Here is a 144,179-nt window from a genome sequence, read left to right on the forward strand (position 1 = left end):
TAATTTTCCAAATCGGCATTTTCCAAATTGGTAGACAGGTAGGCGTAATTTCTTAGAAGAGTCCATGTTTTCTTGTGGCATAATGCAGGAAATTAATTTATTAACAGACTTTATTATTCCCAGAGAGTGAATGATAAACATTTTGAAAATTTACTGGAATGAAATGAATTGAGTTTCGAGTACTTTTTTTGATATTTATAAAATTTGTTTGCAGATTCTTCAAACGAATATGAAACAGTGAGTGAAAACAAAGTTTGTATAGAAACCTCTCAGCTACGAGTGATGCAAAGCTATTATCTATTTTATTAAGAAGTATTTTTATATGAGAAGTGGTTAAACGAAAAATTATCAAGAGAATCAACAGAAAAATAATCAATTTGAAATGAATGATAAATTCGAAAATAGTTTTTCTTCAGGGATGCTATTGCAGGTAAAACTACAAACTACATAGGGTTCTACTAATGTTATCATACATAATTCTGATATAGTTCAGAAAGACTTTTATAACAACATTTCATATAGGAGTTTTCTCAAAGTGAACCCAAAATTAACCTATTTGAATATTAGCATGTTTTTGAGTATCATTCATAGGAACCGTTTTTCTTCATAATGTCGTTCTAAACAATGATTTTCGAGATTCTGAAACTCCTGCCACAATACGATTGTAAACAATAGTCATTTAAAGAATCTGGTAACCGTCAAGAATGCACTGTAGAAAATAAGCCGTAAATTACCTTGGATAGATTCACGAATTCTGTTAATTGCATGAGATAACAACATACTGCTGGCGATGAGAACTTTTAAAAAGCCTCTTCGCGCTTCATTGCCTCAAAAATAAAATTTAATTCAGATTCCTGCTAGCCGGCATCCTGCAGGCGAGGCGGTTGAAGTCTTGGAGAATAAATTTCAAAGAAAATTGCGAAGCTATAAATGTCAGAGTTGTGGAGCGGAGCGGGAAAGGATGGAAGGCGGCTAAATCTTGTGCCGCAACACAAATCGGTCCGCGTAGAAATATAATAATGATAGTAATTACAACTGAACCAGTTGCCGATTCATTTGTCTCTGTCTGTTTATTTTGTGCAAAGTGTGTTTCTATTGGAAATATGTCTGCAAATACGAGGAACACTAGTAATATTTTGAACCTTAGCAAGACTGAGTGATGATAAGGTGCCAACTCAAGTTTTCCACCCTAACTTAACCTAACCTGCCTAGAGTTCTATGCGACTGTATTTCAAGCGAAAATATATGCTATTGAATTGTGTGCGGAGACATTGGGAGATTGGTATCATCCAACCTCTTGGCTCCTACCGAGCAACACCTTAATTAGTAGCAAATCGCCAAATATGACTGTCCTGAATAAGGAGACTTAAGAAACTGTCTCTGGTCTGGATTTCTCTGGCCTGGCTGCTGACTCCCTTGCAAAGGAGGGTGCTACAAGCAGCTTCATCGGACCAGAACATGAAATTGGCATCGCTTTAGGCTGTGCCAAACAAAGATTGAACACCTGCATGGCAAGAAGATATATGGACTTCTGGCAGAATCTTCTAGGATTGGCTCACTCCAAGACGTTTATTCACCTAGCAGTTGTTGGACTACGATGTCTAACAGGCCTTCATACAGGTCAATGCCGTCTGAAACATCATACGCAGAGACTCAGACTGTCGGAAGACCGTTTGGAAAATGATGAAACAGCAGAGCACATATTTTGGGCGTGCCCGGCTGTGGACGGAATCATGTTTTCAGAGTTTGGCAGAGCCGTACCACTACCATCTGCTGCTATTCAAAATCTAATTAAGAAAGATCATCATGTGACATATTTCGCGTGTAGAGAAGGGCGGCAACCTGCGGCTCGCCAGCTACATACGGCTCTGTGAAGGATTAGATTTCTGTGACTCTCGATAAATGTATCAGAGTCTCTTTTTCATTTTTGTGCCAGTTCATTAAAATATCTTCAAAGTTACTGACAACAAATATGAAAGACTAAGTGCAACGTTGTAAGAATTTATGTTTATTGAAAGCTACTTAAGTAACTCAGAAAAAATTGAAGAAGGTTGGAGAATTTCGGTTCTTTTAGAATATATCTGGATCTAAGCTTAAAATCCGGAAATAAGCTCAGTTTTTTTATTGTAATGTATCTATCAGTTTACAATTTTTTCATGTGCTGGCTATCTCTAACTTAGACACAGGTAAAAGTACCTATATTATATCGAATTTAAACAAAAAATCGTACTAATGGAAAATCCACCATAGTTCCGATTTTGCACCGAATGATCTTCTGATGGAATGATTTGGCTTTAAATTGTTTATACCACGGCTTGTCTTTGTTATTCATTCCGAAATATCAGATTCGAGGCAGATGTCGGTGACTATTTGCGTTATTTCTATAATAGGAAAGTGGAAAACACACATTTTTTGCGTCGCGCTTATGATCTGAGATTCGATATTTGTTTATTTTCATTATGTATTTATTGAGAAATAATTCGGGTTGATGCATATGTAACGAAAAATCACAGAAAGTATGCATGAAAAGAAAATAACACAACTGGCAGATTAACACTGCTTGTTTTCAAAATGATGGCTGATAACGTACAAATTCTCCAAAATACCTCTGAACAAAACATTTTTGTGATAACTAATGAATAATCAACAACAAACGTGCCTTTGGAAGAATCCAACATGTATAAAGATGATGAAGTAGAATGCCAAAACTCTTCTTTACCAAGAATACTCCTTTCAATTCAAACTAGATTCCTATGGCTGGGATTCAGTCATATGGGGAAATGAATGTAATTACGTATATGCTGGTGTCATCGATGACATGAGTGGATTTAACTCATTCGTGCTACATCTCATAATGTTATCCAGATTTGGTGCTAAAAAGGCGATAAAGCAAGTGCGACGAAAAATCGAACGTCCACCAATGAGAATAACAGTGTTCCATGTATCTATGTGAAATTTTTACCTTTCATTTTGTATATTGTGCAGGGATACTGTGAATGATATCTGATTCAATTCAGTTACGAATGTTTGGAGTACAAACTAAATAAAGAAAAAATATTTTTGAATAATTCAGTGTTCATATAACAGTATTTGTTTCAAATTTTTTTTTTTCATGTAATTCAATATTTATATTTAGGTTATACAGACTCTCTAAATCTTTCCCCAATTCATTTATAAAACAGAGATTGAAGATATCACGTGAGTGATGGAAAACTACCTCATGATGGTTTGAAAATGCAATAAATAAATAAATTATTGAGGAACTGAGTTACTTAGTTCCTAGACATTTACTGACCCTTTTTCATTTTTATATGAGTTCAGTCTATTGTTCAAATTTATTTCAATCTTTAACAGATCATTTTAATTTTCCTGAATGTTTAATTATCACTAAATAGTTTCTCGTTTCTCGCAAACTTGCAAAACTAACACGCACTTTTTCGATCACGTCGCTAGAGTCAAACTAATGAATGCAGGAGTTGATTGATATTATTTAATATAAATATACTGAGAAATGTTTTACCTGCGGAGAAGCAAATTTTTCAAAGTTTTAATGTACATATACAATAATGAACAAAAAAAATGATTGATCTTATATAGTTTTTTAGTATTTCTGGTTCAGGCCAAAATGTTATCAGTTTTTTTTAATGGAACACTCTTTTTATTTATCTTTTATACATTACAAACAGTTCATTCAAATATACAGATACAATTGAAAAAAGTTCGGAAACCAATGAATCGAAAAACAAACTAACTATTTTTTTCAATTCAGAATATATAGTATATATTAGAACGAAACTATATTCACAAAATAATAAAGACGATTGTAAAGAGCAACATGATTTCCCAATTTGAATCAAACATGGCTAACTTTGCAGAGAAAATTAGTTATACCTACTGGAAAATTTTCATTAATCAAAATTCAAATTATCTATAGTGCGTGTAATCCAAATATATTATTCAATGTTGAATAAAGACTTCGAAATGACATATTTGACGTGATTTATTCAAGATTCAAGAATTTGAGTATGAGATCACTGAGTAAAGTAAAATGTATGAATTGTAAACGTGTAATGTTAACCTGTTATATACAACAAATAATAACGAATTAGGATATGAAAAGTTTTAGGGTATTCTTTAAAATATTATGATGCAATTGATTGATTTTTATGAATGCAAGAATTCAGAAATTTCAAGATACCTAACATCGCAGACGATATATTCACCTAAATCCACTAAATTAATTAGACACTCACTTGTAAAGACTATGAAAGAGATGATTTTGGAAATATTCATCACTTTTCGCCACAGATACGTTTCAATATCACAAGAACAACACTTAAATTCATTGCAGGTTAGTTTCAAAGTTATCCACTCTCTATTTTCTACACAACAAAATATCAATTTCTCTTGACTCCTAAACTGATCTGGTAACAACTGAATCCATATTGGTGTAAATATTTATGCAAGGCCCTTCAGAATAATTACACACCCATTTAAAGACGATGCGCTTCACTTTCATTTCCATTTATTTTTTGCTCGTCTCGATATTGAGATATGCTGCCTTTCTTCATTGACAGTAACATCTGAGCAGAGATAATTTTGGTAATTATAAGGAAGGTATACTTTTCACAGAATCTGAAATATACAGGGTGTTCCTTAAACACATGCTAATATTTAAGGAGGTATTTCTTAGACCCATTTTAAGAAAAAAACGTCCTATGGACGTATGTCCTAAACGCCTTAACTTTTGAGATACAGGGTGGCCAAGTTTTGAAAAATAATCAGTTTTTTAATAATAACTGAAATAATTTTGTAGACATCTTTGGCATATTTGGTACATATGTTCCATGCCTCAAGACGCATTTTCTGATGTACACAAATTTGTATTTTTTCAAACAGTGGCATCCCTACGGGTTTCGCATTGAATATTTTTGGGGAAACAGTACTACGCCAATGCTTTCTTCTCAAAATGAAATCATTTTTAAAATCCTCATTTATTTTTGAGAAAATTTGATCTCCTGGTATTTCTTTGTCCGACGCATGATTTTCACTCAAAAAAATAAAAATCGACAGAAAGCAAATTAAGAAATTAGATCAAAACTAAAATGAATGAGAATCTGAAAATTGCTTCATAACGCTTTACCAATTCCCTAATAATATTTGAAAACATAATCTGCAAAAAAATAAATTTTTCACAAAAACGAGTTTTATTTTATTTTGTAACAGTAAGTCTAAACGAATAGCACAAATTTGTTAATTAGTAATAATACCAAAACTGATTATAAAAATTGTTGGAAGTGGCTACCTGCACTTAGTATGCATGCTTCCGCCCTTCTACGCATGGAATTACGCACCCGTTCAAATATTCCCGGCGTATTTCGTATAGTTTCACACGAGGCAACTATTCGCTCTCTTAAATCTTCCAAAGTATTAACGGGAGTTTTATACACAAGAGTTTTAAGGTGACCCCATAAAAAAATCTAAACTGTTGAGATCGGGGAATCTTGCTGGCCATTGCTGAGGTCCTCCGCGACCTATCCAACGATTAGGATAAACTATATTTAAATGGTTTCGGACAATTACACTGAAATGAGCAGGGGCGCCATCGTGCATGTACCATATTCGATTCCTTAACGCAAGTGGCACATCTTCCAATAACCCAGGTAAGTCTTCTTACCTATAATTCCTGCCCATACATTAACCGAAAATTGGTGTTGGAAATGGGTTTCGGTTATTGCATGCGGATTTTCTTCAGCCCACACATGATTGTTATGGAAATTTTGAATGGCATTCCGAGAAAAATTTGCTTCGTCTGTGAACAAAATTTGTGTCTCAAACTGCGGATTAGTGCAATACTTTGTAGATACCACTGACTGAAGTTCACACGCTGTGGAAAATCTCTGGGGAGTAATGCCTGCACTCTTGAAATATGGTATGGGTATAACAAAAAATCAAGCAGAATACGCCAAACAATATGTTTTGAATATTTTTATCTGACGTTATCATTTATCGGAATACCTAATATACCCAGCTCAATAATATTTGAACCACATGTCAAAAGTCTTCTGTTGAGTTTTTCACTTTGTATGCTCTGAAAAATAAATCTATCCAGATCGGTAGTAAGTCTTCGTAAAAGGAATTTTAATGAAATGGATATAGTTGGTCCTGAAAAATAACTGAGTAATATAAACTTTTGACTGAAAAATCAAACTACGTATTAAGTCAAATGAAGGTATTCATACATTTTTTTTAATTAGCTATTTTTTCTATCAAATATGATGCAATCATGTAATGGGGTCCCCGTTGCATAAATATGAACATCTAGGTAACCATTAAATGACTTTCTTGTTTCACTGTTTCAGTCGAAATCAATGTCATAATTCTCCAAAGACTGTATATTGAAATATTTTCAGACTTTCAGTTTGTTGGGGGTATTCAAAATTTTTGTACCGGCATTATAGTTGACAAATGTGCGGCTGGCTTCTGCTGATGGCTTCATGCACTTGTATTTCTTTTGGAAACCAATTGTTGCCCATCCCTGCACCTGGCTGCACCATACTGATGATGGTCCAGAAGCCTGAAAAATGTGTTTATGATTAACCGTCGTTGAGTGCTATGTCCGATGTATTTATATCAAGAGCCAAGCCAAGTGCAAAGATGGCCAACGCTTGGTTACACCGAAAACGAGAAACAACACATACGAACGGAGTCACCAACAGGATCCTACCGCACATTTGTGGTTCCAGTTAGGAGACCTAGAATTTCTAGGATTATCCATCTCTGTACATGGCTGCACCGCGCTGATGAGGCCAATAGACAGAAACATGTGTTCGCGGTCTGCCCCTCCTTTTTCTAGAGTGCTATTCCGTGAATTCCTCCCTTTTTTTGTTTAAATCATATACACTCGATAATACCTTTTTTATATTCATATCATGGACCCGGAAGTCACGCAGGTTACTGTAGCTGCCTACGTGGTAATGTTGGGTGTATCATACATAGAAATTTTAACTCTTGTAACTGGAACCAAAAATGTGCGGTATAGGCTCTTGTTGGTAACTCCATTCATATGTGTTGTTTTTCGTTTTCGGCAACCAAGTGTTACCTATCTCTGCACTTGCCTGCACTGCGTTGATGAGGCCAATAGCCTTGTCCACTGTTTGCCCCTTCGTTTTCTAGAGTGCTAAGTCAGTTCAAGTTCTACTTTCTACTTGAAAGTTAGAAAGCGTTAATAAACTTTCACATTGAGGTGTGGACATCTGTTTAAATGGGTATTTTTTATATATTGGGGTTTCATATGAAAAAACAACTTTTTCATAAACAGAACTAAGAATGAATCATTATTATTCTTATATTGATATTCAACCAGAGGATAATTGGGAATTTGTAAAATATTATTAAGGCTCCTAGTAATCGAATCGCAAGCAGGAGTTCTGAGTATTTTGAATTTTCACTTCACCTATACCTACATTGTCCTCCACAATGAAAAAAAAATTGTTTTATCATGAAATATGTACGTTGTAAAATTGTGTTGAAATGCTCCAAAACGATTGCGAGTCAGTTTTCATTTATATTTATATCAATAACATACACACAACTTCGCGACTATTTTTGGAACCCTAATCAATGACATTAGAATTATTTGCTATTATTGATAAACAAAAGGTGTAGTTTGAGCTTCGTTATAATCAAAAAGTAAAGGTTAAACAACCTTGATTGGAGAGTGGAATACCTTATATAGGGTGTATTTCTTATCCTGAGATTGAAGTCAGAACTACGATAATTATTTCTTGCAAATGTAAATTGAAGAATGAGATTGAATTGTTGTTGTGAAAAAGAGTCAAGAGAGATTTTTCATCATGAAATATCAGCAATTTATGGCATCAAGGACTGTCTTCAACTCTCCCTCAATCTAAAACGTGTTTATCAATGGTGTTTTCGCAATAATCTTCCTGTAAACGCGAGTAAATGAAATGTAATGATGTACACACTAAAAAATCGTTCATTTTCATATCAATATTTATTAAACGATATTCCACTTCAAAGGCCTCACACATTCACTGATCTAGATGTTACCTTCGACACAAAACTTTCCTTCGTACCACACATTGAAACCATTCTGTCTGCTGCAAACAGAATGTATGGATTTATTGCACGAATCTCCAGAGATTTCGCGGATCCATCTACATCGAAAATCTTATACTATGCTTTCGTCAGATCAAAATTAGAATATGCATCCATAATCTGGAATCCATCTCATTAGTTGTATACAGAGTCGTTTCCTAAAACTTCTCTGTAATAGATCAGACAATATATATCAAGTTTTTTAACATGAAAATTCAGACATTTGTGTTCTTAGAATTTTTTTTTGTGGAAGTCTTCATTAACAGAAAATCTGCCCATATATTTGAAATTTTTTGAAGTGCATGCTGCACAGATACATGAATATTGCACATGAATATATTATGACAGAAGCAAAAAGTATTAACAGTACTCATTCAATTAGAAATACTTTTCTGAAAACGGAACACCCTGTATCAAATTCCACAATTTTTTTCCGATAAAAGGTCCGTTCATCGACTACTATTTCATGGTGAAATGAAACCAGCTAGCCTTGCCCCATCAACAAAAATCGATTCGTATTTCTTCAGAAATCTCGTCTTCGTAACCTTGAGAGAGAATTGCGGTCGCTCACGAATCCAAGACGAGAACGAAGGAGCGGCTTTGGAACTTCAATAAACTCTACATTATTATTACGTAGCTTGACAACAAATATCTCCCTGTATACGAGAAACTCGAAACGACAGACACGTATACAGATAAACCCGCTCAAAATAAGTTTATGTGTGCGAGGCGTGACTACACGTACGGACATTCCTCGATAAAGCGGCATAATAAAATACGAGAAGAAAAAACAAAAACTATTTTTAAGTACCTATATTGATAGCAACAAAAGGTCTTGGGTCAAGTAATGACCTATTAGTGGATTCCATTTCCGTTGAGATATTGTTCCCCAGTGGGGGACTTCCATACACAATTTAGATATAATAACTGATGATAATGAAGAAACTGTCATGGTACGCTTGGACTATAGTAAAGCAGTCGATACATTAGACCACAATATTCTATGTAGGAACATGTCATTTGATGGATTTAGTGAAGGGACTGTAGAACTATTGAAAAGTTACCTCAGAAACCGGATTCAATCAGTATGTCTGGATGAAAAGTGTTTTAGTCCTGTTGACCATAGAGTACCTCAGGGATCTATCCTTGGACCCGTTCTGTTCTCTCTATATACAGTGTCACCCCCAAAAAAAGCACCATAAGGAAAACTCCTTTATTGAGTTTTTCGACAAACAGTTATTCCTGATAAAAATTTGTGCATTCCCTGAAACTAAACATGCACCAACAAAATACAGTAAAATTTACGTAATATACGAGGAGCCTTCAAATATTTGATTTTGAGACAAGAATAAAGTACACTTATTTTGAAAAACCTCGGGAAATGTTATTTAAAAAAGTTGTTCAGCATTAAAAAAACATATCCAGATTTGAAGTCATGGACATCTAAGTGAAGTGAAGTCTCAGTATGGTGAGTCCATACTTTTCAGCAATACTCTCAAAGGCATACACTTCTTCAAATGTTTCTGTCTGTGAAACCTAAAGTATTTGGTGTTTGGTATAGTAATCTTCTGAATTCAAATTATTTTCCATTTAAAAAATTTGTATTTCATCTTTCCTCGTATTTTTATTCGGTACTTTGATGAGTTGTCGCGAATAATAGGAAACGTTGTCAGGAAATATTACACTATTCGCATCCAAATTTGGAATCAATGTGTTTTCAAACCATTCCTCGAAAATATTAGCTTCCGTGTTCTTATGAAAGTCAACATTGCAGTCCTCAAGTTTTTTCCACATAATTTCAAAGAATTCGGAACCCATTCTTCACTTCCTCCGCATTTCACAATGATAAGTCGCGATTACCAAGTTTCGTTCAAATAGAAAATTTGCGGTTGTTTTTATTCGTCACCCTAGCATGACTTCTAATTTAATTTTGAGACTCTTCAGTCAATCATAAAACTCGGTTAGTAAAAATAATCCAATACGAATCGCCAAGTCTGCAGTCCACGTGGACTAGTTTGCTCCCGGGTCATTTCTATGTATTGTTTTTTTTTTATCTTTGAGACTGCCGTCAACTTTAAGAATGCACAATATCGTTTACTTGGACTATACCTATATCATTTATGTTCAGATAAAATTCAGCAGCCTGAAGGACACAATAAAAGCTTACTTTAGGTGACCTTAAACTTCTAGGAATAGAACATTCTACATCTACATCGTTTACATAATATGTATTTATATTAACTTTGTAAGTAATACTGATATCGATCTATCAATCTATATAATTTGTCAATGTTTAATTAGTTCTTATTTTGTACAAAAATAATCATGCACTTTGTCAAATGAATTTCTTACTTGATACTAGAGAGAGATTGTGAAGGATAGAATAATGCAAAGCTCAAATTGTTCCATCCCTTTGTTGTGAAATATTCTTGAATTGTTGTGACTTATTGTTCTCAACTTGTCTTTCATTTTATCGATTCATCATAGGATCAGAAAACTCCCCTTTATATTTGTATATTCATTTTCTCTTGATTATTGGCTCTATTATCTTTCTTGGACGCCACTAAATAACTGAATTTTATGAAAATGTGTATGTGCTTGTACTTTTTTTAGACATCAGAATGCATAATCAGTTTTCATTTCTTCAAGTAACATAAATCAGAATCAATTTATCTTTGCTATTTATTCGAAGTCATTAATATTGATTAGCAATTTTCATTTAGTATTCCGATAAACTCAAATCCCCTTTACTTGATGTAGCGACTCTCAACCTAAGGTGGACAAGGTCGTTAAAACTTTTAACAGCGTTTTATTTTTGATATCTTTATACGTTGATATTATTTACAACACCGGTTTTAATTGGCGGTCGGTCTAACTTTGAGTCGAAAAAGTAATTTACACGTGGTAATTTTTCGCAATCGATTCAGCAATTGATGATTCTATATTCATTGAAGATGCTTTTACTCTCCAAGTGATACTACAGATATATCAATCATTCACAAACTTCTGGACTAAAAAATCTACCTAAATGTACCGATTTATAAACGTACTTCAATGTTAGATTTTATATGTATATGTATTTGTTATGTTCTCTCACATACAGTGCTCAGAAACTAATCTGGAGTTTCTAACACTCGTGAGTACGTTGTCAACGGTTGGCTAACCTGTTATTATTATGATTATTATTATTTTCATCACTTGAAAACAAACATGGAAACAAATAACGTTCACATTCGTTTCCCAGTAACATAACTATGATTTTCATTGTAATCGATCAAATATTATCAACGAACGATCAACAAAGGTTAAAAAATTAATTGAATTACATGCTGTATATCAGTTAAAAAAATGTTTCACAGTTCTACATAGTACAGTAATAACAATAGAAATCACTGTTTTTGTACATCAAACCATGTGTATCAATCCTACTGAGTCTTAAATTCGCAAAAATACAATTACAAAAAAAGGATTTGGAAAAGCTGAATAACACTTATTTGAATTAATGAATCGAAGAGGTTTTGTATTAAAGTGTATAATATATTAAAATTCTTGCAAAGCGCTTTCTACTTTCGTCATCATCAGTGCTCACCTGAAAGTAAGTGATCTAGTTGAAAAGGGAATTTAGTGAAATTGAAGTTGTAAAATTTTTTTAAGGTTAAGAAATTTGTAAAAATTGTTTGAGATTACTTACTTGTCAGGCAACAGGAAGTATCAAGATAAGTGAATTGTAGATTGCAATATTTAAATTATATAAAACAAAATAGGCTTATAGCCAAGAAAATACATTTTTGGATTCAGGCCATGTGGTTCAGTCAAAGTATCTTATGAAGAAGGACAACTTGAGACAGAATGTGTCAAGTGTCATGTTAAAATAATGGTACCAACTTGAGGAGTGATCCATTATGGGTTTGATTGAATATGTAGAGGAAAAATATTGAATAAATTATATTAATAAACTGTGATTAATTAATAATTCATAATCCTCTTATGAAGGGGAAGGAAATCTCTGTTTAAGTTTACTTGAGTATTCAAACAATGATCATTGTTGGAAAGTTCTTTAGAAATCTCCAACTCTTCAAACAAGTCAAGTGTAAGGAAATTTTTATTATCTATTTTATGTAATATTTTGGAATTTCTATTGGGACTAAAGTTGTGATTGTGAAATTTTATGTGGTGGCCAAAAGCAGATTTATCAGGTTTTTTATATGTTCATTAATACGAGTGAAAAGAGGTCTACAGGTTCTACCAATGTAAGATGCCGAACAATCAGAACAGTTAAGCTTGTAGACTCCGCTACAGTTTAATATGTTGATTTTGTCTTTAGAATTTACTAAAAAGTTACTTAAGTTGTTTTGAGATTTAAAGGAAATTTTTGTACCAGGGATAGTATTTTCTATAAATTTGGAAATAACAGTACACATATTTTGATCAAAATAAGGTGAGATATTTTTCCTTACCTTATTTTGATCAAAATATGTGTACTGTTATTTCCAAATTTATAGAAAATACCATCCCTGGTACAAAAATTTCCTTTAAATCTCAAAACAACTTAAGTAACTTTTTAGTAAATTCTAAAGACAAAATCAACATATTAAACTGTAGCGGAGTCTACAAGCTTAACTGTTCTGATTGTTCGGCATCTTACATTGGTAGAACCTGTAGACCTCTTTTCACTCGTATTAATGAACATATAAAAAACCTGATAAATCTGCTTTTGGCCACCACATAAAATTTCACAATCACAACTTTAGTCCCAATAGAAATTCCAAAATATTACATAAAATAGATAATAAAAATTTCCTTAGACTTGACTTGTTTGAAGAGTTGGAGATTTCTAAAGAACTTTCCAACAATGATCATTGTTTGAATACTCAAGTAAACTTAAACAGAGATTTCCTTCCCCTTCATAAGAGGATTATGAATTATTAATTAATCACAGTTTATTAATATAATTTATTCAATATTTTTCCTCTACATATTCAATCAAACCCATAATGGATCACTCCTCAAGTTGGTACCATTATTTTAACATGACACTTGACACATTCTGTCTCAAGTTGTCCTTCTTCATAAGATACTTTGACTGAACCACATGGCCTGAATCCAAAAATGTATTTTCTTGGCTATAAGCCTATTTTGTTTTATATAATTTAAATATTGCAATCTACAATTCACTTATCTTGATACTTCCTGTTGCCTGACAAGTAAGTAATCTCAAACAATTTTTACAAATTTCTTAACCTTAAAAAAATTTTACAACTTCAATTTCACTAAATTCCCTTTTCAACTAGATCACTTACTTTCAGGTGAGCACTGATGATGACGAAAGTCGAAAGCGCTTTGCAAGAATTTTAATATATTATACACTTTAATACAAAACCTCTTCGATTCAACAATTACAAAAAACTATCTTTCCTACAATTCAATTATTGTTGAAGTCAGCGCCCAATTTTATTCTTAATGAAGAATCTCGAAGGATTAGCTCATATTAAACTCTATATGAAGAAGGACTTATATTTACCCTTCCTAAATTTAGCCCATTTTGTTGATGCTGCATGTTCTCTGCATATAATAGCAATTGGTACATATATAACCTTGAACAACCGTTGGATTCCAGTTAATATCAATGTATTAAGCATTTATATCTTATGCGAATCTGATGTCAGAGGTTATTCAATTATCTTTGATATTTTGGTATTATCACAAAAATTCAATTAGTATAAATATTTCTTCTTTGTAGAATATTACATTAGACCATTTATTCCCGAACAAATATTGAAGTTTCACAAATTAATATAAGCTGTTATACTGAACCAATTTAAAATTTAATGAATTATTTCAATCTGATTATTAGTTTAGATAAACCAGTAAGTGATTATGGAACAGAAATATTTGTCATGTGAAATAGATTTTTTTTATGGGAAAGAAAGTTTTTGGCTTTCACTCCTAAAAATATAACCCTTTCAAATCATTTTTTTTATGTTTTTAAAAGCTCGCTTGTTGTCCGGGTACAGTTGCTGGTGGTTTGTTGCTTGGTTCGGGATCTGGTGTGTCTTGAAGGATAGGTAGAACTATTTATTTCTGGTGTTCTTCTCTGGCAGTGGGCTGTCTTTTATCTGATCGCCAGCGGGAACTCGTCAAGGATGTCCTGGAACCGCTCCGGGATATCCTCCACGGTTCCTAGGAGCCAGGCTGGGAGCCTTGGAGTTCTCATTTCCTCTGCAAACAATTGGAAGGCGATATTTTGAGAAATGTAAAATGAATCGACCGGTTCATTAAATGTGTGTAGATTGTTTAATTATGATCTGTATAAAAAATCTGTTTAAAATCTGTTTTTCCGTTAATCAGCTGTCGCCCCCATACGAACGACAACTCTCAGAAGTTGAGAAACTTGTGCGAGCTAAGGACTAAGGAGGTCTTACCTTTCAACGAGTGATTTCTAACACGGATATCAAAATAATCTAAAATTATGGTGAAAGTAAAATGATACCAGGGGAAAATTTTATGGTTTGTATATAATATAAATATGAAAGAGTGGATTTGCGGTGTACATACGTGTATGTTACCCTGTTCTCTAGGTGCAACGCTGTCGGGGTCACAGTCACTTCTCCAATTCACTTCTTTTTGGTGTAAATGGTTATAATTTTGAATTTTGATAACGTGATTCGCCTGTCATTCTGACTGACTCTAATATTGTAGGGTTACTTGGAGTAATTTTGGTACACCTGCTGAGATATTTCTCATCAGAATCTTCTTTTAAATGACAAATTAGCCAAGAATATCATTTCAAAATAATGAGATCATTAATCTAAACACCAATGCCTTCAGTACTTATTTGTCGTGTTACTATGGGAGCGTGGAATTTCGCAAACTCTTGAGAAACACCCAGAAATTGTTGAATAGTTGCTTGAATTATCAATTCAAAGTTAAAATTTCGACTCTGTCTTCCTCTAAGGAGTCTAAGGTGATTTTTTTTCAATTGATATATAATTTTCAAACTTGCGTTTGATGAGTGGAAGGGTAGCTCAATAGGAATATATAAAACCTGACGATCGTATAAAGAAACTCGATACCAATTAGACTGAAAATTCTACAAAAATTTTAAAAAATCGTAACACACATGTGAGGTATACATCCCTTGTATATTATTCTGCAAGTAGCTTCATATTCAGTGACAAAGCTTTAGAAATCACACGTTAAAAGGTAAGACCTCGGTAATTCTTAGCTCGCAAAAGTTTAGACTTCTGGGGGTTGTCCTTCGTAGGGGTGCGACAGCTGGTTAACGGAAAAACAGATTTTAAACAGATTTTTTTTAGGCTTTGCCGAACAAAGATTGAACACCTGGACGACAATAAAATTCATGGACTTCTGGCAGAGTCTTCCAGGATTGGTTCACTCCAAGGCGTTTATTCACCCTTCGAAGCTTGATACCAAACAGTTGTTGTACTACAGTAGGGATGAACTACGATATCTAACAGGCCATACAGTTCACTGTCATTTGAATCATCATATGCAGAGTCTCGGACTGCCAGTAGAATGTGTGTGTCGCCTCTGTTTGAAAAATTACGGAACAACAGAACACATACTTTGTGCCTGTCCCGCTGGGGACCGAATTAGGTTTTCAGACTTCGGCAGAGCCGTACTCTCACCATTTGACCTAAAAGACCACTCACCATACAAACTAATCGGCTTCGTTAAGAAGCAGAGTTTATTTAGTCGAGTGTGAATAGGTGTGAGCCACAATAAACCCTCGCGGGTTTCGGTGGGGGGTCGAATAGCGATGCTTACATCGTATATTTCATCGGCTGAACATTTTGCGGAATTGAAGTGGGGATTCAGAATTAGTAAACGACAGATATTTGGCGCGTTTGCTGATGTGCAAGTGTAACGTTTTTCAATGCGAATTATGCAAACTGTCTGAGGTTATTATAAGGTATGTAAAATTTTGATTTGTTCATAAATAAGTACTTCTTTGTGTTGCCTAATGCATTGTTGTGAAATATGTGAATAACTGAGTTATATTTGGTATTTTGATTGGTGGTTCCGTTTGGTGCCACTACGCCGATAGATGGGTAATGATGATTATTTTTTGCAGGTTTTCAAGATGAATAGAAATTTCGATTTGAGTGGAATAACTAGTGATGATGCTTACAATTTGCTGGAGGATATTCCATCGGAGGGATCTGATGTTTCAGAGTATGGGGATTTAGATATTGAGATGGACATGGTACTCGATTCAGATGAAGTAGATCATATTTTAGAAGATCAGGACGATATTTTTGATAGCCAAGAAGATATTCGTGATGAAAATGATGATTTTGACAGTGAAGATGATTTACCCCTCATATATGCCCATGAAACCCATAAAGAGGGGGTACAAAGTATGGGTACGTGCTGAACAGTCAGGCTACGTCTGCCAATTTCAAATCTATACTGGGAAAGTCAATGATTTCAGGGAGCAGAATCTTGGAACGAGAGTTATAAATGACCTCACGAGAGATTTGGTCGGGAAAAATTATTAAGTTTATTTTGATAATTATTTTAATTCTGTAGAATTACAACGTGACTTGCTGCAAGACAAGATCTACGCATGTGGAACAGCTAGAAAAGACAGAAAAGGTATTCCGGGTGATCTCAAAATAAAGAAAAAAATGAATAGAGGTGATTCAAATTGGAGAATAAGTAAAGATGGCGTGCTAGCTCTGCAATGGATGGATAAAAAGCCCATACTTTTTCTAAGTAACTTTCATAGTCCTGAAGATGTAGAAACTGTAAAAAGGAAACAAAAAGATGGAACGACCACAGAAGTGAAGTGTGAAAAATTAGTGAAAGATTGGATTAATTGGAGCTGACCCAAAAATGCCGCAATTAGGGAGAAGAAGCACGGATAAGCCAAGTACCAGCAACAAGTTCAAAGTACGAGTTCCTATAGAAATAAGAACTGATAAAGCTGCTCATATGCGTAAGCATGGAACTGTACGGAACTGGAACTGTACATGGAACAACTGTACGTTGTTCACATTGCAGTACCAAAGCAGTACCTCATCGCACAAAATGGCACTGTACTGCATGTAATGCAGGTTTGTCTTTCGGAAGGGAGAAACTGTTTCATTCCATTTCATGTTATTCAACAATTTGTTTGTGGCCTAGTGGTTCCATAGGGTAACCACCTGTTTTTTCGAAAAATTTTCAAAATATAACAAAAATTCATCAGTTTTCTTTTTTTTCTTGTCCCGATATACCCTTAAGATTATTCAATTTCGGAATAATTCGAAAAAAAATAATTCCGTCCACAAAGGGTTAAATTTATAACTGAATTTTTCATGGGACTTGCAATATTTTTATAACCACCCTATATTGAAATCTCCGCTCTGTCCTCCAAACTAAAATACCATGTGCGACATGTATGACTGGCTGTCATATTTCGAGTAGGTACAAGCCCTGCTTCAGGGGGGTCCATTCGACATATGCCCCTCGTGCCAATTACTGTAATTATAATAAATGATTTACGAGGCCAGCGTTCGAAACTAATTAACTCTTAAAAATTCCAGATCCGCTAGGTACCAGCCATGGAGTAAAGAAGATATCGCCTCCTCAGTTATCTCACATCTGCCCTCTCAGCCATTTTAGGTGAGTCGACATTTTGTTTCCTTTTTTGTCTCGGTAATTGGAAAGGCAAAGGCGGGGTCCTTGTTGACATATTTATCTGATACAGACATGCGTTGGTTCTGGTTTCTCAAGTCGTTTACGTCAAACGACGGCATTAAATTCGATAGCTTATGGTGTCTCGGATCCCCTGAATGCCTTCTTTTTGTGCTCGATTCAATGGGAGTCTTTTTTCTTTCAATTATGCAGAGAGTTTTTTATTGTTCGTGTCCGATGATGGATTCGTTGAAAGTTTAATTCGTATTCGTGATGAATGTGGGATTGTTCCCCTTTGCTCTGAAAACAATGCCGACAGTACAAATAGAATTTTGTAATTAACAAAGTGCTTGGCGTTTTTTCGTTCAGCAAATACATTTCCAAATTAGTTCACATGGAGTGTGCTCAAAAACTGTCTATAAATGGTATTCTGTTTGTTGCAATAATGTTCCTACGAAACGATTAACACAATTAGGAACCTAATTACTCTTACATGAAGAATGTTTTTAAATATACGTTTTGTAAATTTCCAGGATGATTTTTCAAAATCATTCAATTTCGGCTCAGATATAAGTAGGATTTCAATTTTACTGAAATCTAAAAGCGTGAGAGCATGAAAAATTTGCTTCTCCTTAATTTAGAGATATATTTTTTTGATAAGTAAGTAAGATATTTATCATATAATGTTTAAAAACTAAAAAACCAACACAAACTTGACCTAAAACTTTCATTATATAGTCTTTTCATATTTCATTGCCACTATGGAAATGTTATTCTGATTTTTTGAAATAATAATGCCGCAAAAGTTTCTAGAAATATTATAAAAAATTCCCAATTCTTTTTGGAAATCAGATTTGTAACAATATATCACATTATTTATAGTGCAAAATATCAGTTCATGAATCTCATCCTCCCCTATATACGAAGAATGATGTCTTCTTTGCCATTAGTGTATTGTATTATTTTATTTTATTTATTTTTTATACCTATTTTCAATCTTATCAGAAAGTCCTTTCAGAAAAAAACCCTTTTTTTGATTATCTGTTTCTCTGTTAGTGTATACATTGAAAATGGAAAAGATCTAGGTATAGATATTGTTTTCACGTACTAACCGGAAAGAAGTATATAGAAATATACTAGCCTTAAAAAAGTTTACAAGAAAATATTTAAGTGAAATCTCCATAAATATTGAATTTCACGGAAATCATTGTTCTGTTGTAAGAAAAGTGGTTTCAATAGATGATATCTTTTAGTCTTTCATAACCACTCGAATTATTGAAATTGATGTGGCATTGTCAAATTGAGAAGATAGATTTGATGAACAGAAAAGATTCCATGGATCATTGATTTTTCTTCTACATTTTGATGACTTGCCTGAATTCATCTCAACGCAAATCATCCATGTGATACATCAATAACTATCACCAGAAGAATTATTACTATCAGAAGTATCAATTATTATCGCAAATATATACAAGAGTCTTTGCAATGGTATATAAAATAGATAATGAATCTTTCTGAATTTCCTGTAAGTAACTACAATCACTGAAAATAAATCAACAAAATCTGAGCTTTCCGTCAGGTTACATTGATTGAGAAGGAATAATATACTCAATCAATCAATCAATATTTATTTCCATTTTTTCAACATGACTTACATGTATTGGAATTGGAATACTAGCAAAGCATCGGACAATAACAAATATAAAATATTAGAAATTGATCCTACAACAAGATTCAAAATAAAAAAATGAAGTTGTAGATACGCTACTCAAACAAAAAATCATAGGTGAATCACATGCGAAACTATTAAGGAGTTAAAAAGGATGTTTTCCAAAAACACACAAGGAAAACACGTCGTTGTGATTTGTTTTTTTTTTTGGTCCCTTGGGAGCTGTCTGACTTGTCCATTTAGTCCAAGTCTCTAGAAAACACTGCAGCCTCTTGGGCTTATTGCGTTTATTCTCCAATCTTCTCAAGACACCCATTCCATCAGTCTCGTTCCCTGTACTAGTTTGTACAGGTTCCGTGTTGGATGTTCGTTATATTCTTCTGGACGTAATTTTGTACGTCCGTATGTTGCCTGCCTCCTGTGATTCAGTGCCTCACATTGGCATAAGATGTGTAGAGCTGTTTCTATCCCTTCGTTTCATAATCTGCAGCTGAGATCTCCGTTGTACAGCCCCATTTTATTCAGGTGTTCTCTAAGCTGACGCCGTTGTGATACATTGTTAGCTTTGTTGTTTTGTTCCAATATACCTATTTTATTTTGATGTTTTGTGATTTGATACTATTGAATATTAAGTTCTTGTTACAATACAGTATAATTTTGAGTTATTCAAGTTGAGGTGTTAACAAAAAATAAAAATAGTCCTGCACCAAGAATTTTGAAAATTATTTTACTTTTCAAAAAAATTGACCGTGGTTAACACCATAGTTATGTAAATTATAATATTGCAGGCTTCCGAAATAAATCGTCGTATACAGAATGCTGTCTATTAATCGTTTTAGCAAATTTTTTTTCGTAGTCTCCATTTTTAAGAAATGGGTAAAAAAATAAAACTCCACTCAGATGGCCATGACTTCAAATCTAGATGTATTTTTCAATGCTGAACAACTTTTCTGAATAACATTTCCCGAAACTTTTCAAAATAAGAGTACTTTACACTTGTCTCAAAATCAAATATTTGAAGGCTCCTCCTATATTACGTGTGTTTTACTGCATTTTGTTGGTGCATGTTCAGTTTCAGGGGATGCACAAACTTTTGTCAGGAATACCTTTTTGTCGAAAAACAATAAATAAGTTTCCCATATGGTGCATACTTTGGGGATGACACTGTATACACCCTTGAAGACGAATATACAAAAATATCCTTTTAAAACGATAATACTGTCAAAACTGTCGAAACTTTGAACTGTCACTACACTTGAATTACAATCTAATACAAGATCCCAAGTTAAGATTGTGATGTAGACTATATAGGACAGACGAAACGATATCTAAAATAAAGCATTGCAGAACACAAAAAAGTTACACAGTATCAAAATTTAATACTGAAGAAAAATAAAACTCTATTAGCAGAACATGTTTCCAATGATCAACATCAGTTCATTTTTGATAACACCGAGAGTATTGTCCAAGAACCTATTCTGAAAAAAGAGTATTTTGGAAAATGATAGAAATGAATACAATTATAGTATGAATAAAAAAACAGACATAGAAAATCTGATTACCCGTTAATGATGGGGTTTAATATCCAACATTTCTCGCAAATAAATTATCCATTATGAGTCCATTAATAAATGAACTCAACAAGTTTCGGTATTACCAAATGACAATAACCTACAATTTTTATAACAACAATATTAAAAATTTGTATGTACCCATTTTCATATGTAGGTATGTATACTTTCAGCATTCATAGTTTATGGTTTGATGAAAAGCGGAAACGTCAGGTTAATTTAAAATACATTTGATATACCATTGACTCTGTAAATTGACTCAACCAGTAAATTGGAAAGTCGTTTGTTTCTACACAATTTAAAATGAATTCCTGTGAAGATAATTTTGATTAAAAACTTGATAATTGTATATTTTTATTGTAAACATAATAAGAAGTCACTGTTCGTTGCGAAGAAATTGTCCACCGAAAGGTAAACAGTTCTAGACAAATTCGAATTATATGCTGTTTTGAAAAAGGTTTCAATTATGAGAAAACATTTAAGAATTGTCGTCACGGGGAATAAGTGGGCAAATTCAAAGAAATTACACGAAAACCGTTCTAAAATGTCTTGTTGTCATTTAGGTCAATTATTTTTTGAATATTGGAACAATTCTATTAATAATTATTCAATTATTCATATTGTTTTTTTGAGGAATTCTGTTGGGTACATAAACTACCGTTTAGCGGCAAAGTGATATTCTTATTTGAATGCAGTGTGTAAATTAATTATGTTCTCTCAACGATATAATTAAGTCAAGCCTTATTTACATTTATAAATTTCAATAAACTTACTAAATACACAAAAAAAACTTTTCGAATATAATATAAATGTAACTTTCTGTAAAGTTCATCGATCATTCAATGTGTCACCAAAAGAAACTATTCCATATTGTTTATTCAATAATCATTAACTGGGTGAAATTAGTATGAATGAAACGCAAATTTTTGTAAGATGAAATTCAAAGTTTTTGAATATAATGCATCCAAACAAAAATTTTGTTCTCAAACCTTCCCAAATACGTTTATATCCGTCATCTAACAAGGCGAACCAATTTTTTGTCGATGTTTACAGCCGGGCATTACACGCGTTTTACAACTACTTTGAATAGATCGCTCGGTTTTCGGACATTTAAATGAAGGACCAGAGACCCTTGCATAATATTGGCATATTCAAAGCGTGCTATCAGAAAATATAACCTTCGGAAATGAAAACCCCTGTCGTAAAATAAGGGTGCGAAGGCCTCGTCGTGCTCGGCATAACAAAGCCCCGCTTTAGATACGCTTTTGCTTTTCGCAAAATACCCTTTTACTTTTAGAACTCGGATCTTATCTTGGCTTTTGAGTTTTTTGCATATGCCCCGCCTATAATGAATGAAGTTCTCGGAAGATTGGGGGAGAGTGAAAGACGTTATTCCTGTGTTTTTTTTTGCCCACGTATAGAATGACGTCTCGGTATTCGAACGCAAATATGTCAAGAATGTAATTAAATAAAATATTCACTAATAAACGAGAAATATTGGCAACTTATACTAGATTGGTTTCATGAAAATTTCATGAAGAAATATCAACAAAGGGAATTGTGGTGCAAATGTACACTCTGTGGCAATTTGAAAATTCGCTGTCACAAATTTATAAGGTCTATAGAACAAATTTTCCAGTCCCGCAAAGTTTCCGTGAAAATAATTTTTCCGTCGTACATGATATCATACAAAATTACAAAACATAAGTATGTATACGTATGGAACAGTTTCAAATTTTTAAGGACAATGACATGAATGTATATGCTAGTGAAACGATTGAGTTGCTTGGACCAACAATCGACTATAAATTGTGCTGGGAACTACACGTCGATATACTTTGTAAAAAGTTAAGAAAAAATTGTAATGGGTTAAAGTTCTCATGAAATTATTGTCACGAAAACATACTATTAATCGTTTATTATGCAAACATCAACTGTCATCTGCGATATGGTATTCTTAACTGGAGTACTTGTACCTCTTGGTCACGTGTTTTCGCTCTACAAAAATTTGCTGTGAGAATTGTTGCAGGAGTAAATTGGAGGCAGTCAAGTAGAGAGGCTTTTAAGCGACTGAAAATCTTAACTGTGACAGGCTTGTATCTGTATGAGCTCTGTATATATGTATATAAACATAAAAACACATTTTTCAATAGAAGATCATCAATATGGCACTAGATCCAGAAATCTTCTTGTGCCTGCTTGGCACAGAACTAACCTATACCCAAAAAGTCATTTATATTTGGGATGTAAAATTTTTAATCACCTCGATGTCTTTATCCAAACATCTCCAAATATTAATAATTTTGAAGTCAGACTTAAAGCATTACTTACTGAGAAAAACTGTTATAGTATTAGTGAATTTATAACATAATATTATATTTTATAAAGATGTTTTTTTTTGACAATCAAATAATATACTTGTGCTGTTGTTTTGTTATTCGTACTATGACACTTTTATCCTTCTTTTCAATATGTTCTTGTTGTGTCTTTTTCAATTAAGTCGGTAGGTTTCATGAAATTTTTATATTTCTATATAATTATGTATTTCACTTCTTTTATATTACTAACTTATGATTGTGTTCATATCATTTCTATAATGATTATGACGTTTTTGTCAGTTACTGCTTAAATGTAAGCATACATTTATGCTTTTTAACTGAAAAATGAAGATTTATTATTATTATGCGGGGCGAAGCCATACCACTAGTCGACGCTGGTCGGCAATCTGCCTCATATAGAGGAATTATCAAGAGTAGATATGTAGCTATTGGTTTAAAGATAGATCAAAAACATTTTCAGATTTTGGTACAAGTGTCACACACCCTGGACAGAAATAACAATTTGCCTAGAGAATTACAGTCCACTCGGAGATCTCGGTCCACTAATCAGCTCTGGAAATAATTGGCTCCCACCGAGTAACTTCCAACTTGATAGTGGATTATCACAAAAGTCTCTCCTCAATAAAAAGACTCAGGAAATTGTATCTGGTAGAGATTCCTGGATACACCGGCCTGAAAAGTAATAACTCTTCTGTCTCCTTCGCAAGTGAGAGCGGTTTTGCCGGACTTGAAGCTGATGTCATCTGGCTTTGCCAAATGACTGCAAATGGCATTCTAGACTTCTGGAAAAATCTTCAGCTTTCGAAGTTTGTTACCAGACAAAATTTCAGATTATACATCAAAGATCCTAGCTTGTCTGAAAATTCTTAGTTGAGTTTTATATTGGTAACTCAATTGTTTGGGAAAATTTATCATCTTAACTGATAATTAACATGGATTTAGGACACGATTTTCAACTATTACAGCAATCCATTCATTTCATGAAAGACTATTGTAATATCCCGAAGCAGGGGACTATCCGATTGGAATATGTTGCGATTTAGGTCGGGCTTTTGAGAGAATTATATCTCGTGGCCTTAGAAGAGTTTCTCTATAGGGTGGATTTTATCATTCCTGCCGAATGGAAATCAATATGTGACTATCAACTATCAAGATCCTGGGTGTACCACCGGTTAACGGGAAGAAAACAGATTCGGTACTAGGACCAAAGCTCTTTTGGTTGTATACAAACGAAATTGAATCTATATAGAAGCAAGCTCACTCCAGTATGTATGAAGATGTCACATTTGATACAACCGATAGTTGTAATCTAAGTTTGAAAAATGAATATTTATCAGTAACTTGTCATATTTAATGATTTGCCTATCAAGAAAAGAGCTGAGAAGTTATACAGATAATTATCTTAACGTTAGGAGGCTAAACTTTGCCTTCGTTTTAAGAATTGGAAAAATCTAATGAATCTAACAGTTTTTCTTTCAATTTGTTTTATTTTGAAACGTCCTGAAAAGATGTCAAATTTGTATATTCTTCAGATTACAAAAGGTGAAAAAACTCGATTAAATCTCTGGTTTCATCCACAAAAAATACTTTCGTTCAGTTTAGCTATGGTATTAAAACATGTAAATGATATTACTTATATAAATGATATACTTACTGCATACCGCGATTGCTCGATAAATTTGGATCTCTCTTTTTAGAGGAATAATTTTCGCTTCGATGTGTGCTGTTTAAATAGTTTTCCACCATATATTTTGGGTGAGTATTTTTTGTTCGATATGAATCTAATTCGAAATAATTCCGATTTACCACAACCAAACGCAGAGCATCTTCAATTATTACGCGGCAATTTCAATCATGATTTGGCGAGTTTACTCTGATGATACCAGGAAATATATAAATCACAATCTGCCAATTCTGCTGTATATCTAACTAACCGAAACAGTGAGATACCTCAGTCATTCAACTATTTTTTGTGAATTATTTACAAAGAATTAGCTGATTTATGATTTTTGTTTTTGCCCATTTCTGGTAAATATCTGCTCGTTATTTTCACTGTGTACAAGGAGTTTATCCACAAAGAACTCATTTAAGAGAAAGTTGATACTCATTCGTATTTTACATAATATCTTCTATTTGCATTTTTACCAATAAATAATATCATCAAAGTCAGCAGCTTCTGTTTATTTTTAGCTGATATTTTCTAGAGCTTGAAGATTATAAAATGTGAGGACCAAATATTTCATGCGGGGTTATTTGACTGCAAAATGTAAAAACATTGTGATCCACTTTTTCTTTCGACTCTGTACTTATATAGGTACTTCTTTTGAAGTTCGTTCAGCTATTTTCACCATAATGACCTCAGTCTGAACATTCTCCCATTGAATTTCGGGTAGAACTCATCCAAAATATCACATATTATATTGTTACCTCGTACATGCATGTTGTAGAACTGTCATCTTCACAAATAAGTTACGAAAGTTAGGAAGTTACGAAATAGATCTAAGAAATGTTCATTAAGCTTTGTTAGCTTCTTCATATGACAAAATCACGACAAAAATGCACCTTGTGAAGCTATCCTAAAAACTCAAAATTACAGTTTACGTTAAGGTGTCGTGGAGATCTTTGTTGAACTAGCTTAGGGGTGGCCTTAAGTTTGGACACCGACTGATAGATGGCACAGCTAACGGTTTTTTAAAATTAGGTTGTTTCATGTATTGGAAAGATTATTATTCAATCGATTAAAAAACTGTTTGAACGTAGTTGAAAAGTTTTGAGAAGTTTTTCGAATAGGATACGTTCTATTGCAACTTGATTATCAAAATATATAATAAATGTGTAACTGATATCTTTTTGTGCATTTATGCGCGCTAATATCAAACTTGTTCACTCGAAGTTGATAAGGCTAATGTACCTATTCGATTTATTTCAATCGGTTCATAAATATAAGAGTAAATTATGTAGAAGTTTATATGGAATCTGAACAAAAGTGCTCATCATTTATCGAAAATTTTTACTCATTTCTGTATATTATTGAAATTTTTTACATGAATTCACTCATTCACAATTTAAACATTTACAATTTCAAGATGAACTATTTTGTCAGTGTTTTCAACTTCTTCGGTTGCAAAACTGTGAAATATATTTTTGACATAGTTTTACTCACTTCATTTCATTTATTATGTTCAATATAAAAAGTAGACCTGGTAATATTGGACACGGCGCTCCTCTCGTGCGATTGCTATTTCATCTGCAGTGAATTGATTCGCAATATTCCGTAAATGTAAATGGATTTTCTAGTACGATTTTGCGACTTTCTTTTATATATTAGATGCCATTCTTCATTGGACAATCCACCGATCTAATCATTTTGGTGTAAGATGAAAAAGCTATATTAATTAGAAATATTAGATTTCTTTTCTTCGGAAGATAACATGCAAGATAACATGCAAAACATCATTGATCTATTTCATAACAGCAAATTCTTTAAAATTTTTATTTTTTCTCAACAGAGTTATACTTAGTAGTAGATAAATATGTATAAAAGCTCACTATCTTGGAATAATTTTGTGATTTTTTCAGTGTTGACTATTTTCTATATATTTAAAATTTCCATCTGTGATTCAAATACTCTCATATTCTAAAAATTTGATACGATTTTTTATTCGATTCACATATTGGTGATTTTTATTTCCAGTTTTTCAGTTTCGTCAAATAAATTTGCATATTAAAATCAGTGATATTTACTTTTAGGTGTGATTTCCTTCATTTTCAACTTTATTTCACTTCAAACAAAAAGTATTTCAATAACAAATATTTCGGATAAAATATAAAGCAGATTATAAAAAAATAGCACAAGAGTAACTTTTCAGGTTATTCAATTTAACTCAATCTGAAAGATGTTTGGCAAATCCTTTGAAATTTTCTTGATGACATACACACTTTCAATTATGAATATTTCTGGTGAGTTGTGGATTATCTAAATCTAAACCAACAGATGGCTGAAACCAAGCTAATATTAATTTATTATAAATTCCTGCAGTGATATGTAATGTTCCTTTTCTCCAACTCCTAAGAACTAATCTAGAATATATTTTATGAATGATTTTTCACAAAAACAAATTTTTAATCTGTCTCATGTGACAATCTAACATAGTTTTTAAAATTTACGTGACAGCTCAAAATTGTAATTTTTTCATATAGGATGCCCACAAAAATAATTGAAAATTAACATTTAGAGGCTGCCAAATCGCTCAGAAACCTTATTCGTTGAGAAAACCCCTTTTTCAATCTACGAATTCTGAAGTGAAATTTAGTTGTATATCGTTCACTTCGAATATCACCTATCCCTCCAAAACATCTACAGGGATCATGTCAGGTGATCTAGTCGGCCATCATTCTAAGGCGCCACGTCTGTCTATCCATTGGTTTTGATAATTGTCAAACTCCATCTAGTTTTGAACTGATGTTTCAGCAAGATGAGGTAGCACCTCATTACCACAAGTTGATTCTAAAGTGACTGAAACAAGTATAGGATAGGCAAACGTGGTTCCTAAAATGATGGCACCGAACAGGTTTTTTGGGAGAATTTGTAGGCTTCTCATAAACGTAGTTTATTTCAAAGTTCGTGGATAGAATAATAAGACAACGAAATTATACCTTCATCATTGTTAGAAAACGAAAGGTGAACATCCTGAATGATTAAATGTAGAGTATGAATTTGGTATCGAAACATTGTTCTATTTGAAATAAAAAACCCATTTATTTTAGCTAAATATCACCAACCTCGTTTCTTCAGTGCCAAATGTTTCTTATAAATTTATGATATCTTCAAAGATCTCGGTTTTGAAAGTCTCTCTGATGTTATTTTGAAAATAATGAAAAGTCCTGTTTGAAAAACTGTCTATGTTTGTTAACACTTTTATTTGTAACCAGTATTAGTATAGTTTCTTCCTATAAGGACATTTTCAAACTTATACATTAAACAACATTAACATACATTTTAGTTTAATGTATAAGTTTTAAAGTGTTCTTATAGGACGAAATAGCAGAAACGGTAGTTACAAATAAAAGTGGTAAACACATAGAAAGTTACAATTCTCATTCCTACCACGTAGTAACTAATTGCTACATCCATCAATTTATTGAAAAATCCTTCTCTTACTAGGTCATCACATTTGCATGAATTAACGTTAATACTTTTATTGACATGTTCTTATAACAATAACAATAATAGTTACAATGAATTGGTAGCTGATCTACATTGCAGAGTATATATTAAATAGTACAAATCTATACAAAAACAAAACAACCTCATAATAAGTATACTTAAACGGCTAAACTAATTGTTAATACTATAAATCATATCAGTCTTTGAGTTCACATTCTAAATATACCTATGTACTTGTAGTATGGAAACAAATCAAGAAAGACAGTTGTTTTCAGTTATCAAGTTGGGATTATGATTCAAAATTAACAACTATGGCCTCAGATAACATTTATTACAAATTGATGGATGTAACTGTTACTACATGGTAGGAAAATGAAGAAAAGAATGAAGAAAAGAGAATTGAAACTTTCTATGTTTTTTTACCACTTTTATTTATAACTGACGTTACTGCAGTTTCGTTCTACATTAATGTATAAGTTTGAAAATGTCCTTATAGGACGAAACTGCAGTAACGTTAGTTACAAATGAAAGTGGTAAAAAACATAGAAAGTTTCAATTCTCTTCTCTTCATTAACATTTATAACATTTCTGGCATGGACTTAGCACACTTTGGATTGTCAACTGCCTCAAACATATTCCTACATGTGGATTGACAGTAATAATGTACAACGATGTGAAAAATCATCTTTACAGGGCCTAAATGAAGTTCAAAAGGTCGACTAAAAATAAATGAATTGCTTCCACGGTCCATCGGTTCTTTACCGAATGAGTCATTTAATAACTATATTTGAAACACGGAAACTATTGAATATTGAATTCAATTTAAATTTGTAGCCTATTTTCGAAATAATTCTCCAATTTAGACTTGATTACAGCGATATATTTCCTATATCAGAGTATATAAAATTTATATATTCTTCTTAACATCATTATCGAGAATTTTTCAGACTGAGTGATTTTGAAGATATCCAGTTGTCTTGTTTTCCATCCTTTACGTCTCTTGAAGCTACTGCAAGCAATTGTTCAATCTTGACAAACCTGAAAAAAATGCAGTTTTCAATGAAAAATTGAGGTGCCCAATAATTTTCTTTCATCATCCTGGTTTCCAGGTGTTTATTCATCAGCAAAAGTCAAATCAACACTCTGATGATGCTATCTTGTCATCATAGAAACCAGCAAATAAATAATGAAGAACAGGATGTCCGGCTATAGTATGACCTCTCAAGATCTTTGGGGTTTTCTGTAATCAACTATAGGTACAGGAAAATACACCACATATAATCGAAGATATCAAAGATACTACTCAAGTCAGCCAGTGCCGAAACTAAAGAATACTAGAGAATTTATGTGATGTGATACTCAAGGTCCAAAACAAGTTCTGCTCCCTTATATCAGAACTGTAACACTTTTTTCAACACGTGTTTTACCCACAAAGACAGATCACTTTATTTCTTGAAGTAGAATGTCTTATACTCAAATTAATTATTATTTATTCAGGTTAGGAAGTTAACTGAAGTTTATTAGGTATATAATGAATAGTTACCTTTCTCAGGCTTATTTTATACTTCTAGACATTCCTACCAGCATCTAACTTCAACTTAAACTTCGATTTTGATTCATTAATGAATTATCGGTATACAAAGCGAAATCATTTTTATAGAATTCGATGAAGTAGTGAAGTAAAATGTTTAATTTCTTTTCAAATTTAAAATCTCTTTCAATTCTTCCAATGATTAAAATGAATCACACAATAGATGTCCGTTTGGAGTTATTACATTTAGTAAATACAGTACCATCCTCAAAGTATGCACCATATGGCAAACTTATTTATTAAGGGTTTTTCGACAAAAAGTTACTCTTGATAAAAGTTTGTGCATCCCCTAAAATCAAACATGCTCTAACGAAATACAGTACAACATAAGTAATATACGAGAACCTAATAACGTAACGTAACGTAATGTACGACAAGAGTAAAGTACTCTTATTTTGAAAAATCTCGGGAAATGTTATTTAAAAAACTTGTTCAGCATTGCAAAATACATCTAGGTTTGAAGTCATGCCCATTCAAGTGAAGTTTTATTTTTGTACCCATTTTTGTAAATAGAGACTAGGAAAAAAAATTTGCTAAACGATAGATAGACAGCATCCTGTCTATTTTTTTCGTAGTCCTCATTTAGAAAAATGTGTAAAAAAAATAAAACTTCACTTAGATAGCCATGACTTCAACTCTAGGTGTATTTTTCAATGCTCAACAACTTATCTAAATAATATTTCTCGCGATTTTTCAAAATAAAACTACTTTACTCTTGTCACAAAATCGAATATTTGAAGGCTCCTTGTATATTACGTGTGTTTTACTGTATTTTGTTGGTGCATGTTTAGTTTTAGGGGATGCACAAACGTTTATCAAGAATAACTTTTTGTCGAAAAACCCATAATAAATAAGTTTCCCACATGATGAATACTTTGGAGATGACACTATATATATATCATTCATTTCCCAATACATGTACCTAACTATCATTGTATTCCTTCGATCAGTAAGAATACAAATTAAGCAAACTTGTGTTTTGCACTTCTTAATGATCATCCAGAAAATATGCCTAGAGTTTATGCAGTTTATGAATCAGACGCGTCAAACGAGTGATCAGTTAAAATTGATTTCAGATAAGAAGCAGAGGTACAGAAATTGGTACGAGGTAGCATCAACAGTTCAACATTATTTCCAGAATAGCATCATAATAGTGATAAAAAATATTCGTTTTAAAGTAAATTAGGTATTCAATATGATGTATTCAATAGTTTTCTAAAATGATAGATGAAGATTAACATTAATTTGATCTGACTCTATGAGCTTCTTTATTTTAGTTTTGGAAGCTTTTCCCGTCTCAATTCTTTCACACATAATGGTAGTGTCAGTCACAAATAAATAAAAAAAAATTGTCAGAACTGATTCTTTCAGATTTGTGGCTGCAGGTTTATCAGTTAATAAGGACAGTTTTCATACAATTCCGGCTTCACAGTTGATTTTTGTTACCATATCTCTGTGAATGTTTTCTCTAGAGTCCATCGTAAAAATTACGTGGCAGCGCCTTCATATGATATCCCGTTTTCAATGTTAAATAACCCACACTAAAGGTATTTCAGCTCCATTATTAATGAAAATGTTTGTAAACAATCTTAAACTTCTTCCGCATCATTGCCATCCCATAAAACTATTCCTAACGCGATGTTTTGAAATAAATTTTCGACGCGTTCCCTGGACTCGCACGTCGTTGTTTTGTTAATTCTAATTTATTAACAGCCAGTTGTTCTCTAAAATTATCCACGTCTCTCCAATCCCTCGGCATTGCGTGCTACATTTGTATTCAGTGCATTTAATCAGCAATTTCTAATTTTAGTTGTGGAATGACATCAGTGCAAAAATGCATCCAGCGGTGTTCTATGCAGTTCGTTACAATGTGTGAAACTGCCTTGTGCCATGTTGTGTGGGTCTCCATTACGTCAGGACTGGTTCAAGGTGCAATGTCAATTTACCTTGGAAATTCTCTCTGATTGGAAACTCAAGAGTAGTGCAACAAACATTAAATTACCTACTGAATGGGGATTTTTTTGAAACGTTTCTTGGTGAGAGCAAGTGCTTTCCTCAACCATATAAGTTGATATCTCTGTCCTGAGTATACAAGTACAAAATAATTTTAAGGTATTTTTGATCCATCATCGAAGCAACATCTACCTGCTATTTTTCCTTTCCGTAGGATCCAGTCCTCCCTACTTGGAACTAGGAATGTATGACACAGGTCGTAATTGACTGTCTCCTGGAAGCAAACCGGAAAGAACAAAGCAATATCTCTGTACACTTGAAAACTTCGCCTGAGTCATTTGGAAATTGCTCCGCACGCATGATCGCTGATCTGACATTAATCACATATATCCAATTGATTGTTTCACGGATCTTTTGATATGACTAGCTTCATGTAAAACATGTTCCAAGTGATCGTTCCAAGTAACCGTTCCAAGTGAATTTTTATCGGAGATAAAAACTAGGTATTTTATTTCTGCTGCAAATAAAATAACCTCACCTTTCTAACCTCTCTAGGAGAGTGGGGTTGAATCATTCACATTCTCCTCCTGGTGTAGGGGGCTAAACCAATGTTTCACTGGGGTTTACAGACATCTGCTTCTTCTGGCATCAACTATGAATATCGCTCAAGGTTCTTTGGAAGACACTACATGCTACCCATTCCGACGTGGTTCTTTCCAAGATGACAATGCCATCCGCATAAGATCTTCCCTCTTCTGTTGAGGACGTCAAACAAACTGTTCACAAGGAGTGAACAAAGAAGGAGAAATTACACCCCGTCGTATGGAGAACTCTTAGAGACCTTGAACATATTAACCATAGCATTGCGAGAGCTATACTTATCATAGAATATCCTAATCTGAATTGGAGAATATCAAGTGACTTAACGCCCCATGCTGGTGAGGTGAAGAATTATGAAGTCGTCTGGTATGATCAGTGACTGACTCAACTTTGTCCTGATCTCGCATACAGCCAAGTAAAAAGTATGTAACTCTTCACTCTTGGTAGAGATACTTACTTCCGTATTCTTCATCGCCTCAACACAGGAGTCTTTTCGAGGCTGCTGGCATATGGTTTCAATACTAGCTTGTAGATGATCAGCTTGTTAACTTCTATGAAATGAGCAGGTTTTTATCAAACTGTAGCGTCCAATCATTGGACTGCCAAAGTGTTCCGGAAAATACAGGACCTTTCCAGGAAACTCTTTGGTATTGAGCGCGATCAGCAGCTTAGATCTATAAGAATTTGTCTGTATTCCGAAGGAACTTTATGAAGCAATGTTATTGAGGTGTAACACTTTTCTAACTTATTTTCTGAGGAGCTGACTTTGCTATCAACTTATAGTGTATATATAATATATGTATAATGCAAAAAATTTAACAGTATGAATAATTGTTGAAAATGAGGTAGAGCAGAGGCTGTATTCACTTTATCCACGTGTCAGAGATTCTAAAGACTTCGCATTATTTTCTGTTTTTTTCATCCCTCACTCGAGACATCTCAGAAAATCATCAAATTTTTTTTAATACATTTCAGAAAAATCCTTAAGGCGCTCTTAGAGTGGTGCCTGTGCGAAAGTAGCGATTCACATTGGATTTGAATCGCTGGAGATTAAATCCTTTTTAAAAAACTTTGTCAGAAAATGTATTCCACATAAACGCAGTTCTCCAGATGAAAGAGCTGTTAAACAGTGAAGTTCGAGGTGTACTGGGTTGAACCTCAAAACGATGAGCAACCACAGTCCGTCGCGTATTTCTGATATGTACCGCTCTTGGTAGAATCAAATGTGACAAGTCGCTTGAACAGCTCCTGATAAAGTATCTATAGAAGAGAGACAAATCCCCAACCTTTATTCGATGTTCCAGACTATCAAGGTTGCAAGGCTGCGTTTTCAATCAAGCAGATGGCTCTTTTCTGGATGGATTCCAAAGGCTTCAGGGTATGTTAGGGGGCAGAGCTCCATACATGAGAACAATACTCCAAAGGAGGTCTGATCTGAGCTTTATAAAACATCAAAAGTGTGTACAGTTTTCTGGTTCGGAACAATGTTGTAAGCTTTTGAAAAGCAGCCTTTGCAAATCCAGCGACATGATTGGGCCAAGACATATTGGTGTCCATTTTAATCTCCAACAAACTTATCTACGGTCCAGTTCATTTTGCAAGGTTACAATACTGTAAATGCGATATCTTGATCAGTTGAATAAATTGAAACAGAATATTTAGAACAATTCCATGGAAAAATATAATCTGGAAAACATCTACGAATATTTCTTGACTACACGGAAAAAAAAGATTTGTTGAATGAAATAAAATTCACTTCATTCAAAGAAATAAAAGTGTCATATATGCACGACAAAATATTTTGTTGATGCAAGTAAAAAGAATTCTTGACTCCTAACTATTTATTCAAGCATATGTTCATTGTATCAAACAAATATTTCATTGAAACAATTGCATCCATTAGTTATTTCAATTCAAAGAAGAATTGAATTCAAGTAGTATTTTGTCTAATTGATAGCGAGAATGATTTAGAGTACTTCGAATATTCTATTGAACAAACAAAATTTAAAGATGGGTGAAATAGTGGATCTGATTGAAATAATCAAATGTATTTTCTATTTGAATAAAAGTTATGTTGAAGAAACATAATATATCTGCAGGATGATGAAGAACCTTGCTTGTTTTGATAATGGGAGAATTTCCACTAAAGTAATGATTTTGTTGAACAAATAATGAATAGTAGTTGAACGAACAATGTTTATACCTCATTGTGAGTATCTTTCTGATAGAGTAAAGCATTTCGAAAGTTCAAAATAAGTATGAATAATGATGTACCAAATGAAATAAAGTTACAAATCAAAATCCTTCCCTCAGTTCTACTGAAAATTACTTTTCTCTTCTCCAAAACTTCAATATGTTTTTTAAGTTTGTAGATAAAAAGCATTACGTATAGTTTTAGTATATTGAGAAAATTACTTTTCAGCAGAATCAGAAATACAGAGTCAGTGATTGAATTTACATGAATCTCCAATCAAAATAGATCAAGTTATTGAATAATTGTGAGAATATATTATAGTTTGTTCAACAACGCGATTTCTCAATACATCAAATACACTTTGTATCATTTTCTCAACTGGATTATTGATCTACTTACGTATCACGATTTTTTAATCAGCTGCTGATGGGAGTCTTCCGAATAATATTTCATATTCAATACTGATTATGTAAATGCCATGGAAAATTGTTCAACGTGAGAATGAGCAAAATACAAATAAAAATCGAGAAATTTTAGTACCAAATTTATTCAAACAATCAATAAATTATAATAGACTTTTACAAATATTTAAATGAAAATATAAATTTTTCACAAATGGTTAATCCTAATATGAAACATTAACATATTTTATTATTTATTATTATTATTGGTGATATCTACTAAAAAACAATTAGAGTTGATTTCGAAACCTTTCACTGAAGTAATGATCTAAAATGAAAGAGAACAGAGATTAGTGATAGTCTACATTTTCGCAATAATACTATTGGATCAATTTCTATTAACAAGCTTAGATATTATCCCATAGAAATATAAAAATATAATATTTTTTTTGTACACATCCAATTTAACAAAAGGAGATACCCTTATTTTTTGATAATAGAAAAAAAACAATGACTTACTTCATCACAGAAAAATTTGATTAGAAATATGACTGTGATGACAAAATTTACCTAGGTCTCCAATCGTAACTTTCAGGCCTTCAAATCTATTAAATTTAAGAATTCTAGCATTCAATTACTTAGGTATAGACCAGGATAATAATAAGTATCTACAGCAAATCGCAAAAATATATAGTTATTTGAGAAAACTGAATATGTTTTTAATTGTAATGGTATACATATTTATTATTAAAGTCATGAATGAAAGGCATACCTCCGTTATATATGACTCTTAATTTATTCCATCAATTGCTTCCTTGATTGAATATATTTCTTTTGCCAATTGGGGGAGTCATTTCTTTCATTTCTTCATCAGTGAGCCTTTTAGCTATGTCTAAGGTTACATCATTTTCTGTCTGAAAAGTATGTGTTTTAAGTATATTATTAGGAGATAAATAATATATGTATTTTTTTACCTTTAAAAATGCCAATTAGGTCATTTAATCCCAAGTTATTAAGAAATTCCTCCATGTCTAAAAACAAAAGAGATTATATTGCAATTATATCCAATACATGCTATTCATAATTATATATATATAATTATTTCAAAATATGGAATGAAAGAAAGTATATTATCAACATACCTGTGAAAACACTGAAAAACTTCAATCCACGTATAATCAAAAAGAAACTGTAAACCTCTTCGTCATTTCCTTGAAAAACACAAAACACATTGTTAATTCTTTTTCCATTCGTGATTAGTTTACGGTTCTTGCGAAAATGCAAATGGTGCCGACCGGCACTCTATTCCTTAGAAGTATTTCAACTATATCATTTCTTGAAAAGAAAACAATTCAATTTTTCAAACCAACAAATAATAAAAATATTGAAATGAAATTATCCATAATCTTGAAATTATTTCCAAAATTAGTTAAAGGTATTGAAATGTATTGTTGAAGTGAAAATAAATATTCAGTTGATTCAATTATATATTAGTGTCAAAACAGCACCCCATAGTGTTAAACTAAATTGGAAAGTTTTCATTCAACAGACGTACTTTTGATTTGATGAAATTATATTGTTTGACTCAACCGAATTATTTTAAGAACTCAATAAAAATGTTATTCTTGAAATGATTCACAATTCATTTGACTAAGTAAAAGACCTCTTGAATTGAAATATTAGAGAAATTAAAATGAGAATTTCATTTTGTCTCCGCAAAATTATCATTAAATCAATACAATACACACGTCGTTTGGAATGAATAATATTTAATCAAAGTGATGAAATAAATTAGACTAAATAAATTTCTTTGAAGTAACAAATCTTTTTTTTCCGTGTACTCATAGAGAGAGATAAGTAGTTTCTTTCATGTTCAGGAAGCTCCCTAATGCAATTAAAGTTGACTCAAATAAGTTTTCTCTTCTTTATTGATCACTTAAATGAGATGAATAATTTATTGATCACTTGAATGAGATGAATAAAAAACACTTTTGTCGAAATACTACTGGTAGATTTTATTTATACGACCGATTTCGGGTTTGACCCCATTATCAACCATTATTTTCCATCCGACAAAATGTATCTTGACTATTATTGATTTTTATGAAGTCGAAGCCGATCCTGCATTCTACATTTTTCATGCAAGGTGCTATCAAGGAGACGACCCACGTAAATCACGATGCGTGAAATTGGAATAAAATTCTCATGAATGTTTTCGCCATTGCAAAGAAATGGAGAAACCAGTTTGTTGAGCCAGACCAATTATTTTACTCCACACTTTCAATCAGTCCATTTTTCGCAAACCATTTTTTGAAACTAAGCAGATAATTGAAACTAGATAATTATAAATTAGGACAAGATTATTGAAAGAGAGATTGATATAAATAAAGAACAACAATTTTTTCTCTCTTTGAGAGTTTATTCACTTTCTACAGCAGCTGTGAATTCAAAATTTTGCATATAGTTGGAATATTGAGTGATAAAAAACCCAGAATTAATTACCTGTACTCCGGTGTGGATTAAACTTATGATAGATTCCAACTCGCTCCCATTTTCACGTAATCAGTAGGGATAATAATCATAATTTATTTTAGACCTCTTAACAACTAGGGTTCCCACCTCTCCCGGAATTCCGGGATTCTCCCGGATTTAAGCTCTGAAAATTAAAATCTCCCGGCTCCAGGAAGGAATTTAAAATATACAAAATTATCCCGGAATAACAAGTTTTTACACAATATACTTTTTACACAATACGATGCAGATTTTCAACACTGTCAATGAAGTTTTTGAAAGTGATTTTGTACCTTGTCCAGAATTGCACGATGTTATAATTGAAATCCGCCAAAAAATTATAAATAGAAAAAAGGATAATTTTTTTGGTAGTTCAGTAAAAGATCTTTTAAAAAATTAAATGAAACAGACAACGCTACGTTTTACAAGGAAGCAGACATTTTCTTTCAGAGATGTTTGGATTACCTGAATGAATGGTATGATTTTGAAAATTCTGAGAATCTACAGTAAATTAAGCATACTTTCAATGAAAAAACGATAACATGGGATGATTTGAGAGATTTGGCCGTTGATGAAAATAAACTTTAAGATTTTTTGCACTTTAAGGGAAGTTCAAGACAGCATTGTTGAATCAAACGAAAGAGTGGATTTGAGGTGGGCAAAATTTGTCTCTACCATCGAAAATGGAGTTGGTGTTATGTTAAAAAAATGGTTTCATTTGTTTTATCTGTACCTGTATATAACGCTGCATGCGATATATGGACAAAGGAAATAAATCGTTTAAATGAAGAACATGTCAAACGTTTTTCAATTTTGAAATGGACTGCAAAGAGTTTTTTAAATTTGTCTGTTCTACACCAGATATTTCAAAATCTGTTCGTTCAAATGTGAAATAGAAGTTCAAAGTAAAATAAAAAGTTCTCCCGGATTCAGAGAGTTAAGAGGTGGTAACCCTATTAACAACCCAGGCAAAAGTATGCATCTTTACTGCCTTAGTTTGAAGAAAACTCTTCAGGAGGTTCTGGAAATACAAGATTGTTTGGAATAACATTAATAACTTCAAAAACACGAAAGGAACGAATTATTTCACTCAATTTTTATTGTTTCGTTAGGTTTCTGAAATTATTGACTCCATTTTGACATCATTCAAATCTATCAAATCTGTATTTGAGTTATTTTATTCAATCCACTGATTATCTCAGTATGTTTCATATTTCATTGAAAAAGAATGAAACATTAATAAGAAAACCCCAAATTCCAGACCTTTAATCACATAATATATGAAATTTGGGTTGTTTCAACTCTAATAACTATTCATATTACTGAACGAATTGAATGTTTTTGGGCTCTGGTATCATGTAGTCACCCGTTTTCAGTAGAAGCCATTTCACATAAAGTGGTCGATGTCGAAACTCGGCTTAGTACCAAACCGCCCTTATTGGGGATCCTCATTTATATTTGAGGAATTGGGTTCAAAATTTCCACTGCTCCGATAGATGGAGTCTTTATAAGTGATTCGTGATACCCTTTTCATAATTAACACTGCCATTTCAGGATGTTTTTCTGTATGATGTACGAGTTTGATAATACTTCAGTGAAAGGTTTTCTCAAAGCTTCCAACTTCAATTGTGATCAATTCTTACTGAAGATACAATTATAACTTAACATGGACATCTCTCCCTACAAAAACGCAGTCGAAGAAGTCGACAGAAGACGAATAAACGAACATCAAATTTTGTTTCTGGTGACTTTACCACCAATAGTAGTTTTATCCTTGGTACTTCATTGTTGAAGGAAAATCATTCTGAATTATTAACATTGTTATTCGCAATTTTTATTGAAAAAAAAATTAAAATATGTATAAGTGACTCCTGAAAACTGACTAATGTAATTCACGATTGCTGCTGTGTGTAGAAATGAAGGTAATTAGAGATAAAATTTTGACAAGGTATCAAATGTTACATTGTTGCTTGATAAAAATAATTACCTTTAATTAAACCGTAAAAAACATACCAATTAACTCTACCAATACCTGTAATTTATTGTGATGATAATTCGAACTAGAAGCAAATTAAAATAAATGCACTTTTCCATGATTTTCGAAAATAATGGATGAAATTACCCAAATTGTATTTATTGTATATCCCGATCTGAAGTAATGTATAATCTATAATATAGTAATCTATAGTATCTAGTAATCTATAGTAACACTTTGGGAATGTCAACATTATTCGTTATTTTATACGCACGAAACAAACATATTCGAGGTACTTCAGGTATGAAATGAATTTGTGAAGTAACAATAATTCCGATTTGTGTGTTACATACAGTTGGCTGATATACTACAGTTTCTTCATTTATAATTGATTGAAGATACAATCCTTCAAGTTGGTCCAAACAAGCCTCCAAGTTGGTCACAAGTTGGTCTTCCGGACGGCTATTTGCAACTTTCCACCATCAAAAAATGTCACCATTCCTTTGGACACCACTAACAAATCCTCCCATGACATAACTCGTTTACATATATGGCAATACTAATGTGTTCCTAGCGAATTTCTTCTGAGTTAATGTAGTGGTGGAGAAATCGTCTGAAATGTACGAACAAATTATGACAATTGCATGGTAATTTAATCTGATTTTAGATAATAATGGTCTTTATTGGGTGAAATGGAATATAACAACCAAGAGGCGAAGTTCAAAACTGCAGTGTAGAACACTACAGGTGTATTCTAATACCGCTTTACCTACATTCGTAATATATACGACATGCAACTGAATGCTTTCATAAATCAACGATATATTTGTTGAAAACGACTTCGATACCATTAAATTGACAAAACTTGGCACTACATCACTACAAATTATAAAACAAAGTTAGTACCCCCGCTGCGTTTGTCTGTCAGTCTGTCTAAACACGAAAAACTCGAACGGGTTTCCATAGGTTTCCACCAATGGACAGGATGATGGCGAATGGTTTGTGTGAATAATTTATTAATGTATGGTGTTAGTTGGTTGAAATATGACGATATTTCATCAAAAACACCACCTCACTTCTCTAACATAGGAGAAAACAATTCACTACATATTATTCTTTTTTTATCGGTCAACTAAAATTTTCGTGACAGCATATGCCTAATTTTCGAGGATACCCCACTCACATTTCCATTTCAATATTTGAAATAATGGTCGCTTATAATGTGGTGATTGGAGAGCTATTTAGACAGCTTGCGAAATGTAACTCGCAACAAAACTTTCCTTTGTCTGGAGTCAAAACATCCACCAGCTTCAGGAAGTTGTTAATATTAAAAATTACTTCAGCTCCATAGTTCAGCATGAGGTTTGGATTATCTTTGTTGAGATCAAGACTTAGCCAGTCACTGTGCTGGAGTTAGGGTTGAGTGTTTACACAGCAGAAAATTAACTTTGCCCTTTATTTTCATATGTAAACCTTAAAATCTAATATTTATTGGGTTCTTTTGAATGTGGAAATAATAAAGACGATTATTATTTTCATTGCTATTAATGATAAATACTGATACTGATCATGTCACTAGTTTAGAGTTTCCTTTGCAAGAAGGGTGATGTCGCCCTATAGCACCCAGGTTGTCGATTCATTACAAAAATCGAATTTTCAGAATTAAAATTTTGGTTTTGGTTTCCGTGAAAGCAGGGAAGCTTTTCCTGTGATCGCCCCTGATGGATAGTCTGCTTGATGTCCTCGACAAAAGAAAAGTAGATCTGCAAGCTTATGCAGATGATCTTGTCATCTTGGCACGTCCACGTCGGGGAGGATAGTGTGTAATATCCTCCAAAGTACGATGTGACAATCCCCTTCACTAGAAGGAAAAAGTTGGATGATCTAACGCCACTTTTCCTCAATGGTGAGGTCATTCCATTTGGAACGGAGGTGAAATATCTTGGCGTTGTCCTTCATACAAAACTCATCTGAAACGCTCATTTGGAAAAAGTTTTACACAAATGCAGAATATCCCTATTGACATGTTGAAGGATTTGTGGTAAAACTTGAGATTGCGGTCCTAAACAAATCCATTGGATATATGTAATGATCATCCAATGATCACTTATGGGGCAATCGCCTGGTGGCCGAAGGCTTTACAGAAAACACCTCAAGCAAAGCTCTCTGGCTTACAGAGACAGGCTTGTCTGGCTATCAGTGGTGCCATCAGTTCCACATCATCAGCAGTCATGGAGATCCTTCCAGAACTACCTCCTCTCCACATTATTCTGGAGATAGAGGCTAGATGGACTGCATATAAACTTGTGCACATCGCTGATCACACAAAGCAATCTAATGCAGAGTTCACTAGACTGCTGGCTGACTCTGAAAGTCATAGCATTCTGGTAATGACTTCTGTCATTATGCCTCCATCTGTCAACTACGAACTCCCTTATACAGTACTTTTCCCGAGTAGTGAGGATTGAATCATCCGGGAGAAGGAAATTTTAAAAGCAGATAGTTGTTGGTTACCAGATGGATCAAGAACACCTTCGGGCTCTGGTGACAGTGTTTTAAGATTCAGAACCATTACGGAAATATCAATCTGCCTAGAGACCTATGCAACTGTATTTCAAGTGGAAATCTATGGTATTGAATTGTGTGTGTAGAGTTTGGTAGAATCCAACCTCACACACAAGTCAATGAGGATGTTGTCTTGCATTCAAGCGGCGTTGAAAGCTTTTGGCTCCTTCCAAGCTAAGTTGATAGGAAATTGACAAAAACGACTGTACTCAATAGGAAGACTTAACAAATTGTCTATGGTCTGGATTCCTGGCCACAGTGACCTGGAAGGCAATGAGGCTCCTTTGCAAAGGAGAGTGCTGCAAGTAGTTTCATCAGACCAGAAACTGTCATTGGCATTGCTTTGTGTTTCGCCAAACAAACACTGAACACCTGGATGCCAAGAAGATTTAAAGACTTCTAACAAAATCTTTCAGAATTGGCTCACTCCAAGGTGTTCATTCACCCTTCGAAGCTTAAAACCAAACAATTGTTGATCTGCAGTAGGGATGAACTACGATGTCTAACAGGCCTCCCTACAGGTCACTGTCGTCTGAATCAGCATATGCAGAGACTGGGACTGTCGCCTCTGTTTGGAAAATGATGAAACAGCAGAGCGTATACTTTGTGCCTGCCCCGCTGCGGACCGAATAAGGTTTTCAGAGTTTGGTAGGACCACACGTTCAACATATAAACCAATCGGCTTCGTCAAGAAACTGGGTTTATTTGGTCGAGTTTGAATGAGTTGTGGGTTGCAACCTGTTCAAAGTGACCTAACCCAACCCAGCCTAACCTAATCTAACCTATCTCAACATTTCGGAGGCTAAAATCTGCCTGCGTCTTCATATGACAGATAGAATTGACAACTTACTGATAATCACTACATTTTTCTTTGTGAAAAATTATTAAACACAGCCCTTTCAGATTGTGGAAGGTGACAAAACCCAAAATAATCAATTGAAATACACCTATCGAACCATATATGATATGCTCGGATTCTTTAAGCTTCTGACTTTGTTGGGTGGTTCTTGATGATTTTTTTGTGTTGTTGCGTAGTGTATATTGAACTTCATATGTGTGGTTTGCAGTATTTACCAATTTCATAGAGAAATTAAATAGACAGAATGAACCTGAAACACACTTTTCAACGTCGCACTTTATTATAAGACAGGTAACTGTAAAGTGATTCTTTCTCATCGTATCCTTCAACTATAAATATGTGAATAAAGTAATTGATCAATTGAAGTTTTTCAACAGGATTTTGTATCACACAGTGTTTTCAATTTGACTATTAGATTTGTGGATTTCTTCACATTCGTTGCATATTAATTTTTCAAAGAATAACCAAATGATATAGGACATCATTTACCACAGAAAAATATATTTTGCCACACTTTTCGATAATGGAACAAACAAACCAGCTTTCTTCCTGGTAGGTTTATCACGTCTCCATCAATGTTACCGTTATGAACTATTAATGAAATGTTCTAAATTTTCAAAGGCATTTTGTAAGTTCTTGACAAGCAAGTGTCTGATTTCAATCCTCTACCTCCATAAACGGCTCTCATCGTGATTTCCTGCAAGTCATTTCCTGCGGCGCTCAGTCCTGTCCTGCTGACCACCCAAGCCGCTAAATTCATTTTTTCTGACTGCCGTTCTTCCTAATTACTTCGCTTCCAGCCAGTTTCGTTATACTCATCTAAAAATTTATTGCAAATTAATACGAGAAATTTTAAAAGACTGTTCGAGATGAAGGCTTTTTCTGTAGAATTAGTGAGCTGTCGTCTCTGGTTATTAAGATAAATCTTTGCAGGCGTTATTGGTATTGGTGTGGAAATTTGGGGTTTCGCGATTTTTAATATGGGAGGCATTCCGTGTTTGTTGATTGTGGTGTTGAGTGAACTGGTCACTCGTCGTATCGTACTTCGTTATCAGGTTTCAGTAATTGTTTTTTAATTTTTTTCAACTAATCCTGATATTTCGGTCCTATTTGTCAGAAGGTCGCAAATACATTAGTAGAAAGGGATGCAAAAGTGGAGTTCATTTCATTCAGGAAAACTCTGAAATTCATCAATTTTTCGGGAGTTCATATACTTCGAATTAAAGTTATTTTTGTTTTTCCTGAATTGAATAAGTTCAAAAATCAAATAATGACTTGCAGAATCATGTATAATATTTCTACTGGAATATTTATTGCTCCATTGACAACAGTTGAACGCAATATACAAATCAAAAATTGAATAACTCATGATGAAACATTCATTAGATTTCACACACATAAATTTAAGATTTCCGATTGAATATATTTCATCACTTTCACCCAATATGATATATTTTACAAAATTACCACTAGATAGCGAATAAGATGAAGCTACCTAATACAGTCTATCAATGGCTACCATCCTGAACGCAGTCATCTAGAATTCGTTAATTTTTGAACATCCCTGGTCAGTATGTCGGCAAGTTTTGTGAAGATTTCAGTACAAATAATGGATCAGAAAAAGTATTTCTATAACTTCTTTGCTCAACATTGTGAACAATAATCTTTGAATTGTTTTCTTAAATTTGAAGTTTGGTCAGACAAACGCTTGTGGGATATTCAAAAATTGCATGCACTTAGACAACTTCATAACCCACATGGGTGTGACCCTTTTACTAATAAGGGAATTTTGAAGTAATTGAATTAAGTCAACATCAGTAAAGTATTCTGTCGTTCACTTCATAAATGATGAAAGTGGGTAGAGTTGTTCCCATCCACAAAAAGGGAAATCGTGACATAATTTCTGACTATAGGCCAATAACGATACCATCTATATTTTCAAAAATTTTTGAATACTCATTTTCAGACCGTCTGTCATGTTTTCTTGACTCTAACGGAATAATCTCGGAAAATGAGCATGGGTTCAGACCGAGAAAGTCAACCACCTCTGCAGTAAACCGCTTCTTTAGCGAAATAATGCGAGTTCCATGTTGGAATATTTTGTGATCTCAGCAGGGCATTCGACTGTGTGAATAATAATATTTTGATAAAGAGGCTATTGACTTTCAACAAGCAACCTAAAAAATTACTTGTTACAAGATGTTTTTATTGAACAGATAAATTATTTTCAGAAAATATCTCATAAGAATATTCTGTTTAAAATATGTTTCTGTTTTTCCATTAACCAGCTGTCGCACCCCTACGAACGACAACCCTCAGAATTTGAAACTTGTGCGAGCTAAGGATTGAAGAGGTCTTACCTTTTAATGTGTGATTCCTAACATTGTCATTATTGTTTCTGTTATATTTTACATGTTTATATGTTTATATATATTTTCAACGGCGAGTCTTTGAATGTGATATTGTTAAATCTACCTTGTATGTTTTTTTTCTAGACTTGACCATTCCAATTCAATGTTTTGTCTCTTGGGAAATACATTATTATTGTTATTATTATTAAACATTCTGAAAACCTTCACAACTTTCTGTTGGAAAAGATTTTCTCACAAAAGAACACGTTTCGACAACCATGTTAGTATCATCAGCAGATAACTTGAACTAGTTTTAGTTCCTCTACTAATGTCACTCTCTCCAATAGATATCTATAATATTTTGAATGTGATAGTCGAATCCTTTCATCTCACTTTTACTTTCTGCAGAAAAGAAAAGTCATTGTATGATGGCGTTTCTGAATAATGAGAATTGTTTCATTGTTTCCGTACCGATATTTAACTTCCTCATCAGTCATTCTTAGCCTACCAAAATGAAATGAAGAAAAAACAAGCATGTATGAAAATTTTGAATAGGACAGGTCCCAACTTAGACTCCTGAGGAACAGCAGATTATGAATCTAATCAAAAATTTTTTTATTCTTGTATTGTAGTATTGAAGGCTTCACATCGAATCTTTAAGAAATCCTACTCAGAGTTGATATAATTTAGCAAATCAAGCACAGAAGTTTTTCCTGGAAAACCGAACTGATAGTGGATTGATTGTTGCACTAAATTTTGGTGTGAATACGTCAGTTGAACAAGTTCCAAAAACGTTTGGTACGATACTTGAGATGGCAATCATTATGTATTTTTTATACACTTTCGCTGCCAGCTTAATGCATTTTAGTTATTCAACTGACCTATCTAGAAGGCGAGAATGCTATAAGCTATTACAAAAATGATAGAAATAAATTCCGATGGCACTTCAAATCATTATATTGATTACAACAGCTTGCTCACTCTTTCGTAAACAAAGAAAGCAAAAATGGATTACTAAATGAATGTGATAGGATTATTTAGTACTCAGGTGATTTGAAAATACTATGTTTTATTATGGAACATCATTCAACTTGAATCGAGATAATCAGTAGCTTGCGGCAACCTGATCTAATTGAACGCATTGGAGTCTAAGGAAGTATCATGAGACGAGCAACATTCAGGACAAGGACGTGCTACAACTGCTGCTTGAGATTGATAATGACGAGGTTAGAATGAGGACCAGGTCCAAGAATCGAATCTTACCGTCGAAAAGAATTGTGTGAAATAATGAAGGGAGGTTTATTGAATGATCAAGTTGTTCTCCTAACTAGTCTTTCTCTATTTTTGTCAAAACACAAGCAAGCTACGGTTCAAACATTCACTCATATAATAATCAATCACTAACTTCAACTGCAAGCAGCTTCATCGGACCAGAACCTGCCATTGTCATCGCTTCAGACTTTGCCAATCAAATATTAAACACCTCCATGAAGATTTGTGGAATTCTGGCAAAATCTTCCAGGATTGGCTCCATCCATTCTCTCTTAGCTTGAAACTAAACAGTTTTTGGACTACAGTAAGCCATAGTCATGACTGAGACTCACAAACTATTTAATTTGTGTAGAATAATCAGTGATTTATTGTCCACATCATTCATTTCGAAGCACGAAAACTGCATTATGTAAAGTTCAGTGACTTTGTCGAATGTAACCAACGTTAACGTTTTTTTTCATGTTATGCTACTTATTTATAATGATAGTAATCAATAGACAGTGTCCCGGTAATATTTCACAAATAAATTGCAGACACGTGCATGGAAATGTTTTTAATTCCAAAGCCTTCGATTAATTTAATTGAGGAATAATTTCACTCACTGATGGTGTAAGAAGTCTAGGTGTTGACATAAATTATTTATAATAAGGGACCAAGTGATAATTGAACATAAAACGTATTGATTACTTATAAAATGGAAGACGGAAGAGGCAAACAAACATGCTCACTTAATTGAACTGAAAGGTCATTAATGTCATGTTCTTTCAATACTGAAGAGCGAGAAAAATGTAGGGGCTAAGAAGCTCTTTAGTCATGGTTTTACAGTTATCAAATAAATCGATGTATTAGACCGACTAAAATGAATAGAAATCGGTATTTTTAATAGATACTTATGATTGTGATAATAGAATTTACCTAAAGGCTGCAATAATGTTTACAGTTCCTATGTATTCAAATTCATTCAATGAAAATTATATCATCTCATCTGAAAGTTCATCATAAGTTTTGATTCTTGTATTTTTATACTTTAATAGAGTTGATGCCTGATTTTTTGTAGGATTTTGATATGTAAATTTGGGGTAGCTGTTATATTACCAATGATACTTTGTGAATTTAAACTCTGAAATAATTACTCATGTATTCTGAAATGATTTCTGTAAGAGATTTTGTAACTGAAACCAAACAGTTCACGAATAGTCCGATTTTGAATTATCAATGTGGTTTGAACATGGGTAAAGGTTAAATAGAATGTTGTTTGTTTTGTTAGTGTTGAGCGTTAGTTTATTTGATGACATAGAGGTCATGGCATTATACTTTGGCTGATCTTCAAATTAATTTTTTGGTTATATATAATGCTAGTATCATCTGCGATTAGAGTGACCACTGTAATAACACAAATCAAAAAAGGAAGGGTCCTAGAAGTAAACCTTGTGGTAAACTTCACTCACCACTCCCTATTTGAGTAATGGTAATGTATTAAGTGGTTTTATTTCTCTAAGACGAATGTTTGTAATTTCGGGAGATTTTTCCTGAGAAGTGATTGATAATATATATGATTTTTGACTTTTCTGATGAGGTAATTATCATATTGAAATACAAAACCTTTGCACGATCAATGGTAATTTTCAGAACGTATTTTTGTTTACCCATATAATCACAATAAAAATATGTTGAGATTATACTTTGACAATGAAGCCTTTTATGACATGAATGAAAAGAAATTGCGAGATTTCTAGGTTGTAGATCAACAAACAATGCTGTTGTATTATTTTCATCATCATCAAGAATCAATTCTGTTCTGATCCAGGAAAGCAATACGAATAAAACATCATCAGACAACAGGTTGGACTTGGTGGTAGTTTAGGTTAGGTCAATGCTTCATCTTGTGATGTTATCCAGACAACATCAACAACTTTAACGAATATCGATTATTCGAAAGGGGATTAACATTTCCACAGTACTCGTAAGTGTTATTACACAAATTCTTAAGGGCACTTTAATGAACTACTTCATCTCTGAAATTAAAATTATTCCTCAACATATTAAAATTTTTTTTTTCAACGTTTGTTCAGATAGAAACACCATTTTTCAAGATTACTCGAAATGAATTATATTTTTAAATTTTTGTATCTAAATCATTAAAAGCCGTACGATAACTATAGGCAAATGTTCTTCTGCAATTGACACTATTACGTCTTATTTACACAGAAGAGGTTGTCAATCCAAAATCTGTAATTTCTCTCGAAGTTTTCTACGAAGATTGGTGACATTCAATTTTCTGCAATTCAATTTTTCTTTTTCATTTTTGCAGAGTAATAAATACCCCGTCTGAAGCACGTAGCATTCTGAAAAATCCCCGCAATAGATTTTATAAACCAGAACACTTGATTATAAGTCCAGTGATATTCTGTTTTTTATTATTATTTCTGATATAATGATATGCAGAATAGTTGCTGAATATTTTTCAGAAAAGAAGTTTATGAATCCATTTTATCGTCAGAACTTGGTTTGGGGCAATAAAAATGTTTGTATCCAAAAAGGTCAAAGAGTTATCATTTTCATCTTCCGGAGTAATTTTAGTGTTGAATAGAAGCTTTGAAATTCATCATCGATTCCTGAATTTTCTTTTTTGGGAATAAAAAAAAACGCTTAAGCTATAATATATCTTTGAAAACAAGCAACTGAAAATAATACTATTTTCAAGCACTAGTTTAGTAATTTGGACATGACTGAATCAGAATCATTGTAAAATTTTGTAACCGTGAAATTCCGTGATAGAAGCAATGAAAAGTTGGAAGAACGTAATAAAACTATACACGGGCAATGTTATGTTTGATTCTCGATATTTCTTTCAATATTTCATTTGTGAGATCTAAGTATAAGAATATTGTTCAAGAAATATCTCAAATATAGAAACATATAGTCATACGGAAATTATCTACCTCAAGAAATTCAAAAGAGTACATTCTGTTCATCGTTTTGTCTTTATAGAAATCTGAGGATGGACTTGTTGACGTCTGTGATCTTAATCCAAACCTTTCAGAAGTTAATATTATTGCTTTCCATAAATTAGAATTCAACAGTTCTTGAAAATAGAGCGTAGAACATAATTAGAACTAATTAAGTCAAATTTTGATAAAATAACTTTCGTTAATGAGGACAAAATACCGAATCCACCATCAATAACCAAATTCGTCGAATAGAACTCTCCAAAAAGTTGTTGACCCTTCATCGAATATTCGTTAATGTTATTCACACGCTAAGGCGATTATGAGTCAAAAGCTATAAAACTCGGTGTACATTCCTCCTCGTATATACCGGCTTGATTTCTTCCAAATGGTTTTTCGGTATAAAGTGAGAACTTTATTGCGCCTATTTATATTCCGATGCATAACCTATAGCCAAGTCTCTTTAATTTATACATTTTGATGGGCCAATACAGAAGTCTTCGTTAAAAGCGTTCGTGATGTTATCACTTATTATCTAATCATTCTTGCGTAGGTCGCTTGATAAAAGGGACGATCAATGTTCCAAAGTTTTCTCCGATGGTATAATTTGAAAGAGATCGAGAATGAGCAAGTGCTTGTTGAGGGTTTGGAATTCCATTATCGAAAAGAGTTAATAGATTTAAAAAAGAAGAGTAGAGAAAATAATAGAGTGTAAAAATGATGTTTTAAAGAGTTGAAACGAAAATGAAAATAGTATTACAAAATATAAGAATATATTTTTGAGTAAGAAAAGTTTTGGATTTCTAACTTCTTCATCTTTATATAAAAAATGTGGGAATATTCCAAAGAAGGGAAGAAATAAATCAATTTAAAAAATTAGCTCAATACAAGGATGATATAAACATTTTATTACACGAAAGAAACATACTTTCTAAAAATTTTTTACATATGAATACTGAATTATACAAAAACACTTTTCTCCACTCAGTTTCTATTCCAAACATTCGTTATGGAATTGAATCAGATATCATTCACAGAATTGCTACATAATATAGTAAATGAAAGAGGTAGCTAATATTTCAATTCAATCTAGATAACATTATAAGATGAAGCACTCAGTTTTAATAATAATAATAATAATGATATTCTTTAGTTCCGTAGAACACATGATTACAAAAAGGATGAGATCCATCAAATATGCTACAACATTTTCTATGCAAACTGAAAAGGCGGAGTTCATCTTGAGCACCTGGAGTGCACAAAAATGGCCTTCCACTCAAGTGCAATGTCAGCAAATAGAAAATATTCTGTCACGAACAGTATCTACCGAAAACCTTGAGAATACAGTGAGTCGACAGAAAAACGGGCTTCATCAACAAAATATCAAGTGGTTCAAACACAGGGTGGAACACTAGTTTTGCCTTACTCTTAGAAAGCCTCATACGGCAGGGTGGAGATCCAAAACCCAGGAGAGTAAAATGGTAGAGGAAGTCTCCATATAAAATTAAAACCCCTGAGATAGGTATTTTGACAGGTTATTATTTTACGTGACATTTGTAATTTCAGAGAAATCTATAAATTTAAAAGTTACGATGCTTTTTCTATTTGAAATTTCTATAGCAAATATTATATTATTGAAATATCCATTATTGAAGTTCAGAATATTATAGTTTCATAAATATTCAAGGTAAAAGATCGCTTTTACGACAGTTACTCCTATAGGGTTAGTCAACAAGATGCCCTCGGTCCATTGCTATCAGGGAAAACAATTTTTCGAATTTTTTTCGCAGTCATATCAATGAATACTATCTTTTGAAATTATTTCGTTGCATACTGGGTGATTCAGCCGAGCGTGGTCAACCAAAGTTATATTATATATTATATTAAATGGAACACCCAGTATGTGAATACGTCACTCTCAACCCTACCTTTCCATTTTTAATTGAAATGATCGTGGAGGTATTCCCAAACCTCAGTTTTAAAATGTGATGCACCGTCTTGTCGTAGCCACATTCTAAGTCTTGCTCCATTTGGAACCCCGTCCAATGAATTCGAAAACTCATGGCGAAAAAATCTTACATATTTTCATCCAGTGAGATGCCCTTTCAAAAAATGCGGACCAATTACTCTTTTTCTGAGAATTCCACCCCAAACATTCAGTGACCAACGCTGTTGATGGCTCAGTCAACGAACAAAATGGGGGTTTTCCGTTGCATAATAATGCATGTTATGCCGATTCACTTGATTGCTATAGACATGCGGGTAGTAAATTAAAAAAAATAGTATCTGCAAAATGGGTTTTTCTGGAATAACTTGGCAATATTGCAATGGAAATTCGAAAACAAAAATTTCTTAGAGAACTAAAAAATATGGAATCAAATGACGTTTTTATATACTGGGTGTTCTATTTAAAAGAATATAACTTTGGTTGGCCACGCTTGGCTGAATCACCCGGTATGCGACAAAATAATTGGAAAGATAGTATTTTTATGACTGCAAAAAAATTGAAAGTTCGAAAAATTGTTTCCTTTGATACCTAGGGAATCGTGTTGACTCACCCTGTATATATGACACTCTCAACTTCATTATTCAATACCTCAATATCTGTGCAAGTAGGTTCCGTCATAACGAACTAAAATATTCATCATATCAGCTTGTAAAACATAATTTCAGTCAAGGGATCAGTAGAGTGCTGTTTTAGGTAAAGTTGGCAATGACTCCGTGTATCTCAATTGCATGTTAACACTGCACATACTCAAAAATTTCAATCTCTTGAATCTCAAGTTTGAAGGAACATTCTCTCAGGAGAAAAAATCACAATACTTTCTTCAGAACTGTAAACTTAATATTCAATTAATGGGTGGTCCTGTGTAAGTATATCGTATTAAAAGTATTTGAGCAAATGCGAGACACTTCAAAATCGTAATAATAAGACGAATCACGGAGTTTACAAAGTCACCATACTGTATTGTGGCCTTAGAATAGTAAACGACACTAACCGCCCCCAGTCAAGGGTTTATCGACTCACAATACCGTTAACAGGTCATTGTCACTACACGGAACAATGTTGTGATTTTTTCAATCAGCGGACAACAGTTCCAAACCAATGAAAATATTAAAGGCCCGCAATAAAACAACCATAAACCCAGACGAGACACGTAATTCGTCACTGCGTAACGATTTGACAAGTCCGAATGTCTTCTGCCACCTACGATTTACACGGGATATTTGGGTCGTAATTCTAATTCTCGTAAAGAAAAAATGGCCATACACCAATTCGAAACCACTTGTAGTTTACACACCTGTTTTGTCCATAAAACATTAAAGTTACGGCTTTATGATCGATTTAGCAGTAAAAGTAGTCGAGGTGTTTATATTCTCAACAAATTACGGCTTCTACATAAAATACTCTTCCTTGAGGGGAAGCATCTCCATTAGGCGATTGTTTTCATAATTGTTCATTGTGATTTGGTAGATACTGATTATTTTGAGAAAATCAACTCTAGAAAACTTCTTTCTGGGTGGTACTGCAAGGGAACTCAGTTAGGAAATAGTCGGGGAATGTCACTGATTTTTGAATAAAATTTACGGAAAATTCAGAGGAGGTTTGGAGAAACTCTTTATCTTCCTGAAGTACTCTATAACCTCGCCATTTCCAATTTTTACACCTACACATTAAAAGGCAAAGCAATAAAACTTGCAGTTAAAAAATTAACTCACCTCATAAGGGCAGATTATACATTTCTTGAACCTAATCATATGTAATTTTCTCATATATGGTGGGTAGATGGTTGAAGAGCCTTATCGCCATAGTAAAAAAGCTTTTATGAGTAATTGCCAGTCGATGTTGTGGCATAAGAAGATTGTGGCCATTTCTGGCCAAATATTCATGGTTGCGATTAACCTGAGAGGTGTTATTTTGTGTCTTGATATAGACAAGACATTGAAATATGTAATAGGGCCATAATGGTTATTATATTAAATTTTTTAAATAGAGGTCTACAGCGGTCGGTTCGTTCTGCCCTTCCCAGGATTCTAATAGTTCTAATAGCCGTTTTTTGTAAAATGAATATTCTTTCCCAATTAGTTGAGAGCCCTCAAAAAACCAATCCGTATGACATTCAATAATTGAATAGAACTGGCCGATACTTGATGTCATTTGATATTGAAATTGTATCCAACCCTTTAACATTTTTGACATAACAACGATAAGCAATACCAGAAAAAAATGAAATAATTATTCGAGTTTGTATTTAATTTCGAACTAGAAAGTGAAAGAAAGTAAATTAATATGCTTACATTATGAAATTAATATGCTTACATTATGAAATCTACAGCTGCCGGACTGAGTTAAGGCCGATGAGAAGCACCTCCCTCAAGATGTGCAGTAGATGTGTAGAAATCTGTTATCAGTCTGTTAGATTATTCGAGCCGTAACCGTAAAATTGCAAAAAAAAGTTTCTATTACTTTTTTTTTAATACTTTATTTGCCATACACCGACCCAAACTTTACGCAGATACAATTTCTCCCACCAGCCATGCGTGACTCATTCCGGTAGCTGTAACTGGATGAAGTTGTTAATGCTTATTTCTGTCATTTTCATGAGTATTATTCAATTGTCCTAAGTTTGAAAATTTCAAATAATCAAATTGTGTGTTGAGTTTGAACTTCTATAGTTTGGAACTGAATTAATACCTAAAAGAGTATTTTTTTCAGACATTGCCAATCGTTGTAACAAAAGAAACATTATTTTAGGAATTGTTAATTGGAAACAAATATCTGGAAGTACAAGTTGATTACTCGAACACTCAAAAAACAGCTGAAAAAGCAGTTTTAAAATTTGGGAAGCCACTAAGAAGCACTCCCGAAGTGACTGCAATAACAATTACAACGGATTTTTCTTTTGCCCATTTTACTTTGCAAAAACAAAAATTTCCTTATAATATATTCACGATATAGTAAATTTTACATAATTTTTATCACTTATTTAAGTGAATGTTTACATAATTATTATAACTTACTCAAGCTTGAATGATTCTAAGTGTTTGTATCGGACCTGGAGTTGACCTGAATTGGAAAAACGATTCCTTGATTTCTTGTGCTCTAGGTATATATTTCTTTCCTCTTCTATCTCCTGATTCGTCCTATAATCTTGTTTAACTACAACTTTCTTCATTCACCTAAAAAATCTTATTATTATGATTATTGCCAATTTTTTCGCCACGTTATTAGTCAATTCATATTAATTTTTACTCTGTTCTTTTTTATCAGGAAATTTGATTTTAAATAGACTCTGGGTTTTGTGCAATTTTTAACAACAATTTGAACAATTAAAAAAATAATGTTAGTGAATTTCAGTTAACTTTCTCTTGAACAAACCCTCAAAACTTTTTTCTTCAACAAAAATGATCAACGATTCCGATAATCTATACATACACATTCATCTTATAGATTTTCAATTGATATTACATCTATATAATTCTTTCGAAAGTTACGTATCCTTATTATCAAAATTCATATATGGCAAAATAACTGACCAACAAAAACTTGAATGATTTGAATCAACTATTAGCAGAAGACTTTTGATGTAGATCTGAATAATTTCAATATTATGAAACAGAAATTGAAAAATATATCATTCAATTAAAGTAATAAATCTATTAGTTCATTTCCCTTCTTTTAGTATATTCATCTTCCACGACTTGAGATTATGAAATTTGTAATTGTCAGTTCCGAACTGTAAAATGAGTAAACTTTGAAAAAAATGTTTCCAATCTGGAGTTTTATCTATATATGATGGAATCGGCCGATACTTGATGTAAATCCATAACTAACGTACTCTAAAAACACTTTATTGTGAGATTTTCACTAGATAGTTTTACAAAAACGCAACACATATTTCGCCATACAATGGCTTTCTCGGGCGTGTCTTAATAAGTAGTTATTAAGACGATTATGGAGTTTATACTTTTTATCTCTTGAAATCATCTGAATTCTTCTACAAAATAAAACCGATTGCGACAAAATATTGAATTTTAATGATTACCTATATTTAAATATATCCACTCTGTTCCTCTATATTACCTACAATTATTGATAAATATAAAGAATTTAGTGTATGTTTGATTATATGTAAAGTATCATCTATATAATAGTTATAAATATGGTTTGAATTTTCATCTTGGGCAATCAATTTGTAATATAGTGTTTACTCGTGTTATTTATTTAAATTGCCTTTAAAACAACTTTGAAGGTTACATGAGGTGAAAAAAATGGTAAAATATGTTTTTTTAACGCTGCGGTCATTTGAAAAATCAAATTGCGGTACATACTTCAATTAAAAGTGCATTTCATCTGACAAACGTTAAAAGTTCGTAAGTTACCATTTAATATCAAAATAGTTTTGATCTTCTTTTTTTTAACAAAAATATCTTAAATATATTCTTTTACATATAAACCTTATATTATCTTCAAGTTATCAGTAATTTGTTGAGCATTCTGGAGTTTTTCCAAATGAAATCAGTAACAAACAGATGAAGTAAATATTTTCTTGAAGATATACTGAAAAAAAGTACGTTTCTTGTGTGAAATTGTGAGAAATTCCTCATAAGTTTTACGTAATAAATGATATGAATGTTCGAATGGGTTCAGCAAATGTTATTTAAACTTTTTCAGTTTACAAAAATAATCACCTTGTGAAATTTCTCAGATTTTATTTTTCTACTCGGTAAAAATACTTTCTTCAATTTCTATTTCTGTGAATTGAAGCGGCGTGGACGCAATAGTAGTTCAGTAACTTTCCGGAATTCTGGTCAAAATAACCACGTCAACATTCCTAACTTAAAATATACAAAAATCCAACTTTGTTTTGTTTAAGGAAAAACTCACGTGTGTTCTGGTTAATGTAACTCTAGGCTAAAAGAGTATCCATTTGTTTACTCACCGAAACTTTTGTTTATTTCATTCAACACACCACGCACCATGACAGAGTCGTTTGTTTACGTTCAATGGCGTCGGATATCGAGAGGCCATGCTGATGAAGGCGTTTCGACTCTGAATTCGAATCAAACGGCAGCTGTTGTATGTTGCAGCCATAGGGGTCTTCTTCAATGGAGGGAAATTTAAATTCTAAGACTAGAAACAAAAACTCAATAACATTCCTTGTGATTAAATAAAAAAAAAAATGTATTATATTTCCATAATTTTAAATTTCAGTAATATAAAATAAACTTCACCGTCAATGAAATATATCTACACCAAAAGTATTAACGGAATACAAAGAGAAAAACTTTTAAACGGTTCACATTGACTATTCTCAAATAACTCATTTATTATTTTTCATATAATTTTTCGTCTACCTAACTTCAACTTTCATTCAAACTCTTTTTTTCTCAATCAAGCTTTCGTAGATAAACTTGATTGGGGAAAAATATTTGTTTCTTGGAGCCTAGAAAGTTCACATAAAATGTCCACATTGTGTTCTGTCTGCATGTAAATACTTGATTTTTTCCCGTTATACACTTCGTTTCTTTTATATTTGAGTTTGCCGTTTTATGTCTTCTCACAAGTGCTTCTTCTGCTCTTTCGTTTATATATTTTGATTGTTTATTGTTTTTATATTGATGCATTTTTTTCCGTCCCTTTCACTTTAGATTTTTACTTTCTTACACACACAACCTCTGTAATCCTCAAGTCAAATATTGTGCAGAGGAAATTGTATTAAACTAATATATCAGAATACTCTACAAAATCGAACTAACCAAACAAGAACAATGACGACTTCGTGAACTGCCTTTATGAGATACAATATTTGTAAAATAATTAACGAAAAGAAGCCGGCAATTCGGAATAAATAGAAGCCAAGATTGATCATAGAATGAAACACTGGTTCAAAATAAAGTTCAAAGAAGTTGCCTACATATTGTACAATGACGCATTCAGCCAGGTCAGGGTGGAGAAGTGTGGAACATAGGGGAAAAAACAGACGGTTTAATATAATTTTTCATTATCACATTTCTATTCTCCATTTTGTAAATATTTTTTCATTCATTATTGATATTTATTTCTGCAAATTATTTCTATCCATATTATTGAATAATTTCCACTTACAGGTTACAATGATTTGAATGGGATGAAATAACCCGATATTTAATTAAAAATTCATGATGAACATATTTAATGAGAAACATTTTTGGGAGATTTTTACTGAATAATATATCGACTAATATACGCCTGAAGAAGCATTCGCTTAGTGAATTTTGCAGACTAGTTTGTGAAAATATATTAAAGTTATTGAAATAGACAGTGATTTTTCTCCCCACTGATTACCTTTCATATTTGATTTTTACTGTCAATTTCTGGATATGAATTTTGTTTTTCCCTCTTTTCCTATCTTGTTAACTTCTTCGCGTAGCTTTCAAAACCAACTATTTTGAAAAAATGGGCGTGCCAAACTAGCATTCAACCTCTAAAGGAAGATATCTCTAGCCATTATACTTTTTTCTATATCAAGCCTGAGATAATTACTTAGTCGAAAAACACCTGGTAAAAAACAAGAAAGTAGGTCCTAAAATAGAACAGTGTACAACAGCTGAAGTGCAATATCTCGGACACGAATCAATAAATTTTTCCCTAAGTGGGATTTTATCAATTCTGTAAATACCTTATTCAGTGTGGCCCAAACTGATAACAGTTGATAACCCAAACAAGTCTCAGTTAAATGATTTTGAGCGTTCAAACAAACAAAGAGTTAACAAACTGTTTGTGAAAAGATACCACTCTAGGAACATCCACATCATACAAAACATATATCTATACATGTTTTAGAATTGAATTCCGTGTACTTCAATGTTTATATGAAGCTAGTTGTTTCAAGAGAACTTCTTCTTCTTACTTCTTTTCATGATCACCACATTTTTGTAGAGAGCTCATTTTGAAATTAATTGCTCTCTTCTTTTCTTTGAAATATTTCCACTTTTTTGTATCAAGAAGTAGTAGTAGAAAGCCAAAAACTTTTTTCCCAAAAATTATTCTATTCCAATAATACAATCCTTCACCCAATCTTATGAAATGCTTGCGAATCTAAGAATTCTAAAAATTTGCTGGATGACCAAATAGAATTCCCTCTTATTAAATATGTTTTCTGAGGTGGAAATGGTTTATATGTAATTTTATTGTATTACATGTCCATACAGGCGAAATTCTCGGTCATTAAGTAGGTAGGTCATATAATTTAAATTATTAATTTGTGTAAAATACTAAATAGGTAGAATTTGGTTAGTATGAACACGCCTGTGGAATTTATTGTATAGCGAAACACTTGTTGTGTTGTAAAGTTTCCAGTAAAAATATCACAATTAAGTGTTACTTGAATACGATTTAATATTAATTTGACATAGTTCCAAAGTATAGACAAGACCTTGAAGTTATATAGTTTCTGAATATGTTTTTTTTTTCATGAAAACGTCAGATTTTTCACACCTATAACTAAACAACGTGTTTTCGTCGAAAAAAGATGGTAATGTACATATGAATAATTTTTCAACTGTTCCGCTTTTTATATCTGAACTCAGTCATACTTTCCCAGCAATGTTTATGCAATAATTCACCGGGCAACGTTTATGTCTTTCTTACGAGACTGTATCGCCACACACTTTCGAAACATTCCACGATGCTGAAAAACAGCTTCAAGTGTTTCTTTACTAAACAGACTTTTATCATTATAGAGTGTCGAGTGCTTTTATCTTGCTTGGTCTGAATAAGTACCTACTTGAAATAACCGAAGAATTCTCGAATGTATCAGAAAAGTTCATCTTGAGGTGACATAGTTTCAGTTTTCAAATTTCTGTTTCAAAAATATAGAATATAGAAGAATATAGAAGTCAAATTGTGTATGAATTGCATAATTATTCCATATGAATTTGAAGGGTGAACACCATGAATTTTTTCGATGACAGAAAATATAATATCTAAATTGAAAGGGTTTATTTTCAGGAGAGATTATTTCTTCGGAAGGAAGGTTTTGGCTTTTTACTTCTCCGTCTTGATGAAAAAAATGTGGGAATCTCTCAAACAAATGAAGAAAGCAATCAATTTAGAAAAATTCAATACAATGATATGTAGATCATGCAAAGACGTAACTTTCAGACACAAACTAAAAAAAAGGCTCTCGAAACAGCTATTTTCATATAAAAGGTGAATTAAACGGAAGAAAAATACTTTTTGAAACGAATGAACGGTGACTCGTGCGAAAAATTCGTAATGGAATCGATCATATATCATTCACAGGATTCCTACAAAATATAATTAATAAAAGAAGTAAAATTTCACGTACTGGAACACTGTCATCCTCACTGGTAGCCACATTCATTGCATCAAGATGGAAGGCATCACCTTCCTTTCCAGAAAAATGTAATATTAATTTCGTTGTAAATTTATGTATGAGAAATCAATAGATATTTTCAACACCTTGAGAGAGGTTAAATTAAATTAAAATTCATTCAGTTATTTCAGAAATACAACAAACTCCAACACACTTTATTATAAAATATTTTCTAGACTCTCAGCAAGTAGCTCTAAACAGTTTTGTGAAAATGGTAGGAGTTCAAAACGTAATACGTTTATTGTTGCCACAATTAACAAATTTGTTCTAAGAAACAAAAAATTCCATCGTTATAGCAAAGCAACACCTTACTGATAGTTTTGGAAGTTGCATAAACATTGCTTTTACCTAATAACTAATGTCGCCTGCAGAAAACTGAAGAAGATAGGTCGAGTGACCTCGCAGCCAACCTCTCAAGACACAAGGAGGCCCTAGACGGTCAATTATTTTTATCAAAAGCTTGAGTCAATTGATCGACTCAAGCGTGATTGACCGTGTAGGAACCTGTTTGACGCTTGAAGCGAAGCTTGATGGTGATTGATAGAAATTTTGAATGACTCAAGCGGTTGAAGGAGGGGGTTGACCATCTAGGGCAACCTTTGTCAAGCATTGCGTCAGTCATTAGGTAGAAACCATGGCGTCCACTACGGAAAGCGAGCTTCCCGAAATCTCTGGGCGGGAATTCTTTAACCTGTTGATTGAATTATATCGCGATTGTCGGAATTATGGAAAGTGGAGAGCAGAGACTATTACAACAGAAACAAAAAAACTGTATCATTACCATGTACCACTACTAAGACCACCATTGTTTTTTTCTGTTGTTTTTCTCGCTTGAGGGCAACCAATGTAAGGGACAGGAAGGCCAAATCCGTGTTCGAAACCATTGCTCATCAAAATGAACCACCAGCGAACAAAAAACAAACAAGTGTGCACTAGTCCCATTTCTGGTGAGAAGAAGGTTTTGATCAAAAGATTGAAGGGCTGATTGCAGTTGATTGAAGCGCGCGTCAATCGATTCACTCAATCGTTTGATTCGATTCGATTTCACATTGAAAAAAATGGTTTGTTGCATTTCTTGCGCTCATTTACACTTTTGATAATTATAATCAATTGAAGGGGTTATTTTTTAGGAGATATTGGTTTTGTGTAGCTTTCTTATGAATGATATAAATGATTGAATTTTTGGATAGAAACTGAATGGGAAAGAGTAATATAAAAAGTAATAAATAAAGCATCAAAAGTTGCTTCGATGTGTTCAGTTTTCTGGTTCGGAATAGTGTTCCAAGCTTTTGAGAATTAGCCATTGCAATTCCAGCGACATTATTGTGCCATATTGATGACCATTTTAACCCCAGCCAACTTATCAAAGCAGAAAGTGGAATTATCCGACATGACCTTATCAAATCCGGTTCGTAGGCATGATCTACACATCTTTGTGAAGAGTTTATTTTGAAATCAATTATTTTTTTCTTTCCTTCGGAAGTTTTCTATAATTTTTTGTATAATAATTGAAAAGTGGAGGCCGAAACGCTTTTTTCTCAATAATAAAATCTTCTCAGTCGACGCTGAAGGAACTGTTTTATCCATATGAAGGAACAGAGTAATTACATAACCCCGAGTGTAAAGCACACATTGTTTGCAAAAAATGATAATTGTTCAGTCCACGAAGATATCACAGCTCAATTTCAAAAAATACATTTCAATATAGAAAATTTTATTATAAAGTTTTGACATTCAGAAAAAATTATCAAAAAATAATATGACGAAGGTTTATTCTCAATACAAGATGTTTTCGAATTCAAAATATTGCCAGTGCAACATCATGGACATATTGTTATCACTAACACTGATACCTGGTAGGTATATTTCGCGAAAAAGTTTAATAATGTACTAGATTTTCTCAGAGACTCTCTCATTCTGTCTCATTTCTATTACACAAAAAATCATATAGCAAAGGAAATCTCTAAGTATGAGAATATGTGGGTTTGGGAACAATATACAAACTATTGAGTATCGAAGGATTACTACCTTTCGTATTCCTTGGTATTCTCATGAAAGTCGTCATTAACGAGTATCTAGAGACTTAAAAAAAAATGTGAACGGCAATTTAATTCCTTATTCAAACTGCATACTTAGTCAGACAACTGCATTTACGATAGGTGCATTTCTGAATTGTGCATACAAATCACTTGTTTAAATTAGTAATAAAAAGTAAAGATGTAACATAATTAACCTCGAAATGATAACTAAGTATACGACTAAGATCAGGTTTTAAGTGAAATGCGAATACATACAATATAGTGATATAAACTGTAATGCATATAAAACTGAAAACTTGAGATGGGAGATACTAAAGAATCAACTTTATGGGGAAGTTTCTTTCAATAGATTCACGTTTTGTACTAGTCGTTTTCACTGTAAACACTTCAGTGGTGTTGGAGAAATTCGTAGAAGCTGTTAATTGCAATTGTATTCATAGGTGTTACATTCCACATGCTCAGCCAAGCTCAAAGTAATCCAATAATACAGAAATAATTTTTCTCCATATAAGACTTGCGTATCATTAAATAATAATTAGTGTTGTAAACATATTACAAAATCTGTGTCATCGTCTACAAACCTACAAATCTCACGAATAGCTTGACAATCACAGCATATCCAATGGAATATCTATAAATATAAATATTTTTAATTGGCACTTCAAATAAAATATTTCTTTGTAGAGCTTTGAGATTTTACTTCAAAGATTGTGTTTTCAATAAAATACAGCAGGTGACTGTATAGTTATTCTTTGATATCTGGAACATTCCCAGATATTAGGAAATTAGCTAAAGTATGACCTGTATACAAAAGTGGTGAAAAATCATATATAGAGAATTACAGACCCATATCTATTTTATATATGTTTTCAAAAATGTTTGAGATTATTTCATATAATCGCATATATGCTTCTGTTCAACGGCAACTATCTCAACATCAACACGGATTTGTTACTAAGCGTTCTACTGTTACAAATCTAGTCATTATTACTCAATTTATTTCCGAGGCATTAGATAACAATGGCCAAGTTGATGTTATATACACGGATTTCTCTAAACAATTTGATAAAATTGATCATGGTATCTTGCTCAATAAACTGATGAGTTTTGGTTTTTCGAATACTGCATGTCAGCTGATGCAATCCTATCTGACATGTAAAAAACAATTCGTCTCCTATAACGGTTATAAATCTAGAACATATATAGCTTCTTCTGGTGTGCCTCAGGGCTCCAACCTAGGTCCTCTTTTGTTTTTATTATTTATTAATGACTTATGTGAAAGTTTAGCTTGTGAGCGGTTATGCTTCGCGGATGACTTGAAATTATTTTCTATAATTAAGGAAGTAGGTGATTGTTTAAATCTTCAATCTCAATGAGAATTTCATGTTGCTTGGTGTAGCAATAATAAATTGAAATGTAAAGTAACGAGTTATAGTCGAAAAAAGAGGTTTATACATTCTCGTATGTAATACAGGATTCAGATCTGCTGAGATGTAATGATATCAAAGATCTAGGAGTAGTATTCGATCATAAACTAACATGTGGCAGACATATTTCCCAAATAGTTTCAGAATCTCACAGAGCTTTTGATTTCATTCTTAGAAATTTCAGAAACTTTCATAATATTAAAGCCATGAAGCTGTTGCATTTCATCTACGTACGTTCGAAGATATAATATGCAAGTATCATCTGGAGTCCATTTTGTGAGATTCATAACATAGCCATTGAAAAAGTTTAAAGAATGTTTTGTAAATTTCTAATTTTCAGAATAGATGGTTTTAGAACCAGGGTAAGCCCTGAGAGAGGTATCAGTAATGATGTCATATATGAACGTTTGGAACTTTTTAGTTTAGAGCATCGCAGAAAATGTGCGTCGCTCATATTTTTATTCAAGTTAGTGAATGAGAGAGTTGACTGTCCTAAAATCCTTGAACGAATTAACTTCAATGTACCACAGCCAGCTTCACGATATCAATCCATTTTTAGACCTCTCAGAGCAAGAACTAACATTATGCTCAACAAATTTCAATATCATTTGTGCCCATGGTGATTTATTCTTCACTAACCTTCATAACATTATTAGAATTGCTAACATGTACTTGAAGTAAGTATTTAGAATTAGTTTTTCTTTTTTGTTCATTTTATTTTTCGTTTATGGTTAAGTATTGTGAATAAAATTATATATTGTCCTGTAAATGGGTAGCTGTTGGACAATGAAGCTTTTATTATCATTATTATTGAAAGCAATTTTTATGTGGAGGACTCAATAATTTTTACTGTTTTTTTATATGTCAAAAGATTTCGAACCATTAGTACTTTGAGACAAAAGTTTTAGTGAATTTCAGGTTTTGAAAACGGAAAAAGATTGTTTTCCCAAACGTCGACCATCAAAGAAAGCTAAGTTATAAATATTTTTCCAATTTGTAGGCAAAATGTATGAATACAAGTTACTGAATAATTGGACTCTTCAGTGGTTGATTTAGCTTTGTTTTTGGAAGGTTATATACCTAAAATAACTGCAAAATGACTATATATATATTTAGGAAGAGATTTTCAATAGCTTTTTGGACGAAATAAATCTACTTGAAGTTCATATCTTTATATATTGTCTATATTTTTAATGATATTATTATGATTTTAGAAAGCTTTTGTTTGTTCACTTCTTGATCTGGTGAATTTGGAAGAATCTTTTAACAGTTATCACTGTACGATCAACTTGACGCAACGCAGTTAGCTGTTACGCGTCGCGTCTACTGTATGACGACAGGGAACGATGCATGGGGGTAAAGGGGCGGTCTAAGCTATGAAGTGCCTTCGCGGTTGTGTTAGTTTTGCGAATTTCTTCATAGGTAAGATAATTTGATTCTCGAAGCTATTCATTACTTAGTGCAATTGGCATATTTTATTAGTTACTGTATTTTGAGAGTAAAAATATAAATTACTTGCTGTTGTCCGCTCTTATATTAAGGTACAGCCGAAGACACTAAACCTGGAAACTTGAAATATGCAGGTAGGTTTTTTGTATATCGTAAATAAGCATCAAGAAAGGAAATCAGAAATTTCCATCCCCAAGAGGATAAATATGAGTTCAAAGATCGTACGTCATAGTCGTGATTGAATTCTTGTCACTCTGCCATAAGATGTGGAATCTGTGTTCACATTCAAGAAACTATTCAAATATTCTTTTATTGCTTGGTGAAAGGCCAATCATTGGCCAATATAAAGTTTCAAGCAAGAATCTGAAGTCAACTCATATACTTCTGCTTTTTCCGGCAATGAAGTTTTGTCTTATCGTTTTCAATGAATTTACTCAAATTATTATTTGTTCTGCAAGCAACGTCCAAGTATTTCTTTTGGTGTGTATCAAAGATGTCAAAATTTTATGACACTCATTATCATTTATCGAAGTGAAATAGACCTGGTGAAAGGCTTTTTTCTGTTCAAATACTATAAAAAAAATGAAACTCTTCATTTTTAATGAACCACGATGCAAAATTAGCTAGTTTGTTGAGAAAGGAAGTAAAAAACTTCCCTTATATTAATAGTTCAGAGTCCCTAGGGACGATAATTATATACAACGATCTCCCATTTCATTTTATTTCATATTTTATTGATATTATTACGTGTATATTATGTTGCGACATGTATAAATGGCGTATATATGTGTATATGTATAGTATTTTGTATATAACCTTATGTTCTCTCGCAACAAGTGCCATGCACTCATCGAACTATGTATTTGCTCATTTGATCAATTATGGACAAAAATTATTCTGTATTTGTATATTGTACAAATAAAGCAAATTAATGATTGATTGTCTATCCCATAGAGTCTCCATGAGAAGAGATTTCTATGCTTATTTATACTCAGGCTTAAGTCCAACAAAGCATTCGTCATTCAGCCTAGTACCAGCCCAGGTTACGTCGAAACAGTGCTGTCTGTTGTTGGATCACGAACATTTCAGTTTATTTTTTTCCATCACTTTCGTTAACGTTTTAGTGAGTCATTTCTTACAAAATGATGTGATTCTTTTGACACTAATATCATAAATAGCCCCTGTAATTGTCTGTGCTCGATGTACAAATTCCCAGCGCTACAACCACTGCCGATAATAAAACCACTTGAAAAACCATCCTGCAGCTACACATACACATAACATCTATATTTTAATGTAATCCAGCTCGAGATCGGTCTCGTAACGGTGTTATTGCCCCGCCATAACGAGACTCGCGAAATGCATGCAAAATGTATTTTTATTGAGGCAAATCAGTTTGCCGTTAAGAACGTTGCTAATATCAGCCAGAACGGCCGTAGCCTTGGCGCGCAGAAGATTCGTGGGTTTATTCTGACGCAAATAGCATAAAGTTAGTAGACACTAATGCTAATTTACAACGATTGCATCGAGACACGAATGGCGGAGTCAGAATGGCCGCTCGGTTTTATTGTGTAAAATACAAGGTTTTAATTTGGAATTTGAATAAAATGTCCGTATTTTGTTGCTTTCCTTGCAGGATTCCGCTGGCAGCTTATTATGGAGTTTGCGAAATAAGAACAAAACTCGCATGCACCAAATCCGATTATACGGTTACTTTGGGAGACAAAAGTCTCATAAAAACTGAAATCTTATATACGCGCAGAATATACCAGAAATATACCTTGTTACTAAGTGGCTCAACTGAACAGTACCTTCAAATCACAAGCATGCAGGAGGACCAAATCTACATTTTTTGCTGTCACTTTTGATTAGCACAATAGCACACATATTAAGGGTGTGCTTTTTTACATGGAATTGAATATAAAAAAGATACCACAGTATTTTCATCAAGATATATCAAATGCGGGACATCTCAACCTCCAATATTTCAGACATTCTTCTGGTTCACATGTCTCGTAATTTTTGATAACAACAAAAAAGTGTTTCTTGGTTGATTTTTTAAATATTATGATCTTCCATACTCTGAAAAACATTAAGACTCAAAAAATCTCTACAAAAGTAGTAGGTAGTAGACTATTGAGTCTAGCCCCTGTCCGAGTCACTATTCGGACCTTGCACAGGGCCACTATTCGGTCCCTCAGGGCCACAATTTTTATATTGTATCGACTGGGTTGGTTGGTTAGTTTAATGAATAAGTTTGAGAATGTCCTTATAAGACCAAACTGTAGTAACGTTAGTTAAAAATAAAAGTGGTAAAAAACATAGAAAGTTTGAATTCTCTTTTCTTCATTATGATTTCCTACCACGTGGTAACTAACGGCTACATCCATCAATTCATTGAGAGAAATAATATATTCAATTGATTCTCTCGAACTCATTGAGGAGGCAGTTGTTGAGGTAGAGAAGGCAACTCTCCTCTAATGGTATAAAATTTGAATTCCAATAATGTCTGTTTAGAATACTAATGGGAAAAAAATCCAGAATAATACTAATTTAAGATTCATTTAGACTACTCATTTCTTGTGTTCATAGTAATTTTATACTGATATGAAAATGATGTTGAAAAACTTGTGAAATTCTTGAATGGAACAACCAAGAACCAACGTTTCATTTTTTAATTTATTAGGATAAAACAAAAAAAAAATGGCACAGGAGTTTTATTGAAATTTTATGCTAAATTCCAGGCAAAAAATCCGAGATGGATGAATATGATAACTTTTATTCTATCCCGTTTGTTGAAAATATTCATGGAATCAATGAATATATATTTTTTAATTACTAATGAAAATATTCTTGACGAATAAAACGAAATTTATTCAAAATTATTCATTTGACAACAATAAACTACTCACATGTCAGATCCAAAACGCGATCTCATTAAACTATCACAGATTATTCACAAAATTTCAGACCGCAAGATACTGTCCTCAGATATGTCGAGGAAACACTAAAATGGCTCTCCCAACTAAATCATATAAAACCGCACCAGTAAACTTTCTAATTTTTTTGCATCTAAAATGTGAAATCTTTCCAGGGAATTGTAAAATTCTTCTATGCATTTAAATGTCTTATTTGCTTATGCAACACCAGTTGGAGCGGCAACAAAAAATCTGAATAATTTTCTCTTCAGACAATAGCTTGGAAGGGTCGTCTTCTGCAGAAAGGACATAAAAGGGGTTAAAAAAAATTGGGTCAAAGCGTCAATAGACATTCGGCTGCAGGTACATGAAAGGGGTTCGGTTTTACGGTTTCACAACATTATTTTATCATTCTTATTCCTTGCCTGATTTTTCCCTAGAATTGCAGATTGGAGAATGAGATGGTTCAGTACGAAACTAAATTCAAACATCGTACTATTTGCAGCAATGTTTTGAATTAAGAAAATAATCAATGTCAGAGAAAGCTAATTGGGAAGTTTTTTGACTTTCTTCTGAATAGCAATCTTGATAAATGATGGCGATTTCCACTATGACAAATAGATCTTAGAATTTTCATCAAACTTTTCTTAAATAATGAAATTGGATGCTCAAAAACGCTTAAAATGTTAGCAGTGAATATACTTAGTGTGAGAAAAATGTTCACAAGTGGTACAAGTGTCAACAAACGGTGAAAATGTTGAGAAATTAAATGAAATTTTTGTAAAAGACTACCTAGATGAGGTAACGAAAAATAAAATGTCAGTTTTCGTTACCTCATCTAAGTAGTCTTTTACATAATCTCAAAAAATTTTTTTGGCAATTTGAACATGTAAAATTAGCTTTCAGAAATCTGAAGACTTTTTTCCAATTTAAAAAACAAAGAAGATATCATTAACTCATCCAGTGTGGTGTATTCCATCCCTTGTTCCAGTTGTGAGAAGATTTATATTGGACAAAGGAGTAGAAAATCAAAAGACAGAATCAATTTACACAAGAGTGACATAAGATGCAATAAACCATCCTTCATCCTTTCTAAACACACCATCGACTTAGATCATGGCTTTGATAACAATTATTAATTCCATAAAGGAAACTCTTCACCTTCATTCTCTGTCATATATCATTATATAGTTCTGTGAGATCTCATTGGCACCACTGCAATGGTCAGAACAAGCAATTCTGTCAAACTTAATGTGTTTTGTCAATCATGTCCGACAACCTGTTGAGTTCATTTTCTAATACTTACTTACATATTATCTGTGCAATCATCTCATTTTATCATAAAAATAAAAAGTAATGTTAGGTAGGTATATGTTTTTAGCCAATTTTAATCCTAATATACAGATATGAGTATCCTCTTTGTTACTTTTTGCAAACTTCATTTTAACCTCACTTTCGTAAGTATGAACACGTTGTCCATATACCTTTGTTTATTCAATAATTGTTCATTCAATAATATATATATATATATATATATATATATATATATATATATATATATATATATATATATATATATATATATTCACTTCAACCCCTCTGCTCCGGGGTTGAAGTGACGACGCTGTAAATGGGAAAAAAACTGTCTGAGCAAGATTAGTTCCCAAAACCTCCATGTCAAGTTTTCGATAACCCACTCTGTATACTCAAGCTTGGCAAATATCCTAAACGAATTTATAAGTGAAAAATGAAATATTCGACATATTCTCGGATTGAATATAATGTGAATATATTCCGACACATCACAATCTGGAAAGAAGCTTCGCGAACTGAAGTGGAGATGCCTAGTTATATTATGACGCTATGCCAAGGTGTCATGCAAAAACTCTTCGCGACTATAATAAACTTTCTGTATTTTTACCTTAAATTTATCTGAATTGATTTTAATTGAAGGGGCAATTTGTTGTGAAAGGTAATTGTATCGAATAATACTGAGCTTTTGAAATGAAGCATTTCATATAGAGGAATTTTCATACCATACCATATTTTGTCCATTTATATTTGAGTTGGTGATATACTTATCTTCACATGTGCAGTAGTGAAACATTTCAGAATAAATATGGAGGGCACAATCAAGATACCCTTCTTTAAAGAGTAACTGTACAACCGTTTTTTAATTGAGTGGGAAAACTAAGTCTCGTCTGCCAACTAGATTGGAACTCTGCCTTTTGACAGACATTCTTTTCTATATATTTTTTATTGTCATGTCATGAAGTATTCATATAATTCGTTTTTCAAGACAATTATTATTAAATGTTGAATATATTGCCTACTTTTTGTATATGACCACTCCAACTAAGATTTTCATCAAGGACGTTCCTAAAAATACCTTGTCGGATAATTGGATATCATTCAATGTACAAGAATCACTACCAAAGTATTTTCAAAAATGAGTTGTTTTTATTGCTAATAACATATCAAACCGCCAAAAAGAGAAAGCAGTTAACAGGGCCAACTTTGATATGTTAACGATGAAGTTAAGGCAGCAGTAATGATATCGTAATATACTTAAACGTGTTTTGAAATGTTATACACTGTTAAAAATGTATGTAAAATCACAAATATATTACAAAACAAATGACTACTTAAATTACAAATCAAAGTGTTGCCAATACAATATTCAACACGATTTGAGTAATTTCCCAAAAAATATTTGGCATCCTACTAAACTGAGTCGTGATTTTACAATCATCATCAAATAACCTTAAACTTATTGTAATTTTACCAAACCGTAAGTCAGTTCCGAAAGAAAGTTTTTCGAATTTACAAATATTATTTGTGAATTGATTCACTTTATTTTTTTGTAAAATTATAAAAAAAAAGTTGGAAATGGAACTAAAATGAAGTCATAAAATTTTACAAAAACTTTTAGTATTTTTAAAATTTCCTTTGTAACTGGGCCAATAGTTTCCATTTTTCTCACACGTATTGTAATTATACTGAATCGTTATTAAATTTTTCATAAAAAGTTTTCGAAATGTACAAATATTATTTGTAAATTAAATCACTTAATTTTTTTGTAAATTAATAAAATATTTCTGTAACTGGAATAACTATGAAGTCATCAAAATTTTACAAATACTTTCACTATTTTAACAACTTTTGTTTGCAAATTATATAGTGCTTTGTAATATGGCCAATAATTTTCATTTTTCTGACACGTATTGTAATTATACTGAAGGGTTATTAAATGTTTCATAAAAAGTTTTCGAAATGTACAAATATCATTTGTAAATTGAATCACTTACATTTTTTGTATATTAATAAAATATTTTTGAAACTGGAATAACTATGAAGTCATCAAAATTTTACAAATACTTTCAGTAGTTTAACAACTTTTGTTTGCAAATAATATAGTGCTTTGTAATTTGACCAAAAATTTTCATTTTTATTACACTTATTGTAATTATACTGAACCGTTATTAAATTTTTCATAAAAATTTCTTGAAATTTACAAATATCATTTGTAAGTTTTCCACTGTAAGTTTTTGTGAATTGATAAAATATTTTTTTAACTAGAATTGCTATGAAGTCATTGAAATTTTACAAATACTTTCAGTATTTTAACAACTTTCGTTTGCTAATTATATAGTGCTTTATGATTTCACAAAAAAATTTCATTTTTCTCAAACACATTGTAATTACACTAAGTCATTAGTCAATTTTCCACAAAACGTTTTCTAAATTCACAAATTTTATTTGGTGAATTATTTACATTTACTTTGATTTTTTTGTAAAATTATGAAATATTTTTCAAACTGAGATTATACTATGAAGTAATTTGAATTTTACAAATATTTTTAGTCATTTTACAACTTTCTTGTGCAAATTTCGTATTGCTTTATAATTCGGCTAAAAATGTTTTATTTGTCCCACACGTATTGTATTTAGCAATTTTTATGAGAAGTTTTCAAAATGTACATCGTTTATGGTGTGATATACTTCAATTAAAATTATAAATAATTGTTAGAATGGAAAGTACTATGAAGTAACGAAAATTTCACTAATGTTTTCATTACAATTTTCAGATTGCAAAAAAGTATATATCATTTATTGGTCGCAATGCGATAATCAAAGTTGTGATAGAAATGTGAGTTAGTATATAGTTATATAACTGAGTGGTTAATCACTAATGATTTTTGGTGTCAATTGAATCATGTATACTCGTATGAATAGAGATTCGGTTATCACTCGAAACAAATGAATATTTATGAATTTTAGGGAATTTCCACTGATTCATGCGTTTATATATCAGAAAAAAATCATTGCGAATTTGATTGGCGACAATATTTGAATTTTGTTATCACTAACAATCATTTGAGGAAATGGATACGATGAATGGAAGTTTAGCCTTGAATGAAAATTTTGAATATGAATTTTCAATATCAATCATTGGTATATTGCGATAGCTTGGGGGTGTTGACTGTAGTCGCAAGTTCGAATCGTAATCACGGTTAATTTTTTTTGTATTGAAAATCATTCGATCCTAATTTCTATCATTGTTGATAAAGCAATTTTTGTTCCATCTATTGGATTGTAATCATTTTTTTTTAACTTTACTATCCTATCAATTCTAATTTTCTGATGAATAACTTTGTGGTGATGGAAATTAAATGCATTATCATTAGTGTATTGTTTTATGTAAACATATTTCAACACGTGTTAGGGATCACGCGTTAGGGCACTGCGTACGCTGTCATTATTTATTTCAAATTGCCTTAACTTTTTTGACAGTATACTTTTGGTTCTTTTATCGAAAAAACCTTATTCCCACACCCTTTCCAAGTGAAAAAGGTACACTTCCTCAACAACGCTAGAGGTTATCGTTTTCTAAATATTTACAATTTTCTATATCGATGGATATTACTTAGCTCCTAAGGCGCTTAGTGAAGTTGCTGAAAACATTACAAGAACTATGAGTATGTGGTGGATTTCGTCAAAATAAACAACTTTTTCCTATAAAATGTTTATAGAAAAATCATTTGTTTAGTTTTTGTCATAAGCTTTTTGCAATTCATCAAACTTTATAGGCAGTATACCCGGACAGACGTCTCCTAAACTGATCATTATTGAAATGCCTAATCAATCCAAACTGAAAAAAATTCAAATATAATTATTCAATTAGAAAGTGCTTCATTTCGGAGTTTGTGAAAATAAAAATTTAGAAAAGTCCTGTGTTATTAATTAGGCAAATAAACATATAAAAATTAAACGAAACAACTATTACAACAACTGTTCAAAGTGACGACCTCCAACAGCAATACAAGCTTCTCCTCTCCTCATCAAATAATTCCGTACCCGTTGGAAAATGCCGGGAGTGTTTCATAGTACCTAAGCTATGATGCTATATGCGATCCCTCAACATTTCCTTGTTTTCAATGGGACTGGCAAAAATTAGTAATTTGAGGTGTCCCCAAAAAAAATCGACGGCATTGAGATCCGTAGACCTCGGGGGCCAATACTGTATGCCTCCTCTTCCTATCAATCATTGGGGATATGCTAGGTCTCATACATTTCTTGCTATCACACTAAAATGAGCAGAGGCTCCATCATGCATAAACCAAGAGTGTATTCAGAGGCCAATGGGAACATCTTCCTTGAGCAGGGAAAGCTCGCATTCCAAAAAATGTAGGCAAGCATCTCCATTCAAAGGTGAGGTAAGAAAATAGGGCCCAATTTAATGATCTCCAAGTATGCCTACCCATACATTGAAAGAGAATCTGTTTTGGAAATGAATTTGCGTTATCGCATGTGGGTAATCCCCATTTCTTGAAAAATTAGCCTCACCTGTGAAGAGGATTTTCGATTAAATTTGGGGATGTTGTTCGATTTTTCTATAGAGCCATTGAGGAAATTCGATATGTGGTTGGAAATCACGTAACGTAAGTGCCTGAATACGCTCAATATGATAAGGATATATAATTGCTGTTCCTTTAAAATCCTGTAAACGGTCATGTGACTCACATTTGAAGTTTGACTAATTTTTTTTGTACTTGTCTTTGAATGTTCACTAATTTCTTCGAGAATCACCTCCCCCTATTCCATACATCTTGTTGTCTGTGGCCATCCTACCGCAAAATTTCTTTCAAGGCTTCCAGTTTCGGAAAATCGCCGAAAAAGATTCGCAAATAACCCTGCACAAGAAGTCACGCGCTGGAGATGCAAAAACCAAATCAGCCACTTCAGCATTCGTAAAGTCGGACATGGTACAAAAAAATCACTTTATAAACTTCGAAGTGTGAATTTATCAATGAATAGTTGAAAATGTGACAGCGAACGATAAACAAACGTTCATAGCCTCCTCGATTTGATTAACTCAAGATTATATATACTTTTTGTCTTGAAAGCGTCTCAAGAATACGTCACTTGAATATCATTTTAACGTACTTATGTTAAATAAATACTTATGTTATGATAAATAAATAAGTACCATTCTGATCATTCCTATATTGATTTCAATTCAAGAGCCACCAGTAGACAGCTGTTTCAGCCTATTGGGCATCGTCAGTACCGGGCAGGCGATTCTCGATAGAAGACAAAATGTGAAAAACCAAGAAAAGTACTTAATAGAAATAAGTGCGTAAACGCAAGTGAGACATAAGTGAAACTACCTAATGGTGTGACACCCATGGAATTATTTTCCAGCAGCTTGACTGCATTAACTTTTCTCGATTTCATATATAAATATAAATTTTCATGGAATTATTTTCCAGCAGCTTGACTGCATTAACCTTTTTAGATTTGATATATATATATATATTTATATATATATATATATATATATATATATATATATATATATATATATATATTTTAATAATTTCAATAACACATAATTTTAATATGTTCCTTATGAAATGTTTTTTTAAAATCATATCTAACCCTAATAATTGAATAATAATCAATAATCATTTCTATTATTATCATTATCAGTGTTATTATACTCAGGGTAATTATTCACTGAACACATATATCCTGAAAAAATCGTTGCAGGCCCCATTAATATTTCAAGTCGATTGGGTGTCAATACTGTTTTGTTTTGGCGGTTACGCGTCCAGCCCCGCTAGAAATTGTCTAGACACTTTTTTTTACATTTCAGGAGTAAGGAGTAGGTATGTATTATAACATATTCAGTGTCAAGTGTAACAGTGCCGAGAGAGGAAGGATCCAGACACATATAAGTCGAAGTTGTAAGCATTGCTTGAAGAATTACATTTATTTGATTTCTGTGAATTAAAACTGTCTCTTTTGTTTTCCCGTGAATAGTGCATGTGAATCTTTTGCTCAAGTAAGGAATCGATTATAGTCAATAGTAAAAATTTAAATCAATAAAATATAAAACTCTTCAAGATCTTTTAGAAATAAAGTCATTCCATGTAATTATTTAATAATATGTTTCAGATTGTTATGGTATCCATCAGTTTTCAATTTTAACGTAAGTTTACTAACTTAAGTTACAAATACTATAGTTTATGTTAACAAATTGATGAATTTATAGAAATGTGATTTTCTAAAAAGTTTTTTAATTTTTTCGGCAGGAGGAATTAACTGATGATGAGTTACTCGAGAAGGTGCCTGTTTCAATTCCCGTATTGATGGTGAGAGATGCGTAAGAATTCCATATTTCTATAAAGTTAGTTTCTTTTAACTATCGAGTAAGTTTTATCAAAATTAATGTATGTTTGAAGGTGTTTCACAATGTTTCATTGTGAATTTCATCAATTCGGACTTCCACTGTCTAATATGATATAAAATGATTTGATCCCTGAAAGAACAAATAAAAATGAAAATTAAAATAAATAGCTGAAAATAACAATTATATTGAGCAAAAAACCATGGAATGGAATTACAATGAAATAATATAAAAGCAACAATTGAAAATTGAACCATTAATATGGAATGAAAAATTCAAAAATTTCAAGCCAAGTTACTTCACGACGTTTCGAATGTCAGTATCCACAATCGATTTCGGCTAATGAGTCATCACCCAAAGACGATTGTTGATACTGACAGTCGAAACTTCGTAAAGTAAATTGGCTTGAAATCTTTTAATTTTTATTTTTTCAATTGTTCACTTTTCAATTTTTTGCTTAATTTTTATTTTATTGTAATCTGCTTTCAGGTTTTTTTTGCTTTTTATTTGTTCTTTCAGGGATTTCAAATGATTTTATATCATATTAGACAATGGAAGTATGAAGTAATGAAATTCAAAATTATTGTACTTGTTATTTCATAAAATTCACCTATTTTCAGAAATAATTTGTATATGAAAAAGTTGAATTCATTTGATTCAAAATAATAAATAACAATGATAATGTAACAATAATAGTCTGAAATATTTTATATATATTTATCAAATATTTTTTTTAGGAAAAGATTTACATGACAGTGGAAATGTATACATGTGGTATTTGAAATAAAAATACATGCTCCTTCATTTCTTGATGGAATGTTGGCTACATTCCTGTGCTATCACGTTTTTGGCTTCGCATATCCCCCATGAATTGGTGGAACAATTGAAGCAATTTAACGGTGAGTGTTAAAAACTGCTTTCTCTAGATTTTTGATAATTCCAATTTTCTCTTTTGTAAACAGCTTAAAAAAAGTTTGAAATCAGTTTTAATTTTCATTTTTGGATTAATTAAACTCTACATTTCAAATGCTCTTACTGTTGACAATTGATTTTAAAGATAATTCATTTTCGCTATCTGAATAATTGAAGTTTTCAATCTAAAGCGATTAATAATTTGTTTGTACATATTTCTTGCGAAAAAGCTTTATATGAGACTTTATAGATACTGCACTGATAAAAAACATCACTTGAATCATGTTAATTTTGTCTCAGGACAATTTATATTATTCAATTTTGTTTTCTCTTTTGCTTGCGATTGATTTGTAAATGACTTCGATTTTAGATTTTTTCTGGAAATTTGTCTTCCCAAACGTACAAAGCGGGACGGAAAAAGGAAAGCAACCAATATCCATCCTAAAGTCAGCAAGCTGATGAAGCAATCGAGTCATGTATTGCTGATGAATCGCATTAAATTATTATTTTAATATAATTATGTACTCTTTATGTTATACATACCTACATACTACATAATTATCATTCATTAATACGATGTGATTTCTATTTTGTATAATACTTGTTATAATCTTTAATTTTTTACTATGCTTATTATTACTATTCAACTGCATTACTCACTTATCTTAATTTTTACTTTTTACCTAATGTATATTACGTTGAGTTTGAATTATAATACAATATAATCAAGTATGAGTTTTATTTATATAATGTAGACTAAATATCCTACATTGAATGAAATTTCATTTGTTGATTTTAAAGTGATTTTATCCAATAAACTGTTTTTTTGATCAAGAAAATGATGAATTATTGTTTGGTATCTTGATAAGAAGCCTATAAATCGCACTTCTCATTCAACAACTAAATTATTTGCAATATTATATTGCTAAGTTAAAACTTTGGATATATCCACTATTAATAAACATCTCTAATTAAATTGTTCAAGATCTTCAATTAGAGCACTACTATAAGTTCTGCAGTACAATAATATGCTTCATTTGTAAATCAGTAAAGAATTAAAAAAAAAACTTATTTTAGAAAATCACAGTGTTCATATTTAGTGAATTCGCAATGCAGCATTTTAAAATTACAAATTTTTCCACTGAATTTGTTTAACAAAATTACAAAGTTTGTATTGTGATATTACAAAACAAACGTTCAATATATATTTACTAAAAATGCAACCGATGTTTTATAATTTTTCAAAACTATGTTGAATTGAATGCGTAGTAAATTTGGGTTTCAGTATTTTAAAATTACAAATCAATTTTTACCGAATTTGCTTAACAAATTCACAAATTTTGTGTTGTAATAATAGAAAACAAACTCCCATCAAATGTTTACAAAAAAGCAACAAATTTTTTGTAATTTTCTGAAACTGTGTTGGACTGAATGCGTAGTAAATTTGCAATGTAGTTTCTTGAAATTACAAATCAACTTTTTCGAAATATGTTTAACAAATTCACAAAGATTGTGTTGTATTAATACAAAACAATTGTCCACAAAATGTTTACCAAAAAAACAACAAATATATTGTAATTTTTTAAAACAAAGTTCAATTGATTTCGGTAGTAAATTTACAATGCAGCTTCTTGAAATTGAAAATCATTTTCTACCAAATTTGCTTCACAAAAATACAAAGTTTGTATTGTAATATAACAATACAAACGTCACGTGTAAGTTTACTGAAAATTCAAAAATGTTTTGTAATTTTTCTAAATTGAGTTGAAATAAATCGTGTAGTGAATTTACAAAATGTGATTCTATTATTCAAAAAATGTTATGCGTTAAAACTTCCAAAGCATTTTCTGTAAAATCAGTATAGAAATTTTTAACAGTGTAGCTAACGCAAAAGTGTTATGTATTTTCGTAGCAAAATGTCTACCAGTTGAAGCTGTTGAGTATAATTAGTTTGTTGGTGAGAGGCATAAAAGTTGAAAGTGTTTCGCATGTTCCGCGATTTTCTGTTATCGAGAAAGATGGATCAAAGAATTGCATAAACATTGTTGTGAAAAATGGAATTGAGTGCTAACACCTGAAATGTTGCCAGTGGCATACGGTGATTGTACTCTGAGTCAGAAAACGTAAGTAAACTCGTTATTTGAGAATCGTTTAATGAACCAAAACCAGTCGTAACAAATGAAAAACTTAGTGGAAATTAGGCAATATTTATATTTTCTCTGTCCTATATTTATTGGATTTTTAATCTATTCCTGATGAGATAAATAATGAAAAAATGTTTTGAAGAGAAAACGAAAAGTTTTGCATCAATATGAATGGAAAACCTACAATCTACAATTCTACAATCGACGATATTATACCTATATTGAAAAACATTTTCCTTTTTCGAATACTTTTATTGAGAACAGAGATAAAGCAGGAAAAAAGATGGGAATCTGGAGAGCAATAGAAACTTATTGAATTTCAGTTTATTGAGCATATGTGGATGATTGCTTCGAGTGGGTCAGACCTATCGAGTATTAGGATAAATCCTTACGGAAATTTCGGATGACGCAGCTGAACAGAAAGTATCATCACCAATCAAATGAAAGGATTTATTTACAGGGAAAATGTTTCATGCACGTCATCAGGAATCTGAGTCACCATTTTTTTTGTCCACTACTGAAGTGGAAAAACTTTTGAAAATAGTTTGTGCGGCCACACAAAAGCCGAAAGCGAAATAAACCGTTGTTATTTGATTAAACTTTTAGGTTCTTGAGACATGCAGATGACGGAAACATTGAAGTGTAATATTTTATGTAGGAAATGACTTACATTTTTGATTCATTTCATTAGTTCGGACTTCCATTGTTTTATATGATATAAAATGAAATTGAACAATTGACAAGATTCGAAACCACAAATGTGCGCCTGGCTCCTGCTGGTGGCTCCGTGCATTTGTATTTCTATATATATAGATAGATAGATAGATAAAGAAGTAATTAATCGGACATGGCACTCAAGAAAATGGCACACCAAAGACACTTGTTTCGGGCTTTTGGCCCATCATCAGTATGGTGCAGCCAATTATAAGGATGGGCAACACTTGATTACCAGAAGAAAGTAGGCAATATACTCAACATTTAACAATAATTGTCTTGAAAAACAAATTATATGAATACTTCATGACATGACAATAAAAAATATATAGAAAAGAATGTCTGTCAAAAGGCAGAGTTCCAATCTAGTCGACAGAAGAGACTTAATTTTCCCACTCAATTAAAAAACGGTTGTAGAGTTACTCTTTAAAGAAGGGTATCTTGATTGTGCCTTCCATATTTATTCTGAAATGTTTCACTACTGCACATGTGAAGATAAGTATATCACCAACTCAAATATAAATGGACAAAATATGTTATGGTATGAAAATTCCTCTATATGAAATGCTTCATTTCAAAAGCTCAGTATTATTCGATACAATTACCTTTCACAACAAATTGCCCCTTCTATTAAAATCAATCCAGATAAATTTAAGTTAAAAATACAGAAAGGTTATTATAGTCGCGAAGAGTTTTTGGTTGACACCTTGGCATAGCGTCATAATATAACTAGGCATCTGCACATTAGTTCGCGAAGCTTCTTTCCAGATTGTGGTGTGTCGGAATATATTCACATTATATTCAAACCGAGAATATGTCGAATATTTCATTTTTCACTTATAAATTCGTTTAGGATATTTGCCATGCTTGAGTATACAGGGTGGGTTATCGAAAACTTGACATGGAGGTTTTGGGAACTAATCTTGCAAATCCGAAAAAACGCCCAGACAGGTCGATTTTTATTAAGAGGGGGACAGTTTTTTTCCCATTTACAGCATCGTCACTTCAACCCCAGAGCAGAGGGGTGAACAACCCTTGGAATTTTAATAGGGAATAAGGGGCGAGTCACACATTGTTTGAAAGATCCTGGAATTCTCTAAACAATGGTGTACATTTTTTAAAATTTGGACGTATTTAAAAGAGTTCTTTCCGATAATTAACTTTTTCAATATTGTTAATAGCAACAAATGATTGTACGCCACTGCTCAGTTGGAATGTATTTGGAACTCTTTCATTTGTCTCTTACGCTATTTTTTTGTTATTTTTTTAGTTCTTCTCTGATGAGAGGACTATAACAATTGAGAAATGGTTGAAAATGCTGTTTCTCTTTCTCATTTTTATGTTGAAAGTGATATGTACATTATTACTAGTAGTGAGTGCCGTAAAGTGTTGCTAAAGAAACAATGGTTTACACAACTGCAGAGATGGTTGAGTTGATTGAAATGTACTATGGAAATAGACGTTGTGCTGCGAGAGCAGCTGAACTGCTCAATCAACAACATGAGAAGAATGTGTCGCGACAGTATGTTTTCGATTTAATCGTAAAATTTTGCGCAACCGGATCTGTAGCAAATAAAAAACGGCAAATCGAACCACCAGTAACAAATGAGGCCATGTTGAGCTTGACCATACTTTGAGTACAAAATACACCCTTACAATATTAAATTAACACAAGAACTTTATGAAGATGATTTCGATCGACGCTTGCAATTTTGCGAGTTGTTTAGTGAACGAGCGGTGGAAATTCCAACAATCAACATTTGCTTCAGTGATGAATGTTTTTTTTTCCTAAATGGCACAGCAATCACCATAATGTCGCTATTGGGCTGATTCAAATCCTCACATTTTTCATGGAGTGCATACTCAACGTTCACAAAAAGTAAATGTGCAGGCTGGAATTTTTGGTTACCGTATTGTTGGCCCATATTATTGAAAATGACCACAATCATCGAGAGGATCTGTTAATATTTCAACGAGATGGGACTGCTCCGCACTGTGCTCTGCCTGTTTGGCAGTATTTAGATCAGACTTTTTCGGATTACTGAATTAGGAAGCGGGGCACTATCGAATGTCCAACACGATCACCAGACCTTTCGCCGGTAGATTTATTTCTGTGGGGTCATTTGAAAAGCAGAATTTACTGTACTCCTCCTGCATCACTCGAAGATTTACGGCAACGAATCACGAATGAATGTCGCCAAATCACTACAGAAATGCTCCACAATGTTCGAAAAGGTTTCCAGCAGAATTTCTATTATTGCATGGAAGCTGGAGGTGTCCATTTTGAGCATATGCTAACATGAGAATAAAGTAAGTAACTTCAACTCTAAATTTAATATGGTTCATCCAAATTGAATGAAATGTACACCGTTGTTAAGAGAATTCCAAGATCTTTCAAACGATGTGCGACTCGCCCCAGTTCCCTATTAAAATTCCAAGGGTTGTTCACCCCTCTGCTCCGGGGTTGAAGTGACGACGCTGTAAATGGGGAAAAAACTGTTCCCCTCCCAAAAAAATCGACCTGTGTGGGCGTTTTTTCGGATTCGCAAGATTAGTACACAAAACCTAAATGTCAAGTTTTCGATGGCCCACCCTATATACCGAAGTCGCGAATAAATTATTGTATCTCTTACAATTTTTTCAAACATAATAAGAAACGTCATACACTATTCCACGCCACAATTAAAGAATAATTACAGTAATTAATTGATTCTTTTCAATATCTGTCGAGGCACTAACTAGGGAGAACTTCGCCACACAGTTTTCTCATACTAGTGAGTGAAGGCTTCATTATTCTGACCTCTCATTCGGAACATCGCAATATACAGTATAATATCGTCAACGAGCAATCCCACTGATTTCTACCTACATTTGCGCACCTGCTGTTGGTCGACTGTTCTCATTTGATCGCTAACTACCCATACAAAAACCTACAAGATGACAGAAAACGATTCACGAAGTCGTTGTTAAATGAACAGTTTATTGGACTTATTCGCATGCAAAGTGAACTAATTATCATAAACTCGAAAGTCGATTTCGCAGTAAAAGGTCGCCCGCGGAATTTGGAAAAGTGGTCTGGCAGGGTAGCCAATCCGGTTATCGAGTGCATCTCGGCGTTGCATGCAATGCATTCACGGCGGGTACAGAGGCCAAGTAATTGCATCATGATGTGTAGGAAAGACCTCCTCAAAGCGCTGGTCCCCTGATGGTGCGTATGAAGTTATAGATCATACTCTACTTATCCTAGATGAAGGTAAGTAATATTACTTAGAAATGCACTGCAATGCACTCCTCAAGCCAAGTGCACTGCTAGATTAGTTCAAATTGCATTATTCAACCGTTTGTTCCGATCCTTAGTGAAGGGACAAATCTATCCGCTATTTTTTCTAACGCGTCTTGGTTCCTTCTGAAATTTCGCACTCGCGTCTTCATCTTTTATATTCCCCCCACCGCCTTGCCGAATTCGGCGCTGCCTCTCACTCTATTACCAGACATTAAACGACATTATAAATAAACAATTCGTTTTGTATTATTATTTAAACTATATACATTGCATTCAGAATATATTTCTGAGCAGGAACGCATGAGAGTTGGTGGGTGTGAAAAAAACTGGTTGTGGTCTAGGCTAGATGCATGGCCTCGCGTGACCGCTGCACCAATGAAATGCATCCGATACCACGGAGCATGCAACAGCATAATGTAGTATGTAAATTATATAATCGTTGTTCGTTTGTTTTATGGACGCTCTGAAATTGATATGGCTTAGTTTCTAGTTCGAAATGGTGCATGTGAAATCTATAGGCGTCATGTTTCGTTAACGCATACAGGGTGTAATTCGACTGACTTGGAAAATTTGAAGCAAGAGAATGGCCCTCAGCGTACGGGTCAGTCGTGTTCATTGACCTGAGGTTGTAAGTTATTTTTGCCGAATCAAATCTGGTCTTGTGTTGTACGTATCAGACTCCAGAAAAACATTCTGTGACCTCTCAGTTTCCGTCCAATTTCGAATAATGGATGCAATACTTTTCCGGAAATGCTTACGAGTTAAGAAAAACGGCAGATTTTTTATGTTTTACCAATTTTAATATTTTCAACATAGTATCATGAACTGAATATATATTTGGGCAGAATATTTAACAGAATAAACACATTCCAAAGCATTTCAATCGACTGTCTCAACATATAAAGTCAATTTTTGTCATCAGATGAGGTTAAGTTAGGTCAAAAGTGAGTGGATTTATTGACCCTCCACCGCAACCCCGAAGGGTTTATTGTGGCTCACACCTATTCACACTCGACCAAATAAACCCAGCTTCTTAACGAAGCCGAATAATTTGTATGATGGTCTTTCAGGTCAGGACCTGATTTGGTCCCCAGCGGGGCTGGCACAAAGTATGTGCTCCGCTGTTTCATCATTTTCAAAACAGAAGCGACACACACTGTCTTCCGACAGTCCGAGTATCTTGATATAATGATTCAGACGACAGTGACTTGTGAGAGGAACTGTTAGACATCGTAGTTCATCGTAGGGTTGAAGCTTGATACTTAACTTAATTATAAACATCGTTTAAGACAAATAAAATACACATTTTAGAAAAGATACCGAATCAAGAATGGTGTTTTCCAAGGATATATATTATTGTCTCCAATACTTTTTCTATTGCACATCGTTGCACATCGCCGATCCTAGTCGTTACTTGAAAGATATAAGCATAGCAAAATACTGGGTGCTGAACTGGATAAAAATATGTTTTGTGGCAGAATCAAGTTTATGAAATAGCTGAGACAACTGTTTAGAATCATTCTTCAAAATGGAAGGATCACTTTTCTCTTTAAGAGAGAGTAGCGAAAGCGACAACATAATGTCAGGGGACACAATTCATGTAGCGGCGTCGATGGTAAGCATATTGACTGTCAAACTGGCCACCAGTATGTCTTGACTTAATACTGAAGAAAATCCTCGGAAATTCGAAACACTATTTCGATCTAAAGAATTGTATACACCTCAGCAAATTTGATGCCTTGAAAAGCTCAGATTGGACCGATATCTTTGTAGAATAAACTTTCATAGACCATTTTGCAAACGAATCTAACATAAATTGTCACTATGTTTCGAAGAGTCTTTAGGAGTTTACTGAAATACGTAACTGTATGGAAAATTATTGGAAACGAAATTTGGAAATTCATCTTTCAAAAATTTTATATCCATACAGTTACATTTATCACCTTGTGTAAGATTTCAATTCCCAATAAACGACTGTTTGGCTTTCACGTATATTTATTTACTTATCGATCAAACAGGATATCCACAGATGTCATTCCCAAGCGACATTTGGGAGTATTAAAAATAACTATATTGAGGTATTCCAAGTTAAGTCTTTGAAAGGTATACTATACAATGACTATTTTGCAGAGAGCAAGCTGGAGGTGGTACAAGTGATCCAATTCCTATTAGTTGATAGTTCACTACTTTATGAAAAAAATCAATATCAGCGTGGTCCCTGCAAGTTGTGAGTGGGTGAAATTCATATTTACTTTAGAGGTAATAGGCATTTAGTACGGAATTATATGTACCCGATGCCATATTGTTTGGAAGTCTGAAAAAACTTTTTTTGCCATAATTTAATTAGAATTATTCAGATATTCAATTAGAATAACTCAGAATCAACATCATCTAGTAGGCAAATGAAACGAAGGACTTCCAGAACAGACCCTCGGAGTATTTTCTAAATAACAACATTGGTAACAGATTTCTGCTCATTTGCCACAGCAACATGGGTTCTGTTGTACAAATATAAAGTTAATGGGAAAGAGAGATTTTGGATTTCTAGTTCTCCATCTTGATACAAAATAAGGGAACTATTCCATAAAAAGGAAAGAGAGATATCAGTTTCAAAAAAAGTAACTCTATACAAAGATGTGTAGATCATGCAAAGAAGTAACAATTTTCTCTATTCAATTTGTATTCCAAACATTCGTTATGGAGCCTGAACCGTTTCGTCATTTGTTATGGAATTAAATGAGATATTATTCACAGGATTCCTACACAATATAATAAATGAAAGGAGTAAAATTTCACTTGCATGGAACACTGTCATACTCACTGGTAGACATCCGATGTTCCGCCGTAAGACACTTGCAATATCAGTTGTTCAATACCAAATCTGGATAACATTATAAAGAGCAATCAATTTCTACAAAGATGTGTAGATCCTGCAAAAAAGTGACTTTCAGACACAAACTGAAAGGAAAAGCCCTCCTAAAACAGCTACTTTTATACTTACCTACTTTTATATAAACACCGTTTAAGATCAACGTGCATTCCAATGCAATATCTAGAGAGTATTAGTTTCAAAAGGGCTTCGATAGAAAAACATTGTTGATGTTTTTCAACGTAATAGTTAATGAACAAATTTGAATATTGTCTCTTCATCATTAAATATCCTACAAACCTTCAACTGGCTATATAACAAATTACCTTCGGGCGAGAAAATTTCCGATCACCCTGAACGGGAAAGAAATCCATATCAATCAAATTTATGATCGAAACTTCGCTCACGTTTTAAAATAGGGTTTTTCGCCCTACGAGGGTTGGAAATGTCTTCTCCGCGGCGAGATCTATATTTATTCTAGACTCAAAGTTACAAACAAGGACCCCTTTGTTGCCGCTCGAGGCATATCCATTACACGCTCCGGAGCGCATACAAAGACTCTTCTTTCGTTTCCGATTTTTATAACTTATAAATCATAATTTCTTCGCTTTCAAGAATGGCTGCATGGCGCTTGCTAGTTATTTAACTACAATTGTTTCTCAATTGAACTTCAACAAAGTGCTGAAAGGACATTAATTTTGTTGGTTCTCTGATGCTGTTCATTAACACAAACAAAACACTAATATTGATTAATCCCAATGGAAAACAGTAACATAGTTGCTTCTATCGTAAACAGAGAATAATATGAAAACTATGTTGGAATCGACCAAGAAAAAAATGTATTGTTCTTCGATCAAAGAATGTCAACTTTCACGGCCTGAGATAACTGCGTGAAAACTATTTTTCGAATTCGAAGTCATGTTACGGTAACGAATAGAAATTGGGAAAGGTTATCGCCGTCGTGTTCAGTTCAGGAAGTGATCGCTATTTGAGTGTTGAAATTCGATATTGGTGCAGTTATAATTACTTGAAATGTTTGTTATCTGTTTGAAATGTGGCGCCCTTAGACAAGTACTAATAGTGATAACGAGCGTGATAACAACGCAATAGCGACGGTGAATGATGCGAAAAAGAGATACCAGTGAATAAGATTTGGATGCATTTGAATATTGAAACACAGAGAGTATATTTCAACGTATATAAAAATCTACATCTCCAGTTTGGTTTCGAGGGAAACAAACTATTACAAGCAACATCAAATTTGACCGAGATTTCTTTTTCAACTGTACGCAAAAGAATCAAAAACAAACCTCATGAACGCAAGACGCCACGTGATACAGGATTACCAAAACCTTTAGATGTTCATCTAATAAAATAATTGAAAAAAACAATATACGACTGTTATAAAAGCAATGAGATTCCTACAATTGAAATCATGAGGAAAAAATTAAATACTTCTGGCCATAAGGTGAGCTGCTGTGACAAAATTTTTCAGAATTGGATAAAGAAACTAGGATTTAGATTTAAAATAGTAAACAAACGTCAAGCAGTTATGGAAAGCAGAAGAATAGTGGAATTGCGTAGCAAATATATAGAATAAATAACTAAAAATAGACAGAAACAACGGCAAATTTTCTATTTGGACGAAACTTGGTATGACACTCGCGACACAGTTATGAAAGGGTGGACTGATGGTTCGTGAAAGTGTGCGCCTAACATGCCTGTAAACAAAGGATCGCGACTAATCATTGTACATTGGAGGGAGTAAAGGATGGGTTCCGAATTCTTTGAAATCATGTGGAAAAAAACTTGAGGACTGCAAAATATATAATCAGAAATTATTAATGAATAAGGAAATCAGTTAGCTCCCTAACTATATTATTATAAGGGAGTTGCTAGAAGGTAGGTTGCACTATATCGTTTATTTGAACTATATCCATTCCCTTTGAAGGGATTTATTTCCTTGAAATGTATTTCAAGTACTTTTAGTGCTTCTCTTGATATCTCAGTACTTTTTCGCCATATTGACTATCTAATAAGTCTAATTGGTCATAATTCTTACCATTTGATACCCAAACATATGTATTATCCTTGACATTAAATCATTTCTATACGGACATGAATGTCGTTTTATTTGACTTATCGATGTACCAATCTATTTTTGGCAATCATAATTTATGTCATACTATCAAGGTGATTTTTGACAATAATTCTAAAATTGAAATGAACTGAATTATTATCGTTTGTTCCGTGTTTATTTTCGTTTGTTCTTCAAGGAACAATACCAAAAAATAATAAATTGTGACAAATGCCATTGACAGTTATGATAGATACCATTGAAAACCAACGAAATATAATAACGAGCCACCACCTCTTTCCTTATATTGAATTTTCTCTGGTGGTCACTGGATTATTTTCATTAATGTCTAATTGGGATTTGAAAAAATGAAAACTGTAACTAAACCACGGGAAAGAGGGAATATATATCAAATATATTCATTATTGATAGATTCGTTTTTAGTACTTTCATTTCCGATCTAGTATTTTTTTCGTTTGTCCACTAGTACTTTTTTGGTAAGGTTGTTGCAACATTGGTTACAAGATCAGTTTGTTCTACTAACGTCCACTTTACTTGTCTATATACATAGATGACAATCAGGGGTTGAAATACAACACGTTTTCCAACAGATCAATCCAGTCGGTGAAGAAACTATAGCTCAATTAACGATATTATTGAAAATGCTTGGCAAATCATTTGTTTCGTGATGAAAATGCTTACACTCATGTTCTATTAGAGAAATACAATTTAGACGTGAGAAGATTTTTGACAATCATATATTAGGCATCCAGAAAAATAAAAAATCAACTTGATATTCAATATATCTCTACAAAAAAGTACAATTCCTTAATAGTAGGCAATAAATTCACAGAAATATTATTGCAACTTTGTTGTCAAGATTGGATTCTATATATTTTATCATATTTTCTTATTATCTATATAGTATGATCTCCGTACGCCATTGCAAGAGACAAATACAGGTAAACACATCAGTCATTTCCGAAAATTTAGTGCCTACTCTTTTGGAACTATATATAATACTCGAAATATATCAGTGAATAATTGCATCCTTACATCTACATTTTCGCAAAAACGATATCAGATAAAATAATCATTTTGAAATAGTGATTGATTATTGAGCCGTGTTAGGGCCATGACTACCCCTTTTATTCAAGTAGTACGCCACTGTTCCGACTGCGAGACACCTAATCCGAAAATATTGAAAGAATTCATTCTCCACAACATTGTAGGGTGTTCACAGTCTAATTTGTTACCATAATGATCTCAGCTAAGCTAAGAACCAGAAAGAAGACATAACATGTTCAGTCAGAAGGGGTTATGGACTGAAACAAACATGGGAATACAATAAATTATCGCTTTTAACACACATGGTTTTAATTATTCCTGTTCTTAGAGCGACCCAATTGAGACAACAAAGGCGGTTTCGATTTTCTTCAACAACAAATTAGATTAGAGGTTATTAACTTAACTCTGTTACATTTCACTCCTTTGATCATAATTAAGCGTTAAAAATGTCAGGATTTGCAGAGAAAATGGATTTAACATTGTAATCAATCCTTTAGGAGTTATACTCCAAACAACGTCACCCAAAATATTTTGTAAATGTCTGGAAATATTCATCTCTCCCAACTACATATACAGTAGGTTCTGGTGATTCAATATCCAGCGTGGTATTAGCCGGAGAAGTATTTTCGGCAAACGTCTACCAGAACCTACTGTACGTGATATGAAGACAAAACCAGAAAGACACACACACTTCTAGTTTTTTATTAACAGTCACATTCAGATGGCAGCTGGTTTCAAGTAAAAAAAGCTCCGCCTGTTTTTTGCAACACACGCATTCAAAAATTACAGTATAATAATAATAATAATACCGCAGTCGCGGTGTCACACGGTACAGGGCCTGCCACAAGGCGCCCGAGACCCTAATGCACTTGCTATCAACACGTCCAGCATATGCGGTCTCGGCCTATATCCATCGACATAACGCGGCCCTTACAGTGCTATATTTATCATCTACGGCACTCTTACGGTATTGACGAGACACCGGTGTTGCCCTACGCTTCGGGAGATATTGAATCCGTTGTGGGACATGAGAAGTACTGAATTTATTGGAACTATTCATTCCCTACCCTCAGGCTCATACAAGCTGATAAGCCTGATGTAGTCCTTCTCGGCCACCAGAGCAAAACGATATTTGTCGTGGAGTTTTCAGCTCCTGGCGGATTTGTCCCGCCAGGAGCTGTCCTCTTCCGAAAAGAGGAGGAAAAACGGATGAAATATCGAGATTTTCTCTCCGAACTCTATCGAGACTCTATCGAGACCACTCTGTCAAGATGGTTGTTCTGATTATTGGAGTCCTTGATGGAATGATACCCTCTCTACTCCAGAATCTTAAAATCATACCGGCTTGCTACACTAAGGCAGAAATCTTAGCCAAACAGATACAGAAGGCTGTCATTCTTGGCTCACTGCACTTGCTCAGGGCACATGATTATCGGACCCAATGATCACTCACCCCACGGTGTGGGGAGTGGTCATAGGTTGATAATGCTGGCGCGCCCTGCCGAATGTATCGGGGCTTCGGGGGATAGGGCCAGACCAGCACAAACTACGATTGAAAAAATTATAATAATAGGCTGTTCGTTTCAGATACATAAAACCAATTATAGGAAAAATACATTGGAGAAATATCAATATCGATTACATTGAAAATTATAAAAAATCATAGAGCAGTAACAAAAATGATCAATTCACCTAACTAGCATATAAAAATATACGTCAGTGAATTATTATCAACACAACATACACAAGTCTCTACGATACGATTAATTGAATATTGAACATTGGACTATGATATATGGATTGAACATAAACATTGGTCCTGAATTTCAAATCATTGTTGAACTCATTGGGACCCATCTAGAGAATCCAAACATTTATATAATTTTTGTATATTTTATGTTTTCTTTTCACGTATCTAACCAATCATTAGGCACGCGTGAACATATTTTGTATATAATAGTCTAGAAGTATGAAGCCAACAGTATTTTCCCGAATAATTAGGTTTTCTGTAAACGTTCTTCTTCAATTCCAAAAAATCCAATGAGAAGAACATTTTTGATATGTGACTTTATTTTGTATACCATTTTTTTTAACGACGGATATAAAACTACTTCTGTGTAAATCGTTAGTAATGTATATTTTTAATTTTGCCGATTGCGTTTACGGTCCTAATATGTATCAAAAGTCGTGTTCAAAAGTACAAAAGGTTCAAAATTCTTCCGTAAATTTATATATGGTGGATGGTTGGATATGAAGAAGAGAAGACTTTTTCATGCTGCTTGTTGGTTTCACAAAATTAAAACTACCAAAAAAACCGTCCTAATTGCATCGTAAAATCACATTTCGCTCTGATATTCATAATGTAAATGTAAGATTCAAGTTCAAAACTGAATTTTTCAAAGTTGTTTTTCACATCAAATATGAACCATATGCAACTCTTTACCTCTGGAGCTTAAATGTCTATTGTTCACAAAATTCGAATTGAAATACAAGAAATATCTTTTTGACCAATCTTTACTTTTTTTTTTTCTTTGCTCTTTTTTCTTTACAAACTTGAAACATTCCTTAAAGGAAGGATGTGTAATGATACTAATACTTCGATAAGGTTGATAAGGTAAAAATCTTTCAATTTTCAGTTCATTTTAATTGTTCAATTTTCAATTTTTCGCTAAATTATTATTTTATTCTATTGTGATTTCATTTCAGGGTTTTTGGCTCAACATAATTGTTATTTTCAACAATTCATTATGATTTTCGATTTTATTTGTTCTTGAACATTCTGAGGTATATATAACCAGGATATATGAAAAAAAAATTACTGTAAAATTATTATTCACGTATGAGCGAATATTTTTCATACAATTTTCATATCGCTTGAATTCCTGAGAATCATAAAGAAATATTATACGGAAACCTCATATCCTCGAGGAAATAAGCCCGCTTTATATTTTTCTCAGATTGAAGTCTAATATTCCTGCGTTTTCCACTAAAATTCTGAATTACAGCAGTGAACGGATGTGCTTTCATAAGGTTTAATGAAATGTAAAGCGCTTGTAGCAGCAAACTCGACTATTTTACGAGAGAAAGGATTGGCGAACGGAAAGAAGAATTGTCCTTTAGGGAGATTCCGGCGAGAATCGTCCTCGTACTTTAATATCGGCTCCGGTGTGGCTCGGCATTTTGACAAAGGAGTTTGAGATCCGGAAAATATGAAAAGAAACCGCCACAATATTATACTGAAAAATATTTTTCTCGAGCAAGAACCCTTTCGGCATTTTTAGAACATCTTTCCCTTTGATCGCGTGAAAATGCTTATAGGTTTCGAAAAAGTTAAAGTTTTGATTTTCTTCAAATCATGAAGATAATTAAGATTCTGGATAGAGATAATAGTGTACAACATGAAACATTATTCCAAAAATGGAGTTCTGAATATGTGGACCTCAAAGTAGACTCTAATCAGGAGTGGTAAGTTCATGACTGTGGATGCTACCAAATGAAACTATTTCGAATTGATCCAGACAGTGCCATTCCTAACCTCAATATTTTTCCTATATGAGTACTTGTATGCATGTCCTTTGTTTAAAACATAATCGCATGTGATCTGTGGCTCCAAAGTTCGTGCTTTGAGTCGCACGAACTTTGTAGGCTTTGTAGGCCACCTACATTAATTTTTCTAGTGTGAGGTGTAAGTATTAGTAATTAAAGTAAAAAATAATCAAAATCGAAAATATCTCAGAGGAAAACGTCGAAGATGTATGATTTTACACAAAATTATACAAGGAAAGAATATGCAACTCTCTCGAATGGACTGTATGAGTGGACTGTAATAGTCCACTCATTCTTAACTTGTAATGATACTTGAGTTCATCAAGTTTCTCAACATAAAACAGTGGCAATTATCTCATCATGGCAATGGTACGTATATTGATACAGTGCATTTCTTCGATGTCCCCTCATTTTATTTTTTGAACGGGTCAACTAAAAAAAAATTTGAAATTTGTAATAATGAAATTAATGTATGAATACTTTATTTTGAAGTGAAATTGACAGATGAAACTTTCAAGATGGCGACTGGGGGCCATCTGGAAAAAAAACTGAATGGAAAGGGGGTCTTGAGACACATCATTTTGAAGCTCCTGACGAATACTTCACAATCCTAGAATATGAAGTCAATATCTTCACCTACTACAAAATGGGGAACATTTAATAATTTCCTGAAGACAAAACACATTAATATTGATATTTCTAGAAATATTCCCTTTTATCTGCCATATGGCAATTCCTACAACCGGATAAGGTTTGTAAAGTTATTTTTCGTTTATAAAAGCGACATAACATGTCAGTACGACAATAAACATCATTGTTCAGTTAGAATATTCTCATTAAGTTTTTGGTTTTACTAGTAGGAACGTATTCCATTTATACCGTTTGTACTTGTATTTACGTTATGTTTGAACATGAATAAATGGTTATTACATACATATTTCTCGTGCACCAAGGGGTCAATCAAAAAGTGTGGAATCCTATAGATTTAAAATTTTTGCTTTCGAGCATATGCAATGCGTAATAATTTGTAATATGTAATAATTTGAGATAAAATCGACCTACAGTCTTGGAGTTTAATCAAATTATTACGCTCTCGAATCAATTGCTTGATGAAATAAAGTTTGCTTGTATAATTTATGGATTTTTAATCAAGTTACAACCAATTTCATAACCTATCATTTGTTTAAGCAAAATTTCTAAAATTACGCACTCAAAATATAAACCTTGATCATTTGGAAAATTAGAAAACCATTGTTAAATAATTACTGGAGGCCAATAAGCTTGTTGAATTGAATAATATAACTGAGGTTGAATTGGGGGCACCGTACCATAATACGAAAAATAACATTTCCAAGGAGATATTCTTATATAGACTTCTATCATGCTTTTGATGAATAACCATGGTTACCTTTGGAACATTATGAATATACTGAAGGTTAATAATGAAATTATACATATTGTAAAGAAAAGTTATACAATACTGGTGTAATGCATCAGAGTAGTTCCATATGATTTCCTTCGGTATTTCATTTGAACCAATTTTAATATGGCTTTTCACCTGATGGTTTCAAAACGGAAAACGAAGTACCATAATATCTGCGTGCATAAACGCCGTCACTATTTTTTATCATGACTGATTGATTGAGTATAATTATTATTCTATCTAAATTAAAGAATGATTCATAGCCGACACCTTTTCATTTTATGGACTTGTTAACTACAAATGAAGTCTTATGTCATTTCCAAGGTTTATATAATTTAAGTACGTTGAAGCAAATGAAATTTGCGGGGTTTCACTGCATTCGCTGTATATTTTAAAACCACCCCTTTCCATCTATAGTCGTTAAGTCATTTTCATCATTCATATAAGAATTTTACCAGGCCTCCAACATTCTTCTTGAAACGCTAATGCTAATCAAATTGGCGTTAGCAGAAAGTGAAATATAATGCAAGTATTACTGATTATGCCACCTTGTTTGATGACTTCTGGTTTTATGGAGTATGGAACACACTTTGGGAGTGTAATATTTCATTTATATATAAGTCTTCAGTTATAAATCAATTCAAAGTATTTTTGAATATTGATTCTATCTACTCTATATTACGATTTTTTGTTTTTCTAGTGTAGAAAACATGACCAGATTAATTGTTTTTTTTCGAATTTTTCAAAATTCAAATAGTGCGAAAGGAATGTTTTGCCAAAATTGATCAAATATTAAGAAAACATAATACAAAGGCATACCTAGATGTTGTTTGATCATTTTTGGCGTTTAAGGAAAATTTTCAACGTCAGTCCCTCTTTTGAAAATTGTTGAATACATTTTTCTCACACATCGTTCTACATATTATTATCGCACAACCTTGATGTTGAAAGTATACTTCAAAACTTGAAGAGTAATGAATGTTATATTGAAATCAAGTGAGAGTGAAACACATAAACTAAGTTTGTAGCATTTTTATTTCTAATAGATTGTCAATTTTTGAACCTTTTAGTTTACATTGTTTCGAGAATATTTTCAATGATTTGTTTCCCTTCCTCCTCAATATTTGATTTTGAATTTCATCTTTCCGTTATAGTTTGTTTTTTCAATTCATTTTTCATCCATGTAATTTTAAACTTCATTATCAACTTATGTCACTAAACTTGTAAAGTACTGATATGGAAAAAAAGTTTTACACAAAGAGATTGATTTCAGAAAAACCTTCAATTATATTTTCTTAACAACCTTATATTTTGACATCATATTTTTCAATTCTGTACCCACCTATTCTTTTTTCCTACCTCAAGGTTTCTCCTCTGCATCTACTTTTAACACAATAATTATCCCAACATTTGCCATTTTACAATTTTTTTTCAACACAAAACAAGAAACAGCAATTGAAAGAAAGCGAAAAATATGAAAAAATACACATGCATTTCCTGTTGTCTCCGAATATCTTCGATTTTTCTTCGCCATCCACTCCGTCTGGACTTCATTAAAATCTGTTTTATCGCCAACAAAGCACCACTCACAATTCAGTTATTCTTGTCATACTCGAGAACAATACTTTCGATACCGACCATGAAACCACGATTTCTGTATTCATCCAGCAGAGAACGTTATAAATCCGTGATATATGCCAGGCGTGTCCACTTTATTGTTATATAGATGTGTCGCTTACACGGGAAAGCTTTTGGACGCCAGGGAGCGGAAAAACTTTGAACACTTACCAGTGAAAAGCCTCGGGCTGGTTCCTGATTTTCCGATAATATTGGCAGTTTAATTGCCTTCTTTCCTAGAGGTCAAACTTTACATCATTATCACAGCATGATATTTGATTGGATTGGTTGAAAGGAGTATTACCACAAGTTTTTTGTCTATATTTTCAATGATTGGCCTTGCCTATATTTCAAAAATAGAAGACCGATGCATTCAAAATGACTATGAGCTGAATACATTAAGCCAGGGGCAGTTGGAAACAACGCGCATAAATAAAATATCAAATATAATTGCTAACGCATTGCTGATAATACATTTCTTAGCAACTTACCACCTACCAATAATTATTGGACCGTTGCAAAGTAGTGTTTTCCGTCATAAACCTTTTCACAACTTCATGGTAAACTTTTTATTACCGGCTAGAACTGCCTTCACTTAAAAAATTGAGTAAGTATTCAGTTTCTATCATACTTGTTTCTTTAGTCAAGATGTTTTCTTTAGTTAGATGAATATGTTCAATTAATTGAGGAGGGGACAATTGAAACATGTTTCAATTGTATTGTAGCATATATTATTAATAATTTCAATAATTTCAATTATCCCCCTACCTGTTTCAAATTTCCCAGGAATAGAGAGACAATTGAAACAATCAGTTGATGTTTTTCTAATAATATTTTTGACCATTTTGGCCATCTTATGGTAATCTTATGGAACCACCATTTCAACAATTTTTGTAGCCGTTCAGGACTAGGTAACCTTCAAGTATTTTAGCAGAGTATTTATCTCTTATCACTCATCAGTTGGACAACTTTGGTTGTTCAGTGATTGCTCCGACTCTTCTCAGTTGTTTTTGACAAGAGTAGTTAGAGCATCAAGCATCGAAGTGGTGCTGGTACTTGGTACTGAGTCATAATCACCGATTCCGGTGATTATGACACTGCGTAATGTAAGATTGAATTGGAACCGCTGGCGTAGGTGGAATCTAAAGAAGATATTTTCTCCATCTCTTGAATAAGCCAACTTGGTTGGTGAAATGCGCATCGGGAAGAGTATTACATTTCTGGTGCTTGTTTTAGATGAACTGCGTAGCACCAAAATGAACGATTTTGTAGGAGACACCAAAAAAGTTTTGGGTTGTCGTTGAATAGTTCAGTGTTGATTGTTATATTATATAGTTGGTGTTTGTGGAACTTTGTTTTATTCAAGAATTTTGGCATAATTTGTCCACAGTAACATTTAGATTTCCGCGATTTCCTTCTGAACATGAACACATCTTTGGAATTGTGAAATTTATCCACTCCGTAGGTGACTTTTCTCTCAACGGGATAGACAACTAGTCTACAACCTTCTGTATCGATTTGTAATGTCGGGGTTTGGTAAAAATCAATCCTCAAGGCGTTGAAAGGAAAGCTAGACCTCAAGGGGATGGAAAGAGAGCTAGACCTCTGCCTTTAGTAAGATACTTGAGGTCATCTATACCTGGGTTTTTTGTGAACCTACCTTTAAAGGAGGAAAATGGATAAATAATCTCTCATGCGACCTGGCACCATTACGAGCCAAGCCCATCTTTGATTTGCTCGAATACATTCCTATTCCAAATATACTGTGTATACTACTTCATATTTCTTGTGAAGAAATAGACGTGTATATACCTCAATTCGCATTGTTTCCAAAATTTCATTGATGATAACCTGGTTGATATTCATTGTGAAAAAAACTGTGTACCACTATTTTCTCTGAGTTCAAAAATCAAACATACAACATTTTAGATGCTTAATTTTTTTAGTGTTTATTTTTCGTTGTATGCCAGATGCAATAAAACTAAACTTCAAAACTTTTTGTTTTCTCAGATTTTCTCAAAACAGTAACTGACTTGAAACTAGAAGTGAAACTGAAGTCTGATTTTAATTAATCTCAGACAAAAAATATTGGGCACCCTATTTTATGAAAAAAATCGAGGAATCATCCCCTGAAAATAAAGTCATCACGTACGATAAACCTTGTATACTATTTTTTTGTTGCAACAAAGTATAGAAGTTAAAAAAATTAAATATTGAACAAATTTTTCCTCCTTATTATTTTTAAAATTTTCGTTTGGTGGATACAATAATTATAGACCATTATACATCCATTCCACCGCTTGGTTTGGTACGTTGATGGCTATATAAGAACAAGCAAGTTTTTAATTATAATGCTGCAACTGCAATATCTATAAATTGTTAGTGGGTTTGGCATATAGTGGCTTATCAAAGAAATTGAGGAATTTAATATTCCCTGAAGCACTCAAGCTTGTTATGCCAAGTCTGGTGCAGAATAAGATTTAATCGTAAAATATAGTGATTCTCCTGCAGATCGGCCAACTATATAAGTGCCTTTCCCCCGTCGACTTCAAATACGTTCTGCCTGAATTTTATACTCTAGCTGTTCGTTTTAAAGCTTTTGTGTAGCGGTCCACAATAAATTCAAAAAACCTTATCATAGGATGACTTTCGAAATTATATTACAACGTAGAATATATGAGATATCTTGAAAGCATTTTGTATGATGGAGTAGAACCCAATAAAATCAATCCGAAGCTTCGTAGCTGCGCTCTCAAAATTGTCTCCCTATATCCTGATTGGTTCACCATTTCGAAGATCAAACAAATTCAATTGAAATTAGAAGAAGCCTTAGAAAACCTGAATTTGTTTTTTTGTAGTCAAATAACCCTCGAAAAAAATCGAGAAATGAACCAAACATTGATACCATGCAAATTCATGGAAAAGTTTTAATGACATTTTCATAATATATAATGATTCCGAGATCCATATCTGAACACTTTGAGTTAAAGACGAACTGGGTAACAATTCTAATGCAGAAACATTCAGAAACAGATTCCTGTAGATGTAAATTACACTCGCATTCGTTCCAAAAATGTGTAATTTTTCACATGCAATTAGTTTAGCCTCTGAATACTTGGTTGGATTGAAAAATGAGACTGATGCTCGAACATAAACAGATTATCTAATGGATTTTAATAAACAGAAGAATAGGAAGACTTTTAGCAAGTCGAAAAATCAAGTGCAACCAACAAGAATGAATAATGAATGTGAACCAAAATTCAAAATTACCCAGTTACATGTTGCGAATATAATGTTAACATTCATAATACTGAAAGGAATAATTGTTTTCAGGATTTCAGGATTAAAATCAATCAGCAATAGCCCATAAAGCCTCAACAGAGGTTAATACGTAACCATTGACAAAAATACGTAAACATTATTTGATAAATAATTTCGACAACATGGCAAAAATTATATTTTTTTTATAAATGAACAGTTGTGGGCTATTTTTGTCTTCTTGGGGTCTGACACAATAAAGACTAAAAAACAAATTAGGTAGCCTTTGCTGTTTATATTATATTAGGCAGTTATATTTCCAAAAAAAAGATTATTCGACTCATTTTCAGCCTAAAACCAGATGAATCGTGTTTCCAAAAGATAAAATTTCAACAATTCCATGTATTTATATTTTCAAATGTATGATGATATTTATGCAACATATTCCTGCACATATCTCATATAGAGGTGTAAAGTTTTTCAATCATCTTCCCGCATACCTGAGAGAGCTACGGAATAAAAACTCTTTCAAATGAAAATGGAAAGATATTTACAAGATGAATGTTTTTATGGTATCAAAGAATTCCTTGATGCAAAATGAAGATTTCTTTGTGTGTGTGTGTGTGTGTTTGATTATAAATTGAATAAATGTTTCTAGGTATATGTGTACAAATCTGTTAATTAGTGATATTTTAATTTTATTAATTGTTAAGGTGCCTACTATCTCATAGTTTTTTATTTGTGACGTATCCCATATATCATGCTGGTAAAATATAATTATTATTATTCCAAGTTAAATTATATTGCTGCTATTTTGTTCTTCAATATGAATACATTTCATCGAATCCAAATAATTCCATAAAAATATCTCAATTTTCATTAATTAATTTATTAAATTACATTTTTCATTCCTATTTCCAGATGCATCTCCCTATGTTATTAGACATTTACTTTTTTCTCCCTGCCAATCTGTCTTGAAACAACTCAAATCTCAGATAATTTAACCGAAAGAAAAGTCAAAGCTGTAAAATTAAGGGTTGGACCCCAGTTTCTCTGCCAACACCCTCACAATAATTACAAGAAAATATGCTCCTCGGACCCAGCAGGCTAAAGATCCCATTATCAAGATTAGCCATGACGAGAGCCACCTAATTGTCTCGCAAGAATCTTCGAGTCCTCCCAAATCCAATTTGAATTCTTATCTAGATCCCAGCAGTTTCTCCAGCAGCAAGCAGAACGGCAGTGTTGCCAATCCAATAAAGCTGTATAGCGCGAGGTCAAAAATCCGTAAAATCCGATCAAGAAGTGCCGAACAAGTTCATGGAAAACAGTTTTACAACAATTCTTGTGTATCTGAAATTTTAAGAATTACAGTTCCGTGGATAAATGACACAAATGAACAAGTATCAAATAATTTTAATTATATTATTATCACGGATTTTTTAAAAACTGTTCAAACATCTAATTTTTTCATATAGACTTGCATATAGTTTCATTTGCAAGATTTTCTCTAATCTTCATTGAATTTGTACCTATAGCGTTTTGAGAAATGCCTCTGTATATGATTCTGTGTATGAGAACTCTGCATCATCATAAGCCACAGTGAAATTTTTGGCAACTGAACTTAAATGTGGATGTAAATGTGGATTTGGTCAAATTAGACCAAAAACGTGTTCGAAAGAACATTTCCAACGCTCTGTTGGCGCAGTTGAGGCGCAATAAATTCGAGTTTTGGCACCGCTCAATTACTGTAGATGAAACTTGGAAACAGTCCAAACAGTGGACTGCAAAGGGGGAACCGGCTCCAAAAAAAAGCAAAATATGTTTTTTCGGCTGGGAAAGTGATGGCGACTGTTTTGTGAGATAGTCATGGAGTTATTTCAATCGATTATCTTCAAAAAGGAAAAAACCATCACCAGAGCATAATACCTATCATTACTTGACAAGCTGAAGGCATTACTTGCGGAAAAACGGCCACATTTGCAGAAAAAAATATCTTGTTCTACCAAAATAAGGCACCGTCTCACACAACAGCGGTTGCCATGGCAAAACTCCAGGAATTACGATTTGAACTGCTTGACCATCCGCCTTACTCACCAAATCTAGCCCCAAGCGACTTCTTTTTGTTTCCTCATCTGAAAATTTTGGTCGGCGGACAGAAAGTTTCATCAAATGAAGAGGCTATCACTTTGGTGAACAATAATTTTGCAGAGAAAAACGCCGAGTAATGAAACAAATAAGATTGATAGAATAAATAATTATTAATAAACGAATGAAAATTGCTGGTAAGTGAACAAATTATACATAAATATTTACCAAGAATTAAGCACTCTCCATTCGGAACATGCTTCAATTTTGTAAATACTGATAGAGAGCTCTTTTTTTCTTCTGTGTCTTCAATAACATCTTTCCGTTTAGCAATAAAACCAGGATCCGTTCTTCTGATATTGGGTTGGTACCAACCACAACCACTATGGCGTGTTTTTTTACCTGCATACGGTGGACACTGTCAAAGGCGATGTAATATGCAAACCACGGTCAATAAATCCGAAAACCACAAATCTGTTAGATATATTTTTTTTGAATTTCACTAGTTCGGACTTCCATTGTCTATTATATAAAATGATTTGAAATCCCTGAAACAAGTAAAAAAGAATAATTAAAAAAGAATAGTTGAAAATAACAATTATATTATAGTTTTGTTTTTGTTTCATTTTCTGATTTTGTTTCTACGACAGCGTAGAAAAGTAATTTTTTCGAGAAATATGTACTGTAACGAATCTGAAGCCGTCCCTGACCGATACGCCGTCCAGCGAGCAAACACATGACATTACCGCAAAATGAATGCATTCGGTATCCTATTGAAGCTGCATTCGGAACTAGACAGAAATTTCGAGTCCAACCTGTTCCAAGAAATATGTAAACTGTTGGACATTCGAAAGACCAGAACCACAGCCTTACATCCATAGTCCGATGGAATGGTGGAACGAATGAATAAGACCATAATCCGCCACTTGTCCAAGGTAGTCTCTGACTATCATCTGGAACCAGTACCTCCAACTGTTCCTGTTGGCCTAACGTTCGGCAGTGAACGAGTCAACCGGCCAAAGCCCTGCCAGTATCATAATGGACCGAGAGCTGCGGCTTCCTTACAATCTGGAATTTGGGACGCCGCCAGAACAAGACACTGCGGGGGAAGACTATGTCAGCAGGCTTCGGCACAGAATGGACGACATCCATGAACGAGTCCGTCTGAACATCGGAGTGCCAGCGATAGGATGAAGAAGGCCTATGACATTAAGGCGAATACTGGAGGATTCGAAACCGGTGACCTAGTTTGGCTGTACAACCCTAAGCGACGGCGTGATTTATCACCGAAGTTGCGGAACTCATGGGAAGGTCCGTGGGAAGGTTCAAAATCATGAAGAAGATAATGACCCCGTCTACCGAATCCATAAGCCACCTCGAAGAAAGCCTAGGGTCTTTCATTTTAATAGACTGGCTTCTTTTGCTGGAAATCACGACCAAGATCGCGCCCTCAGACCACCAGGGGATAAAATGACGTTCCAGAAGTTCATGTCATTATACTCAAACGGATAGAAGGTCCTACATGAGGTAACTCAAGAAGAGCCACGAGACCTTTTCAAGGTTCCAGTTGATTACGCACTAGATCACTGCATGGCAGAGGATCTCCAAATGTCCAGGGGTATCGCTGTAGTATTCAACAGGAAATTCGGTCAGTTCCAAACATTACGAGAACAGAATCCTCAAGTGGGAGGAGTGCTACAGTTGAAGAAGGGTCAGAGAAACATTTTCTACTTGGTGACTAAAAATCATTCTCGAGACAAACCGTCCTATGAAGATGTCTGGAAGAGTCTTACTAGACACGATGCTCGACCAGAATCTCGTGGACTTGGCAATCCCGAAATTAGCCTCTGGGTTCGACAGGCTGGACTGGAGAATTGTGAGGAGCATGTGTGAAACGATCTTCAGATCCAGCGGCATTAAGATTTTGGTGTACGGTAACTATCTTCCACGACCGAGCATGAAGACTGTGGAGTGTTACTTCCATCGAACCTCACAGTGCAGATATGGGAAGTCCAGTCCAGTTGAGTACCGAAATAACTAGAGCGATCGTTACCGATATATAAAGCCGGCTTCTCGTCCAGTGAGGGCAGTTGAAATTAGAAAGTGAATCGAGCGGTTAAACAAGGAATTCAAATAGTGGAAATAAATTAGTTGCTAAGTGTTGGATATAAATTAGTTTGTGATTGTGAAATATTGTTATAAATAAATTTGTTCAAGACAGTAAATTCTTTAAATTGTTACAATACACTAGCATAAACCGATCTGTTATTGATACCCAGAACAAAAAACACAAGAGGTGTCTTGGTTAATGGATGGATGGCAGAGTCACTCTCTGAGGTTAAACTAATCTGCTGAAGAAAGTGGAAGAGTGTGAAAAGTGGAGAAAATCCACGAAAATCTGAAAGCCTAATAATTGCCTGAAGAGACTGAAAATTCACTGATGTTGGGTTCTGTTGGCAACACTGCAGAACGATTGGATGGAATACCTGATGCCCTTTCGCTCCTTTCAGGCGAAAGCTCCATTTCCGGAGAGAAATGGCGTGCGCAGGAAGTTACCTTCCATAAACTGAAAACGTTTAGATCCTACAAAATCCTCGATGCCTTTCTAAATCCTCCGTTTGCATTCATGAGACGTATGAGATTTTACACGAGCGCTGGTATATACGTTTAATTTAGGGGCGCAGGGATTCTGTTTGTTGGAGTTACTTGTTTGTTTATCAATTCCCCACAAGAGATTTACCATGTGTGCGAAAGATGAAGGTACAAAAAGTAGAGAATATTCAAAATGTAATTGGGTTTAATATACGTTCACTAGGATTACATAAATTATTTTTTGTCAACATGGTTAAAACCTTGTGAAAATCATTCATTATGAAACAATACTGATGAAATGTATGAATTTAAATACTAAGGCAGGTTAAGAATACCAATATTGAAAATTCAACGTATTTTTGGCAGAATAAGGTACGAAACAGCACAGAAAATCACCGAGATTTATGTAATTTTTCATGGTAACTTATGTATTTGTCACCATTTTGAATGAAAAAAATATCTACCTTATCAACAAACAAACCTTACCTAAAACAAATTGGAAGACAATTACGCTGAGAAAAAAGCTCCAAGTAACTTAGCACTTTGAAACCGTGTTTGCTGCGAATGAGAAAAGAACCTCGACCACGAAGTATATGTTCGAATATGTGTTTAAAATATGTTTTTTCCGTTAACCAGCTATCGAACCCCTACGAACGACAACCCTCAGAAGTCGAAACTAGTGCGAGCTAAAGATTGAAGAGGTCTTACCTAACATGTGATTCCTATACTCGTACTTTTATTAAAGTTCAGAAACCACAGTGAAAGTGAATCTATTCCTAAGCAATGATTAAATAACTGTATGTTAACAGACATAGTATCAAGTTCAGTTTTTTAGTAACTACTAAATGGATGAACATTTGGGCAGTCTCTTATATATTTAATATTAAAGTGTTATGTTTCGTCCAAAAATATGATTTCAGGTCGTTGTTGTTAGTTATTATGACATGGATTGTGCTATATTTTATCCATCTATGCAATAGAGTGCTCCAAAATATCATCATGCATAGTACACCCAGACAAGGCTGCTTATCAGAGTCGCACTAAGAAACAACCGAAATTATTTTATTTTTTTAATAATATGGGGCTAAATATAGAAAATTTTTTAGGTGGAATGTAGTGATAGAAATTAGCAATTTTTTCAGTCGTATCAGTACTTGACATTTTAAAAATTTTAAATTTTAAAATACCGTATATGTACACACTACTGGCGTTAAAACGTAACTGACCACTTTTACACTGTAACATTTAATTCCGCCCGCCAATTACACTTCAATTTGCTTAACCAGTGTAAGGAGGCTTCTTTATTTTACCCAATAGAGGCAAATGTGCGTGGTGATCATGCATTGATCACGCATCTATCTTTGTTTGGGTTACTTTGTTTGTTGGATGGATACAGTTTAGTGTTCAGGTCTGGATATTGTACGTTTGACGGAAAATATTGAGTTTTATTGAACGAACCTTTTTTTCAATTTGAAGTAATTACTTTTAGAGATTCGAAGGGTAGTAAGCATTTTTTCCAAACTAACTACGATGTTCGTGAATTTTAAACGTTGCAAAATTTCTCATCTCAATATTTTTCTAATCATGAATGTATTTGATTATTTTCTCATAGACACGACCAATAGGAGATACAAGCACCACAGCACATATTTTCAATATTTTGATGTTTTTATAATACAATTTTTTATTATCCACTGTCAAATATACGAGTGAAGATCGTTACTTAATTTTGGGAATTGTAAAATTATATACTATTCAATATATCATGTTCATAGAACTGATCTTTATATTTTGAAATTGAAGCAGGAAGGATGAAGAATATGTATGTAAGAATTTTCTACAAGCAGAAACACTAGTTGAAGTAAGTACTTTGTTGAATTATGAGAAATACAACATTCATTGACGATAAATACATTTTTAGCTTACTTCAAAAGTGATAAAGAGATGGGATTATTGTCATAACCGTTCTAATGTACTTGTAAGTAATAGGTACTTTCTGGTATTTGGCCGTTGTTTATTAATGGCAAATAAACAGTTTGGTTTTTTTATTTGTTGTTATTGAACTGTGCCCCAGTTACCTATGAATATGGGCTTTTTGTTTGCTTTTATTGAAAGTTCAACAGTATAATTATTGAAGTTCTTTCTAAATGCAGAAGAGTGGTCAACAAACTGTTCGCCATTTCTGCTACAATTTCTGAAAATATTTGTTTCATAACATTGCGAATCGCCCATCAGAACTTTGGAAACATAGTTTTTCTAGAAATTACAAAGTTTTAATTATTCTTCAGAAATAAAATACAAAATATGAATAGCTGAGCTGAAAATTAATAATAACAAGTCATAGCCATTTTATTTATATCATGTAACAAACCCCCAGAGTGTTTAAAATAACATATGAGCGAATGCCTTTTCATTTTATGATAATATTTTCAATTTTATTATTTCGTTATAAAAAGACGATTTCATTTTACGTAGATATTGTCTGTACTCGTACACAGATGATTGAAACTTTCATATTGAACTTTAAATAGCGGATTTATGTACATCAATACAGACAACATGTGTATTTTATAAGCTCTAAAAGCTATAAAATGGAGTAGGCACGTGAATAAACTCCTAGTGAACTTGAATGTATCTGCGATATCTTCTATAATTACCTAGTTCTATGACAGAAACACTGAAATTTCAGATTAAACCAATATTAATTATATGCCTGTTTGAAAACCCGTTCGTATTTTTAGGTTCAATACTGAAAACTATTCAAAGCTACAATTAGCATATCATTAAAGTAAATAAGCTCAAATAATACAGAAGCGCTGAAGGATCATGATAATATTAGTAATAAGTATACCAATTTGTAAGACAAAAGTCTACGACAATATTAGCAACAACAATCCAACTTCTACACTGCATAATAAATGATTGATATCTAAAAAAAAATCCAATAGTCAATAAATGTTTCAATTCAGATACTTTTCGCAGTAGACCAAGGCCACATAAAAATCTACTGCCTCGAGCCTCACAATTAACCAGTGCCAATCATCTTTGAAACCAAAAACTTGACTTGTGGCTCTTGTCCAAAACTGTATATTGGCCAAACTGAAAGAACATTTTCCCAAGGAATTAAAGAGCATAGAAGTAGTTTTGTAAATGGAAAGACCAATTCCACATTTGCAAACCACCTATTAGCAGAAGGACATGAGTTCAATCATGAATACGATGTGTTACATTTAGAAGAGAAGAGTTTGGAACTCAATCTTCTAGAATGTTTAGAAATCAATAGATTCAGGAATTCGGGTAATTTACTGAATGATCAATTAGAAGTAAATAACTCTCCGTTACTGAATATTTTTTCAAATGTGGAAAATGGAACATAAGCTGAGATAAAATAAAATTAAATTCATTACAAACTTAGGTAAAAAAAACAGGTATTTGAAATTCAGGTACCTCAAATTGTAGAATAAGGTATATATAGCATTTAATGTGTAGAATTAGTTATTAAGACATGCCCGAGGAAGCCATTGTATGGCGAAACACGTGTTGCGTTTTTGTTAAACTATCTAGTGAAAATCACAAAAGTGTTTTTAGAATACAAAAAAAAATTATTGTAGAATGAAACACATTGAGAAGGGAAGAGAATATGACAAAAGTTGAAAAAAAAACGGGTGATCTGAGGTCTGGACGTAGAAGGGATTGAGTTTTTAAGGGTAAAAGACGGTTTATCGTCCAAATATCTGTTTTTTAATCGATATGCTTATTGTTTTTTGAAATCTCTACTTTATAATGGTGGAAAAAATATTTACATTACTATTGGAAATCTTCTCAGAAAATGCAAACGAAAAATTGGAAAAAAAAATTTATTAGGTATGTAAAGTGTTCACTTTTATAACTTGAAAAATGTTATATTTTATGTAACATTGATACATATGAAACAGAGAGATTGCATAAAATGGGATTGTTGCATATTTTTTTCAGTAAAAAAGGTGATATATTTAATTCTAATTGAATTTATTTCATAGAAAATTTCATAATACATGAACAAGCATGTGAACAAGCATTTCAATTTTAGTAAATAGCTGTGAATTTTACATAATGATGAAGAAAACAATTTTTGAATTGGAGTTTTTTGTTGTTTCCATTTTCTGAGAAAATTTGCAATAGTATTGAAAATTTGAAAATCAGTGTACATTTTCGATATTATATCAAAATAAGGGGAGAAAAAAATATTTCAGAACAAAATAATTTAAGTGTGTTTGTGACATAAAAAGGTGTCAAATATGTAGAATATAAAAAATATTTGAATTTTTGGCATAAGTTCTGTGAAGAAAGTGATGAAACAAAAATTATAGACCTTTTTATCACCTACAACTTTATTCCCTAACTTTTTTCCATAGGAAAAAATCGCAATAACTTGCGATTTTAACTTTAAAATTTCACCCTCTTACACTTTTCGACCTTATATCGCCCGTAAATAATTTTTCCTTTCATTTTGGTCATATTTCTTTCTTCTTCCGATAGTTTTTATCCTACTACTGTTTTCTTTCACTTTTCACCTTTTTCGAAGGCTTCGGCACTGGTAAAATTATGCAACACCTTTTCACTTCCCCATTTTAGTTGTGTAATGAATTTGAGGAGGTGGGGTTTTGTTTTAAACTTGAGACCATGTTTCAAAAGAGTTTTGAAATTTGAAATGCGTTTTTTTATTTATATCATATTAATTTTTCATTCCTTACACATACCTACACTTCTTCGAAATGAAAGTATGAGTTCTTCAAAGATAATTACTCTTAGACAGTAACAATACGTAATGCCTATCGAAAATTTTGTCATTAAAATCTCAATTCCCTCGGCCTTTTGAATCTTCGAACGTAATTGGAGATTCAATCAATTTTCTTCGTTTCTCGCTTGACCAACCGCATTTTCCTTGCTCAATGACATTTCATCAGCAGATGTTTTTTATATCGAAGAAAGGCATTATTCGCATCTGCAGAAGCAGAAATAATCTTAATTGAAGTAATTCCACAAAGGAGCTGTTTCAAATAATTGGATAAAGCAAAGAGCACGGAACAGATGAAACTGAAATTGTTGTCTTACGGACATCGAGACATTAAAATTCTTTCTCGATTCAAGTGGCGGTGGCGTGGCTTCTTTATTTCTTCTTCGGCCCTTATTTGGGTCTAATTATATTTTATTTTGGGCCGGATTATTTCTGAAAAGAGTATGTAATTAAATATTTTCGTGGCAAGCGCTTGAAAAATGTCAAGGTAATTCTCTGAACGAGATATTGAGGAAGTTTACTCGCTTCAAAAAAACCAACCAGTTCTGAAATAAAGGAGAATCTTATTCTGATGAAACTAATATAACAATAGGCACAGAAAAAATATTTTGTCGAAAACTTTTTTTGAATGTTTTCACCTTCCACAGAATGGTATTTTCATTTCTTGAAAATTGGATATTTTCATTCAGATACAAACTAGAAGAGATAAATCCATGTGAAACAACTCTTATCATTGAAATATTCGTTATTTAATTGAAACAGATTATATACATACAGTGCGCATCAAAAGTGTTACACCCTATCTAACGCGTTACTGGACTCTTGTTAGGAAAATAGCAGAAACACGTCGATTTTTTTATATATCCCCACAATTCCGAAATCCGCGCACGCAACTCCTGAAAAGAGTGACTATTAGTCTCGAAGACTTTGGATTTTAGGTAACCCTATACAAAGAAATCTAAAGGAGTTAGATCTGGTGATCTTGGAGACATTCCACAGATCATTGGCACCCGATCTATCATCCTGCTTAAACAGTATTCAAATAAGTCCTCCCAGCAACTGCAAAATGACGAGGAGCTACTTCTTGTTTCGGAATAATGTCTATTATTTTCAACAGTTGCCACTATCAGTGGATCTATCACTGTTTTCTGAATTTCCAAATAGAGGGCACCAGTGAGATTTTGTTCAATGAATAACGAACCTTATTCCTTCCCACACATTAACTTTTTGGGTAAACTAACGTTAATAAACGATAGAAAATCCTTGATAATCAAAATTAAACAGAATATGATGTGTAATATGTTTATTATCAAGAAATAACAGCAATTTTGATCAGAAATCATTAAGTTCCAATATTTTTAATGAACTTGAAATGGCGTGCCTCTCCAATTCTGAATCATATATGATTCAATAATTTAAAGGTCATCAACTGTATTCTTTGTCTAAACTTTTCACAACAAAAAATTATATTTGCTAACACAAAAATGCGTGAAATACTAGAGTTTTCTTTTTTCTTTTTAAAGAATTGTATCGACTCACATCAAATTCATACCAGCTGTTGACTAAATGCAAATAGCATTCATTCCGAATATTAGAATATCACTACAAATAGTATGAATATTCCGTAGAATGATTTTCAATGAAATCATCGATATTGGTATAATTATAATTCATTGAGTAGAAATTTTGTTCCATGAATTAGTTATTATTATTCTCATTTGTGAGTTGCAATCGTACCTAATAAATTAAACTTCTGTCTACACTGAATTTGTTTATCTAGTTTGTCAGTCAATAAAATCTTCAAAACCTCATAAATCCATCGAAAGTAATCCACTGAAAAGAAGTAAACTGAAGTACCTAATAATGTTAAAATACTAATCATATGAATCCGCACAATTGAATACAAACGAGATTCGTTTTTACGACATAGCCATATACGATTATTGAAATGGTTTTTCCAGATTCGGGTATGGAAATATTTTCAATCGGTAAATTGATTTTTTTATTGTTTTTCGGGACTGGTAGAGTTTGGATGGGCTTGCCTCCGCCCAGCAGAATGAAATTTACTACTTTCATCAAGAACTATGGAAAATGGCAATAAAAACAGATGAAACTATACGGATTCGACGCTTGAGTCCGGGGATTGTTTGTCAGACCTATGAATAGAAATGGAGGAATTCTGAAGGGTGATTTGGTTTGTTCCAGCTATACGGGTGTTTCAACTATTATTTTTATTGGGGATTTGACGACAATATCTTCGAGAGGAGATTGTTTCTGCATTTGTCGTAGGAGCAAAGTGAATTCTGTTTTTGAAAACACTGTTTTGTCTTTGACATGTTCATGGCGGAAAATAAAATTAAGAGAAACAGACCAAACAAATGGGGTAATATTCCTATTGGTTGAATAGGAGAGCATTCGTGTGCAGGTAGCCCTAATGAGATTTTTGCTACTCAATCCTCAATTGGATTTCTTTTTTTTTTTATTTAATTGTCAGCCTTCATAACATTATTACACAGAAACTTATTTCCAAACATATATGTTCTGAAACTATGGTAAATGTAACAATTTCTCAGGTTGTTTCATTAGGAAATGCTTAGATTTTCGATTTCTGAACGCATTTGAAGCCCAAATTGTTAAATTTGGGCTTCAAATGCGTTCAGAAATTGCGTTCAATTTTGATTGATGCAACTAATTTTCCTTTATTTTGAGTATTTCAATATTAAATTCTACAAAAAGGATTTGAAGCTTTATATCTTCTATTAATTATCTGCGAGCGCTTTCGACAGTTGGTAGTACTGTCATCTTCTGGCACTCCTCAAACTGCTTTGGCTCTTTGCTCTGCTCTGGCACTCAGTTTGAAGAGTGCCAGAAGATGACAGTACTACCAACTGTCGAAAGCGCTCGCAGATAATTAATAATATATATATATATATATATATATATATATATATATATAACAGAATAATTAGTGACTCGATTAACTATAAATCGATTTAATTCGTGAGGTTGCAGTTAATAGCTGGGCTGTTACAAAGAAAACTCTTTGTTATATGTCAAGCTTTCGGTATATTTCACACCTTCGTCAGGACAACTACAATAATAAGATTATATATCTTGTAAAAAATATATAAATATGGAGAACTTACTAACGTGAGAATAAAATATAAAATGGTTCAAAAACAGATAGAAAAACATTAATAAATGACAGTTGATAAAAATTTTGGCTGACAATGTCAAGCGGGAAAATTCTGAATGATACTCGAATTACTAGATTTTTTATTTTCTTTATCATATTTCAGTAGGTACGTGTAAATTTTAACAACTTCCTATAAAACAGACAATCCTTATTATATTAAAGATTCTTTTTCATTTAGTGAATTTATAAATAATTTTCAGCTTCCTCAAAATTATGTTTTGATAAGCCTAGATGTTGTTTCACTTTTCACAAACCTACCGTTAAAAGTAGTGAAACAAACTTTGAACAAAAATTGGTCTAACATTGAAGAACACTGTGAATTAGACAAAATTACATTCATGAATATTTTAGATTTTATTTTTGATTCAACATATTTTATATTTGAAGACAAATTTTATAAACAAATATTTGGCACACCTATGGGTTCCACCATTTCACCAATTTTATCGAGTTTTGTTTTAGATGAGCTTATTGATGACTGTATTCAGAAATTATCTTTCCGTATTCCATTCATCAAACGTTTTGTAGATGATTTGATTCTGACCATACCTACAGATGGAAAAGAAGAAATTTTGAATGTATTTAATTCATATGATCTCAATATCCAATTCACTATTGAAGAGGAAATAAACAACTCAATTCCTTTCCTCGATATGAAGTTATTGAGATCAGAACAAAATATTATCATCACTGAATGGTACAGAAAACCAATATCAAGTAATAGATTTATTAATTACCATTCCTATCATCCAAATAAAATGAAAATCAATTTAATAAAATCATTAAAAAACAGAATCATCAAAATTACCCATCCCGATTTACGAAACCAAAGTTTGTCTAATTTCAGTAAAATTCTGATCCAAAATTCTTATCCTAAATCTTTAGTAAACAGAATTTTATTTTGTGAAAGAACAAACTTTCAAAATAATAATGAAGAAGTTGAACATAACAACGTTATACCTTCATTCATATATAAATCACTCCCATATATTCAAGAATTGACACCAAAATTAATTAATGTATTCCGAAATGATAACCTCAAAATATCTAAAACAAATGTCACTTCTATATCTAAATTATACAGTAAAGTAAAAGCTCCAATTTCAAATAAACAAAAATCCAATTTAGTATACAAAATTTCTTGTATGGATTGTTCTAAAACATATATAGGACAAACATCTAGACCTCTAAGTAGTCGCATCACTTCCCATAAGAGCGACTGTAGACGAAATGTTAATTCTTGTGCATTAACAGAACATGTTAATTCGGAGGATCATAAAATGAATTTTGAAAATCCAAATATTTTAGATAGAGAAACCAATACAACGAAAAGAATATTTTTGGAAATGATACATATTAATAACGAAGAACATTCAATGAATAAACGAACTGATATTGATAGTCTTAGCAAAATTTACACGTACCTACTGAAATATGATAAAGAAAATAAAAAATCTAGTAATTCGAGTATCATTCAGAATTTTCCCACTTGACATTGTCAGCCAAAATTTTTATCAACTGTCATTTATTAATGTTTTTCTATCTGTTTTTGAACCATTTTATATTTTATTCTCACGTTAGTAAGTTCTCCATATTTATATATTTTTTACAAGATATATAATCTTATTATTGTAGTTGTCCTGACGAAGGTGTGAAATATACCGAAAGCTTGACATATAACAAAGAGTGTTCTTTGTAACAGCCCAGCTATTGACTGCAACCTCACGAATTAAATCGATTTATATATATATATATATATATATATATATATATATATATATATATATATATATATATATATATATATATATATATAGCAAAATGGATTAACGGAGTCTCTCAGTCACAAAATCAAAACTCTGTTCTACTTTGCCAAGCTTTCGCTTCTAACGGGAAGCTTCTTCAGGGCCTATAATTTATTGAGTTGTTAGTTTTTTTCGTCAACGAAAAACATTACAAATTAATCATACTTACAGTAAAAATGAATTAAAAACAATAAATTGAACATTTAAACTGACGGAGAAGATTAAACATGCATAAGATTATTTTGGCTTTGACAAATGTCCTCCCTTCTCTATATATATACTCTTTTTCGTGTTATTGTATCATGTTTGTAATTTGTATCTGTCTTGTCCGAATCCGAAATTTCGTAAAATATATCTGCTTCATTTTTTGACCCTTGTATTTTCGTCAGTCAGTCGCCTCCTATGAACTTTCAGAAGTGGAAACGTGCGCGTCGAGGATTAACGTGGTCTTACCATTTAACGTGCGATTCCTAGCACGTTGAAAGATTCGCATGTAACATTGTTCTATAAATGAAAATTGGCAGGGTTATACCGGATATCGATACTAAATTCCTTATTTCCTGTATATTTTCTGATTTATAGATAGCTGGCATAATTCTAGTATGAAATGATCATTCAAAATGCTTCCACCGTCTTGTGAACATAAACACTACCTACTTTAATCTGTTTCCACAGAATTCTTATATTAAACGATAGACAATTCAAGCCGGATTTTCTTGGAAGAAAGAACAAGCATCAAAAACCGTTCCAATGATATGGTAAATTGATGATTTAATTGGTGTTTGGTCAAAAATAGGCAACATCTTTGCAATAAAAAGCCTTAATGCCGATGAAATCAGTCCTGCTGTAAATAACAATTTGATGAATTGTTATAAATGTGTGGAAGTAAAGCTCATTCCTGTATTCTTTTCAACACGTTTACTCCAGAAATACTCGAAAGGCAAAATCTGAGTTTTATTTCTGAACAAACTAATGAATATCTCGAGAAAGTAAACTTTTGATAAAGTTTATATCACATAAGCTCACACAGGTATCAAAAAATGAGACACGCCTGAAGAACCTATTGTATAGCGAAACACGTGTTGCGTTTTTGTGAAACTGTTTAGTGAAAATCTCGCGAAAAAGTGTTTCTTGAATATGAGAAAATTTGAGTTTTCAAGATCACTATAATACTTATTTAACACATTCATTGAAGTGATCCTTAGTATATATTCACGGTTGCATCGATTAAATATCTATGTACTTTCACTTAAATCAAAAATAAGTTTGTATGCCACCCTTCCCCCATGTATAACTTAAAAAATATGGCCGAACTTCCACCCTCGCATCAAAACTCAAACTCAAGAAACCGAATAAAACTCGAATTAAATAACTTTCACTCGCAGAGACAGACATTTTTTCAGAACGATGGGGGATGAAACAAAAGCGAAAAACTTTGGCTATTATCAACCCCTGTCCGGCGTACGCCATGAGCGTAATCAGGGTTTATGGAGACATCTTAGCAAAGATAAAGACCAAGTGAAGCGAACTATTTCATTTCCCGGAGACCTCACCGCAAATATCAATTATAAGCCTACCCCGATAATACCTACACAAAGGGCGAGGAGTCCCCTTTATATTGCCGGGATGTTGTTTTTGGACTTGGAAATGTCACGATGGAGATATTCGGATTTGTTTCACTCTTGCCTTTTTTTCTAATGGGATATACAGGGAGAACAGACTTCAGTGGATCATTGGACGTATCTGGAGAAGAAAGTTACATATCGATCTGAAAACTGTGTAGTGGCTAGTCTGCGATTCTAAAATATTCTTAAAAATGCATTGTTGCCATTTGAATCGTTTTCATAGTAACTTTGTTTTTTCCAAACTATTTTGGATAATACCATGAATTTTAAACGCCTTTTTTCCCATGATTATTTGATATAACAACCTGTCTTGGAAATTATATGTTAATATCGATTTTCATCAACAACATCTATTTTTGATATGAATTCCACATCTGACCAACCAAACAAGGTGGCGAGATATAGAATTTCCACAATTTGCACCAAAATTGAAGATCATAACTTCAGTTTGTGGTACAGACATCGTTCCTTCAATACGATAAGAATTTCAAATGAAACACTCTGTATATATCTGCGATTTTATATTCGTTATTCCAACTTGAGTGATCTTTGACAATTTATCCCTATACCCAACAACAACTGAATTCAAGAAAACATTTTTTTGTTGTTTCTTACTTTCATTTGTTTTTTAAAATTAATATTTGCTCCTCAAATGTTTTAGTGTGTTCATTATGAAAAACTAATATGAAATCACACTGGAGGAAACACTTATATTTTTCAGAAACTAAATTTTGTCAAAGCATTACCAAAATCTATTCAAATTTATTTTCATTTCACAGAAAAACCTAGTCCAACGTTTTTGTTTTTTCACCTCTATATCGAAGAATATCAGTTTTTAACGAAATCTCCTCGTTTAACAATGACATTTTATTGTTGGTTGAGAGAAATATTTACACAAAACTACTGTTTGGCAAATATGACAAAGTGTAATAATTGTTTGTGTGAGTAGACGTTAAATTTTTTTTTTCAAATTGTCAGTACTGAAATTTTGACATGTGAGAGAGAACTGTGGTTTATTTCATTTGTATGTCTAAAATTACAAAATATCAGAAACTTATGGAAAAGTGAAAGTCAGTAAAATATATTCATCTACAATGATGCAAAATGAAGATTATTTCATAGATTTCTTGAATATTTCAACACAAATCCACAGGCATCCATAATCAATGCGATATTCTTAGAGGTTCCATCGTAAATGGATTTAAGAGAATACCAATCATTTGACAGATCATCATTTTGACAGATGACTCGAAATTTTCCAGTAAACGAATGTGTTATAGACAAAGTAATCACTATTAGGATAATAAAAATCCACAGTTTGTTTTCAACATTGAGTTTAGTTTAACTGTTGTCTATCTATTAATAAATAAAAAAATATGGTTATTATATTTATGAGAAGATACGAACATTTTCAGATAGCTAGTTCCGGATTCTTCAGCAACATTGCTAGGATTCGAAATCCGGGCAAACTTGATATTAGATGAATGTAGGTCCAGTTGTGAGTAAATAGCTTCAAGATGTGTTCCAAGATCGGCGAATAAGGCATTTGGGCCTGCCCGGACCTTTTAACAACAAATTTAACACCGATGGATTTTTATTTATGGGAGACTCTGAAACAACTTGTTCAATCCAAAATTGGTCTGGAAAATAGGAATTAAACGGCGTGTTCTGAAATGAAGATTAATTTGAAAAGAAGAAAAACTACCGAATACGTTTTAAAATGTTTGGAGGTCAACGAAAAACATAGTGAACAACTGCTCAACTAACTCGATAATGAAATGAAATAATTTACTGAATTTGAAGTTTTTAGCCATGATTTCACAAAATTTAGTTTTAAGGTTTAAATATATGTTGATAAAGTTTTGATTGAAGTGGCATAAAGAATCTAAATGAGCAACAATTTTTATAGTGTTGAAAAAACGATGTCTGTAACCCACACATCCTGTACCTACCTACATATGATTGTCAATTTTGGTTAATAGTACCCTTTTCGCACTTTTAGCAAATTACTAATTGAAATAATTCAATAAAGCAATCAACAATGGGAGTCTATAGGATACACTTTCTAAAGAACGGTAGTGAAAAGAAAGAGCGAAAGAATGAAAAAGTAAACAATATATTGCCTAGTATACTGTGTGTCACAAATAAATGGCTATTTCCTAGATTTCCTAGATTTGTTATTGACCATAATCTTGATTAGCATATTGATGGTTAAATTTTAAACCGTGACATATATTTTTCGAAGGATTCGAAAAGAGCCGATAATGAATGACTTTCACCACCTCCACAATTATGACTTTGAGCTCGACTCTGGAAGCCATCTCGACTTCGATATAATCATCGATGTAATGGTCAAGGTCGAATTTGATTACACAACTGAAAAGCCAGACAAAAATCCTCCAATCTTCTTCCGAAACTTTTTTTTGTAATGTATTCCTCAAAATTCATTCCGCCATTTCAGAAAACAAAAGTTTCCACATTGAACAACAAACTAACAGCCGTTTCTTTGTTTCAGGCTCCACATTTTCTCATCTGCAGTGTTAAATCCAATGCGTCAAACTGTTCGGGGACGTGGAAAGAGTTCTCCATCCCTTCGAGTTGTCTAATAGGTGAGCTGAAAAAGAAAAGAGACGTATAAGTTTGGCGAAACGTGCCCAAGACAGAAATACGAAAGGAAATGCGACATATTTAAGGCGACGACTTCATCTCAAACGTGACTAAAAGAAACAAATAAAGATTATTGCTGATTTCGTTCATAATAAAAATTTTACGTTTCTCCGGATTTTTTCGTTTCATTGGTGGAAACGAGAGTGTGAATTTCCAAGGGTCGATTATAGTTTTACTGTACAAATGTGGGAAAAAAGTTCTGCAGAAATATCAGAATAATAATCTCAAAATATTGTTAGTTGACTTTTTGAATATATAAATTAGTTTACTTGGGAGAATACAGATATATCATCAAACATGATGTCAGTGTTTCATGATTGCAAGAGTGAAAATATTACGTTTTTTCAAAAATTCAATAATTTTCAAGTGTGTAATTCGGAGAAATTATCTACCAATACCATATATTTACTATCCTAAAAGTAATGAGTTGAAAGAATCAAACACAATAGTAGATCTAAGTACTTTATCCATCAGAGATTTCATGGAACTGAACGCTATAGTACAATATGATAATATTATTAATTCTATGTTAATTGATAGTAATCACATTTAATTCAAATATACTTCAGATTTTCTGAAATTGATGAGGTTATTTCATCTGAATGTCTGAATTCACACAGCATGTGTTGTTGAGTTTTAGTTTTCTAGGCGCTATTCAGACATAATTATGGGTGAGTTTATTATATCAAATCATATCACATCATATCATGTGATGCTTCAGGTCTACAAGACTTCTTGTATCAGTCACCCAGAATGTTTCATCACAATCAGAAATACAATTACACTTCGAACTCCAAATAAAAATACCACCAGAAGTTCAGTAAGGAGGACTGGGACTGGTTGTGACGATTTTTAAATGTTGTGTCTCAATTTTTCCACAGTTCGATGTTCTATCTGAATTCTGATTGATTTATCCAAGTAGCCAACCAGTATTTTAATTTTCAAATCGACTTTCTTACCAGAGTATTGGAAATGTCATAAATGAATGGATTCTGGAAAAAGAGGCTTGCAACTCCCAGCCCCCCCTCAATGGCTGATTGTTAAACAATGCAGAGCACAATGTTATATAAAAAATGATCAATAGATACAAATTTATTTGAATCAACAAAACTTGAAACTTGAAATAAAAAGAAAGTATTGGATGAGAAAGGTTTCACATTCTCTATGAAATGTTTTATTAATATTCTCAAATCAACCACAGTCATCCAGGCACTCGAATTGTCAGCATCAAAGCATACTGGAGTTCTATCTCCTGAGACGATGAACATACAAGGTACCGAGTGTCCCACTGCATTTGTACAGGTGATGGAATCAATTTGGATGGAATATGGACGTGCTGCGTCCATATTCATGACAAGAAAATTTATATCTATCCAACACGTTCGTCAATTTAAAAAAAACATTATCGACATAACTTTTATTGAATATAAAGTGGATCTGCTCAGGCTCGTAGCCCCAGTCTCCCCTACCATAAATGCTACATAGGGATGAGCTTCAATTATAGCCTCGTTAATCGCAGTGAAAGAGTCATCTACAATAGATATATTTAAAGTTGCTAAGATCAGAGACTTCAGTTTTCGCGGACCGTTGTCCTATCAGATTAATTGTGAATTTGGCAGAACAACTTGTCCAGATGACACATCTAAAATGGATTTGAAGTAATGATTGAGGTTATTTTAAGTGTATATACAAAAATGGAATTGATAGTAAATTACTTTTGCAAAGTTAGTAATATTACACATTTTGCTGAAAAAATAAAAACTATCCCAGAATATATTCGTCCAGGAATTCAAGTCAACATCTGTTTGTCATGTCATGTCTCGAATGATTCTAGATAATCAAGCAGCTTCTCCACATCTATAATAATTATGCTATGAACTCAAATCTACTAACAGGATTTCATTGTTACCATATACGTGTGCTGTTCAAAAATAAGGTGAATGTTCAAATTTCGCGGGCTACTTACATTCGATTAGCGTTTGTTTTATGTTGGTACACTCGTCTCGAACATATGTTCACAGGTACATTTGTTGAGCATGTCCAGTTTGTCAATGAGAGGCATAAAAGTTCCAATCGATCAAAGAATTTGCATAAAATTTTGTCTAAAAAAGGAATTAATTGCTCTAAAAACACTTGAAATATTGACAGTGGCATACGTTGACTGTGCTTTGAGTCAGAAAGATGTTTACAAGTGGTACAAGCTTTTCACAGAAGGTCGGAAAGATGTACATGACGACGCTCGCCCTAGACACTCCAGAACATCAACAAACGATGAAAATGTTGAGAAAGTGAAGAAACTTGTTATGGAGGTTCGTCAAATAACTAATAGAGAGGTTGCTGTGGGTATCGTCATATCGGTGTGGCAGCGTGTGGCAGCGAAGTTCGTTCCAAAATTGCTGAATTTTGACCAAAAAAAGCAAACCAAGTTTGATCGAATGTCAAGATTTTGCTCAGTGTTTTCTTCAATTACCGTGACGTAGTGCATCAGGAGTTCTTGTCACATGGTCGTACGGTCAATAAGTTATGCGCCGTTGAAGTTATGTGCCATTTGCAAAAAGCAATGCGAAGAAAAGTTTGGTATTTTGGAAATACATTTTATGGCTTTCACGCCACCTGCTCATTTGTCATTTCTTGTTCATAATTTTTTGGCCAAAAACAACAGCGTTATCATGTATCGGTCACCGTATTCTCCAGATTTAGTCCCCTGTGACTTTTTTCTGTTCCCAAGATTGAAAAGACCCATGAAATGGCAGCGTTTTGCGACGATTACGAGATACAAACCGAATTACTGAGAGAGCTTAAGGAGATACCAAAAAGTGCATATCAGAACTGCTTTGAGGATTGGGAAAATGAGGCACAAGTGTATTATATCTGAGAGGGAGCCACCCGCTCCCCACGTGTTAAAAATTTCAAGTGAGGATATTCGTCGAGTGATACCTTAGTTGAAAGGCTTTTTATTTCTGTATCGAACTCATGAAACATTTCTGATATCTAAACGATAAGCAATGTCAGAACTATAAAGTGTAACTGATCCAAAATATTTATTTCATCAAATGCATGAACTGAAAACCACCAACTTGCATACGATGTTATAAACGAGCTCATTTTTCGTGAAAAGTCTACATTAATCCCCATCATAGAAAAAAGTCTAGTGGAGTACAATCGGGAAATCTGCGTGACCATTCGGTAAACCTCTTCCTTCAATCATTTGACTCGAAGAGCTATCAAAGAAACTGTCACATTGGTTCTGGTACGCAATGAGGAAAAACCCCGTTTTGTTGAAAAACACACTTTTTGTTATGTCCCAAAGCTGTCTCAGCGATTACTCGTCGCAAAACGCCGTCTTTTCATGGGTCTCTTCAATATTGAGAACAGGGAAAAGTCGCAGTGGGGCAAATCTGGTGAACACGGTGGCTGAAGCATGATTACGGCATGAATGGCCAAAAAATTACGAGCAAGCAATGGCAAGTGAGCAGGTGCATTATCGCCTTGCAAAATCCATGAATTGTTTTTCCACAATACCGGACGTTTTCTTCGATGAACGAATAAATTCGAATAAATTCGATAATTCACCTTATTTTTGAAAAGAGAAGCATATTCGTATAATGCCAGTTGTTCTTTCAAGGCCATTTCAACTATTTTCAAAAATCCAATATGGTATTTCCCACCAGGGCACGGTTCCACTCAGCCGCAAAAACACGGCTGTCATCTATTTTATTTTTGACATAGGCGATGAGATCTAACACAAGATTTTCAATATGGTGGCATGGTATAAAAACTATCCAATCTTATTACATTTTTGATGTGAGAGAATTAAAACGTGATACTTGTTTAAAATTCTTTCAGAATGATACGAACGGTTTGAAACGACAAAATATATTTTCAAAGAAACTTCCTGTGAGTTCAAAAATAAAAAATTAATTACTCAATTAGGATGTAGTACTAGTCAGCCCCTATTTGGAAAAGTGTATAATTAGTCCTCATTTGTGATAACCAATCGGTTTTTAAAAATACTACTTCATAAATACAGTGTATATTTTTTTCCAAATAATTAATGCGTGAAACATTGTTCATTGCTGAAACCTATTCTATCAAGTCTCCATACATATGATTTCGTTCCGTATTGTAAATCATTCTTCAGCGACAGGTTGACTCACTTTAACAGTATTGAATTTCTTAGATTAAGTCATGATGTATAAAAAACTAATTTATTTTATATTTTCAGACTCTCGAGAGTGTTTCCAGGCTCAACACTCGCCAGTTTCCATCAAGGTATAACTTGTTTTTATATAAAATTTTTAAATAGGAATTCGTCCTTATTTGTCTTTCGATTCATGAAAAGATAATTATGTAGTTGAATAACTGAAGAGGATAGTTATTTCAACATGATACTGAGAAGTTTATAGTTTTTTTCTAATGATTTTGATATGCTATTTTTCTTTTACAAATTATTATTTTTTATATATTATTTGAAATATTTGTAATAATGCATGAATCCAATACAAACTTATTGCTTTCGCGCTTTGCTGATATTTTTGACACTTTCATCGGAACCAGTAATAAACTGTTATCATATAGATCAAAATGAAGGAAATCGGATTCGAAAACGAACCCATCTTTATATACCGGACCCATCTTTATAACCAATTGTGTAGTGTCGATACACTTGAAAAAACTTCTGACAAATATTATTAGTTTTGTATTTCTACATTTCAATTACATTTAAGTGCAATGAGATTATATCGTATGTGCAAAGTAAGGATGGATTCAGTACAAATTTCTGGTACAAATTTCTGCGGTTTTCTGCTTATCCAAGCAGAAAACCGCACGTGGAAATTATATTTGTGACGTCAGAAGGGTTGTATGAGTCTAACAGTCAATACCACTGATGAAGTCATTCTATAGTGAAACACGTGTTGCATCTTTGTAATTATTTAATGAATATCTCACAATGAAGTTTCACTTCCAAATTCATTCTTTAAAAAATGGATATATATCCTGCGAAGTTTCCAAAGGAACAATCTTAGGACCTCCGTTGTGTCAATTACACTTTTACGCTGACGTACATATCCTTTAAGTCAGAAAATAGTTGGTTAACAATAGACAATCTGAACACTGATATGCAGAATGTAGTAACTCTATCTAATGACCACTATCTCCAAATAAATCCTTCCAAACCTGTAGTAGGTTTTATTGTTTGGATCTAAAAGAATTTGTTATTAAAATTATCGATGAAATCCCCTCAATACTTAACAATAACAGAAATTTGGGTTTGTATATGGACTATTAACTACGTATCACGGCACACACATGTCGACCACCTCAATAAAAAATATTTCGTGAAATAAAACTCTTGTATGGATGTCGAAACATTCTGAATTAGCGAACTAAAATTGTTTACCAGAATTATTGATCTTGTCCCAGCTTACCTTCGGCAATGTGATTTATGGTCCTTGTTTGACTATGAAAGATGAGTCACGATTACAAAAAATTCAGAATTCGTGTATTAGATTCATATAAGGTTTGAGAAAATATTTCCAAGTATCGGTTGAACTAAAGGAACTTGGCTGGCTGAATATGAAGAAAAGAATATTGCATGTATTGCATAGTGCATGTAGCTTTCATAAAAGTTTGATAGAAAAGACACCTGAATATCCAAATATAATAACAAAATATAATTTCGGTCGTAAATTCACTCTATAAACATTCGACAGAAAATCAAATCCATATTCCACCACACAATTCAAGCTTATAGTATAGATAGTAAGTATCCCGAATGCATTGCCCTCAGAAATAATTACCTCTCATTCAAAAAGAACATTTTTCAACTAGTGAAAATAAAATATAAGAAATATATAAAATATAAAATAAAAAATGAAATCTCATGTACCGTTATTAGTCAACAAAGTATTCTTCAACTCTTCTAATTGATTTTACAATCACATCTGAATTTCATGTAATTTCAATTTGTTGAAGTTAATCAAACACTTTTACTAATCAAATTCCTTTGGAGCAAACAAACAGATATATTGAAATTTAGCTACTTTTGTCTTAGGTCTTCCAAATGAATGTAAACTAGGAGAATGTTGTGGGTTAAGTTAGGATAAGGTGGGTTAAGTTAGTTTAAATTGAAAGGGTATATTTTTAGGGGAAAGAAGGTTTTTTGGCTTTCTACTTCTCCATCTTGATACAAAAATATGGAAATCTTCCAAAGAAAGGAAAAGGAATCAAGTTAGTGTAATTAGGGACCTCACTGGATACATGGTAGATACTTGGAAGTCTCTAATAATAGAAGGGTAGAAGGTCAAGTGGTAGAGCAGGACTTTACTAGGTTATACGTAATGGGCTACTGAAATTCGCCTTTCAGGTCAGCAATTATGTGTAAATGAATGTAAAACACATTTGTTCCATTTTCCATACTGCTCTAATAATTACATATTATTATTATTAAGAGAAAAAGTTATATAGCTATAATCATTTTTAAATCAACAGTTTAATTTTTGTGGTTATGAACACCAAACATTTGAAAGCAATGTTGAAAGTAATGAGAATAATTATCCAGAAGTTATTTTCATGTTTAAATACATGTGAATACATATGATATTTGTAAATATAATTATTCCCTAATCAAGTTTATTTGAAAATTTAATGCTTTTTTAATATCAAGAGAGCGTCTTTAAATGAAAATCATCGAAATTTTCAGTAGATATTATGATAGTACATTGCTAATTTTTTGTAAACTACTACATTGATATGTGAATACATTTTTCTTTTTTATATTTCACTAGACTATTCATTTATGGTCATATTCTACAACTTTATAGTTCGTAAACTTAAAATCCAAGATGTCTTTCAGAATTTTCTTTGTGAATTCCAACCAAACTATTATTTCGGAATCTCTTCTGCGAAAGTAGGTTTTGAATTTCTTGAAAATGAATTTTATTAGGAGCATAATCATTTACGAACTTCTTAATTCATGTTAATGGAGAAGTAAAAACCAATAGGCTAAAATGTAATGATGAGTAGATACAAACGGTATTACTTCGATTTTGAATTTCGGAGAAGAATTCATTCCGTTTTCAAGAAAAGTATTTTCAACCAATTTATATTCATTTGTCATTAATAATAAATCAGATTATATTTGATGAGTCAGATTTCTATCATTTGTTTCAACACTTTCCACTTTATTATTATTATTATTTATGTGCGGTAATATCATCGGTTCACCCGATGTTGATAAGACTAATGTATTCGATTTATTTCAATCGGGTCATAAATAAAAAAAGTAATTTATGTGGAAGATTATATATGAAATCCGAACAAAAGTGCTCATTATCATTAATCGAGATTCTTTACTCATTTCTAATATATTATTGAAATTTTTTACATGAATTTACACTGTCACAATTTACACATTTACAATTTCAACATCTTGAAATTGTAAATGTGTCAGTGTTCTTCGGTTGCAAAACTTCATTTCATTTATAATGTTTTATATAAAAAATAGACCTGGTAACACTGAACACGGCGCCCTCTCGTGCGATTGATTCTTTATCTGCAATGAATTGATTCGCAATATTCCGAAATTGTAAATTTTGTTACAAGTACGATTTTGCGATTTTTATTTTATATATTAGATGCTATTTTTCACTGGGCATTCCAATGATCTGATCATTGTAGTGTAAGATGAAAAAGCTATATTAATTAGAAATATTAGATTTTTTCTCCGGAAGAAAACAAAATCGTTTCAGAAGTGATATCTGCTCTCTCGTTGAAGACGCTTGCATGGATTTTGCGACATGTAAATTAGCCTATTAAAAATCTTTCATTCCATCTATTTTCAGATTTTTGCTCGGAATTTTTCGAATCTCGCGACAGTGACCGCTGCCTGGGATCTCCTCCTCCCATGGTCTCTTGCCCTTGTTTGTCGTTAGCCATCTTCATCCTTCACATACTAGATACCGAAATACCGTAATTAAACATATGAGACCCAAGTTTCGTATCTGAAGCCCAGACTGAAAAGTCGTTAACACACACCCTTTCACTCCTGTAATTAAATAGCTCCAGCTCAGAAATCCAATTCCCGTAAGTGATGAGTCCGGTCGGTGTATGGAGACGAGACATGGTTCAGTGCATCGAGAATCAAGATATCCATGGATGGGGATTTTTCAGGGCGGTCGAAGAAGGGGCTCTTAGGGGTTATGACCCACACTCTCTCAAAATTTGACAATTTACCAAAATTCAATTGTTTATTAGATTCGATTCAAATATTTTGACTGAATGAATCAATAATAGGTATTCAACATTATTTTTAAAGAAGCACTGTAATGTATGGGGATATGACGTCAGTATCAATCAGCGCAGTAAGATTTATCAATTGTTCCTATCACCGTTACGTTAGTTAACAAATGAGTAATTCGGTTTCTACTTCGACAACGAGTGTTTTTGGCAAAAAAAAACATTCTAAATTCGAGTTAAAGACAGCATTATTATCTATATATTATGCTACGTTAACAAGAAAATGCGGAAGAAAATTTCAATAACTTATTTTTCGAGGCCTAAATGAAAAATTGAAAAGCCCTGTACTACCGCTTGGCAGATCCTTCACGATAATTGTGAAAAATAATACTAATACTATTTTCAGAGGACTAGAGAGCATACCGATTGACCTGAAATACTGACTTTCTTCGGACACCATGAACGTTGTATGTCAAAATCGGAATGAACAAAAGATCGTCTCAATATGAAAAAGCATCAGAATGTCATTCCTATTTCTTGGGCATCCCCGCTTTCGTTGTGGTTACACAGTTACATCAATGGATTTCAAAGGGAAAAGGGAACTCGAAGAAATATTGACAGATACACTGCGTTTTTGTGGAATAAACTTCCCAGGAACATTTTTTCAAATGGATTTGATCTCGAGCGATTCAAATCCAGCGTATTTTTTTCCTTAAGAAAACCTGTAAACAAGTGCGTTTTCTACAATCGAAACTTGGTTCAAAATTATGACCCCTTCTTATAAGCGCTACGACGTTAGATAGATCATTTTCTACGCTAAAATGAGTGAGATTGAAGATAGAAACAGAGAAAACCTGAGAAATCTACAATTTCATCACCAGATATGTCAATAAGAAGAGACAGCTTCCGTTTGTTTCATGCTTTCATTAATATTTTATTTGTTACCATGAGATCCCCTCTGAGATCCGGTTCTCCTTATACCCCAAATTCCTAACAAACTGAGACTATCACAAAAATAAAAATAATAATATCATTTATTCACAAAAGTGTACAGACGTGTGCGAGAAATAAGTAAAGTCTACACTTAAGACCATATACATACCTACATGTAAGGGGTAATAACAATGCTTAAACTCGGAATGGAGATGGAAAACTGGATGATAAATGTGACCAATAGAAAAAAAATAGACAAATAAAAATTTATGAAATATCTATGAGGCTAACAAACAACTAATCTTTATAATCTCTATGCAGTGTTGAAAAAATGTTCTCAGGAAATTCATTCCACATAAACACAGATCTCCAAATGAAAGAGTTCTTGAACAGTGATGTTCAAGGTGTACTGAGGTGAACCTCAAAACGATGAGCAGCCACAATCCGTCGCGTATTTCTGTGTGTACCGCTCTTGGTGGAATCAAATGTGCCAAGTCACTTGAACAATTTCTGTGAAAGTATCTATAGAAGAGAGGCAAATCTGCAATCTTTCTTCCATATTCCAGACTTTCAAGGTTGCAAGTGATTTTCGCGTCCCATCAGGCAGATGTATCTTTTCTGAATGGAATCCAGCAACTTTAGGGTATGCTCAGCGGCGGAGCTCCACGCATGAGAGCAATACTCCAAAGAAGATCTGATCTGAGCTTTATAAAGCATCAAAAGTAGCTGAGATGAGTTCAGTTTTCTGGTTCGGCACAGTGTTCCAAGCTTTTGAGAAGCAACTTTTGCAATTCCAGCGACATGATTGTGCCAAGACATATTGGTGCCCATTTTAATCCCTCACAATCTTATTGAAGCAGAAAGAGGAATTGTCTGTAATAACATTATTATATAAGGTTCGGTTTTCTCCAAAAACAAAACCGATGCTTGGATTTTTGTGGCATTGAATTGAACCTGGGTACTCTCACCCCAATTCGAAATCCCTTCTAGATCCCCATCAAGATATGCAATCTTCTGCTGCCAGTGAAGATTTGCATCTACAGCAAATATCCTGGAATCCAAATGAAATGACAAGACAACTGTGCTATCGTCACCAAAGTGATATATTCTATTCTTGGTTTATTCCAATAAGTCGTTGAGACAATATGGATCCCTGGGGAACACCAGTGTTGATATTGAAAGTATTTGAGAGATATCCATCGACGGCCACTTGTAGGGGACGTTTTTTCAGATAGCTGAAAAGTCATACACTTTCCATGTTTCTTGATTGCGTGATTCCAAATATGGGTGACATACGATAGAAGGTCACCTGTTGTTATTTGTTTCCGAATTCCGAATTTAAGGATATGGTGTTTTACGACTTTCTTCATGATTTTTTATATCACTGATAGCATAACATGAATACATCAATTTACTAGTTTCATGAAAATCCCCTCTGAGTAGAGAATTTTATGTACTTCTTTATGAAAAAGAGAACACCTCATAATGGTGACAAAAATGTAGAGACTATTAATTATTTTTTATCACTCCCACAATCTGAGAAAGGAAATTATTATGGAAAACAAATGTAAAAAGGGCAAACTTTTCAAATTACTGCCTAAATTCAAAGTATTTTTCACAAAGATAAATGTTCTATTTATCAGTAACTTGCCCTATTCAATAATTTTGTGAATCAAACAAGAGCTTAGAAACCATACAATACTTATCTTAATGTTTCGGAAGCCAAAATCTGCCTCCCTCTTTAAAAATGGACAAAATTCAAGTCTATACAATGTTGATCATTTCAATTTATCAGCTTCTTCGACCTATGTCATAGGAGTTTTGAAATTTGAAATATGTCAATGTTGTTGATTCACTTCTGGAACATTTGATGTAGTACAAGGTGTTCCCTGATATCAGTTTGTAGTTTGTTGCTATTTCGCCACTATCCATATTTTTCTTCAAGACGGGTAGCCAAGTACGAAATACACTTCTCTCCAGATATGAGAATTTACGCTGATTCTTTTATTTTACGTAACTCAAAGTGAGGTTCACTGGAAATCATTCTTTTCTTGTTCCATTCATTTACAATTTTCATATTTTTTGAGATTGTGAAAGGTGAAAATGCTCAAAGAAGGTCGATAAAAAACGGACTTTCCCCCACGACAAATGACTTTCGTTCAATTATTAATTATTATTATTGTTTTTGGGCTTATGTTTTTATTTTTAATTTCAATTCTCATAATTATATGTGATTGAACTGAGCTTAATAAGATAAATTTATACCTAACATGATAGGTAATTATTTAAAAATAATCCAGACGCAGTAAGGTAATTCATTGGTTTCTCATTGGTTTTTTGCGCAATGAAGTCTCAATTTACTCATATTCAACTTATTTTTCTATTAATATGACCCCTTTTAAAACCTTCTTGCTGCGATTGTGCATGACAGAGTTGCCAACCAAATTGTGTTGTTGCCGTTGTCTAAAGTTGCTGTCAAAAATCAGTGAAATCCGATCAATTCCGACTTGAATCATGACCTTGAGAAAACCACAATGTACCTGAAATTTTATAAAATATAGATTAATGAAAAAAATGACAAAAACAAAATAATAGATCAAATGATCTTGGGGCGTATGATTCCAAAAACAGCAAGAAATCGGTTAGATCAAATTATATTTGTTTTAAAGTTTTGTTCTATCTTTGTCACTTTTTTAGGATGGCATGGAAAAACCATTATTTTGAGAACAATATAGTATGGATCGATTCGTAATTGGTAGAGGCAATATAAAAGAACCCATTAGGTGATTCGGTCAATCTGTTTGGACCCTTTGTTCCACCAAAAATAGAATACCGAAATATCCACTTATAGAATGTGGACATCATTCGCAAAACCAGAAAAAGTCACAAAAGCGCGAAGGAAAATACGCAGATCTTGAGCATTTTGCGCCTTATTGGCAACACTGCAAAACACGGCTCGTTGCATCGAGAATCAAGATATCCGCGGCTAACTAACCCACCGGAACGAATGAGAAGTTCGTCCAATGTAACAGCTAGCCTCCTGCGATGAAATCGTTACTTTGATGGACGCAGCAGGATGTCGATTTGCTCTTTACTTGTGGGGACTACAGAGACGCATTTCGCTAGAGATGATACGGCGTCAGTAGACGGTTTTGCCGTGGAAGTCCCAGTGGCCGTTTGGCACTACGCGACTCCCACCCCCACTGCCAGGGCGGAGATATATATACATATCTTCGCCATTGCCTGTTGTGCTGGATTTCGGTTTGAATAGAGCAGAATTGGCTTTTTGCCAGAGTCATATTTAGACGCCCGTTCGTTCACCTGGGAACATCAAGGTATTGTAATTTTGTGGAATTTGTTTTACGTATTATACTATCTTTACAGTTGCACTGCCTTGCACAGAATTACGATTTATTGTTGACTACAGACAACATAAATTTCGGTAACGAGGTTGAAGAACTTTCTTACCGTGTATCTACTCAGAAAGTTATTGTTGAAATAAATCCGTATTTTTCTTTCCACATATTTTACTATATACAACTATGAAGGTCATCGAGTGTCTTGATATAAATCCAAGAGAACTTAGTATTCAGAAAAATGCTAACCGTAGACAAATGTTCGGGCTATAAAGTTGGTCTCCATCACTAGGAAGCAGGAGCACTAATGCAGAAGGTCATCAACAGAAGCCAGCCGCACATCTGTGATTTTGGTTTAGAGAGCTTTTGTTTACAAAAACCTACTAACATATTACCATTAAGGCAGCGTGATATTGAAGTCCGGGAAATCATTCAAATATATAGACATCAGTCTGATGAAGGCAAAGGTCCAACAAACGTGACTATGGTCTGAATGGGTCTGCATTGGCTTTACTCATCAACGTTATCTCCATCAAAAACCACATAATCATTACAGCACTGCTCTAACATTTTATTTTGTCGAACGATTTATCTTTCCCCCAGATAGGCCTCAGTTTCAGCAATGATCTCTTTATTCGAGCGAAATTTCTTGCCGATCAGCATTTTTTTGAGGTCTGCGAACAACCAGTAGTCGCTGGGAGTCAAATCTGGCGAATACGTTGGATGTAGGAGCATTTCGAAGATCAATTCATGTAGCTTTGCCATTATTTTGATTGACTTGTGACACGGTGCTTTCTTTGTCTTGATGAAACATTTTTTCCTTTGCCATACGCGGTCGTTTCTTCGTAATTTCGGCCTTCAAACGCTGCAATTACGCTCTATAATATTCATTGTCAATCGTATTTCCTTCTCAAGATAGTCGATAAATATGAAATCACGCACATGCCAAAAAACCGAGGGCAAAACCTTTCCCGCCGACTGTTGTACTTTTGGATGCTTTGGACGGAACCAGTTGCTCTCCACTCAGATGACGATCGTTTTGACTCCAGAGTGTCACTTATTCACGTAAAAATTTCGGTTTGTTATATTTAAACATGGCCAAACACTGCTCATAATCATTAAGACGCTTTCTCATAGTCAAATGCTCTAGCCATAAACCTAACGCCTTCTTTTGAAATATTTCAACCCACACAACTTCACTTTTCGATCATTCAAAACGATTTTGTGCTTTTTTTTGTTTCCTGTTGTTTATAGAATATAGCCAACTTAAGAAATATTCGGCATAGAAGGTCCTACAAAAATAGTATACTTCAGCTCTATGAATATACTGATACGAACAGCTTTCCTAAACATCAAAACTGCAATACTGTTCTCGACGCCACCAACCCGTAGGCGTCTTCAGGAGGTTAAGTTTTCTTCAACAATCAATCAGTTGAAAATTTGCTTGTTTTTTCATTTGAACCAGGGTTTGCTTCCAGAATCTTCTGACCAATAAAGAGATATAGTTTTTTTTTCGATAGCATGATTTGAAATACATACCGTTGAATCATTAGATTTGAGACACATTACACGATCATAATATCGGGGAAAAGGAGAGTTAATAATTGTTCAGTTATATTCTCAATTCCACGGAATGATTTTCAGTTCTCGTACGCCTTGTTTCCATTTAATGTTGCTCCAGCATTATATTCTTGTGGTACCGTTACTGGAACATAAGCTGGAAAACATAATAAACGTGTCATTGAATATCCGCAGGGTAAAGTAGTTGTTTGATATGCATTTTCCCAGACATTTGTGGTTTTCATTATTCCACAATGACATTATTCTTGTCCTTGTCATTTCAGAGAAACATAGAGTCAAAGAATAATTCATATGAACATATAAAATTTGCCTTATTATGTAATGTTGCAATCTTGGTTCCGAGTTATTCATTTATAGGTATAAGGTATAAGCAGAAATTACTGTTTTTTTAATTTACTTTATATACCTACGCAAAAGGTTCCAGTGATACCTTTCATCACATCTTTAGTTCGCACTTTACTAAATTTAACTGCAGTTCATTCTTTTAATAAATATCAGAATATGCAATATAACTTGTTGGATTTGAATCAGTCTGAATAAAATTTATCTCATAACCTATAAAGATAAGTGCTGTGAAAATGTATGCTGTTAGTTTCGCATCAGCAGAAGATGTGGGTACTATGTACTAGTATTTCTTACGAAATTTATTACTATCAAATGCGAATGGAATTCATCTTTTCAGTTATTTTTCATAAAAATTCTGCCTTTGTATTTCTGGATATTAACACTCAAATTAACAGCTATAAACACAGATGACGAAACATGCAATGCTATGTTTGACTAATTACTGAGACAAATCAGATAAAACTTCATTGAAATGAAACGACTTGACGTTGTCAACGGGCTTTGAGTAATTCATTTCCTGAAAAACAGTAAAATGAACTTTTTCAATTTGAACAAATTCAGATTATAAACTGCACTGTCATTGATCGATAGAGAATGTTGTACTTGAAAAAACGAAAAAAAATAAAGAAATATTCCTAGATTTTCCATTGTAGCAATTATCACTGAATTATCATAATAACTTGAAAGTGAGTTGAAAACGTGAGTTCTAATTTTTGCAAATTAACATAATCATTTAGGGACTATTACATCTTGAGGCAGTAAAAGAGTCTGTAAATCATTTCTGGGTTACAATGATTGGGTTATAATTAGTTTCGAGTTTTTCAACTACTGCTGACTTGGGAATCTCGTGTTTTTTAAAATGCAAGTCTGAAGTGACTGAGCAATGAAATACTCGAATTTAAGTGAAAATTAAAATGTTTTTACTTCCAAATCCTATATACTCAATGATACAAGTGATAAAAGAACCTCATATAAATGGTCATTGTGAAAGTATCATTTCTCCGAGTGACATTCGAACAGATTTACGATTTCAGTCCTGAGATAACTAGCAAAATCATAAATCAGAAAAAAATTTATTATGCTAATTAAATAAACATTAAGCGAAGTTATAGCCATCGTAAAGCCACTTAAATATTTGTAAACAATTGTTGTAGTAAAACCGTTTAACACGTTTGTGGATGTTGGTATACAAATGAGAAAGAAATGATTTCTATAAACCGGGTCGGAACACAAACGGGTAGGTATAGGAAGATAAAAATCATTTATACTTTTCGTTTGTTTTTATTCTCGTTAAATCATTTTCTTTTTTCAAAATGTGCTGTCCTAATTCCTATATTCCTAAATTAAAAGTGGAAAGTTGAACCAAAATATTCTGCAACAATCCAAGTAGTTTTCTTTATATAAAAAAAAAATGAATATGTGAACTATGATATTAAAATTTATCAAAGAACTTACATTTCTTTATTATCCTGGGAATTCATCTTGATTGTGATTAAACTGAAAAAAATACTCATTATTGTTGCAATGGACAAAGTTGATAATAATTATATAAACTGTTTTGTTGTGTATATTGCAATAATTCTCTATAGGAGCATTTTTATTGTCAGTTGCTGTAAATAATATTTAATCAATAGGCTTTAGTTGATTGGTAAAATGTTAAAAATTTACATTCATCCACATATAATACTTCCGTGTTTAAAATAGAGATCTGTATGAAACTGTATTGCACTTTATTTATAATAACAGGAAGTAGATTCGCTTTGCAGTAGTTATTTAGGCCTGTTAATATCTCTCTGAAGATTATCACAACCCGCGGAATAACCTACAATCGTCCGCGTAGCGAAGAATTTTAGAATCTATATGCCAAAAATATCATTTATGAAATAAATAAATAGGTTTATAAAAGCCTAATGAGTTTTAATAACATGATCTATATCATATCAAAAGCCTGAAGAATTCATATAGATGACAACAACTTGAGAAGAATCTTCCAATACAATAGATATAAACTGAAGTCGAACAGGACTGTTGAACAGGAGCAACTTCACAACCTTACCACTTTTGATAGGGCAAAATTAAAAATACTTGATGAAAATTTGACAAGGATGACGACAGCAGCAAAGCAGTTTCTGAAATCGATGAGAATGCTTTGACTATTTCCTTGGAGCTGCTAAAGAACAACCTACCTTTGGAGAGGTTTTAGTCACCTGATGAATACCCTGCATCATCTTCACCAAAATTGTGTCCACGGGCAGGCCCGGTTCAAAGTGGAACTATACCACCTCTACCGCAACCCTGTAAGGGCTTATCGCGGTTAACACAGATTGAAACTTCACAACTTCACCAAAATGAGTGAATAATTTAGTGAATTATCTTTCAGATCAGATGGTGAAACCCTGATTCAATACTGAGAATTTCGAAGCAAAAAAATTCAAAGTCTTTTCCACATTATTATTATCACCTTCAGATGGAAGAACGGTAAAACCATCATTCAGTACTTGTTTCGAACCTATATAGGTTCATCATCAGCTAATTACCTATATAGGTTCGAAACATGATGGTTTTACCGTTCTAACATCTGAGGGTGTCGTAATCAATTGTGGAGACGACTTTGAGTTTTTATGCTTCGCAAATCTACTGGACTCCACTTTGGGATATAATGGACTTCCACCACAGGGTACTGAGAATGTTATCTGCTTCTTCATCATCTTCTGAACAGTGACTGCTTGTTAGCAAAGTAGAAACTCCCTGGCTGTAAACTATTGTTTGATTGATAATCTTTGAAGGATGTAATAATATGTTGGTTTGTAAAATTGTGTCAAAACTCTTTTTGCAGGCGTACTCAGTTGACAAAACCTAAAGTAATATCGATGACACATTCTGGTTTGAAGCAGCCGTTTGCAAGGTCTTTCCGGTAGTTTCTTGTTTCGTCAATTCGTGTTTCGTCACTTAGGGAAATTTAACCTGTTATGACCCATTTTATTCTTGTTTCGTCAACTGCAAAATATACCTGTTTAAGGTGTTCTTGTTTCGTCACCTCATCTTTGCACCTGCGCTAGGTTAGGTAGTTCCAGTTCCAGTAGTTTCGGAGCCTATTCAATTCAAACAAAAAATAAAATCTTTCCTCTTTATAATATTAGTGTATATTTTTGATAATAAGCATTAAAAAGAATATAGGTTTAGGGACTTTTATGGCCCTAGTAGTCCCAGTTGACGAATGCGGAATAAATTATTACCTGCGAAAAGGTCAAAAAGGGACAGGTGACGAAACAAGAAATTTTGGGGCTGGTGACGAATCACGAATTGACGAAACAAGAACAAATCGTCTTTCCTGACAAAGTTGTCTACAGTTTTATTACCTTCCAGGCCAGTATTTCGGGGAATCCAGACCAGAGACAATTTGTTGAAAGTAGTTTTTAGTCATTCACAACTTGAATGTTGTTTAGTGAAAGCCAAGCCCTGCTGCTGGGCTATCCGAAAATAATTTTGATGATATACGCTTGAGGTTGGTTACCTCCAATCTCTCCATATACAAATCAATGGTGTATATTTTCACATAAAATACGATAGCGAAGCAGGTTGATATCATCTACTTCGCCTCTTACAACGAGTCAATACAGCATAATCCAAACTCCTATGGAAGTTTTCTTTTCTCGTAACCAGAAGTACTGAATATCACGAATGTTTTGTTTGAGACATTGTCATCGCAGCTCTCTTTCGAAAAGTTTTCTTTTAGTTCGTTCATTCACTGCTTCACGGTCAAATTTTTGTCGTTTTTAAACTTTCAACACCATAGAGCAGTGGTTCCCAAACTATGGGTCTCAACCCACAAGTGGGTCGCGGGAGCAATTTGGGTGGATCGCGGAAACAGATTAAAAATACTGAATACGTTCGACTTGTTTTTCCCATTTTGGATAAAGGCTAGGGGAGAGTATCCAGTTCTTTCGAACTGGATAAAAAATAAATATAGAACTAGGCTTTGTGTGGAAAGTGACCTGCGTTTGAAGCTTTCAACTTTCAACCCAGATATAGAGTCTCTTCTGAATCGTGAGCACAAGGCATATTGATTACATAAATTTCATTTTTTCATTTTTTGTATTTGCTTAGTTTTGAGATTCTGAAGTGAAAGTCTTTTTACGTACTGTATTTTTTCTTCAATTATATTGTCTTTACCATTTTCTTTCAGAGGTGTATTCCTCAATAGTGAATTTTCACGATAATAATAATAATATTGAAAATATAATTATTAATAATAGTTATACTTAACATTATTTTGTATGTGGGTCCCGAAAAAAAATCCACAATGAAGGTGGGTCTCCACGCAGAAAAGTTTAGGAAGCGCTGCCATAGAGAGCTGGTTTTCCATATAGATTATACATATTGCGCCGCTTACTTATTGAACTAAAAGTCCGGTAGTCACAAATTCGTCATGTTCGTTGTAATTTTTACTGTGATTATATAGAATTCGATATAAAGAATGACAAATCTCGAAAACCGAATAGAATCCACAATATCTATCCGACCGATTTTATGACCTCCATAACAACAAGGAGCGTTTCGTTGAGGCTAATATTTCTTGTAAATAAGATTTTTATTACACTCACTACCTGTTGAACCCCATAATAGTACAGATCTCATAAAGTAATAATTATTTAAGAGCCAATGATTAGCAATGGTGGAAGTGGGGTTTCTTCAGCTGGCTTCTGAAAATTACAAGACCAATAGATGATTAATAAGGTACTTCAATGAGTTTACTGTCTATAATGTAGTTGAAAAATAAATTATGAAAAGAATAGTTTGACACTAATGAACTAGTTAGGTAGTCTGCATAATTTTCGTGTTGAAGGGTTATAAATTGATAACTCCTTTACATCAATTTTGTAATAAAAATTCAAAATTACACAAAATAAACCCTCGAAGATTTCAGATTTCTAAAAGAGTGTTATGCCTTCAATTAGCAGTTGATGAACCCCCTTCTTCTCAGAGACATTCAAAATCACCACTATTGTTCCCCAACAATCCATGTTGTCTCCAACCCTTTTTCTGTCAGACATCAAAAATAATATATTGCAAAAGACTACAAATCGAATTTTTTGCATTGCTAACAATAGCACACATGTCTTTCATTTCTATCAGCTGCCAACGCACATCTTCGACAAAAACAAGAGTTTTTTTAGGTCAATGAGAATCGGGAAAAATTTCAACTGGAGGTTTCAGAAAAAGTAGAATTTGAACCAACCGAAAGCCCAAGCTTCACTTCAAAATTCATGAAAGTGAGTGTAGTGGAACCAGTCGTTATCAAGTCAGAACACAAAATTTGAGGTTAAATTGATCTGGTCACAATCATATTACTGGAATAGCAAAATTGGCATTTACACAACACTATTTGGTACTAGGAAAGAACCTCGGCCACTTTTGAGGCTTCATGATGCTGAAATAAGACCTTCTTTGAAATATTGCTCAGATCTATAATCAATTCAAATTGGAGTGCCACGGGGAACAGTTTTAAAACCAATTTTTTAAGTATACCAATGATATATTTGAAGATATTATTGTGGGAAAAGTGTTAAAAACCACACATCTACAACTTTATACTGTTATTTCATTCTAAATAAATAAAGATAGTTTGAAACATCGAAAGAAGATTGGGGAATGGACGAATGATCATTTTTCATCCAATTAATACGAACTTTACCAACATTGAAATGGTTAGGTCCGGTGTCCACTTGAGTAATTTCTTTCCAATTCTTTCCCTTCTCTCATGTATGATAGTGATCAGTTCTAATATAGGGTATAAGCAAAAATTAGATATTTTTTCAAAATATTTTCTTTAATTTTCGATCATGCTGTTTCTGAACTCTTTTATTTTTTCAGAATTCATCACTAACAATAAAAGTTCAAACCTTTGTCGTTCAGTAAAAAGATTGTCAACCACAGTAGATCATCTATATGATAATGCAAACACGTTTCATTTTTTCCATTCAATAATTACATTTTGACCTTCATTTTTATGTTTGTGGTTATGTTATGCGCAGAATCGTGGTAAATCATTGGGTATATCTAATTTCATAAAATTATTGTTTGCGAAGAACAAAGTAAGTATTTATTAAAAGTCATTTTTGCATTGGAAAGAGACTTTTTCGGTAAATTTTTATCTTTCACAGACGGAAACAAATGTAAGAAAAATTGCATTAAGGTATGAAAACGGCTATTAGGTTATTAATTCAATTCTGACAAGTTACTGAGAAAACAGCAATGAATAAATATTTTATTCTTTAGTACCTAAATATTTCGTATACTTGCATCCAATTTACAAAACATGAGGAAATATAGAGGATTTTTTCCTATTGTTGATCTTTCAATATATTATTTTGCTGCATCCTACGCGTCACTAACACACTAACCAACTGAGTTGTATACCTAATGTTTTCAGAGGTATACAAAATAACATCCTGACTGATAAAACCAGCAAAAAGATACTCAACTGGAATTACAGCAAATATTTCAGAAATAATTCCTATCGATTACTTCTCTACTGGTTTAATGATTCAGAATCAGTCAACTTAGTGTGTATTATATATTTATAAAAACACTTGTCCTTTTAAGCTGATGATATACCTATATGAAACTTTGTATCGCAGTTCAGTGCAGTCCATTGTTTGAATGCAATTGATAAATTACAATTAAAAAATACTTTTTAACTTTGTTCTTTGATTATGAAAGTTTCAGCTGATATTTTTAAAAATTTCGGTAAAACTTTTTTCCTTTCGTTATAAAAAACGGATTTAGAATTACATCCAGTGAATGCTTGAAAGAAGAAGGGATCATTGGTTTGGTTAACATGGTTTTTGGCAAATAAATTCCTTTATCATCAGGTGCCGAAGCCATTAATATCTACCACTGATAGATCAATGTTCTGTGCTATGATTGTAATTAAATTATTCTTATCACTTTCTGCCTGACACCAATAAATATTATTTTCGTCCATTTTTTGCAGAAGAAACTCTTCAGCCCATTTTTATTACTGCGTTTTCCAAAAATTATTCTTCAGTTGTATTTAGAGGCATGTATCAAATAAATAATCCACACAGAGCTGAATTATGTATACCTATAAATAGGTATCAAACACGTTGATTAAATAATTCTGTCCATGCTTGAAAAAGTACTTTCGAGGAAAAGATTTCCTTGATTCGACTAATTCACTATCGCCAGTCGATAGAATACATAGTGCTTTCCTGGAAAGCGCGGTATCTTCTTCCTAAGGTCGAACCGTGAACATCCGAACTCCGAAGTTAACCCCGCGAAACGATCACCGAACCGAAGCGCCACTTCCCATTCCGCGAAGAACGACACGCACGTCGTAGCTTTCCGCGGCGAACTTCGTCACAAACTCGTCGCAGCGTTTGCTGCCTACACCGCTAGATCGCACGCGCGTGCTCGATCCGAGCCGACCGACTAATACGCGAGATTCACATTTCAGTCAGTGTGTGTTTGCAATCAGGGCGAGAAGGCGAGCGCTCCGCACTTCGCGACAGAAACTCGACGAAAACGTACCGCGGAAAATAATACAGAGTGCGCATTCCATGAAAGTGTCAAAATAATTAACTTAAAAGGTGTTAGCTCGAGTTGAATCGGTGAAAAGCGAGCTTCGTGTTAATTTATTCTCGTAAATGTGCTGGAATTTCTCGCTCATTTTGGTGTTTTCTTTTTCATAAACCATCCGATATCCTGCTGTGCGTTCTACTCCTCTGCACCTCTTCATGCTGTAATCGCCCTCCACGACCATCATCCTCACCATCGCGGACCCGGTGGCGTGCGCCGCACCAACCCTGTACGACCATGTGCACCCTCCCGGATCCTCCCCAGCCACCGGAGCGGGGTCTTCCACCGGGGTAGCCTGGTGGTCCATGATGAACGGCAGCCTGTACGAAGATAGCCCGCCGCCAGCCCCCCAGAGCGCCGCGACGCCCATCAGCAACAGCGGCATGACGAGTCCTGCCACGGTGCCGCCTCCTGCAGCTACGACGTCGGCGACGAGCAGCTCGTCTCCGGCCAGTGTGACGAGCAACAGCGGCTCCGTGGGCCCCTTGCACATTCCCGCCAAGAGATTGACCTCGGGGGGATACGGAGACTGCGGAGACGGAGTGATTCGGCACGGACACGGGCAGCCCTGGTCGTACTCCCCCTCGGAGAACCACCAGACCGGCTTCGAGGGGTTGAATCACCACCAGTACAACGCCCCCACGTATTATAACCTGGCAGCCGACCCTTCAGGCAATAGAGACAGGGGCAAAGCCCCACTCTCCTTCTGGTCACCTGCAGCTACCGCCTCCGCAGGCACTCCGGAGTACAAGTACAGCAGCGTGGCCGCAGGCCCAAGCGCCGATCCTGCGGTGTCGTCGTGCCATCAGAGTTTTTCCGGAAGTTCCTGGTGCAACTACTCGCCGTATTCGTCTGCAACAAGGCATCACGTGGATGCCCACCAAGCCGTCCCTTATTTGCCCTCTGATGATCGGGGTAGAGCGGCAGCTGCAGCTGCGATGGTAGCAGAGAGTGCCTCCTTCGCCCACGCTCACGACAGAGGTTATGGCCTTGGAAACTACGGCCCTGAGCCTGTTCCGTCTACACCTTACCCCCCTCCAGGTGAGTTATTGCATTAATTTCGATTTAGTTTCAATCACGCATTTGTTTTCATCTTCAACGCACGAAGACGTAGGTTAACAGTTGCGTCGCTAGATGGCAGCAGAATTCAAATTCGTTGCCTAGGGTCGGTGGCCGAGCTTTCGAGTAACACTGGAAGCCACGGCCTACGATGATTCAAAATCGATAGTGGCTCAGTGGCAATGGGATGAAAATACAAATATTTTTTTATTTCGCTCTAATAGTCCAAGTTCAGTAGGACGCGAAAAATGATAACGACGCGTGAAAGAGGTTATAAAATTTAATTGACACCATTAATTTTATGGTTTACTCGATGTTTGTACAGTCAGAATCGGTAGTTGAAGTGAGTTTGTTTGTGAATTGTAGACAGTACTTATTTCGGAAAATATTTTGGGTTGGGTTATTATTAAATTCTTCAAATTTAGTTCGGTTAGGTCAGTTTTATTACTTTGTAAAATTGATCAGATGATTCATTTCTTCGTTCACAAACAATATTACTTACTTCGGTTTCCGTTCACACTAGTTTTACCTATATGTAGGTATCTTTTGTGAATTTCATACAATTCATTGGGGCCAATTGACGATTGATATCGTCCTTTTAAATGACGTCATGTTTTGCCATGTGACGTAACAGCTGATTATCGTCACGCTTGATGGTTTTAGTTAGGTTACGATTATGAGGGTTTATTATCCGATAGATTACAATGTTAGGTACCGATTAAATCCATGTTCAGTATTTCATACTGAAACACCTTTACATAACATTGGATAAATTAAATTACCAAGGAATCCGCTATGTTATAGTTTTTGATGAATTTGAAAGTACAGAGTTATTTTGGTGAATGGCCTACTAACCAACATTTCATACACATTTTGAGCTTCTAATTGATAATATTCAAATAATTTTATATGGAATAGTGGATATTTAGGTACCTACCTACTCATCTATATTTTTCACTACTATTATTATCTAATGAAAAGTTGTATAAATATGTAAGTAGGTATAGTAACTACTTTCAGACCTATACCAAATTGGCTTTTGACTAGCAATATCAAAATCATTTGTGGAGTGTGAAGAAAATTAAATTATATTTTACGATGATTTTTCAACTCGTTTCGTGAAGAAAGATTTTTTTTTGTTTGACTGCACATACCAGTCAAATAAAATCAGGATAGCCTTAATTGAGAAATCTGAAAAGTATTGGAACGGTGCAGATTTGCATTACCATAGAGATAAAAAAATCTAGAACTATTTTGTGTTAAATGGGAAGGTGAGAAAAAATATGTTAGAGCTGAGCTGAGGATCCAAAAAAACACAAAAAGGTCATTGAAAACGCATTAAATGATCTTGAATTTTTGCTAAAAATATGATTTTTTATTATGAATATTAATTTGGTCTAAGCACTTTATTTTAAATTTTTCATCTACAGTGTTTTATAATTGTATATTTTTATTTTTTTTTGTATTATGGAAATAATTATTTTTTAAATAATAGTCATCCATTCCTTTTCGCAAAAAATGAAAGTCACTTTCAAATAGTAATTGTCATCTTTACTTAAATAATTAAATTTGTATTACACCAATTTTCTTTTGTTTGGAATTATTAATTGTTCACAGTTATGTGGGGATCATCCCCATCTCTCTTTGCTTCAGGTTCCTTGGGTTCTATGGGAGTGTCAGTACCATGCGGCGCGGGCACCAATCCCCTGGAATGGACAGGGCAGGTAACAGTCCGGAAAAAACGCAAACCCTACTCTAAATACCAGACGCTCGAACTCGAAAAAGAATTCCTCTTCAACGCCTATGTTTCGAAGCAGAAACGTTGGGAATTGGCACGCAACCTCAATCTCACCGAAAGGCAGGTGAAAATCTGGTTTCAAAATCGACGAATGAAGAATAAAAAAAACTCCCAGCGACAGCAGAGCCAACAACAGAACAACAACAATTCGGCCACCAACAACCAGAATCACCATGGTTCTCATCATCACGCACCTCACCAAGTTCATTCGCAGCACCACATTGTGAACCACCATGTTTCTGCTAATGGGACTTTGAAACATCATCAGTGACCTATGGCATTTTCCGGGGTTGTTCTAGGTCATCACCATGGTTTAGCCACCTAACTCACCCGATTTAGTTCCATGTAATCGATAAGTGCTTGAATGACTTAGTTCAATTAGGGTGTAGACATTCGGCGACCCTGGAAGAACATTCTTTGCAGTGCCAAAGAGTAAATTTATGATTGTTGAATTTGTAAATTTACTGAATGACTTTAAAATACTTTTTTTCAATTTGAGAAATTTGGGCTTGTGCAAATGAAACTGGTGCAAAGCACGAAATTTGCTACTTTGTCCGGATAGCTTTTCACTTCACTGTAAGATGAAAAATCATCCGAATGAAGCATTTAAGACTTACATTGTACATATGTCGACTGTAATTTTGTCATTAGATTGTAATTCGTTAGTATCTTTAAATTACTGTAATCAATGTTGCCTGTAGTGCAGTGTATAGTAAATTATTGCGGGTAGAGAATATTAAAATACGGGGTGAGTCAAAATTACGAAACACTAAATTCATGTTTTTATTGTTTTTTACAGAGATTTACTCTTGTTTTGGAATTTTTAAGCATGTTTTCATCCTGAACCTGTATCGTGAGTTATAAGAATATTTCGCGAATGTTGTTTTTAAAATTTGTAGAAGAAATTCATTAGTCTGTTGTAAGTGTTTCTTTAAATTTTTTTTTTGTTATGTATAGGGGCACTAAGTGAAAACTGATATATTGAATATTATTGTTTGAACCTGTTATTTTTTATGATTTTGACAATAATTTGGAGTAATATTGACAAAAAACCTCTAATATAATATTTTATGTCAACCTGCTTGTAGTTCAGGGTAACTTTTATCGAACAGTTTCAAACATAGATTATGAGCCATTGATTTTATTGTGAACTTAATGTTTTCATTCATTCAAAGTTTTTTATTGAACATATGTTTGATTCACCCCTTATGAAGCCATAAGTTTCCTGTGTTAATTTCAGTTTTCTACCTTGCAACTTAATGTACATAATAAATACTTTTAGGTACCTGTATATCTGTGGCTTGTTGTATACGGTTGATGCAAAATTTTATTTTTCGTTAATATTTTTTCAGTTAAAATGATACAGCTTGGTGTATAGTCACTAAACTATTGTAATATACTTGAAAAACTTCTCTAGAAATCCGAATTTCATTACAAATAATATAAACCATTATACTAACCTGTCCTAAGGTTCTGTCACGTGTCGATGCATGATTTAGATCCTGTGACAACTGAATCATGGAGTGAATGTATATATTATGATAATTAATAATGAGATAGGTGAAGTTCATGGTTCATTAGTGAGTCAATATATTAAAAGGTTATTTACGCACCTGACTGACATCTATCCTAACCTCCTAAGTTAGCGATTTTTTTTCATTGAGCATAACAAAAAATTGTTTGGTTCTGGCATTAAATTAATGATATATTCCTCGTCATTTTTCGTAATTTCTCCAATTTGATTGTATTCGAAAGGAATTGGATTATTTTGTAATGTTTATTGCCATACATGAACTGATAAGTGAGTACAGAATGGAAAATATCTGAATTCGTGCCTTCCAAGAAGGGATTCATGAAAAAATTGGTTAAAAATGTATTATTCCTAATTTTTTTCTAAATTTTTTATTTCTACCTTTTGGTATTTAAGATATTATTCAGTAACAATTTGAAGGCCACCAATATGAAT

General features: G+C 33.2%; 1 protein-coding gene and 3 long non-coding RNA genes across 5 annotated transcripts in view; 2 read left to right on the plus strand and 2 right to left on the minus strand.

The window, feature by feature from the left end:
- Positions 1–35,409: 35,409 nt before the first annotated feature.
- On the minus strand, positions 35,410–36,590 carry LOC141480929 (uncharacterized). The gene is made up of 4 exons (XR_012464637.1): positions 36,394–36,590; positions 36,226–36,282; positions 36,024–36,165; positions 35,410–35,579 (listed from the first exon to the last, which is right to left on the minus strand). It is a non-coding gene; the product is annotated as an uncharacterized lncRNA (long non-coding RNA).
- Positions 36,591–39,957: 3,367 nt separating this feature from the next.
- Positions 39,958–56,810, minus strand: LOC111508816 (uncharacterized). The gene is made up of 4 exons (XR_002722562.2): positions 56,677–56,810; positions 54,755–54,913; positions 43,831–43,980; positions 39,958–40,350 (listed from the first exon to the last, which is right to left on the minus strand). It is a non-coding gene; the product is annotated as an uncharacterized lncRNA (long non-coding RNA).
- An 18,063-nt stretch (positions 56,811–74,873) lies between these two features.
- On the plus strand, positions 74,874–77,273 carry LOC141480930 (uncharacterized). Of its 2 annotated transcripts, XR_012464639.1 has the most exons (5): positions 74,874–75,197; positions 75,409–75,442; positions 75,546–75,640; positions 76,378–76,539; positions 76,923–77,273. It is a non-coding gene; the product is annotated as an uncharacterized lncRNA (long non-coding RNA). The 2 variants fall into 2 exon arrangements; XR_012464638.1 differs by having other exon boundaries at positions 74,874–75,442.
- A 61,804-nt stretch (positions 77,274–139,077) lies between these two features.
- Positions 139,078–144,179, plus strand: part of Abd-B (Homeobox protein abdominal B) — a 5,726-nt gene continuing 624 nt past the window's right edge. Inside the window, exons 1-2 of the mRNA XM_023164454.2 lie at positions 139,078–140,397; positions 142,033–144,179. The exon at positions 142,033–144,179 is cut by the window's right edge and continues 624 nt beyond it. Coding sequence (XP_023020222.1) covers positions 139,662–140,397; positions 142,033–142,484 — 1,188 coding nt within the window. The 5' untranslated portion in view covers positions 139,078–139,661 and the 3' untranslated portion in view covers positions 142,485–144,179. The remainder of the gene's footprint in view (positions 140,398–142,032) is intronic.

Source organism: Leptinotarsa decemlineata, unplaced genomic scaffold (genome assembly GCF_025532065.1).
Source record: "Leptinotarsa decemlineata unplaced genomic scaffold, Ldec_3_MD MMD2_tig00000026_RagTag_RagTag, whole genome shotgun sequence".
Taxonomy (NCBI): domain Eukaryota; kingdom Metazoa; phylum Arthropoda; class Insecta; order Coleoptera; family Chrysomelidae; genus Leptinotarsa; species Leptinotarsa decemlineata.